The sequence below is a fragment of the Acipenser ruthenus genome, chromosome 4 (assembly GCF_902713425.1).
Source record: "Acipenser ruthenus chromosome 4, fAciRut3.2 maternal haplotype, whole genome shotgun sequence".
Lineage (NCBI taxonomy): Eukaryota > Metazoa > Chordata > Actinopteri > Acipenseriformes > Acipenseridae > Acipenser > Acipenser ruthenus.
Genome location: NC_081192.1, coordinates 2,446,337 through 2,590,515, shown reverse-complemented (window position 1 = coordinate 2,590,515; position 144,179 = coordinate 2,446,337).

The window sequence follows — 144,179 nt, the reverse complement described above, 5'->3', positions numbered from 1 at the left end:
TAGCCAAGCACTGTGTATCCAATCTGACCTGAAGGAAATATGCAAGACAGCATGGACTCTGATTTCACCAACAAGATGTAACACACTGGTTAAGAATTATCATAAACATCTGAAAGCTGTAATGAAAGCAAAAGAAGGTCACACGCAATACTAAAGCAGGGGTGCAAATACTTCTGTCATGAGCGAATACTTTAAATGAAATAAGTTTGTTTTTTTATAACAATTATTTGTTAAATTACTAGAAATTGTGTATTTTAAGTTTACTAAATGCTTGTTCTTAATCTGTTACCTTCAATTATGATATAATAAGCATAGGGTGCCAATACTTGTGTCTGCAACTGTACAAACTATCACCAGGCAGCCTTCTTCAGATGGCTCTTTACTATGTAAAAGTTACAGTACAATGCAGTTAACATGATCTAATGTGCAGTTACACTGAAAGCGAACTCATGCCTTTATCCCATCTGCCGCTGTGTGTGGCCTGAGTGGAACTGCCAGTGTTTCCATAGGATTTCACCCCGATCACCCAAATAACCGAAACGTACTGGAAATGACATTTTGCTGTAAAACGTACAAAACATGGACAGTGGCAGTCCAAATCTGACCATGCATCAAGCTGGGATTGAGTTTTTTCGACCCAGTGGTAGATGGAATAAAATCGTAATGTCAAACGAAGACATAATGCAATCTGTTGTTCTGTTTAAGATAAATAAAACCTCACACACGGTGCTCCCGTTTGTTTCTGTGTTTTTTATTCACTTCCTCCATCACAAGGACCTGTTTTCTCAGTCTGTATTCTAAACCTGTACAAATCCTGTAGGTATTGTTCTGCTGCTGCTGCTGTTGCTGCTGCTGCTGGTGGAAATTATCATGACTGATTTGGAACCGCTTTGAAACCCAGTGGCAGATGAACAAGGCACAGTACAATGTTCCTGTATCTCAGTTACAGCACAGTTATTATACAGTTCTGGTTCCAATTCAGCAGTGGCCTATCTTTCACTGTATAAATAGTGAAATAAAAGAGAAAAAAGATTGAAAGCTGCATACTGCTCATTGAAGACTGTGTATACCTGTAAAAATCAGTCAATTCATACAAAGTCAAGGGAAACCAACCAGCCACTCTCCAGGTGATAAACGATTTCCCTGTGGAATGCTCTAATAACCCTCTTTTGTATCTGGTATAATAAATCCACACTAAGATGCAGAGACTTGCCTTGCTATCGGAACAGCCACTAGAGTTGCCAGTTATACAGCAGTAAGCAGCCATGGGCTATTTGTCTGTACACTGAATTCACTGCATGCAGATGCAGGACTTTAAAACACAGTGCAGTCGTGTCAGAAATAGCAGAATAGCAATAAATCAGTGTTTATATGTGCTTGTACATTTCTGGTTAAATTGGTGAAGAAGGACTAATAATAGGTTCCTTTATGATCTGTGATACCCTGCCCTGTGTATCTAAGCCTGTTACACAATCAGAAAGAGAGCCTTATTTCAACATAGAACTTGGCTTCTTTTTATCAGCTTACATTTAGATAATGGCATGAATGGAAGAGGGTCAATGAAAATGCTTTTCGTTTAGAAAAAAACAGAAAGTACTCATTACAAATATAATAAAAGTGTAGCTATATTTGAATACTGATATGTAGTATAGAAATTGGGAGATAACATTTGAGAGAGAGAGCGAGAGAGAGAGAGAGAGAGAGAGAGATAGAGAGAGAGAGAGAGAGAGAGAGAGAGAGAGAGAGAGAGAGCTTTATATGAAAAATGGCTTTGAACACAACAAAAACCATTTATTGAAGAAAACTCTAGACCCCAATGTTACCTTAATTGTTTTTTCAAATAGTCTCTCAAGCTGAGGGAACACAAACCCACTTTTTCAGGAACAGTGGGTTGAAACCTGGTTCGAGACCGGGAGACCTAGTTTGAGGCAACGTTGCTGTATCAAACCCCAAGTTCCAGTGGCTTTGTGTTCCTTCAGCTCTATATTTTTTAGGCAAAACAAATAAAAGCAATGCTACAACCAATTACTGCATTATCCAGAAACTGGGACTTTATCACAGTGGCACTGAAGTACCTAAATACCCTATAATTCCCACATGGTTCTTTACGGAACCATGGGGGAATTTAAATGGATGTCTCTAAACTATGTATGTTTGGACCATAAATGTCTTTTTGTCTATGTAATTCCATATTGAACCATCTACTGTGTTTTATTACCAGCCGTAATATAGAAATGTAGGTCACAGTTTATATTCACCGGGTACGAATTACAGAGTAATTGATAAGGTAATTATCTGTAACTTTCTCTTTCCCAGTAATAGCTGTTTATATTGATTAGATTAAGGTCAGGTTTGAGGCTAGTGTTATTGTACTAAAATTGAATAACACACAGTTACTTGGTAATATATTACAGCATTTGTAATTTTATGGGAATTATTGCCTGTTAACATAAAGTATACACACATGTTTTAACTAACAGAGAGAACTGCCCTGTTTCCAGCATAGCATCAATTTATATTTTTCAATATTCAATTGTGAATCTGTTTTAATTATACACCCTCATTTAGCATGCCCATCTACTAACTTTAGATTCCAGGGCTAGCCATATAATTACATTGTAATAACTGTCTAATTACCAAAGCTTCCTGCTCTTACACAGTAACTACTGTGTAATTAATTGTAAATAATGTAAGTGTAATTATTACCATGTTATTATATGTTTATGTACAGTCTGTAATAGTAAGTGCTACTGTTTATTGCTAATGTTTTAATAAATACTATAGCACCTTTCATCACAAGGATCCCAAAGCGCTTCACACACACAAAAAAAGAACAACAAAACCATTCAATTTAAAACAGTCAAATGCAAAATGTAATAAAACAGAAGTTAAGAAAGAGACAAAAATCTGGTTTTAATTGTAAATTTGAAAAATTAAGATACGCTAGTTTGGAAAAATAGAACAATTAAGAGTCTAATATATATATATATATATATATATATATATATATATATATATATATATATATATATATATATATATAATTGGAATAAAATATAGAAAAATAGTTTAATTGTAAATTTTGAAAAACTAAGATAAAAAGCCAGTTTGTAAAAATAGAACAATTTAAAACATTAACAAAGTTTGAATTTAAAAAAAGGACAAAAAGAATGTTAGAAATATAAAGGATGATTTGGCAGTGAGCGTTACTAGGGTATATTTTAATGACATAAAGAGTGCCAGTTCTTTATATCATTAAAACAATTGGCACAAAACAATTACATCCCAAAGGTAGACAAATCTAAATCTAAAACAAAATGGCCAAAATGGTTTAATAGATCAATTAAAAAAAATATTCAGCAAAAAAAAGCCACTTTTCAGAGCGTTTAAAAGGGGCCAAAAACAAAGTACACAGAAAGAGTACTTGGAACTGCAATCACAAGTCAAAAAGGAAGTTAGAAAGGCCAAGAGAGAGATAGAAATCAATATTGCTAAGGGGGCTAAAACCAATTCCAAAATGTTTTTCCAATATTATAACAGCAAGAGAACATTCAAAGAGGAGGTTAAATGTCTAAGAGACACAAATGGCAAAATCATAGATGAAGAAAAAAAAATAGCAAATATATTAAATGATTACTTTTCACAGGTTTTTATAAAAGAGGACACGGACAACATGCCCCACATGTCGACCTGTTCCTATCCAGTTTTAAATAACTTTAGCAAAAAGTATTGCATGTAGGCAATAAAAATGTGCATTATAAATATCATATGGGAGATACTGAAATTGAAGAAGAGAACTACGAAAAAGACCTAAGAGTTTATGTTGACTCAGAAATGTCTTCATCTAGACAATGTGGGGAAGCTATAAAAAAGGCAAACAAGATGCTCGGATATATTGTGAGAAGTGTTGAATTTAAATTAAGGGAAGTAATGTTAAAACTTTACAATGCATTAGTAAGACCTCACCTAGAATATTGTGTTCAGTTCTGGTCACCTCGTTACAAAAAGGATATTGCTGCTCTAGAAAGAGTGCAAAGAAGAGCAACCAGAATTATCCCGGGTTTAAAAGGCATGTCGTATGCAGACAGGCCAAAAGAATTGAATCTATTCAATCTTGAACAAAGAAGACTACGTGGTGATCTGATTCAAGCATTCAAAATCCTAAAAGGTATAGACAATGTCAACCCAGGGGACTTTTTTGACCTGAAAAAAGAGACACGGACCAGGGGTCACAAATGGAGATTAGATAAAGGGGCATTCAGAACAGTAAATAGGAGGCACTTTTTTACACATAGAATTGTGAGGGTCTGGAACCAACTCCCCAGTAATGTTATTGAAGCTGACACCCTGGGATCATTCAAGAAGCTGCTTGATGAGATTCTGGGATCAATAAGCTACTAACAACCAAACGAGCAAGATGGGCTGAATGGCCTCCTCTCATTTGTAAACTTTCTTATGTTCTTATGTCCTGCTGGTGTTTTCGCCTGGAGGTGATATATCAATCCACTCTTATTTACATTATTAAATACAATAAAACTACAAGAGAAGGCTCTCCGCAAAAGATCAAGTTTATAACTGTTTAAATCTATAACACAGAGCCCACAACCTGATTTCAGTCAGAAATGATAAAGTCTTGACTTTTGATAACACATGTAGTGGTACTTCTATACCGGTCTTTTACTGTTGTACACAGTTTTACAGAATCGGTGAAGTGACTTCCCTTGGGGCTGAACTACACAATCAATAATTAATCTGAGAGTTGAAAATAAAACCTCAGGCTGGGAGCAGGGCATGAAACCTTGGTGAATGCAGTGCAGGTGCCATGCGTTGCTCACCTCTTAAACCTAGTTGGTGATGTGTGCTGTGAAAAGCTTGAAAGAGTACACAACCTGCTTGTAGCTGTGAAGAAAGCATGTACAGCCTGCCCTGCAAGTGAAGCTCGATCCTGTATGCCCCTGGAGCATAAAGGACTGAATCCTTGTAATAACACACTGGAATAGCTGCTTTCAGATGGCTTTGTTTCACTTAGACCATGTAGTAAGACCACATGTCATTTGTTGAAGGAGAAAGTACTGGAGATGTCACCGATTTGTGCCAGTCACCTGAACATCGTACAGCAGCCTGCACCTCGTATCAGACATACCTTGTGACAAATGACATGCGTGACCTCACAATGTGACCTCACAATGTGGTTGAAGAATAGTGCCAATGCATGTGACCATGTATTCAGTAGAGAAGCCTTTATTGACAGTGCTGAAAACATTGAGACATACTGTACATGCAGCGCAACTCTACATCCGGGTTTTGTCAACCTAAATCAAGCAAAGTATCTCAGCATAGCTTTGAAGACAGCAGTCTAGTACAACGTGAATACTGTGCTTACTCTGAAATTGTCAATGAAATGAAATGCGACAACGTTTACCAGTTTCGGAAAAACATGTAAACTAGATTCCCAACTCTTGCTGTAATTGCTGTCAGCTGATTGACAGTAAATGGTGTTGACACAGAAATATCCTTTTCTGCATACAAAAATGTACTTCTGGATATAAAGGCAGCAATCTTCTCAATGTACAACATGGTCTATCAGCATGATATGTAAACAAACAAAAATAACTGCAAGCTGTACCACAGCAGAAGCAACACATGCACGCAAAGAGACTTTTTTAACTTTAAACATTATTTTCTAAAGGTATGTAAAACCTGCATTTTTGTTTGCTTTTACCACATTGAAGTTGTGAAAACCATAATAAATAAATACATATTTAGATACATTTTCCTTTTTTCTGATTTTATAGATAGCTCAATATGATTTTTTATGTAGGCATATTGTATTTATAATTGTCATCCCGGTGACGTCACACACCATTTCCCCTTCCTCTGTGATTTTGAACAAACAAACTTACCCTGACTGCTCTGTGATTTTTGGTACAAATTTCCGTGAAAAAATCCCAGCCTTACATATTATTATTATAAGTCACACATCAGAAATCAACCAATCACAGTGCAGTATTTGGCAAAATTCTGGTACATCTTATCCTGTGTACAGCTGTCATCTGCCGTCATACCTGTCTAATTAATTACTCACATGCCTGTGTACACTTACAATTAGTTTAATTGCACTTAATTACACTGTGGCAATATAGTAATTACACACTACGGGCCTCATTTACGAAAGGGCACTAAACATTATGGTGCACCATAATTGCAATTACTGTGCACGCTCATGATTACCGTATTTCCTATTGCAGTTGTATTCATTATCGTGTGTGACAGTGGGCATATAATGGCGCACACTGATTTTATTGTGCCACACTATGGTAATCAGAATAAATATGAGATTTGTATGGTAATGAATGATAGTGTATTTAAATGAGGCACCTGCTCTGAATAATGAGATGAGCTTTATTCACACTATATTTACTAAAGGGTGATAAAATGTGTGCACCTTAAAGTGAGCGATAATTAGTTAGTTTGGAAACCAGGCTTTAACCACTGATAGGCACACTATTTCAATCTTTTTATTCTGGGCTGAAATCTATCTGGCATTATGGAGGCATTACTTGTATTCAAGTTTTCATATAGAGCAGTGAAAAATACCTGTAAATAACAGGTTATATTGAACGTGAATAAATGTGAATGAATGTTATAATTTCTTAGATTTTATTTTATAGTTCATTACATTTGTACAAATAATAGAGTGGTTAAATACAACACTGGACCATTTCTGCGTGCAGTTTTTAGTTTGCATTGCCTCTGCCTGTCCCCTGCGGAGGGTTGCATCTGTTGATCGCTCATTCTACCCAGAAGCAGCTGACAGTGCCGCATCGCACTGCACAGTGCCACTGCTACAGCCACTGCCAGACAGGGGAGCCCAATAGTACGGCTCCACTCCCCCCAGAAGTAGCTGACAGCGCCACCGTTCCTACAGGGCCTGTCGTTGCTGTGAGGAGGACCTCTGTGAGGGACTTGTGCCATGTCCCGGTCCGAGTGAAGGGGGTTCCATGCACGTTCTTGGTCGACACGGGATTGATCCAGGGGTGGATCCAGCTCGAGGCAACAACTGTGCAGCTCCTCACAGTCACCGGGGAGCTGACTCCCATGCAGGGAAGAGGGACCATGGCGACCTAGGTGGGCGGCCGGACGGTGAACCACCCCGTGTGGGTAGCTGCATCCTCTGCCTGTACTTTCTCAGAAGTACCAGCAGCCAGCCGGACCTCCGAATGGGGGACTGTGACCGGGTCTTACGTCACGTGCGTGGATAGCCGCTGTTTACAAAGTACAGAGAGACAACTGGGGGTTAGAGTTGAAACGCCGGCACAGGCGCGCAGGATTTATTAACACAAACAGAAAAGAAAGTAAAAGGTGGTCATGTGACGTTACCAGCCATGGTAACACACAGAGGACACATACAGCAAGCTGTACAAAAGGCAAAATAAAACACAGTACAAAATCTACAAATAAAAGGTGCCCCAGAGGGCGAGCGCTAGCCTTATAAACGAGGCATCCCACTCCAGGAACCGGCTACACTACGTAACCCTCGCTATACATCACATGGGATCACTATCCCCTAACTAACCTACTCATGAGCCGGTATTCATACAATGACTCGTGCTGCTTCATACGGCCTTGGCTGGGCATTGCCTTCACAAGCACCGCTTGCAGTCTCAGGGTTGTGTAGCTGTCGTTCCTGCAGAATGGACCCTCTCCTCCCGAGTATACGCCGCTCCCTTCTGGCATGGCGATACAGTCGCCCCGAACCATCTCCCGCGGATGCTTTTGAACTGACGGACACTCGGTCAAGACCCGCCCACCTGCTGATTGAGCACCGCCAATCACTTGCTGCCCTTCCCCTCAACCAAGCCTAGCAGGCAGCAAGTCTCAATCGAGCACCCGTCTGTAAAACAATAATTCAATTAAACAAATCAACTCCAAAACGACACACAATAAACCCATTTCCCCATACAAATTATATCCACACTAAATACACACGTGCAGGGCAATCACCCTGCTACAAGGACCCTACACTTCCAGAAGGGCCCGGCCACCGCCATAGCCCACCCGGGGTAGCCTGGCGGGGGCTTGCCCGATAACAGTGACCAAGCCCAGTTCCTGCAGGGGACCGGCTTGGGGAACCAACACACCCCTGAGGTCGGACCTGCAGGGGCCACCAGGCTGCGCCAAACAACCACCGACACAAAATCGCAGAGCTTGAGACAGCACCGCCCAGATCCCACCCCAGGCTGAAGACAGCCAAGACCGGGACCCAGCCAGCCCAACTTGGACCCCAACCAACCAAACCACAGCGCCGGAGCCCGAAACCACCAGCCCCTTCCACCAGGGTTTCAGCAGCCCAGCCCGGGCCGAGCAGACCCCCACCAGCCACCCCAGCCCAGCTGCCGCCACCCCTGGGAGAGGACGCTACTGTAGCCACAGTGCTGTTGGAGTACCGCTCAGAGAAGCAGGCTGGACTCACATGGTACAGCACCACATCAAGATGGGGGCCACACCTATCAAGCTGCTACTTCGCCACCTACCCTTGGCCAGACAGGAGGCTGCTGAGAAGGTACTGAGGGAGATGTGGGAAGCGGGCCTGATTGAGCCGAAGGACAGAGAGTGTCGCTTCTGCGTTGACTATAGGCAGCTGAACGAGGTGACCAAAAAGGAGTCCTACTGCCTACTGCTCGAACAGCTCATGGCCAGCATCCCCTCCCAAGAATGCCTTGTCTACCTGGGTGATCTGCTGGTGCATTGAGCATCCTTCCAGGCACCCCTCGACGCCCTGCAGAGAGTGCTACAGCGAGTGACCACAGGTGACTGCTGTTCGGGAGTGGCCTCCCCCCACCGACCAAAGGCGACTTTGAGGATTCCTGGGCCTGGCCTCCTACTATCGCCGCTACTATCCTACAGTGGCTGGTGGACCAGTGGTAGCCCCCCTGGGAAGAAGTGACAATGCATTCCTCAGCAACGAAGGGCCTGTGGTCGCAGTGGGTTGGAATGGACATGCTGGGGTTCTGCAGTGCCAATGGAAGGAGCCAGCTACAGGAGAGGTGAGATGGCAGGTGGTGGTCTCTCAGGCAATGCGGGAGGATGTGTTGAAGGCCCACCATGGCACCCCCGGCACCAGGCACTTCGGGGTCATAAAAACCTGCGCCAGGCGCAACAGGGGTTCTACTGGGGAGGTGCAGGTGAGATGTGGAGGACTACTGCTGCCACGGTGACAACAGCAGCGCCCACAAAGGACCCACGGATCGGTCACACACCCTCCTCCAGCAGTTCCCCGTAGACGGACCTGCACAGACAAGAGGAACCGATACATCCTGGTAGCCCTTGACTATTTTACAAAGTGGCCTGAAGCCTATGCGTTGCCCGACCAAGAGGCGGCGACGGTGGCTGAAGCACTGCTAGAGGGGCTCTTCAGCCAATTTGGGGTCCCTCTGGACCAGGGGTGCTCTACTACGTAATTCACAGTGATACATATTTATAATATGGAACCCATATTGATCTTTCTACTATGAGTTTGTGAACTGTAAACAATCAAATGTTTAATAGGTAAACAATATTTATTATAATACATAACACATATTAGGGAGTCTATGCCTAATATACCTCTCTTATACCTCTCTTTGCCTTAAGTAAGTAATAAAATATGTTACTGAAAATGTTAACGTCCAGAACTGACAAAATAAAAATGCATCTTTGTGACAGAGAGCGAATGAATCCAAGTCAACAATCTCCCTCCCGACCTGTGTAACAGGAACAGTGTGCCTCGTACTGGATGGTTGGGCAGTTCATTCCAGGGTCAGTCGGAAGCCGGCCATCCAGGAAGGGGGTGGAGTCATGGTACCAGAAGTCATCGCCCTAGTACAGTAAGAGATGTGTCAGTCATGGATTGGATGAGACATGATTGAACTAGCTATCGGAGGGGGTGTGACTAAGGGTATTTTAGGGGATGTGATTCCATAATCTGTTCCTTTTGATGTGGTTACTGCAAACAGCACGAAGGAATATCCACTAGAAAGTGTCCTGACGGCATCAGATGATTTTTAATAGTTAGGTTTAGGGTTAGGTATTGCGTTAGGGTTAGGTTTTAGGGCTGGGGTTGCTTAAGGTTAGGGTTGAGGTTGGGTTAGGGTCAGGGTGGCTTGATTTTGTAGAGTTGCCGAGCTCTGGAAGTGAAAGGTGGGAGTAAATGGTAAATGCCCTCAAATCATCTGATGCCCTCATGACACTTTCTAGCGGATATTCCTTTACCCTGCTTTCTGAAAGGACCCGTTAAGGAAACGGAAGTAATTAATTATCATGAGTGTTTTGTGTTTTGTTTGTTTGATGTGCTAACTGTTTGTCATTTGTCTTTGTTAGACGGCTAGCACTAGCCGGTTGCTGTAGCTACAAGACAGCACTAAACCCAGACTAGACTGCACCACTGTTTCACGAACTGTTTGTCTTTCACTACACCTGCACAAGAGCACTCACTATCGGGAGAAGTGACCGTGTCTGTGTTGTGTGTTAATTATTAGTGTCTTATTGTTTCGGGACTGAAACCCTTGTTTTGCACGGAGCGATACGCGTTGCTGTGTAGCGCCCGTGCAAATAAAGGAGCTGTTTTATTGAATTTTTAGTGTCTTGTGTGTGTGTGTTATTCTTGAGCACCGCACCAACTACACCTGTGCACAGCAAGCCACTTTGCCACAATCTTACATTCTCCAAATCATATATGTATATATATATATATGGAGAATACTCCATGAAAAATTTGTAATAAGATCTATTTACATTGCTACAATTGCTTCCTTGGAACAACTATTCCCTGAAACAGTACATTGTATATAAAGGCACTGGAGTAATCAACAGAGTATTTTGTATGTGCACAGCCAAGATGACATTCTGGAAATAGTTAGCCTCTGAGGTGGAGCAGATCTGTGCAGAAAAACAAGCTGTTAGTGGTAAGAAGGAATGAAACATTGTAACCTTTCAGTGGATGAAAATTCTCCCAGTCATGTTTCTGCCCTAGTCCCAGGATCATTTATGCAGCAGAGGGAGGGTCGCTTTTTATCGATGTGATTCAGACGGTCTAGCTTTACTATACAAAATCACTGTCAAACGGAGCCTTAAAAATGTAACTACAAGAGCACCACTCCTGCAGTATGCTTTTTAAATAATCACACACATTAAAATAGAAAATGTCCTGGACTTTCGCTTAACTTTTTAGGTGGAAATTAAGTGATGAGATTCTGCCCTCTTAACAATCAGTGCAGGTGTTGGTCCGATTATTAAATTATAATAACACCATACAAAGCAGTACCTTTCCTTTACCCAGTCCCTTATTTTACAAAGCATTTCAAACAATTATGATTTTCACTATATTTTGTAAATATTTATTTTTAAAATTAATTAAACCAACAAAAGGAATGATTTTGTAAGACAGTTAAACCTTGGAGATATTGCATATTTAGAAAAACATTGGTTATCTTTAAAACTGCAAGTTTTAATAGTCAAGTCTTGCCGTGAGAACGACTGCAGTGTTGCTAGGAGATAGTTGTTGTTAGTAAGTTTAATTTGTGCAACACTTTTACTGCAGTGAAATTAGGAAGAGAAGGTTTAAAATGGATACATTTGTGACAAAAATAGGTGGAAAGGGAGACGGAGATTCAAACACACCAGCTGCTTCACAAAGTTGTGAGGGCAATGGAATAAATAAGAGGAAAATTAGCAAAACACTGATTGATGTAAATGTCTCTGCTGATCTACCCAGACTTCAGAAAGCTGGTGGGTGCTATGGTCTCCCAAAAGTGTGGATGCTATGGTCTCCCATAAGCCATATTAATGGTAGGAACTGCACATTTATTACTTTTAATTATATTTGTTATTCAACTGAAATGGTAACATCACTTATATTTTAATCAGTGAATGTATTTTTTGATTAATTCTTTATCTATGTATATTAATTGGCAGTTTCTGGCATTTTGATTGGTTGTTGGGTCTGGTAGCCCTCAGGGCCCACCACTGGTTTAGAGTGACACAATCTTATTTGAAATCATTTTCCATTTTTCTTTAACAGGTTTCTCCTTCATTCAAGACTTTGCTGAACTGTTAGCCACCATGTGCCTCAAAAAAATAAAGAATCTAAAATAACAAAGCCTCTTTATGAGCCTGAGTAGCTGCCTATGCAGCTTTAATCTTAAATGTACATAATAGCAAACTCTATGAACTATGCATCAGCTGCAGAGTCACTTACAATTACATCTCACCCGAAAGACGGAGCACAAGGAGGTTAAGTGACTTGCTCAGGGTCACACAATGAGTCAGTGAGTGAGACAGAATTTGAACCGGGGACCACGTGGTTACAAGTCCTTTTCTTTAACGACTGGACCACACAGCCTCCTATAGCTTCTTAAAGGATCCCAGGGTGTCAGCTTCAACAACATTACTGAAGAGTTGGTTCCAGACCCTCACAATTCTATGTGTAAAAAAGTGCCTCCTATTTTCTGTTCTGAATGCCCCTTTACCTAATCTCCATTTGTGACCCCTGGTCTTTGTTTCTTTTTTCAGGTCAAAAAAGTCCCCTGGGTCGACATTGTCTATACCTTTTAGGATTTTGAATGTATGAAGCAGATCGCCTCGTCTTCTTTGTTCAAGACTGAATAGATTCAGTTCTTTAAGCCTGTCTGCATATGACATGCCTTTTAAACCTTTATAATTCTGGTCACTCTTCTCTGCACTCTTTCTAGAGCAGCAATATCCTTTTTGTAACGAGGTGACCAGAACTGAACTCAATATTCTAGGTGAGGTCTTACTGATGCATTGTAAAGTTTTAACATTACTTCCCTTGATTTAAATTCAACACTTCTCACAAGATATCCGAGCATCTTATTGGCCTTTTTTATAGCTTCCCCACATTGTCTAGATGAAGACATTTCTGAGTCAACATAAACCCCTAGGTCTTTTTCATAGTTCCCTTCTTCAATTTCACTATCTCCCATATGATATTTAAAATGCACATTTGTATTGCCTGCATGCAATACTTTACACTTTTCTCTATTAAATGTCATTTGCCATGTGTCTGCCCAGTTCTGAATGCTGTCCAGTTCATTTTGAATGACCTTTGCTGCTGCAACAGTGTTTGCCACTCCTCGTATTTTTGTGTTGTTTGCAAATTTAACAAGTTTGCTTACTATACCAGAATCTAAGTCATTAATGTAGATTAGGAAGACAAGAGGCCCTAATACTGATCCCTGTGGTACTCCACTGGTTACCTTACTCTATTTTAAGGCTTCTCCTCTAATCAGTACTTTATGTTTTCTACATCTTAACCACTCCCTAATCCATGTGCATGCATTTCCTTGAATCACTACTGTGTTCAGTTTGTGAATTAATCTTTTTTGCAGGACTTTGTTAAAAGCTTTCTGGAAATCTAAATAAACCATGTCATATGCTTTGCAATTATCCATTGTCGATGTTGCATCCTCAAAAAAATCAGGCAGGTTAGTTAGACACAATCTCCCTTTCCTAAAACCATGCTGACTGTCTCCCAGGATACTGTTACCATATAGGCAATTTTCCATTTTGGATCTTAGAATAGTTTTCATATGTTTACATATAATGGAAGTCAAGCTTTTTGGTCTGTAGTTACCTGGTTTGGTTTTATCTCCCCTTTTTTGTGGATCGGTATTACTTTTGCAATTCTCGAGTCTGTCGGTACAACCTGTGTCTGTTGCATGATCTTGGTTAGCGGTTTTCTTTGAGTACTATTGGGAGGATCTCATCCGGCCCAGGGGATTTGTTTATTTTAAGAGCTCCTAGTCCCTTTAACACTGCTATTTTTTTCTCTTTATCTATGATTTTGTCATTTGAATCTCTTAGACATTTTACTTCCTCCTTGAATGTTCTTGACTGAGTGGGCAGAAGTAAACAATGCTAACTGCACATAAGTTGGATGTCAATATATATATATATATGGAACGATGGAACAACACGTCTTTTAAACTGGGGATCCAATAGTATCCCTCTTTGTGTGTGTTCCCTTATCTAAGTTCATGGTGCAGTTTACTGTATTTGGGTACAATAGAGGTGCAGTGTACACTGTGATTCCCATCTGTGCTCCCATCATTGTTCCATCCTTTCTGCCGCTAACTTGTGCATTGTGATCCTAATTGAATACATCTCTGGGGGAGGTGCTCTGTTTCTGTGTCTCTGGTAATACAATTCCAAAGCTACAGCAGGAGTCAGGGGTTCAGGAATAAAATATTATTCTTTTTTTCTAAAATATTGTGTACTTTGAAAATAATTTGTATAGCCAGATACCCTCTACCCTCTACTGTAGACTTACTCTAGAAAATACATGCACCTGGTCTAACAGTATGCACTGGTATTATTAAGAAAAATGCTCTCCTTGTCAATGATACATACAGCCCAAAAACCAAGGATTCCAAGATTCCAACATCCATATATATGTTGTATAAAATGATCCTACAATATTTGTATGATTTAATGTTAGCTGATCAATAGTGTTAAGGTAAATAGTTTCATCACTTGGTCCTGTACACAAAGATGTATAATATGTGATACCGGATTGGGATTTACAACAAAGTCGTAAATAACAAGCATACTGTACTTGAAATTTAAGCTCATGCAGATAGTGGATTTTCATAACCATAGGGACATATTTGAATGATACAATCTGTTGCGTAAGATTGTGTTTATGTCTTAAACATCTGGTTTTACAGTGAATGCAGAATATCATGCTGCTTCTTGACTTTAACGCCTGATGTATAACACAATTCATTACCAGTGAAACAATGTGCAATTATGTTCTACTACTGCTTTAAGGCAGGCAACATACTGCACCTCATTTGTTTCTCTTGAGCTGCTCTGTACCTGCATTGCTCCTGCATGGATTAGTGGCTGCTATTGCTGGTACAGACTGCATTTATGGATTTCTATCATCACACGCTGTGGTATTATCACACACAAGGACACTGTGAAACCAAAGTGTCACAATAAAATGAGCTGGAATGCATCCAAGCAATCAGTCTCATTCACATTACGGTCTCACATTTTTTTTTTTTTTTTTTGGCTGGGTCAATATGCCTCCTCCTGCAAGGGCTGACTGGGAGCGCAGCACAGAAGTATCTGCAAGGATCGATCGATACGTGTTCTTTAAAACAGCTTCCAAACCTTACAAAATCAAATTCACCTTTGCCAGAATGTGTATGCTTTTCATATAGGAAATATGAGACAAACTAAATTAAAGCAATCTATATTAATTGGAATTTATTGTTAGCACCATGTACAATCATTTTGATAATATAGGCTCTGTCTATCAAATAATAATAATAATAATAATAATAATAATAATAATAATAATAATAATAATAATAATAATAATAATAATATGCATTACCAGCCATTTTTGTCTGTTAATATATTCTGCCCCATGCATTATTTCATTATTCAATTTAGATTCCACTCAGAACCCAAAAATGTATGAAGTGGCATAAACAAGTGAAAGCATTCAATTGGCACATAAACCATTCTCTTAAGTCTTCCAGTGTTCTGGTTTATTTAACACCTTTAACACTGTCTGTTGTTTGTCCTTTACATAAGGTATATACAACTAGGTTTCGTTCTTAGATCATTAGCTGTACACAAGTAATGTATTCTTGACGCTTCATTTATCATGTTGTAAAAGAAAGCCGGATCACTAGCTTTGCAACTTGAATGCTCCACATTATACATCATGTCAAGTCTTTAAAATTCCATTAACAGCAGCATAAACGTTTTCTCACATCATGACAGGGATCACACTAGCATATTTTCATTTTAAAAGCTTGATATCCGCTACTACCCCAGGCTAAAGCAATCTCTGTTCACAAGCCATGCTTTTAGACTGTCTTTGTACTTCCTGGGTTATTTCACCTGGAGAGTGAAATTGCCCCCCCCCCCCCCCCCCCCCCCCACTTCATTGGCTTTTTTACGTCAACAGCTGCTTCCCCTATTGACTGATGTGCTTTCAGCCAGTAACATGCTTTGACCCAATGTTGAAATGAATGAGTGATTACAAATGCATGTCTGGATACTCATAATGCATCCAAGTAGCACCACAAATCATGTTTTAAAATGTATACAGTACATGTGGTACAGCATGTGTTTATTTTAAACACATTTCAGACCTGCGTAGCTGATGGAAATGCGGAATGGCTTAGATTTATGGAATTATTTTCTTAGCTACAATTAGCTTAATTTCTATTCTCTAATGCTGAGATGCACTAATTCTACAGTACCAGCATTGCAAAATATTGTGGCTGTGCCACTCGTGCATTACAGCTCAAAACCACTTTGAGACATATTGTGTGATAATATATTCTGACCCATATAGTATTCTATTTATATTGTGCAATAAAATTTACAATGAAGTACATTGCAGCTATGCATAATAACATTGTAATTATGTGTAAGTACACATGTATTTACTGAGTAACTAGAATGTAAATACACAGTAATTAAAGACACTGAGTGATTTGCGCAAGTGATTTGCGGGTGCAAAACCCCCATAATGCTCTCGTAAATCGTGTTCAGCTGCCGTGAAGTCTGATTTTAGCGGCAGCTAAAAATGTGGCATATGTAAAGAATGGTGTTCACCTGATATTCTGCACCTGCTATTAAATTTGTACTTTGCCTTCCAGTAAAATTATATTGAAATGCATTCAAATGAAGAAAGCATGGAATTGGGCGGGATCTGTATACTAAGTGGGTGCAAGCATTATAATGTGATGTAAGGATTTTGCCTTACACTTAGGCAATTGCTGACCCTCCAGAAATTTTACACCTCTTCTTACAAGGTGCAAACCTGTGGATCAGTATTACGTTTGCAATTTTCCAGTCTGTCGGTACAACCCCTGTGTCAAGAGACTGTTGCACGATCTTGGTTAGCGGTTTGTAAATAACTTCTCTCATTTCTTTGAGTACTATTGGGAGGATCTCATCCGGCCCAGGGGATTTGTTTACTTTAACAGCTCCTAGTCCCTTTAACACTTCTGCCTTTTATGCTAAAGTTATTTAAAATTGGATAGGAACAAAATCTACTTACATCTACCCCTTCTTATAGTGTTACCAAGAAACCCTTCATACATAACAAGTCTAAGAACCTATAAAGGTTGTATGGCACTCTTTCTAAGTGTATACAGTACATAGTGGCTGGAAGCAGCTAGGGAGTTTAAACTACCATAATCCTTTCAGACTGAGGTTTCATTTTCCAGTTTAAACTATATATTACAATGATGTTTCACTTATCCTGTAACTGACACATTCAGCTATTTAAATCATCTTAAAAAACAAGCTTCATATCCTGTTTAAACATGTGCATACTAATACTGGCTCTTTCAGACTTGCATCAATTTGCAATTCTTACTGTCAGTACTAATTATTTGTTGTTTTTTTCTCTCTTTTTTAACAATAAAGAAAATAAAGAAATCCAACAAGGCAAGAGAATTGACAATTTAGGAAACACGAAGTGAACATGAAGCAATTACAGAAAGGCAGAAATACTGTACAGTCAGCATTCACATATCCAACCCTATAAAATGTTGACCTCGGTGACGGTTAAACACGTGACTGTGACAGAGATCGAATGATTCTTGGTGTTAGATCTCCCTCTCGACCTGTGAGGGCACTGTGTAAGAGGAACAGAGTACCCTTAACTAAATGACACGACAATTTATTCCGTAGGGTAGGTGGAAGTCGGTCATTTAGGAAAGGGGCGGAGCTACGGTATCCAAACTCAATGACCCAGATGGTAAACGGCGTGGCATCCGAGGATTGGAGGAGTGGATGCGCTCATTAACCTAGGGGTCATGAGCGAGGATATAAATAGGGGTCATAGCTGACGTGATCTATTCCTTTTGTGAATGGTTAGGAAAGACCCTAAAAGGAGTCCCTGCATGTAAAAACCATTAGTGTTCTGTTAGTCTGTCTTGTAAGCGTTGTTTGTTTGTTTTGTTTGTCTAAAAGATTACTAACACGATCCGGAGCTGCAGCCGAGGGCCAGCATTAAACCCGGACACCAGCACTTCACTTTCCACTAGAACTGTCTTTTCACCTCAAGCACTTAAATCACGCACTGTAGGAACTGTGTCTGTGTCTTTGTGTTTTGTGTGGGTGATAAAACTGGACTTTTTGGTTGCAGGTCAAACCCATGGGATTTTACAAAACCGAAGTTATACACGCCGCTGTAATCAAAAATATCACTTGCCAAAACTAAAGAGATGACACGTTATCTGTAATACAGTACATACTTTTAAATCCGGTACGTATTGTAGCGGTATGTAAAATTTCCCATTAACTACCTAACAGCAAAATTAAATCTAAATGTTATGCATGCAGTGAACTGCGTAAAACAGAAAAGGCAATGCAACTTAGCAAAACCAAAAGATTTAAAAAAACACACACACACACACAAATTAAAATGCACAAAAGTAACAATGTATAATGTTTAGTTGTTACATTGCCCTACCTTGTCTCGTTCACTTTGTTTTGGCTGCATTTTCAGCAGGTGAAACTGGACAAAGCGCTGTGTAACTGCACAATATAAGACAGACTGATTTGGTAATGGAGAGAATTAAAAAAAAAGCAGGCTGTGATGGATAATCAGGTAAATTATAACATTGAAGAGATGGGCTTTGTATCAGAAAACTAGTGATGAGGGAGCTCCCAAGTGACACATCCAGTAAAGGCGCTCTGTGTGGAGTGCAGGATGCGCCCTATAGTCTGGACGTCGTGGGTTTGAGTCCAGGCTATTCCTTTGCTGACCGAGGACTTGAGCTCCCAAGGGGCGGCGCTCAGCCAATTGAGGGGGGGGGGGGGGGGGGGGGGGCTTAGGTCGACCAGGGTGTCCTCAGCTCACCGCGCACCAGCGACCCCTGTGGTCTGGCCGGGCGCCTGCGGGCTTGCCTGTAAGTTGCCCAGAGCTGCGTTGTCCTCCGACGCTGTAGCTCTGGGTGGCTGCATGGTCAGTCTGCAGCATGTAAAGAAGCGGTCGGCTGACGGCACACGCTTCGGAGGACAGCGTGTGTTCGTCTTCGCCAGTCCCGAGTCAGCGCAGGGGTGGTAGCGGATGGCTGAGCCTAAAAATAATTGGACATTACTAAATTGGGTAGAAAACAATAAAAGTAATTAGTGACCACTAAATTAAAAAATAAAAAACTGGTGACGGAGTCGGAAATCGCGTGTGGCGGGTAAGTGCATTAATTTGTTATATATATATATAATGGGTATTGGTTTTATTCTTAATACAAGGACGGTAAAACGTGACTGACGTGTATCTGGGTAACAGATATCCAAGTGCTGACTGTATTGTGTTTTAAAATTCTATGCCTCCCTTCAATTCCAATGATTACTTAATCTACAAATATTTACCTCTTGGATATTGCAATGCTTTATCTACAGCTTGCGATCCCATCCATTGCGATCAGCGACGGGGCAGGCAGCGATTGGAGAAACCATGGTGCCTGGCTGATTGCAGGGAGGAGTGGGTAGTACAAAGGACACGCAGCTACGTGAGTACAGCCCCTTACACTGAGATATTGTGATCAGTCAGAGCGTGTTTTGTTTGTTTTTGTATATTGCAAAGGAGTAAGGAGGAGATCGGGAGCTGCATCCACGGAGCCAGCTCACAGCACGACTCACAGCCTCGGATCGGAGTGTTGTTTTTGTTTGGGACGGCAATCTGCCGTATTTTTTGGATTCCCCTGTACCATTGGTGGTATAGGGGTGACTTGTTTCTCTTTTGTAAATATAGTTAATAAATACGGACAGTTTTGCGAGTAATTGAGTGTATTGTGTGTTATTCGCTATCCACCACTCACCACACTGTCACACTATATGAACGACATATAGAAATGGGCATTATATCATACCAAAGTTTAATACAATCCTTGAATTACAGTATTAGACTTTACAGTTCCTCTGTAAACCAGCACACTGGTCTGAAGCAAGGTTTTATTATACAATATTAGATGCTCCTTTTTCACATTTCCACAAACTTCGCTGGCGATTCAGACACATATCTCTCTCATATTGAGACATAAGATTCTCATCCATCTGAGGCATAAGGGCTTCAGTGAATGTTGTGAACAGACTTAAATTCTGTACTGGCCTCCTTTCCTTCGGTGAGTATTCTGTGGAGAGTTAGAGCACGCATTCTAACACAATACTGTGTGTTCATCCCTCAGGGAGCACTGCCTTCACAGCCACCGCTCACAATTCATATCCAGTTTAGTTTGGAACAAGGTGTCCTCTCTTCCACTAACCCTTCAGGGATTTAGAATATAGAATTATGTTCATTATTTACCTTTATGAGGTCATGGGATACTGCTACAGTATGTTTGTTACTAGAATATTGGGAATTGCTTAAATTAATTTATGAGGTCAAATTATTGGCTGCAATTGGAAGTGTATATGAGCTATTGCTACTGGCCACATTGAGTTTATATAGATGAGACTGAGTTGTAGCTTTCATACTAGAGAGAGAGAGAGAGAGAGAGAGAGAGAGAGAGAGAGAGAGAGAGAGAGAGAGAGAGAGAGATGGTTATCTCGAAGAACACTCAGTGGTCGATGTAGTAAAGTGTTGCACCTGTCGTAATAGTTGCAAACCAGTTGAAACGAGGCGAAAGTGTGAAATGTACAAAAGCGCAATGCTGTTAGTGACTTTTTAGGGAATGCTTTGCAGCAGCAGTTTTTCTTTGCAGTTCAACCTTAGATGAATATGTAATTATGGGCATTCCTGCATAAATTTGCAAAAAGCGGGTGGAGATCATGGTTGTCAAACATTATAATGAGATGTACTGAAGCTGCCGGCAATTGTGACACTACCAATTGCATCAATTTGTTAAAAACTTTTGAAAGCATGTTTTAAACAGTTGCAATTAGCAAACCTTTAAAAGGCACTATGAAAAACACTATGCCCTAATGATGGCCGCTGTGATTGCAACAAGAAGGAGACATCAGCAAGAACAAGTGATTTGTAGGATGAGAAGACCAAATAAAGCACAAGTACAGGCTCGGCAGCCACATAATTCTTGAGCTGCTGTCAGATTTAAAACATGACCTGGAGCCTGTCACCCAGAGAAGCCATGCTATCCCTGCAGTGGTCACACTATTGTCCGCCCTGCATTATCATGCCTCTGGGTCCTTATTTCAGGGGACTGTGGCAGCTGTTGCTGGCATTTTCCAGTCCGCTTTTTGTTGTGCGTTGCCACTAACCCCTCCAGCTCATTCTGAGCATCTGTATAGGAATAGGAAACACACCTATTCTATTAATGTACAGGTGGTTTATAATTGTGCATAATTTAGCACTGCACTCCTGACTAACTTAAATAAAAACTGACAGTACACATTTGGCTTATTGGGTATTCATGATAAAACTAATTAGTGGTATAATGCAAAATTGTGCTGGTCCCTTGAAATTCATATTAACGAGAATTGACTGTCCTCCTGTATCATAACTTGTCAATGCGACACCATGATCTATTTTGTGTTAATTGTCTAGGCTAATAATAATTTAAAAAACCCTGCTAAAATAATTGTTATTTGCATTGTACACCAATGTATGCAATGTAGCAGCATGATGTATTTTGTGTTACCGGTAGCCTACAGAAGGCTAAAGTAAAAAGAAAGTGAGCTAGGTATTCATTTGATTTTACTACTGTACTGTATACTGTATAGGACTACTGTACAGATTTATATTTTTTACATAAGGTAATGTGTAGCCTACTGTGGCAATGTGCCCCGCCCCTGTGTGTATTTTTGTGTTTTATGTTGTATGTGGCATGTGTTAATGTTGGCGTATTGTAGTTGGTACACGGGATATAATGTGGGTAATGAGCACGAGTGTTTAAAATGTATAATTGTATTTAGGCACGGGGATTGATACTTGTTTGGTTCGTCCACTTTGTTTGTTTGTTTGTTGTTGTTTGTTCAGTCAGTGTTTTCTGTTTTGTTCAACCTTTTTATTTGCAATTAACCGGTACAAGCAAGCGCATTTACCATTTCACTTCAGCCAGAATGTCACACCTACCCAAAGCACATTAGAGTTATTTCAGCGCAAATGATTTATACATTTAAAATACACTGAGCACTATAGATGTTTGTGTGTGCAATATTATTGTATTTTTTTAAACCCGACACCTCCTTATGTTGGACAAACATGTCCGGTTTAGCGAGGGGCTACTGTGTGATTATGAAAAGCTTTTTGATAGAAACACTTTTTTTATGCTAGACATCTCGCTAAGACGACGCAAGAAATATTTAATGAGTATGTTGCACATCTCTTCATTAACATATTTTCTCTTAGTACATACGACAACATTCTTAAGTTGATATCTTTTTGATGTTGAATCTGTTTCAGTTCTACATATTTGGTCCCTTTGCAGCTTAACTAATTATTTAAACAACTGGATCCAACACAGAACTGAGGGTCAGTTAATTCAAACTCAACTGATTTTCAAAAAGAGGCCATTGGTACTACCCAAGCCCAATGAAATGAAAGTTAACTTCATCATACAACCAATAGTAAGACATTGACATACCAATCAATCACAACAGACTATGGAAGGACACTACATAGTCCCAATTTTAACTGAAGAAATAAGAAAAAAATAAGAAAATACAAAAATTAATAAAATATTGTAATGACCCTGGCATCGTCTGGACACTGTGTTTGTCTTGTTTGTTTGTTTGTCATGTCTTGTTTAGTGTTATGTGTATTGTAAGGGAACAGGGCACACCGTTAGAGTGTGTTACTGTGTGTGTGTGTGCTTCTGTTAGAGAGTGTGTGTGTGTGTGCAAGCGTTAGAGTAGGATGTGTGTGTACAGTGGGGAGGGGGGGGGGGCCTCGAGGAGGAGAGCGTGTGCAGACTTCGATTGGAGTGGTTGCTGTGAGACTGTGAGGGACATAGAGAGGCTGAAAGTGAGGGCCTTAGCTGTGAAACAGTGAGAAGAACCCCAAAGTGTGTCTGTGGAGTGAAGGAGAGAAAGAACGTCAGTGACTGAGAGAGAAGAAGAGCAGAGAGTGAGGGAGAGAGAAAGGACGTTTGGGGGAGGAAGGGGATAGAAGATGTATTATTTTGGTGTGAACCCGGCTCCAGACAGTGATTCATTGTGTCACCAGTCGTTCAATAGAAATTAAACTGGTTAAGTTTGGAATCCCACCTGGTCTCCCCGAGTCTTGCTTCACTTAACCCTTTGCGGTCCATTGTCGGACTGGGTCCGACATTGCAATTATTCCTCACAGGTCCTTTGTCGGACTGGGTCCGACATCATTATAGCAACGCAATAAACGGGTGTTTAGTCGTTTTTTCTCCGGAAAAAGCCGAGAAAACCATTCAATTGCCGAGTGGTAGCGACAGGAGCCGAGACAAGTCGGAAAAAAAAAAAAAAAAAAAAAAAAGGCGTATTTCATGAATAGTCATACATGGTATCAGGTATCAGATAATGGGCGTCCATAATAAACAAGCTGGCTAAGTGCGTCAGCGCACTGAGACTATCATGGACATTTGCAGAGCTTTTTTCAGATGTTATAGTAATAAAATAATGACTTTGATCGCATTATTGAGGAGTTTGGTGATAAAACGAGTGATCTGGAGATGATCGATCGGTATGTACGACTATTATTATTATTATTATTTATTTCTTACACAGCTGAACGCTATAGCAAACAAAAGGCTGGGGAGGGGCTGGAGATGCCTAGTGTGTGCTTTGTTGATATGCAGGGCCATTTAAACCCGTTTGACTGTGAAAAAAAATACTTTTAAACAGCGCGTATAAAATTAACTGCGCGTGTGAAAATTAATTATTCCTGGCGTGCCTGACGCGCGATTAATAAATGGACCGCAAAGGGTTAAAGATCTGAAGAACGTTACAATATAATATGCCATTGCCAACTGAAAATATTGAATTTATTTATACTCATTAGCCTGACCTCTTTGAAGGAGAAGAGTCAAAGTTTTTCCAGCAAGAGAACATTCAAAGAAGAAGTAAAATGTCTAAGAGATATAAATGGCAAAATCATACACCAAGAAAAAAATTGCAAATATACTAAATGATTACTTTTCACAAGTTTGTACAAAGGAGGATACGGACAACATGCCCCACATGTCGACCTGTTCCTATCCAGTTTTAACTAACTTTAGCATAATAGAGGCAGAAGTGTTAAAGGCACTAGTAGTCCTTAAAATAAACAAATCCCCTGGGCCAGATGAGATCCTACCAATAGTACTCAAAGAAATGAAAGAAGTTATTTACAAGCCACTAACCAAGATCAATCAACAGTCTCTTAACATAGGAGTTGTACCGACAGACTGGAAAACTGCAAACATAATACTGATCCACAAAAAGGGAAACAAAACCGAACCAGGTAACTACAGACCAATAAGCCTGGCTTCTATTATACATAAACTTATGGAAACTATAATAACATAAGGTTTTAGGAAAGGGAGATCCGCGGCTAGGCTCCGCACCACCTTTCGCTCTACGTCTCTACGCCTCTTCTAAAAAAGATTTAACATTCAGCTAAATCTCTAAAAAAATATCGAACATTTAGCTAAATATTTAAAAGGTGTTAAAACCAATTCTCGCCCAGGACAACTGGAAGCTGCTAGAGACTGGAAAATGCTGGCAGATGTTGGTCAACGGCTTATTTTTCCACCTGAGATTGCCACCACTAACCTTCGACCAGATATTGTCTTGTGGTCTGGATCAGCACGCCTTGTTCACCTGGTAGAGTTAACAGTGCCATGGGAGGATGCTGTAGATGAGGCGTATGAGAGGAAGAAACTGCGGTATGCTCAACTAGCCACTGAAGCGGAACAGCGAGGATGGAGAGTTCGGGTTTACCCAGTGGAAGTGGGTTGTCGAGGATTTGTGGCACACTCTACAACCCGGTTTCTCAGAGACGTCGGATTCAGTGGCCAAGAGTTGCGTCGCACAGTGAAGAACTTATCTGAAGCAGCAGAGAGGAGTAGCAACTGGCTGTGGTTGAGACGGAAAGATTCTGGCTGGGGACAGGTAAGTAAGCTGGGCTGAGTTGAGTGGGGGACGGAGGGGGGTGATGCTGGGACGCCAGAATCACCGTCGAGCCCTCTTGAAGTGTCGTGGGCTAGTCGACGAAACACTGAGGATGGAAGGTGCCCACTTGAAAACCCCAGAGATGTACCCTACTTAGCTCAATCCAGACGGTTGTCATGCTGATGCGCTGGGGAGGCCGCACTTTGGTTGATCCCCGGAGCCAGCATCGCAGCCGTTGTGTGTGCTGATGCGCCAGGGAGGCAAAATAAGCTGATCCCTGGAGCCAGCATTACACTTCAGCCATTAACACCAGACAGAAGGATATCTACATCATCATATGGAAGGAAACGTAAATGGATGGAGACACATATGGATCACATTAGTTTACTGTAAAGCTACGTCTTAGTTGGTGCTTATCTTGGCGAGAGCCGAGTTCAAATCAGCATGAAGTTTTAACATCTACTCTCGTGTAATGGAAATCATGAAGATCTGGATACGTCCAGTGACTGCTGTGAATAGTGCAGCTGGCAACAAGGGAAAGACCTTGTGACAGCCTGGAGAGACAGCTGACAGGAGGAAAGAGACCCCATTGGGGCTGGTAAGGGTTAGCTACCCTTGTCGGCAGTATCCAGCTCTGTGTTTACAGGATGCTGGAGACACCCGCCCAAGGCTTCTAAGAAATTAAAGAGAAAAATACCCCTAGAGTCTGCGAGAGCGGGGGCGGAAGATGACTCAACGTTGGACAACACGGTTAACGACTTAGGAACGGAAACGGATATGAGTATGGAGAGTACTTCACAAAAGACTAGTTCAAGATCTGCAGTAAACAAAGACATGGAACTCCAGGTTTGTGTCTGCGGCTGGAGCAAGGCGACAACGGTCAGGGGTTTGAAGATTCATCAAGGGAGAATGAAATGCTTGAGGGAGAAGGGACAAGGGCCTCGCATTGATCAGTACTTCTTACGAAGTCAGTCAAGTCAGTCGAATGAAATCCAGCGACAGGAAGCAAACCACAGTTCGCAGGATATCAGCACCCCTGTCATAGATGTGAGGAGGACTTGCATGGACACAGTTAGTGATGAACCTAATGATCCTTGTGAACCCGGTCAGACAAACAAGCATAAGAGAGAAAAGAACCTCAACGGGCACAAGCCTGGGGTTAAATGGCCAAGAGCTTGTGAGAAAACTGCATGGGACACAGTAAACACAGATCTCTGCGTTGCATTGGAAAGATTAAGTGGAACAGTTGAAAAGAAGCTGGATAAATTTGGGGACATCATCTACGCATATGGAAGTGAGAGGTTTGGAGTTGAAAAAAGGAAGGAAAAAGTACAAACTATTCCTGGAAAGTCTAGACGGCAGCAAGAGATTGAACGCTTAGTTAGAGAAAGGAGACAGCTGAGGAACCAATGGAGAAGAGCAGAACAAAGTCAGAAGGAGGGACTCAATCTCTTACAAAGGGTCATAAAAGATAAGCTTGCAACATTGCGCAGAGCTGAGCGCCTACGGAAACGCTACAAAAAGAAGGAGCGTGCGAGAGCTAACTTTTTAAAGACCCATTCAAATTTGTAAAGAAGTTATTCACCAGTGAGAAGAATGGCACACTAAAAGCATCTAAGGTTGAGCTGGAGAGATATTTGGAGGAAACACATACAGATTCAAAAAGGCAGGAGCCTATGTCAATTCCGTCAGACATCCCACCTATCAATCCACCAGAATACCAAATGGAGGACTGTGCACCTAAGTGGAAAGAAATAGAGCAAGCTGTGAAAAAAGCAAGGGCTTCATCATCTCCAGGGCCTAATGGAGTTCAGTACAGAGTGTACAAGAGTGCTTCAGGAGTTCTACGAATTCTGTGGAAATTGATGAAAGTGGCATGGGAAAAACAGGTTGTACCAAGAGCATGGCGCCGAGCAGGTGGAGTCTTTATACCTAAAGAAAAAGATTCTACAAGCATCAGTCAGTTTCGTCCCATTCCCCTATTAAACGTAGAAGGCAAGATTTTCTTCAGCATTATTGCTCAGAGATTGTCAGCTTACCTATTAAAGAACTGCTTCATTGACACTTCAATACAAAAAGCAGGCATTCCAGGTTTCCCAGGTTGCTTAGAACACATCAATGTGATCTGGCAACAAATTCAATCAGCTAAAAAGGAGAGGAAGGAGCTCCATGTGACATTCCTGGATTTGGCTAATGCATATGGTTCAGTGCCACATGAACTACTTTGGGCAGCATTTGATTTTTTCAGTGTACCGATGACAATAACAAATTTAGTGAAAGCCTATTTTGGAGATTTGCAATTCAGTTTTTCAACTTCAGAATTCAGCACTACATGGCAATGCCTAGAGGTTGGAATAATGGCAGGATGCACCATTTCTCCACTGGCTTTTACCATGGCAATGGAAGTAATCATTAGGGCATCAAAATGGGTAGTAGGAGGAGAGCGCTTGGCTTCTGGAATGCGACTACCACCAATTCGAGCATACATGGATGACATGACAACCATGACTACAACAGTAGCCTGCACTAATCGATTATTGGGCAAATTAACCAATAACATTGAATGGGCACGAATGCAATTCAAGCCCACTAAATCAAGGAGCATCTCTATAATTAAAGGCAAAGTAGTAGATAAAACATTCTTCATTAATGGTGAGGCAATACCAACAGTGTCTGAGAAGCCAGTGAAGAGTCTTGGGAGATGGTACGACGGGGATCTAAAGGACACAGTTCGTGTGGGAGAAGTTAGACAACAAGCAGTGGAAGGGTTGAAGAGCATAGACAGCTGCGCTCTACCAGGTAAACTAAAACTCTGGTGCTTTCAGTTTGGTCTACTGCCGAGGTTGCTGTGGCCACTGACTGTGTACGAGGTTTCTTTGACAACAGTAGAGAAGCTGGAAGCTTTAATCAGTTCATACATCAGGAAATGGTTGGGAGTTCCACGCTGCCTCAGCAGAGTGGGACTTTATGGTAAAGGAATACTGCAGCTACCAGTCTCAGCTCTAACCGAGGAGTTTAAGTGTGCCAAGGTCAGACTGGAAATGACTTTAGTAGAGTCACGCGATAAATGCGTAAGGGAGGCAGCACCTGTGTTGAAAACTGGAAGAAAGTGGGCGGCAAAGAAAGCTGTGGAAGATGCAAAGGCTGCCCTTCGAATTGGTGATATCATGGGGCAAGTTCAGCATGGAAGAGGGGGTCTTGGTTTCAGTTCAACTCCTCCTACATGGCACAAGGCGGCCCCAGCTCAAAGGAGGAAGCTGGTAGTCAACGAGGTGCAAAAGCAGGAGGAGAGGATGAGGTGTATAAAGGCCATTTCCCAGGCCAAGCAGGGAGAATGGATGAGATGGGAGAGTGTGGAACAACGCAAGATTGGCTGGAAAGACCTATGGTCAATGGAACAGAGCAGGATCAGTTTCCTCATCAGGTCAACATATGATGTTCTCCCATCACCACAGAACCTAAACCTCTGGGTAGGAGAGGATCCCTCATGTCCTTTGTGTTCATCACCTGCAACATTAAGGCACATTTTGACAGGATGTAAGGTGGCTCTTAGCCAAGGACGGTTTACTTGGCGCCATGACCAGGTGCTGCGATGTTTGGCCTTAGCATTGGAAGACAAGCGTAACATGACCAATAAGTTGTCACCTGTTCCATCAAAACATTACACACAAAAGACAACATTCCTCCGCCCAGGAGAGCAACCACGAAGAAAAGGTGTTAAAACCAATTCTCGCCCAGGACAACTGGAAGCTGCTAGAGACTGGAAAATGCTGGCAGATGTTGGTCAACGGCTTATTTTTCCACCTGAGATTGCCACCACTAACCTTCGACCAGATATTGTCTTGTGGTCTGGATCAGCACGCCTTGTTCACCTGGTAGAGTTAACAGTGCCATGGGAGGATGCTGTAGATGAGGCGTATGAGAGGAAGAAACTGCGGTATGCTCAACTAGCCACTGAAGCGGAACAGCGAGGATGGAGAGTTCGGGTTTACCCAGTGGAAGTGGGTTGTCGAGGATTTGTGGCACACTCTACAACCCGGTTTCTCAGAGACGTCGGATTCAGTGGCCAAGAGTTGCGTCGCACAGTGAAGAACTTATCTGAAGCAGCAGAGAGGAGTAGCAACTGGCTGTGGTTGAGACGGAAAGATTCTGGCTGGGGACAGGTAAGTAAGCTGGGCTGAGTTGAGTGGGGGACGGAGGGGGGTGATGCTGGGACGCCAGAATCACCGTCGAGCCCTCTTGAAGTGTCGTGGGCTAGTCGACGAAACACTGAGGATGGAAGGTGCCCACTTGAAAACCCCAGAGATGTACCCTACTTAGCTCAATCCAGACGGTTGTCATGCTGATGCGCTGGGGAGGCCGCACTTTGGTTGATCCCCGGAGCCAGCATCGCAGCCGTTGTGTGTGCTGATGCGCCAGGGAGGCAAAATAAGCTGATCCCTGGAGCCAGCATTACACTTCAGCCATTAACACCAGACAGAAGGATATCTACATCATCATATGGAAGGAAACGTAAATGGATGGAGACACATATGGATCACATTAGTTTACTGTAAAGCTACGTCTTAGTTGGTGCTTATCTTGGCGAGAGCCGAGTTCAAATCAGCATGAAGTTTTAACATCTACTCTCGTGTAATGGAAATCTTAACTAAATCTTAAATCTCTTAACAAGATTTAACATTTAGCTAAATAAGAACATAAGAACATAAGAAAGTTTACAAACGAGAGGAGGCCATTCAGCCCATCTTGCTCGTTTGGTTGTTAGTAGTTTATTGATCCCAGAATCTCATCAAACAACTTCTTGAAGGATCCCAGGGTGTCAGCTTCAACAACATTACTGGGGAGTGGGTTCCAGACCCTCACAATTCTCTGTGTAAAAAAGTGCCTCCTATTTTCTGTTCTGAATGCCCCTTTATTTAATCTCCATTTGTGACCCCTGGTCCTTGTTTCTGTCTATACCTTTTAGGATTTTGAATGTTTGAATCAGATCGCCGCGTAGTCTTCTTTGTTCAAGACTGAATAGATTCAATTCTTTTAGCCTGTCTGCATACGACATGCCTTTTAAACCCAGGATAATTCTGGTTGCTCTTCTTTGCACTCTTTCTAGGGCAGCAATATCCTTTTTGTAACGAGGTGACCAGAACTGAACGCAATATTGTAGGGTAGGTCTTAATAAATATTTAACTGGCCAGCTAAATCAGGAGTTTGTATGCAAATGAGCTCCGCCCACTTTGTGCTTTACATCAGCATTCTTAGGAGTGGCGGGCGAAATACTGTAAAACCACGGTCTTCGGTCAGGTTCACATTCAGACAGACATCATGGCCGATTCCAATAATTTACATGAAATTATCAAGCGTGCAGTTGCTGCTGGTGTAAAGGCCACCATACACAGGGCGATTTTTGTCGTCCAGTGAGAGAATGGCAGAAGGAGGACTGCCGGTTTTATGCGCTTCTGCAACTCTTGCTTTGAAAAACAGTTAATATGCTGCGTGTGAATACACACACTCACAGCATATGGACTATAGTAGCATATACCAATCGAAAATTATAGCAGATTGGCGTAAGTGTGTGCCATATATGTAAGGTACTGTATAGTATTGTAATGACCCGGCGAGCTGGCAAGAGGATTGTTTATGAGAAGTGTAGTGGAAACAACTGAGACACAGAATAACCGAAACAAATGAAGAGAAATACTAATTAAAGTACTAATACAAATTATTTTGGCGTGGACCGTGGCTGACAGCGGTTCTGTTTATTGTAAAAAATTAATATACCGTGAATTTCGGAAAATGAAGACCCTGCTTGTGTGAGTCTGCTTTATTTTCACACAACGCTGCAGTATCATAGTTTGTCAATGCACCATTATCTGTTATATTAATTGTGTACGAAGTAGGACTATCTTTTTTTTTTTGCAGTGTACTGTAATGTGAACAATTTTCTAATATTAGAGACTGACCGGTAGGTCTGTCCGGCCTGGGCTTTTCACATCTAAATATGAAAACCTCACCTGACATGTTAATCTCAGCGGCAATTTCTTCAATTGCCTTGCTCCTTTCATTTTTATCATGATACTCTTTCTTTTTTGAATTATATAAACATATTTCTCATAGAAATCTATCAATTTCTCATTGCACCCCTGTTGTCAAGTAACTACAGACACCATTTCTCCAAGTTGTTTGACTAACTTTTACCACGTGACATCAACAGTCGCGCTTATTGGTCGATTCACTGCAACTTGTCGCCCAGTATAGAGGGGAGCTCTATTCTCTGACGACCTGTTGTTTCTCACAGACAAGAGACGACTTATCATCATAGACGGGGCGATTTTGTTGGACCGATATATCACTGGCAACAAAAATCGCCCTGTGTATGGTGGCCTTTACACCAGCAGCAACTGCATGCTCGATAATTTCATGTAAATTATTAGAATCGGCCATGATGTCTGTCTGAACGTGAACCTGACCGAAGACCGTGGATATACAGTATTTCGCCCGCCCCTCTTAAGAATGCTGATTTAAAGCACAAAGTGGGCGGAGCTCATTTGCATACAAACTCCTGATTTAGCTGGCCAGTTAAATATTTAGCTAAATGTTAAATCTTGTTAAGAGATTTAACACTAGAACCGCCGGGTTTATGCTACTACCTAGAACTGCCAGCAGTAGTCATTTTGACGGGTACATTTGAAACAGCTTTGGTATGAAAATGAGCACAAACTATCAGATACAACTCAAAAGTTTTATTTATGAACGTATCTAACATTTGCATAGCAGAAACTTCGTATTTCAATAAAAAAATAAACATAAAAGGTTTTATTTTCAAAATTAGCGCATATAATGCATGACGTAAAAAAAATGAAAAGCTATAATAAAATAAACATTTCAAAAGAAGATATTGTGTAAACAGGTGTAAACTGCTATATATATATATATATATATATATATACATACAAAATTGTGAAAAACGAAGTCATTATTTACAAAAAAAACATAAAAGGCTTTTTTTTTACATTACCATACTGCATAGCACGACTTCAAAAAATGAAAAACTATAATAAAATAAACATTTCAAAACAAAATATTGTGTAACCAGCTGTAACTGGTTATATGTAGGCCTACATACACAATTGTAAAATCAAAATAATTACTTATAAAAAATAACATAAAAAAGAAAATAACTTCTCATTGTGTAACAGGAATCCGCATTCAGGGAAACATACTTCAAAGTATGAAAAATATTCGCACATTCCACACAGATGTAACGCTTATCAACTTGTTGTGTGCATTTACCACATGCTGCTCTTTCACACTGGGCACAGATATCAGAAGTTTTATTTTTACTGCGCTTAGTTACCTGGCATTGTTTTCTGTTGTGTGTGTCTCTTGATGGCTGCGCACTGTATCCAGGTTGAGCTACGTTTCCCTGCCGCTTTGGAGTTTTCTGATCGAAATGTTTCTGCCAAAGCTCCGTGGCTAGCATCATAAGAGATCTCTCCTACTGATATTTTCCCTGGTGCATTCATTGTACAAAACTAAGGAATTGATGGCTGCCATGTCCAGTATATTGTAAAAACAGCACCTGGACACCCGTGATTGCTTTCACTGAGTACTACATTTTGCGCAGATAGTGGAAACACTCTTCTTCTTTGTTTACTGTTGCAACCAGGCTGTTTTTTTTCTTCAACTGTTTTGCTAATTAAAGTGAAATAATACAGTGAAATAAAATTATATATATATATATATATATATATATAAAATATATATATATATATATATATATATATATATATATATATATATATATATAATATTTCATATGATGTTTATATCACTGAAGAGTGAAGATGGCAACTCACTTAATGAAAAACTTACATCCGAAAGTGTCTCCCAATTATTCATATTTTATTCAGAACTAAATAAAGCTTACGCATTTCAACATATTGTCTTCATCAGAGTATGTTGAAAAATGGAGTTCATACAATCTGTTAAATGCAGCTGCTATTCATTGTACAATTACATAGAATCACAGTCTAATCAATTACTTCAATGTCCACCTTTAGAATAAAATGCAGATATATTAGACACGTTATTAGACATTTCATCATAAAACACACAATATATTAACAATTTATACATATCCAAAAACAAATTGTTAATTCAATTGAAATAAAAGTAAAATATTCCCAATATATTACATATCCTTGAAAATGGGAATTAACATTAGAAACAATATAATGAATTGATTCAATTTGCATAATTATGAAAAACAATCCATTAATTGTCCTAAGCATATCCAGCAACCTATTGCATAGTCTTGATTTTGAATCCTTATAGCTGCTTTATGTTCAGAGATCCCTACTTTCAGGGCTCTTTTTGTTTGACATATGTAGACCAGTTAGGGTTGCTAACTTTTCATTTTCCCAAAACCGGACAAAACCAGCAATGTGAGCGAAGTGATGGGGGGGGGCAGGCGGAGGCGGAGGTGGGGGGGGGGCCGGGTTGTGGTCGTGGTCGTGGTCTGGCTCGTGCTAATCACAAAACACTATAAAAAAGACATTGTAGTATTTTTTCCCTTTCTCAGAAATGTGGTAAGGAGATTTGGTTAATTAAGTTAAATCAAATATCCCAGGAACTCTAGCTGACACAGTGCTTTGTCTTTAAACTCAAGTGGTAGGCCTATACTACTTAGTGGTAAATAAATATAATTGATTTTCAACTGAATCTGTGCATAGATCTGAAATATTTTCAAGTCTGTCAAGTAGAGATGAGTTTTTCATAAGTATTGTGATACAAATCTTATCTGCGGGCGCACTCCAGTGCCTGGCCTTGGAGGACTTGCCTCACCTCTCTGAGGGCGGCTCCTGGAGACAGGGATTCTCTTTTCTTCCTTCTTTCCAGGTTATGAACCTTTCCGTCCTCTGAGGGCATGGCCTGGTCCACGAGGCCAGGCCTCCAAGGATTCTCCACAGTCAGAGAATTTCTATGTTTTCAGGGGGTCCGGGGGCCCATTGGGCCGACCTCCGCAGTATGAGGTTCTTGCAGTATAAAGTCTGGACCCCATCCTTTACCCTGGCCTGCAGGTCACTAACAATTCAAAACAAGCAATCCTGGCCCGCAGGCCATCATCACTCCCTCGAGGCTAAGCCTTTAAATACTAACCTATATTCTTCAATCAGCTCCCGTCCGTGAAATGACTTCTGTCCTGACACAGGACTTCTTTTCTGGCACACCTGATAACAATGTTCATTATGTGTTCTAATGTTGCAACTTTTCCACATAATGCCTGTTGATGCAGAATCCAGTGTAAGAAAATTGGTACTTCTGTATTTCTTTCTTAAATTTATTCCAACACTCTGCTAGCCAGTCCACTCTTTTGTCCAGTCATATATAGTACTCCCTCTGTTGTAATCCCGGTTAGTTTCTTCCAAGCTAACTCTGCACTTTCTATGGCTTCTTGAAGTTAAAAAAAGTCCTTTCCTGTGGTTGTGTTGTTCATGGCATCCACAGCACTTTCTTTTTCTTCTCATATTCAGAAAAAAACTTTAGTTGAAACACCATAGCTTCTTTCATTTCCAGTAAACTCAAAATAGGTTGTTTTGTGAAGCGTGTCATAGTGACATTGTATGTTATAATCTTTCATAACTGCAACTGTTGCACTGCAAAGCATACATTTTGCCTTGCCAACAAAATTATTAATTGAACAAATAATCATCTGGCTAACGATTTTGGCATCTTCTGCGTTCCGCTTCCATCTTTCGCTTCCGTGACATCTCCAACTACTTTTTGGTTACTGAATTTAAATTTTACACAAAGTAAAATAAATAGTTTAACTCTTTGCGGTCCTATGTCGGACCTGGTCCGACATTACAATTATTCCTATCCGGTCCAATGTCGGACCCTGTCCGACATCATCCAAAAGACGCAAAAAACGGGTTTGTAGTCGTTTTTTCTCCAGAAAAAGCCAAGAAAACCATTCAATGGCCGAGTGGGAGCGACAGGAGCCGAGACAAGCCGAAAAAAAAGGCTGTATCTCATGAATAGTCAGATAGGGGCGGCCATAAGGAAACACGCTGTCTGTGACTGCATCAGCACTCAGAGAATATCACAGACATTTGCAGAGCTTTTTTCAGAAGTTATAGTAATAAAATAATGACTTGGATTGCATTATTGAGGAGTCTGGTGATAAAACGAGTGATCCGGAGATGATTGATCAGTATGTATGACTATTATTATTATTATTATTATTTATTTCTTAGCATAGGTGAAAACTATAGTGAACAAAAAGGGTGGGGCGGGGCTGGAGATGCCTAGTGAGTGCTTTGTTGATATGCAGGGCCTTTTAAACTTGTTTGACTGTGGAAAAAAATACTTTTAAACAGCGCGTATAAAATTAACTGCGCGTGTGAAAATAAATTGGACCTGACGCGCCTGACACGCACTTAATAAATGGACTGCAGAGGGTTAAACACGCCTTCACTTCGCTAATCTAAATTATGTGTTCTGTGCTGTTACAAGTGAGTATGAGGAAACGTATCCTGTGTGCTATTAGATTGGCTATTTTACTACCTCTGTGCGCTGTGATTGGCTTAATGGGAATGTCACTCATACAATGCAGACTGCACATGTTGAATACGCATGTTATAATAAAGAGGCAGGTTGCTTTAAATAAGAATTCCAAAACGATACAATACATCAATAACATTTTAGAAACTAATGAGCTGGCTGCCAAAAATTGCCCTGCGGACCTTATGTTTGACACCCCTGGTTTAGAGGATTAACTATTTATTTTAAACTATGTCATTCAGCTTTAACTGCAACTAATAAAATGCAATTTATACAAAAAGCTATGCTAAAGCTCACAGGGAATTATATTTAATTTCCCACACAGATGACAGGTTTACGAGACGTGTGCTATTGATTGTATTCACATAGCATTGTCACCCCGATCCATGGAGCCTGCTCTGCAGGGTGGCAATGCTGACAAAGAAGAGAATTGAGGCTACATCTCATCAATCAATATTTCTTGAGTAAGCAGAGCAAAAAGAAACATATGCCATTGCACAGCATGACTTTTATTGTATATGCATTAAAGGAGAAAGGAAAATGTTTTTTTTTGTTTTTTATTTGTTAGCCATCTACTAATAACAATAATCAACAATTAGAGATGAGACAAAACAAACAAACACTCACGTATTATATTTCAACACAGGTCCTGGTTTCCTTCATACTGTAGCTCTGATTTCAACCTTAAATTTCCTTTCACCCACATTATATCTCTTTGTTCCCAAACAACAATGTCTATTACAATAGGTATTTATCCTTCTCTTGCTCAAGTTCCATCATTCTATGCATTTCTTCTCTCACTTGCATTCTTTTTTTTGGCATAATCTATTTTTCTCTTCCCTTCAATTTCTATCCTTCTTACACTTTCTCTACCTTACAATAGTATGTTAGCTCTAACAAGAAAAATGCTGTATGAAAGTGGTCTTGACTGTCCTAAGAAATCCTATTTATTTTTGAAGGGTGCACTGAATTATGATGTATGTGATGACCAGCTCTAACCTAATACAGTGCATCTATTCTTTTTAACTTGGACTTGACAGACACTGTGGAGTGTGGGGGAACTGGTGTGTCATCCAGGGCTTTCATTGTATACACTGGTTCTTTTTCATTCTTTCAATTTAGAATGGTCAATAATAACCAGAGGTGGCAATAGAACCTGATGTCTGTGAGGAGTCAAACATTGTCTATGGTTAATCACTGCAGGCAGGAAGAGCACTAAAGCATTATGTCTGGCTTTTAAATATTAGAACGTTTACTAAAAGTATAAATGGCTAAGATTTGTTTAACGGCTTTACTTGAATCAATAGATGCCTTTTTAATAGCAAAACAGATAAAGAGCAACCCACTTTGCAAGGTGCATGCTAATTTTTCAGCCTCAAGTTTCTAGTTGAATAGTCAGCACCTTTTTTTCTTTCTTGACATAGCTCTTGCAATATATTTGATTAAACCTGTTAATTAGAACTCTGCACAAGCACTCATGAAATGTTTCTTTGGCGCTTCTCCTAGCAGTTAGCTGCCATGCTTTCTACAGAGAGGGTGGAGTGTAACAAATAGTGATTTGTTGTTTAAGTCCCCAAAGTGCATGAGTATTTTAAGAGTCAAAAACAGCAAACAAAAGAGGGGTGAAAGATAATGGGGACATTCCAGACTCAAGGGGCCATAACAGTTTTAAAGTCTCTGTTTTAACCTAGACACATGGCAAGCATCACTTCTGGCATACACAAAGTATGTCACATTTTATTGGTGCAAAAGTGGTAAAAAGAGATTGATAATAAAAAACAAGCTATTATGGAGTTGTGTGTGTGGGTAATCAGAAGTGGAAATGGGGCGGAAATTCTTCTCTTCATGCCACATTGATTCATCCTTCAGTGAAAGAAACATCACATCATCCACACCTCAGCTACATGGGTGCGTATCATCCTTGCAGGTTGGCAAGTGAGATTTTCAACCCAATGTTGAAAAGCTCATACCGTCCTTTAAAGAGGACAGCAATACTTCTGAAAATATGGATGACAGGCATGTTTGCACTGGGCAAAAGGACTAATGCAAAACTAAAACTGCAAAATGAACAATCCAAATTAAAGAAACGAGTTAATAATGCAACACATTTACTGTTTTATGGCATCATATAGTAGTTCTTATTGACCTTGAGGTGTCATGATTTACCCAGATTAGCTGATGATGATTACAATCCCGTAAAACATTAATGGTATTATCTGTGTTGCCAATCTATAGCAACATGTTTCTAGTTACAACAGATCATACATGTGCTCAAACAGATCATATATGTGCTCTAACAGATCTTACACATGCTCTAACAGATCATACATGTGTTCTAACAGATCATCCAAGTGTTCTAATTAAACATTATCCCTGATTCACAGAGCTGGGTTAACATTTGTGTTTTTTTTCATTTTTGCCTTCTTTATTCAAGACACATTTTCAGATTGGCATTTCTTCTAATACACAAATGTGGACTCCCACCTTAAATTCCACAAAAAAGGACTTTGACATATGGCTTTGCAGTTAGGGATCCATGAATGTCTTATTGCACAGTGTTAGTAGTTTATCCCTCCACAAACCATTAAGATTCCACCAGCCCTAGGGTAGTCACTCTAGGATGTCGTACAGTGGGTCTATCATTGACACAGCCAATGTTATAACTGTGAAGTGAGTACAGGCACAGCCACATGATAACCTATCAATAATTCGAATACATCTCTCTGGCTTTGACAGGCAGGTCATATCTGTATTACATCTAACAAACATTCTAGCTTCGACACTGAACTTTGTATGCCCCAGACTGACTTCACTCATATCAAAGGCAGTTCATTCTGAGAAACCAAAATATTGTTGCTTATTGTCAAGATTCCACATACTTCTTTTATGCTTGGAGAACACTCTTAAACCCAGGGGAGACATTTTAGACTCCAGTAAGTGGATTGTTCGTGTACTGAGTTACAATATATCCAGATGACTTTTAAAATCACACAGACCCTTTCAAATTTGAAGTTTTAATGAATCAGGGCAGTATTAGTACTATTTCGGTTTATTAAATGCTTAAAAAAGGATCGAGTAGTTACAGATCACGTCAGATCCCAGCTAATAGGCAATCTGGGAGGTCCAGTACCTTGTTAAAAACTTAACAGCATTAACACTTCAATACAATTATGGTTATCACATGTTTCGCCCTTAGGCCAGACATGCAAAATGCTAAAAACGCCCTCTGCTAAATAATAAGCATCCAATATGTCGCTCTCTACAGATAAAATATAATTCCTATCGCTATAGCAATGCTTCAATATAAGTGAGATCTACATTCAAGATTATGCTTACCTCCCAATATATGGAAGTGTTGTGTAGAATATAAGTAAAGACAAGCGCTGTCTTTGGAGGCAGAGGCTTCTGAATACGACCAAACAGCTTGTGTTACCAAGTTGAATGACACTTGACTGGGTCTCGACTTTTATAGAACTTTTCCTCTGCTTCATGTGTCAGAAGACTTAATTAAATCTAAACATTTGGTCTATTTTGGCAGCTCTAATCTTTAAAAAAGTTAATATATTAAAAAAATCCCGGCAACTCCTTTCAAATTAATTGGATATGATTTCATGTCCTCTACCTCTCTAATCTCTAAAATATATGAGGTAATCTTCAAACTGATAACATATTTTCTGGTACCACAGAGTTCTTATTGCTTATTAAGATACAAGTATATATATAGAGAGAGTTTTTTTAAAATATATAACACCAGCTCTGTTTAATTATTCCAGCCTTGGTCTACAATATATTTCCTTCTTAACAGTAAAAACCCAACTTCTTTTTTTCTCATTTTATTCTAAAAACCACCTGTTCAACAGACCATGGACAATTTATAGATAAAAACTCGAAGAGACTGCTTGGACCGGTAGCTCTACAGATAAGAAAAAGATTACCATTTTAAGATCCTAATTTTATAACTAAGCTCTCATTATTTTATGGATAATATAATGAGGTAATGAGAATAAGACCATTAACTTTGTTTTCTTGTGCCATAAAGTACCTTCCATTGGTTAACATACAAGATTATTCATACACAGCGAAGGAACCTTGAATTGGAAACAGCGTCTAACCAGCCAAGATTAATTTCCCTTATCTGCTAATGTCCAATATTCCCTCATTCATGCAGTACTTGTTAGTAAAATATAACAGTTTATACATAGCCAAGGGCCTTGAATGGGAGACACGGCTGACCAGCAAGCCAGCTCTGAATGTCTAATACTGCTTCACTCAGTCAGGCAGCGCTGACAGGAACCCAGCAGTAAATTTACTGATAAGGGCTCACAGCCTCATGCAGGTACCTAAGTTATTAAATTGGATCACAGCTTATACTGATTCTCTCACTTTTAAATATAACAATTTTTCCTGTAATAAATACTTATGTTTTCTATTACAGTAAAAATTAAATAGGTGCAAATACTTATTTTAGTTCAAATGTCCTATTTCAATTTTTACCCCCAAGTTTTTCTTTTGCTAAATTGCAATACCTATGAGGCTTCTATGTTCTATGAGATCCTAATTTCTTCCTTTACAATTTTTCTGTTACAATACTTGTTTTCTATTACAGCAAAACCTTAAAACAAATAAAACACTTATGTTAGTTCAATTATTCTGTTTCAATTTACTTAAAACATATTATTTCTCTCAAGAGAATTTTATTGTACAAGGGAAGAAAGGCTTTTAGAGTCAAGTGTGACATTATACTGTAGAAGTGTAAATAAAAAGAGAATTCAGCACTAGAATTATTTTTTCCAACATGGTGAAGAAGTTTATTTTAATTTTTATAAAGTGGCTTTTTTAAAATCAATTTAAATAATGTATATGATTCGATTTAATGAGTATAACAAATGTATATTGCCAAAAAACATAATAATATTAATAAAAGCTGTTTTATTCTCATGATATGTGGATATTAAATTATCAGATTCCCCCGAGGCAACAGCCCGGTTTGAACGCTAGCCCCCCTGACTTTTATTGAAAGTCAAATTTTCACCATTAATTTCCGTTTTTTAATCACCATGCACAAATAATGTATGAGGGTAAATATCGCGGCTCAAGTGAATTGTAAATAAACTGCCTCGAAGTAGTTGCTCTGTGCATGAATGATTCAGACAATTAAGTGAAGAAGGTTCAGATGACAAAGACGTGCAATTCAGCGGTTTCGGATCACATGATATAGACTCTCCAGTCTGATTGATTATGCTTTCCTGTTGCTACGCTACAAACCATATTTTGAATTTTTTTTTAGAAGACAGTACAACATTTGTAACTCAGGCATTTTTTGTATTGAACATTTTAATGCTATAGTGCTACTTTGGATGCTATGTTATTTTATTATTTAGTGTTGTGTTTTCACACTGGACGCTCCCATTTCTTACTTACAGAGATTATGTAAACCTATTTATTTTAGTGAACAGAAAATTCCACATGTTATATATATATATATATATATGTTCACAAGTTTTATTCTAGTGTTTTTCACCTAAAAATGTGTTTTTTTTGATGATGATGTTTGTACTGCACACTGTAGCTTTAAAGTTGAATGTTTGTTTTGTGAAAATATTTGAAATGATAAAACTATGGACATACTGTTGCAATTTTGAATTGTATTCTACCAGTCAAAATCTATCTACCTAATGTTAATAATGCCTGTAATTTCGCACGTGCCTGAGTCAATGTCCCCCTCCAGTCCCCCTCCAGTCCCCCTCCTCCGTCTCCCTCACACACACACTTTTGCCTTAATGACAACTTTACAAGTTGACTAGTAGGAATCTGTATTCCAGTGCTTTATTTTGGCCTTAATATACTCATATATGTACAGTATGCCCTATTATGTTGCTCTACAGCTATGGCCAAAACGTTTTGCATCACATGGAAGTTTAACACTAGAGCTGCCATGGTTTTGACGGTTTTCACTAATTACTCTGCGTGTGTTAAAGATCTGCAGTTGTGTGTTCTTGACTTTTCCTAAATACATGTATTAAATACCCTGACGGCGTTTGAAAGTCAGAATCGCAAAAATAAAAAAGTTATGAGCACTTCTACCTAGAACCGCCAAAAGTAGTCATTTTGATGGATTGTTACAATACATGCTTTTATTGTTAGTAAAACCTACAATACGCTGTTTTTATATGTATACAAGCCAGTTTGTTATCTCTACCTCCGCTGAGTTTACAGCAGTATGTATTTGAATAAAATATTGCTCTTGAAGTCTAGATATGTGTTATTCAAATATCTATTGTAATCCTATCAATTCCTTGGAGAACTGCTATTACAATTACAAGAATGTTTCGAGAAATCTTGAGATTTTTGCGTTTTGATTTGAGAGCAACTACAGATATGTTTGCCTTGGCATCAGAAATTTGATACGATTTCATTGAAAACAGCATTGCCTGCTTCAAGCTAAACATAAAACATTAAATGGACACGCAGCTGTTTCTGTAAAAAAAGCACGGTGTCTCTGTACACAATACATGTCAAACAAACCTATCAAATTTTGGATCAAGTTTTGGCTGGCATGTGCAAAGATGAAACTCGCCCTGCTGGTCAGAGACTGGGTGACAATGTGTTAGGCTGATGTAACCATGCTTAGGAAAAGGAATGAATGTTACCAATAACATTTTTGTATTATTATTTCACTGTAATTAGCAAACCAGTTGAAGAAAAAAAATTGGAACAGTAAACAAAGAGAAACTTAGTACTCAGTGAAAGCAATCACGGGTGTCCAGTTGCTGTATTTTACAATGTACTGGACATGGCAGCCATCAATTCCTTTGCTTTGTACAAGGAATGCATCGGGGAAAATATCAGTAGGAGAGATCTCTTATGATGCTAGCCACGGAGCTTTGGCAGAAACATTTCGATCAGAAAACTCCAAAGCGGCAGGGAAACGCAGCTCAACCTGGATACAGTGCGCAGCCATCAAGTGACACACGCAACAGAAAACAATGCCAGGTAACTAAGCGCAGTAAAAATAAAACTTCTGATATCTGTGCCCAGTGTGAAAGAGCAGCATGTGGTAAATGCACACGACAAGTTGATAAACGTTACATCTGTGTGGAATGTGCGAATATTTTTCATACTTTGAAGTATGTTTCCCTGAATGCGGATTCCTGTTACACAATGGAAATTGAGTTATTTTCTTTTTTTATGTTAAATTTTATAAATAATTATTTAGATTTTACAATTGTGTATGTAGGCCTACATATAACCAGTTTACTTCTGGTTACACACTATTTTCTTTTTAAATGTTTATTTTATTAAATTTTTTGTTTTTTTACGTCATGCATTATACGCGCTAATTTTATGTTTTATTTGAATTTAAATATGGTGTTTCTGCTATGCAAATGTTAGATATGATGTTCATAAATAAGTTGTATCTGATAGTTTGTTTCATTTTCATATCGAAGCTGTTTAAAATGTACCCATCAAAATGACTGCTGCCGGCGGTTCTAGTGTTAATGAACATAATTTAGATATTTCATTTAACATCACTCAATCAAAAAAACTACAACTACAATATGTATGTATATGGAAAACTACAAAGTGGTATGTAATATGTCAATGCAACATTATTCAGCAGGTTTCATTCAACTTTATGAAGCAAAATGAGTTAATTAAATAGGGTGATGCAAAACTTTTGGCCATAGCTGTACAGGAAGAAGAGAACCACAGAAATTTATTAACTCAGATGCTTGCCATTTGACTTTGTGAAAGACAAGATAACTATGCTTCTAATTATTCAATCAAAGACATATCAAAGGTTGGATTCTTAAGCAAAAAACTAAAGTCATGTTTGCCACATTTTATGTCCATGGTGTGAGGGATGCAATGATTTAGGCAAATCTGCAGGCCAGTCTCAAATAACAAGCTACTGGAACTATTTTCTTTAAAGTCTGCAAGGTTTGCATCCTCTGGAATACAGGACTATATGAAATCCTCTTGGCTTGGTAGTGACCTGGTGACTGTAAATTCAAGGTTGTTGCTGAATTCTGATTATGTATTGTGCATTTTATTCTAATCCCCAGCTGTCAAGCACTGCAATCTTAAAATTACAGAATGTGAGCAATGCACATACATTTATCTTATCATTTTACAACACATTATAGAACTATTTTTTACATATTTACATAGTTTTTTTACATTTTTTTTGTCCTAATAACAAGTAATAGCAGAATTACTCATGTATAACCAGAAAAATTGCCATACGCATTACGAATATCCGTCTGTACTCGCTGCTTGGCATGGGCTCTAGTGGAAACAAGAACACAAGAAAGATAAGAACACATTAAGCCTATCTTGCTCGTTTGGTTGATAGTAGCTTATTGATCCCAGAATCTCATCAACAGCTTCTTGAAGAATCCCAGTGTGTCAGCTTCAACAACATTACTGGGGAGTTGGTTCCAGACCCTCACAATTCTCTGTGTAAAAAAGTGCCTCCTATTTTCTGTTCTGAATGCCCCTTTATCTAATCTCCATTTGTGACCCCTGGTCCGTGTTTCTTTTTTCAGGTCAAAAAAGTCCCCTGGGTTGACATTGTCTATACCTTTTAGGATTTTGAATGCTTGAATCAGATCACCACGTAGTCTTCTTTGTTCAAGATTGAATAGATTCAATTCTTTTAGCCTGTCTGCATACAACATGCCTTTTAAACCCGGGATAATTCTGGTTGCTCTTCTTTGCACTCTTTCTAAAGCAGCAATATCCTTTTTGTAACAGAACTGAACACAATATTCTAGATGAGGTCTTACTAATGCATTGTAAAGTTTTAACATTACTTCCCTTGATTTAAATTCAACACTTTTCACAATATATCTGAGTATCTTATTGGCCTTTTTTATAGCTTCCCCACATTGTCTAGATGATGACATTTCTGAGCCAACATAAACTACTAGATCTTTTTCATATGTTCCTTCTTCAATTTCATTATCTCCCATATGGTATTTATAATGTGCATTTTTATTGCTTGCATGCAATACCTTACACTTTTCTATATTAAATGTCATTTGCCATGTGTCTGCCCAGTTCTGAATGCTATCTAGATCATTTTGAATGACCTTTGTTGCTGCAAAAGTGTTTGCCACTCCTCCTATTTGTGTGTCGTCTGCAAATTTAACAAGGTTGCTTACTATACCAGAATCTAAGTCATTAATTTAGATTAGGAATAGCAGAGGACCTAATGCTGATCTCTGTGGTACTCCACTGGTTACCTCGCTCCATTTTGAGGTTTCTCCCCTAATCAGTACTTTCTGTTTTCTACATGTTAACCACTCCCTAATCCATGTGCATGCATGTCCTTGAATCCCTACTGCGTTTAGTTTGAGAATTAATCTTTTATGCTGGATTTTGTCAAAAGCTTTCTGGAAATCTAAATAAACCATGTCGTATCCATTGTCGATGTTGCATCCTCTTAAAAATTAAGCTGGTTAGTTAGACCATATAGGTCATTTTCCATTTTTGATTTTATTATAGTTTCCATAAGTTTCGCTTTAAACTTTAAATCATTGAATGTCACACTCAAGAGCCAGAAAGCAAAAACTCCACCTAAAGCAGGAACTTCACTTAAAAGAAGACCTTTTTGTCATCGATAGTGATTCCTGGCTAACCGATTGAAAACTGATACAGTACAATTTTGTAACCTGATATTATAAGGCATCATCATCAATTTAAAGATCAAATAGCGTCTTGTCATCGCGAGAGTAACCTAGAGCTTATGTAGTGTATGTACAGTATGTAGGGGTGCTTTGTTAATTTAGTTTGTCAGTTTATTATTAAAGTTTATTAACATACGCTTACCTATTGCTTTTCTCTTACTTATTCTGTTAATTTCATGTGTTGATGCACGTGCATCATGACATAAGTGAAAAATACATTTTGAGCAAGCTGTCCCAGGAATTCAATATGCCTTCCCACAACAGTAAAAAGTCAAGGTTTTTAGTCTTGTCCCGTTTTCTAATCTTATGCTGCCACATCCAGGTACCTTACAACAGCAACACCTGAATGCCAGTACCACAAACTGAGCACAAATAAAGAAGTCGGGGTCACTGGGGAAGATTATTCTGCTGTAAAAGCAAAACTGAAAATGTTCCAGCTGTTTAATGAGCATAATTAGCCTTCTGTAGAAAAATAATATTATAATTTGCATTCAACTGTCATCGATGTCTGCGTGAAGAAACAGGATTTTGAGAATAATGTGTCAGTTTTTATTTCTGGCAATTAAATCATCAGTCCTCCGAGACATTTTAAAGACAAAAAGGCAATTTAAAGATTTGGTAGGTTATATCACAGTGCATAATTATTATACACATTTCACATTCTCATACAGAGAGAGAGAGTCCCGGTGAGCATGTTATTCCACTCTTATGTACTAACAAAAATGTATCCCACACTTGTGGTATCTATCTATCTATCTATCTATCTATCTATCTATCTATCTATCTATCTATCTATCTATCTATCTATCTATATATATATAGTAAACAACAAATTCAGAGGAAGGCTATAGTAGAAAATTGTTGACCTGAGGGAAAACTATTGTTACCGACAGGGGGCTTGCACCGTGGCATTTCCATTGAGGCCTTATTGTGATAAGTTCATTGTACCTAATTTATTAACATTAACTAAATATTTGGTAAGTTCATTTTACCTAATTTATTAATATTGACTAAATATTTTGAGTAGCATGTTCCACATTACTAGTTCTTAATCTGGTAGGGTGTGACTGCATTCCTTTTTGAATTGCCCTGTGAATTGCCCAGATTGGCACAGGTACTGTGTTAATTGCCATTGGAGCTATAAATTGTATAAATTGGTGTCTGAAAAACAGCTGTGCTGTTTTTTTCATCACCAATTTCTAAGACCTCCACCAGTCCTAGCCTGTGAGAGGCTGCTGCTGGTTATCTGTATTTGTCCTGGCTAGCATGTGAGAGGCTGCTGCTGGTTATCTGTATTTGTCCTAGCTAGCCTGTGAGAGGCTGCTGCTGGTTATCTGTATTTGTCCTAGCTAGCCTGTGAGAGGCTGCTGCTGGTTATCTGTATTTGTCCTAGCTAGCCTGTGAGAGGCTGCTGCTGGTTATCTGTATTTGTCATAGCTAGCCTGTGACAGGCTGCTGCTGGTTATCTGTATTTGAGTTTGTTAGCCTGTGAGAGGCTGCTGCTGGTTATCTGTATTTGTCCTAGCTAGCCTGTGAGAGGCTGCTGCTGGTTATCTGTATTTGAGTTTGTTAGCCTGTGAAAGGCTGCTGCTGGTTATCTGTATTTGTCATAGCTAGCCTGTGACAGGCTGCTGCTGGTTATCTGTATTTGTCATAGCTAGCCTGTGAGAGGCTGCTGCTGGTTATCTGTGTTTGAGTTTGTTAGCCTGTGAGAGGCTGCTGCTGGTTATCTGTATTTGAGTTTGTTAGCCTGTGAGAGGCTGCTGCTGGTTATCTGTATTTGTCATAGCTAGCCTGTGAGAGGCTGCTGCTGGTTATCTGTGTTTGAGTTTGTTAGCCTGTGAGAGGCTGCTGCTGGTTATCTGTATTTGAGTTTGTTAGCCTGTGAGAGGCTGCTGCTGGTTATCTGTATTTGTCATAGCTACCCTGTGAGAGGCTGCTGCTGGTTATCTGTATTTGTCATAGCTAGCCTGTGAGAGGCTGCTGCTGGTTATCTGTGTTTGAGTTTGTTAGCCTGTGAGAGGCTGCTGCTGGTTATCTGTATTTGAGTTTGTTAGCCTGTGAGAGGCTGCTGCTGGTTATCTGTATTTGTCATAGCTACCCTGTGAGAGGCTGCTGCTGGTTATCTGTATTTGTCATAGCTAGCCTGTGAGAGGCTGCTGCTGGTTATCTGTGTTTGAGTTTGTTAGCCTGTGAGAGGCTGCTGCTGGTTATCTGTATTTGAGTTTGTTAGCCTGTGACAGGCTGCTGCTGGTTATCTGTATTTGTCCTAGCTAGCCTGTGAGAGGCTGCTGCTGGTTATCTGTATTTGTCCTAGCTAGCCTGTGAGAGGCTGCTGCTGGTTATCTGTGTTTGTCCTACTAGCCTGTGAGAGGCTGCTGCTGGTTATCTGTATTTGTCATAGCTAGCCTGTGAGAGGCTGCTGCTGGTTATCTGTATTTGTCCTGGCTAGCCTGTGAGAGGCTGCTGCTGGTTATCTGTATTTGTCCTACTAACCTGTGAGAGGCTGATGCTGGTTATCTGTATTTGTCCTAGCTAGCCTGTGAGAGGCTGCTGCTGGTTATCTGTATTTGTCATAGCTAGCCTGTGCAAGGCTGCTGCTGGTTATCTGTATTTGTCCTGGCTAGCCTGTGAGAGGCTGCTGCTGGTTATCTGTATTTGTCCTAGCTAGCCTGTGAGAGGCTGCTGCTGGTTATCTGTATTTGTCCTACTAACCTGTGAGAGGCTGATGCTGGTTATCTGTATTTGTCCTACTAACCTGTGAGAGGCTGATGCTGGTTATCTGTATTTGTCCTAGCTAGCCTGTGAGAGGCTGCTGCTGGTTATCTGTATTTGTCATAGCTAGCCTGTGCAAGGCTGCTGCTGGTTATCTGTATTTGTCCTGGCTAGCCTGTGAGAGGCTGCTGCTGGTTATCTGTATTTGTCCTACTAACCTGTGAGAGGCTGATGCTGGTTATCTGTATTTGTCCTAGCTAGCCTGTGAGAGGCTGCTGCTGGTTATCTGTATTTGTCATAGCTAGCCTGTGCAAGGCTGCTGCTGGTTATCTGTATTTGTCCTGGCTAGCCTGTGAGAGGCTGCTGCTGGTTATCTGTATTTGTCATAGCTAGCCTGTGAAAGGCTGCTGCTGGTTATCTGTATTTGTCCTAGCTAGCCTATGAAAGGCTGCTGCTGGTTATCTGTGTTTGTCCTGGCTAGCCTGTGAGAGGCTGCTGCCGGTTATCTGTGTTTGTCCTACTAGCCTGTGAGAGGCTGCTGCTGGTTATCTGTATTTGTCATAGCTAGCCTGTGAAAGGCTGCTGCTGGTTATCTGTATTTGTCCTAGCTAGCCTGTGAAAGGCTGCTGCTGGTTATCTGTGTTTGTCCTAGCTAGCCTGTGAGAGGCTGCTGCTGGTTATCTGTATTTGAGTTTGTTAGCCTGTGAGAGGCTGCTGCTGGTTATCTGTATTTGTCATAGCTAGCCTGTGAGAGGCTGCTGCTGGTTATCTGTATTTGTCCTAGCTAGCCTGTGAGAGGCTGCTGCTGGTTATCTGTATTTGAGTTTGTTAGCCTGTGAGAGGCTGCTGCTGGTTATCTGTATTTGTCCTAGCTATCCTGTGACAGGCTGCTGCTGGTTATCTGTGTTTGTCCTAGCTAGCCTGTGAGAGGCTGTTGCTGGTTATCTGTATTTGTCCTAACTAGCCTGTGAGAGGCTGCTGCTGGTTATCTGTATTTGTCCTGGCTAGCCTGTGAGAGGCTGCTGCTGGTTATCTGTATTTGTCCTGGCTAGCCTGTGAGAGGCTGCTGCTGGTTATCTGTATTTGTCCTAGCTAGCCTGTGAGAGGCTGCTGCTGGTTATCTGTATTTGTCCTAGCTATCCTGTGACAGGCTGCTGCTGGTTATCTGTATTTGTCCTAGCTAGCCTGTGAGAGGCTGTTGCTGGTTATCTGTGTTTGTCCTAGCTAGCCTGTGAGAGGCTGCTGCTGGTTATCTGTATTTGTCCTAGCTAGCCTGTGAGAGGCTGCTGCTGGTTATCTGTATTTGTCCTGGCTAGCCTGTGAGAGGCTGCTGCTGGTTATCTGTATTTGTCCTAGCTAGCCTGTGACAGGCTGCTGCTGGTTATCTGTATTTGTCCTAGCTATCCTGTGACAGGCTGCTGCTGGTTATCTGTATTTGTCCTAGCTATCCTGTGACAGGCTGCTGCTGGTTATCTGTGTTTGTCCTAGCTAGCCTGTGAGAGGCTGCTGCTGGTTATCTGTATTTGTCCTAGCTAGCCTGTGAGAGGCTGCTGCTGGTTATCTGTATTTGTCCTAGCTAGCCTGTGAGAGGCTGCTGCTGGTTATCTGTATTTGTCCTAGCTAGCCTGTGAGAGGCTGCTGCTGGTTATCTGTATTTGAGTTTGTTAGCCTGTGAAAGGCTGCTGCTGGTTATCTGTATTTGAGTTTGTTAGCCTGTGAGAGGCTGCTGCTGGTTATCTGTATTTGTCCTAGCTAGCCTGTGAGAGGCTGCTGCTGGTTATCTGTATTTGAGTTTGTTAGCCTGTGAAAGGCTGCTGCTGGTTATCTGTATTTGTCCTAGCTAGCCTGTGAGAGGTTGCTGCTGGTTATCTGTGTTTGTCCTAGCTAGCCTGTGAGAGACTGCTGCTGGTTATCTGTATTTGTCCTGGCTAGCCTGTGAGAGGCTGCTGCTGGTTATCTGTATTTGTCCTAGCTAGCCTGTGACAGGCTGCTGCTGGTTATCTGTATTTGTCCTAGCTATCCTGTGACAGGCTGCTGCTGGTTATCTGTATTTGTCCTAGCTATCCTGTGACAGGCTGCTGCTGGTTATCTGTGTTTGTCCTAGCTAGCCTGTGAGAGGCTGCTGCTGGTTATCTGTATTTGTCCTAGCTAGCCTGTGAGAGGCTGCTGCTGGTTATCTGTATTTGTCCTAGCTAGCCTGTGAGAGGCTGCTGCTGGTTATCTGTATTTGTCCTAGCTAGCCTGTGAGAGGCTGCTGCTGGTTATCTGTATTTGAGTTTGTTAGCCTGTGAAAGGCTGCTGCTGGTTATCTGTATTTGAGTTTGTTAGCCTGTGAGAGGCTGCTGCTGGTTATCTGTATTTGTCCTAGCTAGCCTGTGAGAGGCTGCTGCTGGTTATCTGTATTTGAGTTTGTTAGCCTGTGAAAGGCTGCTGCTGGTTATCTGTATTTGTCCTAGCTAGCCTGTGAGAGGTTGCTGCTGGTTATCTGTGTTTGTCCTAGCTAGCCTGTGAGAGACTGCTGCTGGTTATCTGTGTTTGTCCTACTAGCCTGTGAGAGGCTGGTTCTGGTTATCTGTATTTGTCCCAGCAAGCCTGTGAGAGGCTGGTGCTGGGTGAGCTGAACAGTGTTGGGTCCAGAACAGGGGTAAGTCACTCGCAATCTTGGCTATAATTTTACCTTTTGTTTTTATTCAGTTCTCAACATTTCTTTTATCTGCTCTGTTCCTTGTTAAATTATTATAAGTCCTATTTTATTTATTTCTTGTCTTCCAAGTCTAATAATAATAGTCGTACATACCGATCAATCATCTCCTGATCACTCGTTTTATCACCAAACTCCTCAATAATGCAATCCAAGTTATTATTTTATTACTATAACATCTCAAAAAAGCTCTGCAAATGTCTGTGATAGTGCGCTGATACAGTAGCATCCAGCTTGTTTCCTTATGACCGCCCATATGGGATGCCAGGGGCAGGTATGACTATTCATGAGATACGCCTTTTTTATTTATTTTTTTTTTTTTTTATCGGCTTGTCTCGGCTCCTGTCGCTCCCACTTGGCCATTGAATGGTTTTCTCGGCTTTTTCCGGAGAAAAAACGAATAGAAACCCGTTTTTTTGGTGATGTCGGACAGGGTCCGACAATGGACCGGATAGGAATAATTGCAATGTCGGACCAGGTCCGACATAGGACCGCAAAGGGTTAACTGAAACATGGCTTGGACCGAATGACAATATTTCCCTGATTGAGGCTTCCCCACCTAACTATTTTTTTCCAGAAAGCTCGCTCTAGTGGGCAGGGAGGTGGACTTGCTACTTTTTTCTGTAGTGAACTTAGAATCAAACAGGAAATTGTTGAAGGTTATTCAACTTTTGAAGCTTTAACTTTGACATTAATATTGTAATTATTTATCGACCACATAAGTCAAACCCGCTATTTCTGATTGAATTTGGGGATCTGCTATCTATATTGACAGTCAAATATGATAGGATTCTTTTATTGAGTGATTTTAACCTTCATGTTGACATTGATTCTGATTCTGACTCCTTGGAATTTTTGAGGCTACTAAATTCCTTAGATTATATCCTGCATGTCAAAGGTCCTACACATAATCGTGGCCATACTTTAGATCTGGTAATTTCTCGTGGTTTAGCGTTAAGAACGTCATAACCCTAGATCTTACTATTTCTGATCATCTTGCCCTTCTTTCTGGGGTGAATCTGCCAGTATCTACAAAGACTGTGGACCGTACATTTAAATCCCGGGTAATTAATTCAGCTGCTGCTAAGCTTTCTGATGTATTACACTCATTAGCACTCTCTGAGTCCTTATCAGTAGATGAGTTGGTTAATACCTACAACACCACCTTGACTGGTATTTTAGATACTGTAGCGCCAATCAAAACTCGGAGAGTCTCTTTTAAAAAAAGCTCACTGTGGTTCAAACCCATAAAATGAAATTATGAGGGCCATAAAATAGAACAGAGATGGGGGAATCGAAATTGCATGTTCATTACATCGCATGGAAGGGCCACCTGGTTAAATATGGGAAGGCTCTGGTGTTGGTTAGATCATCATATTATTCTAATGTAATTGAAATAAATAAAAATAATCCTAGATTTCTTTTTGCTACCCTAAATAAATTAATTAATCCTTCCCCTCATAGTCCTAACCTTGACATTGGCTCCTTTCTCAGCTGCAGTGATATCTTACATTTCTTTAAAAATAAAATACTAGAGATCAGAAATGAGATTGCACAGACACCGTCTATTAAGGAGGACTCCGGCAGAATTTTACCAACTACATCTATTTAGGCTACTATGGGGGCTTTTTCTTTGATTACCTTGCAGAGCTACTGCATGCTCTCTTAATCCTATTCCTATACAGCTATTAAAAGATGATCTTGGTATTATTATTACACACATTCTAAAAATTATAAATGGTTCACTTCAGCATTTAAGGTAGCTGTGGTAAAGCCTATGCTTAAGAAACACAACTTGGACCCTAAAGTCCTCAATAACTATAGGCCAATAAGGTTCTAGAGAGAGTTGGTGGAATTTAATTTAAAAAATTTCTATCTCTTAATGGTATATTCGCGAAGTTTCAGTCGGGTTTTCGCACTGCACATAGCACCAAGACGGCCCTTGTCAGAGTTGTGAATAATCTGCTGATAAGCTCTGACTCGGGCTTTCCATCAGTTTTAATTCTTCTAGATCTAAGTGCTGCCTTTGATACTGTAGACCATTCCATCCTTCTGAATTGTCTTCAAAGCACAGAAGGACTGTCTGGCCTGGTCCGATCCTGGTTCAAATCTTATCTTTCTGATAGGTTTCAGGTCCCGTCTATTGGGGGGGTAAAATCGGCATTACCAGACGTTGTCTGTGGTGTTCCACAGGGCTCCATTCTAGGTCCCTTGCTGTTTTCATTATATATGTTACCGTTAGGTGACATTATCCACAGACACGGAGTGAACTTCCATTGCTATGCTGTTGATACCCAGCTATATCTGTCCCTAAAGCCAGGAATTTCTTCTACCTGGATGTTATTAGCTACTTGCCTTACAGACATCAAGCATTGGATGTCTCACAATGTTCTAATGTTGAATTCATATAAAACAGAGGTTATGCTAGTGGGCTCACAGTACCAACTAAAATGAAATGAGGGGTTACATGAGCTCGACCCTTGCAGTCTCTCATCAAAACTTAAACTAGAAATTAAGAGTTTGGGGGTCATCTTTGATCCTGACCTCTCATTTGAGGCTCTGTGCTGAATAAATACCACGGATTAGTTCCACAAATACCACTCGTTCGAGCATCTCTTTTTTGTTGTTGTAAAAAACAATGGGTGACTCCAAATGTATAGCAAAAAAACACGTAAGAAATGCAATTGACTATTTCTAATTAGATTGATATTGATGGCATAACAATGCTAATGGTTCAAGCTGTTATGTTATCTCCAGTATTCTAAATATATATTATTATTTTTTTGTCAAACTATATTTAATTTAATGTTTATAAACCCAGTCAACCAAATATAGATTCCCCCTAGCTTTTGTGATGTGCAGTTCGTGAACGACTTGTTCTTTCCGGTTCAAATAAACCTACGTAAACAATCTTAATGCGGTCTACATTGATTGGTTTTGTGTCATTGAATCAGTGAATCAAATGAACGAAATGAATCGATTCACCAAACTGAACTGAATCAAATGAATCGAGTCACTACAAATAATCGAACTGCCCATCACTAGTCCTCCCCGACCCCATCCCCCTCTCCCGCCAAGTCTGACTCACTAGTGGCCTACTAGCTAGTGGAGGACGTGCCGGTGGTGATGCTGAACTGGCGGGATTAAGCACAGACAGCGCTGCTAGCTAAGGCATCGCCATCAGGAGCAGTTTCCCCCTCATTTTTGATTGGGCTTTCCTTTCCCACGACACGTTTCAAATTCAGTAGCGACGACTAGACTAGGCTACGTGACGTGATTAAGTAGGGACCTCTCACTAGCTGACCACCACTGTTTCAAGATCAGTTACTTACCTCGCCGGCCCGCCCCATAACCTCTATGTACAAATAAGAGAGCAGGTCTGGAATCGGTGTGGCAGGATAGGATGCGCTTTTACTGGGGGACGGGAGAAATAACCAGGAGGCAGAGGCAACTTTAACCCTTTGCGGTCCATTTATTAATCGCGCGTCAGGCACGCCAGGAATAATTAATTTTCACACGCGCAGTTAATTTTATACGCGCTGTTTAAAAGTATTTTTTTTCACAGTCAAACGGGTTTAAATGGCCCTGCATATCAACAAAGCACACACTAGGCATCTCCAGCCCCTCCCCAGCCTTTTGTTTGCTATAGCGTTCAGCTGTGTAAGAAATAAATAATAATAATAATAATAGTCGTACATACCGATCGATCATCTCCAGATCACTCGTTTTATCACCAAACTCCTCAATAATGCGATCAAAGTCATTATTTTATTACTATAACATCTGAAAAAAGCTCTGCAAATGTCCATGATAGTCTCAGTGCGCTGACGCACTTAGCCAGCTTGTTTATTATGGACGCCCATTATCTGATACCTGATACCATGTATGACTATTCATGAAATACGCCTTTTTTTTTTTTTTGTTTTTTTTCCGACTTGTCTCGGCTCCTGTCGCTACCACTCGGCAATTGAATGGTTTTCTCGGCTTTTTCCGGAGAAAAAACGACTAAACACCCGTTTATTGCGTTGCTATAATGATGTCGGACCCAGTCCGACAAAGGACCTGTGAGGAATAATTGCAATGTCGGACCCAGTCCGACAATGGACCGCAAAGGGTTAACTCTGATCGCTTTTATTAGAATGTTTACAGTGCAAACAGTGGAAAAAATAATAAATCATGCCGCGAGAGGTACTGGATCCGGGCATATTAGGTGCTGGAACGATATTTGATTTGCATTAGTGTAATAAGGGAACTCTAACAGCAGGATTTGTTTCACAAGGATCCCCAGCATCTAAAACAGGCAATGAAGTGAAATGAAGCATTTAATGAGGGATGTTGCTAGAGTTCGGTTTGTTTAACCTCCCTGAAGGTGAGGCTGCTCAAGCAGAACATGAAACAAATTCAGACCTTACCTGCTGTGGTCATTAAAATGGGAGAACTATTGTATGTCACAAACAGTGCAAGGACATTCCTATAGTTGAAATGGCACGTAAATGTCTTGAAACTGGAATAGTGGGATTGAGTAGCCTTCATTACGTTGGTATCTATTAACGTAAATGCAATGCAGCATAATGTAGCATTAATGACTATATAAATACTACAACTACTACTACGACTACTCCGACTGTTAATACTTCTAATAATATTAAGAATAATAAGAATAAGCAAAAGACAGACCTTCAAGCTTTACTGTGTATGCAGAGCAGGGGTGTCCAATCACGGTCCTGGAAGACCATTCCACTCAAAGTTTAACAAGTAAAATGGATTACTTCAGGGTCTGGATGCATACATGCCAACAGCCCCTATAACGCTGGTAACAGTCCCAATTTCCTATTACGATGCAAAGGAAAAAAATCCCAGTATTTTTTTAGTCTAGGGCGTTCGCTGTCGCGCCATACTTTTTAAATGTATTTTTCTTTCTGACCCTCAAGCACTGCACTGCCTGGCAGGGATTGTGCTCACATGATCAGATCTCAGTTTACTGGAGTTGGCTACACTTTACACAGCATTCGTCGATCACGGGAAGCATAGTGTTGAAGGTTCTGAGATATATATTAAATAAAGTCAGATCCAGCAAATGAAAATAGCATGTATCAAAGCAATAAAAAAGAAAGTGCTTGTTTAACAGTGCCTGGAATAAAACATTTATTCTGGGGGAGGGGAGTAGTATGGAATATAATAATGTGTTTTTGCTATTATGTTTAAAATACAGATTGGCAGACAGACAGTAGTGTAGTAGTGTGACAGAGAAAGAGTTAAAAAATCTTCCTCCTGACCTGTGAGGTTACTGTGTAAAGAGAACAGAGTGCCCTGGACTGGATGGCCTGACAATTAATTCCCAGGGTTAGGAGGATGTCGACCATCTAGAAAGGGGGCGGAGCCACGGTACACCAAATCATCGACCTGGAAGGGAAGCGACGTGGCAGGCGAGGATTGGAGGAGCGGTTGCAATCGTTTACCAAGGGGGCGTGATTGACAGTACATAAGGGGACGTAGCGAGGTGATCTGTTCCTTTGTTCTGGTTAACACGGAAACCAGAAAGGAGTGAACTTATCGGGAGTGTTTGTTTGTTTTGTCAAGTATAAATTCTACTTGTTTGTGATTATTAGATGGCTAACACCATCTGGAGCTATCGCTACAGGCCAGCACTAAACCCGGACAACACTGCACCTTTGTTCACGATAAATTGTATTTCACCATGAGCACTATAGCACTCACTTTGGACTTCGTGTGTGTCTTACTGTCTCCGTCACTTGCAACCTGTGTATTGTTATTTCGGGACTGCTACCCGTTGTTTTGCCAGTGCAATACACATAGGGGTGTATTGTCTGGGTTATTCTTTGTGGTCAGCAGACCAGGATTATAAAAATAAAACCTGTTTGGATCGTGAACTTTGCTGTTTGTCTTCTGTTCCACAATCACATCACCACTGCACCTGCGCACTACAAACCACTTTGCCACAAGTAGGTATGACTTAGCCTTGGGGTTCCACTCTGCCCTGACAGAGCCTCCCCCGTGAGAGCCAAGGCTGGAGCTCAAGCCTCCAAGGTGGGGTGATAGATACCCCCCATCCCCAAAGGGGAACACTGTTGTAGAGGTGGAGGAGGAGGTGGTAGAAGAACAAGGCATACTTTGGTGTTTTAATAGGGACTGGTGCAGTAAATAGTGATTCACATTTGAGGTGAACCACGCATTAGACTCAGAATTACTTGGTATTTTTTTTTCATTATTATACTACTCATTGTAACTCATGAATAAAAATGTATAGTCATCCCACCATTGCACAGGAGATTGGTGTAATCAGCCTTTAGGGGGAGTCTCACCTGAGCAAGATAAAGGAGATTATTATATCTCATCCAAGTTATTAGGTTTTTTTTTATCCCCTGATATAGGAAAATGAGTCATTATGTTTGACATTTGAGTAAAAACCCTTCATAAAAACAGTCAGGGTAGTTATGATAAAGATTCTAGGGTTAAGTTTCATTGTACATTTTAAGTGCTTTGTGCCAGCTAAATGATGTCATATTTCTCAGATTAGTACCATTGGAAATCCCATTAAGGGAAAATCATCTATTATAAGTGTATGAGTCCTGCCGACAAGGTCAACAGCAGCTACACACTAGCAGTAGCAATAGAGAAATGTTGAAAATCTACACTGATTTTTCTGTGATACAACTTACAGTACTAAGGTTAAAGGAAACAAATATGTACCATATTCCTTCAAATTTAAGACGCTCTCGAATTTAAGATACAGCCCAAATTCCCAACCCTCAATCTGAGTAAAAACTAAAACATAAAATGAATATGCATTTAAAAAGACACAACCCAGTTACGCGTATGGAGGCAGTTTGTGGAGTCTGCTGTCACAGAACATTGCAGTTGTGTGCTGCCTCTCATTACTCACACCTGCTTTTCTTTCAATTTGTGAACTGTGGTATTGCTTGGCATGTCGAAAAATACGGGGGGGGGGGGGGGGGGGGGGGGTCTGATCAGCTTTTCCGATCTTTCCAAGCTGGTACTATTTGTTAGAAATGCTGAGATTGTAAAAGCTTCTCTTTGAATTCCTCAGGAAGCTAATGTTGCTTCTTTGAAAATGGCTCCCTGTATGTCATGGGTGATTTAAGATCGGGCAGTAACGTTTTGGTTTATCTTTTGTCGGCAGTAAGCCACATTGCTGCTTGTATATTTGGGCAGTGACATCTTTTCTCAGCAGTCAGTCATGTTGCTGTTTGTGTAGTCATGTCTTTTGTTGGTGATTTTAATACACGCATCACTATACTGTACTCGAATTTAAGACGCAGAATATTTTTGAAAAGCAAAAACTGGTTCAAAAAGTGTATCTTAAATTTGAAGGAATACGGTATATATGTCCAAACACTGTGTTGTTATGCATGGACAACAAATCTGTGTTGCCTGGTGCATCTCTACAGACATTCTCTGCTGTTGGGGCAGTAAAAGACTCATCATTAGAGTGTGCAGATAGTTGCATTGTCCATGTAATTCCCTTTAAGAGACATATTTTTTGTCAGCACATATTCAATTAAAGAAAACAAGTCAATAATAATGTGTTAATTCAAAAGAAAAGGTGCATTTCTCTCGCCAATCAATGGCAGTTAACTTACGCATTGAGTGATTTAAAAGCCAATTTTAAGCTAATTTTCCTTTCATCCGGGATGCTGAGAATTTTACTGCTGTCCTGCCATACCAAGGCTGTAAACTGATAATGAAAATATGTTGCAAAGCTAGCGAATGCAACTGGTTCCTCACATATATACATTTCATTAGACCTACCTTAAGAGCCACCACTGTGCATCCTGAGATATATATTTCTTTGTTGAGTTTACTCAAGAGGTTAAATCTTGCCCAGGACTACAATCCCACAATTCAGATGAAGAATGTGTTTCGTGTTGAGTGATTAACACGCTTTATTTCATTTAATTAACACCTAATAACTTAAAACATCCTACAAAGAATTACTCTGGAAATATCTACAGTATCTTGTGAAGATAATCCCATTTGCCAGGGATTTTTTTTCATCTTCTGTTTGGAAGTTACATTAGAGAGGTATTTTTTGCCCCTATAGCAGATACAAACAGAAAACTTCAGTGCTGGAAGTATGCTCCAGACTGCATGACTTAACCAAGATGAAAATTGACTATTTATAAGCAATTTGCAAATTGTCCCAAAAGTGGCCACTTAAACACTGATTTATACGAATAACCCAGTTCATGTTTCGAAAGCAATCAGTGTTTCATCACTGATGGAGTCAAAATGTTTGTCTCGTTGACTTTCAGCAGGTTTCACAGATTGACGGGCCCAGCCCTGTTTATACATTGAACTCCACCCCTTATTCAGATCAGAGTACCGGAGCTCACGCACATCCCATTGGTCCTCAGCTGCACATTAGGACCAATGGGCACAGACAAACAACAGCCAATGGTAACAGACCAGGAAGAAACAAACAGGCAGGTGGGTTACATTATACACAGGAATACACACACAACAGGTAAACAAAGCAGTGGCGGAATACAGCGGGGAGGGAATAAACACACAGCACAGAAACACATATAGACAGAGCAGGGAGGGAATAAACACACAGCACAGAAACACATATAGAGAGAGCAGGGAGGGAATAAACACACAGCACAGAAACACATATAGAGAGAGCAGGGAGGGAATAAACACACAGCACAGAAACACATATAGAGAGAGCAGGGAGGGAATAAACACACAGCACAGAAACACATATAGACAGAGCAGGGAGGGAATAAACACACAGCACAGAAACACATATAGAGAGAGGGGGAGGGAATAAACACACAGCACAGAAACACATATAGAGAGAGCAGGGAGGGAATAAACACACAGCACAGAAACACATATAGACAGAGCAGGGAGGGAATAAACACACAGCACAGAAACACATATAGACAGAGCAGGGAGGGAATAAACACACAGCACAGAAACACATATAGACAGAGCAGGGAGGGAATAAACACACAGCACAGAAACACATATAGACAGAGCAGGGAGGGAATAAACACACAGCACAGAAACACATATAGACAGAGCAGGGAGGGAATAAACACACAGCACAGAAACACATAGACAGAGCAGGGAGGGAATAAACACACAGCACAGAAACACATATAGACAGAGCAGGGAGGGAATAAACACACAGCACAGAAACACATATAGAGAGGGGGAGGGAATAAACACACAGCACAGAAACACATATAGAGAGAGGGGGAGGGAATAAACACACAGCACAGAAACACATATAGAGAGAGCAGGGAGGGAATAAACACACAGCACAGAAACACATATAGAGAGAGGGGGAGGGAATAAACACACAGCACAGAAACACATATAGAGAGAGGGGGAGGGAATAAACACACAGCACAGAAACACATATAGAGAGAGCAGGGAGGGAATAAACACACAGCACAGAAACACATATAGACAGAGCAGGGAGGGAATAAACACACAGCACAGAAACACATATAGAGAGAGGGGGAGGGAATAAACACACAGCACAGAAACACATATAGAGAGAGCAGGGAGGGAATAAACACACAGCACAGAAACACATATAGAGAGAGGGGGAGGGAATAAACACACAGCACAGAAACACATATAGAGAGAGGGGGAGGGAATAAACACACAGCACAGAAACACATATAGACAGAGCAGGGAGGGAATAAACACACAGCACAGAAACACATATAGAGAGAGCAGGGAGGGAATAAACACACAGCACAGAAACACATATAGAGAGAGCAGGGAGGGAATAAACACACAGCACAGAAACACATATAGAGAGAGCAGGGAGGGAATAAACACACAGCACAGAAACACATATAGAGAGAGCAGGGAGGGAATAAACACACAGCACAGAAACACATATAGAGAGAGCAGGGAGGGAATAAACACACAGCACAGAAACACATATAGAGAGAGGGGGAGGGAATAAACACACAGCACAGAAACACATATAGAGAGGGGAGGGAGGGAATAAACACACAGCACAGAAACACATATAGACAGAGCAGGGAGGGAATAAACACACAGCACAGAAACACATATAGAGAGAGGGGGAGGGAATAAACACACAGCACAGAAACACATATAGAGAGAGCAGGGAGGGAATAAACACACAGCACAGAAACACATATAGAGAGAGGGGGAGGGAATAAACACACAGCACAGAAACACATATAGAGAGGGGAGGGAATAAACACACAGCACAGAAACACATATAGAGAGAGCAGGGAGGGAATAAACACACAGCACAGAAACACATATAGAGAGGGGGAGGGAATAAACACACAGCACAGAAACACATATAGACAGAGCAGGGAGGGAATAAACACACAGCACAGAAACACATATAGAGAGAGCAGGGAGGGAATAAACACACAGCACAGAAACACATATAGAGAGAGCAGGGAGGGAATAAACACACAGCACAGAAACATATATAGACAGAGCAGGGAGGGAATAAACACACAGCACAGAAACACATATAGAGAGAGCAGGGAGGGAATAAACACACAGCACAGAAACACATATAGAGAGAGGGGGAGGGAATAAACACACAGCACAGAAACACATATAGAGAGAGCAGGGAGGGAATAAACACACAGCACAGAAACACATATAGAGAGAGCAGGGAGGGAATAAACACACAGCACAGAAACACATATAGAGAGAGGGGGAGGGAATAAACACACAGCACAGAAACACATATAGAGAGAGCAGGGAGGGAATAAACACACAGCACAGAAACACATATAGACAGAGCAGGGAGGGAATAAACACACAGCACAGAAACACATATAGAGAGGGGGAGGGAATAAACACACAGCACAGAAACACATATAGACAGAGCAGGGAGGGAATAAACACACAGCACAGAAACACATATAGACAGAGCAGGGAGGGAATAAACACACAGCACAGAAACACATATAGAGAGAGCAGGGAGGGAATAAACACACAGCACAGAAACACATATAGAGAGAGCAGGGAGGGAATAAACACACAGCACAGAAACACATATAGAGAGAGCAGGGAGGGAATAAACACACAGCACAGAAACACATATAGAGAGAGCAGGGAGGGAATAAACACACAGCACAGAAACATATATAGACAGAGCAGGGAGGGAATAAACACACAGCACAGAAACACATATAGACAGAGCAGGGAGGGAATAAACACACAGCACAGAAACACATATAGAGAGAGCAGGGAGGGAATAAACACACAGCACAGAAACACATATAGACAGAGCAGGGAGGGAATAAACACACAGCACAGAAACACATATAGAGAGAGCAGGGAGGGAATAAACACACAGCACAGAAACACATATAGAGAGAGGGGGAGGGAATAAACACACAGCACAGAAACACATATAGAGAGAGGGGGAGGGAATAAACACACAGCACAGAAACACATATAGAGAGAGCAGGGAGGGAATAAACACACAGCACAGAAACACATATAGAGAGAGCAGGGAGGGAATAAACACACAGCACAGAAACACATATAGAGAGAGCAGGGAGGGAATAAACACACAGCACAGAAACACATATAGACAGAGCAGGGAGGGAATAAACACACAGCACAGAAACACATATAGAGAGAGGGGGAGGGAATAAACACACAGCACAGAAACACATATAGAGAGAGGGGGAGGGAATAAACACACAGCACAGAAACACATATAGAGAGAGCAGGGAGGGAATAAACACACAGCACAGAAACACATATAGACAGAGCAGGGAGGGAATAAACACACAGCACAGAAACACATATAGACAGAGCAGGGAGGGAATAAACACACAGCACAGAAACACATATAGAGAGGGGGAGGGAATAAACACACAGCACAGAAACACATATAGACAGAGCAGGGAGGGAATAAACACACAGCACAGAAACACATATAGACAGAGCAGGGAGGGAATAAACACACAGCACAGAAACACATATAGAGAGAGCAGGGAGGGAATAAACACACAGCACAGAAACATATATAGAGAGAGGGGGAGGGAATAAACACACAGCACAGAAACACATATAGAGAGAGGGGGAGGGAATAAACACACAGCACAGAAAAACATATAGAGAGAGCAGGGAGGGAATAAACACACAGCACAGAAACACATATAGAGAGAGCAGGGAGGGAATAAACACACAGCACAGAAACACATATAGACAGAGCAGGGAGGGAATAAACACACAGCACAGAAACACATATAGAGAGAGCAGGGAGGGAATAAACACACAGCACAGAAACACATATAGACAGAGCAGGGAGGGAATAAACACACAGCACAGAAACACATATAGAGAGGGGGGGAGGGAATAAACACACAGCACAGAAACACATATAGAGAGAGCAGGGAGGGAATAAACACACAGCACAGAAACATATATAGAGAGATCAGGGAGGGAATAAACACACAGCACAGAAACACATATAGACAGAGCAGGGAGGGAATAAACACACAGCACAGAAACACATATAGACAGAGCAGGGAGGGAATAAACACACAGCACAGAAACACATATAGACAGAGCAGGGAGGGAATAAACACACAGCACAGAAACACATATAGAGAGAGGGGGAGGGAATAAACACACAGCACAGAAACACATATAGAGAGAGCAGGGAGGGAATAAACACACAGCACAGAAACACATATAGAGAGAGGGGGAGGGAATAAACACACAGCACAGAAACATATATAGAGAGAGCAGGGAGGGAATAAACACACAGCACAGAAACACATATAGAGAGAGCAGGGAGGGAATAAACACACAGCACAGAAACACATATAGACAGAGCAGGGAGGGAATAAACACACAGCACAGAAACACATATAGACAGAGCAGGGAGGGAATAAACACACAGCACAGAAACACATATAGAGAGGGGGAGGGAATAAACACACAGCACAGAAACACATATAGAGAGAGCAGGGAGGGAATAAACACACAGCACAGAAACACATATAGAGAGAGCAGGGAGGGAATAAACACACAGCACAGAAACACATATAGAGAGAGGGGGAGGGAATAAACACACAGCACAGAAACACATATAGAGAGGGGGAGGGAATAAACACACAGCACAGAAACACATATAGAGAGAGGGGGAGGGAATAAACACACAGCACAGAAACACATATAGAGAGGGGGAGGGAATAAACACACAGCACAGAAACACATATAGACAGAGCAGGGAGGGAATAAACACACAGCACAGAAACATATATAGACAGAGCAGGGAGGGAATAAACACACAGCACAGAAACACATATAGAGAGAGGGGGAGGGAATAAACACACAGCACAGAAACACATATAGAGAGAGCAGGGAGGGAATAAACACACAGCACAGAAACACATATAGAGAGAGCAGGGAGGGAATAAACACACAGCACAGAAACACATATAGAGAGAGCAGGGAGGGAATAAACACACAGCACAGAAACACATATAGACAGAGCAGGGAGGGAATAAACACACAGCACAGAAACACATATAGACAGAGCAGGGAGGGAATAAACACACAGCACAGAAACACATATAGACAGAGCAGGGAGGGAATAAACACACAGCACAGAAACACATATAGAGAGAGCAGGGAGGGAATAAACACACAGCACAGAAACACATATAGACAGAGCAGGGAGGGAATAAACACACAGCACAGAAACACATATAGAGAGAGCAGGGAGGGAATAAACACACAGCACAGAAACACATATAGAGAGAGGGGGAGGGAATAAACACACAGCACAGAAACACATATAGAGAGAGGGGGAGGGAATAAACACACAGCACAGAAACACATATAGAGAGAGCAGGGAGGGAATAAACACACAGCACAGAAACACATATAGAGAGAGCAGGGAGGGAATAAACACACAGCACAGAAACACATATAGAGAGAGCAGGGAAGGAATAAACACACAGCACAGAAACACATATAGACAGAGCAGGGAGGGAATAAACACACAGCACAGAAACACATATAGAGAGAGCAGGGAGGGAATAAACACACAGCACAGAAACACATATAGACAGAGCAGGGAGGGAATAAACACACAGCACAGAAACACATATAGAGAGAGCAGGGAGGGAATAAACACACAGCACAGAAACACATATAGACAGAGCAGGGAGGGAATAAACACACAGCACAGAAACACATATAGAGAGAGCAGGGAGGGAATAAACACACAGCACAGAAACACATATAGAGAGAGGGGGAGGGAATAAACACACAGCACAGAAACACATATAGAGAGAGCAGGGAGGGAATAAACACACAGCACAGAAACACATATAGACAGAGCAGGGAGGGAATAAACACACAGCACAGAAACACATATAGACAGAGCAGGGAGGGAATAAACACACAGCACAGAAACACATATAGAGAGGGGGAGGGAATAAACACACAGCACAGAAACACATATAGAGAGAGCAGGGAGGGAATAAACACACAGCACAGAAACACATATAGAGAGAGCAGGGAGGGAATAAACACACAGCACAGAAACACATATAGAGAGAGCAGGGAGGGAATAAACACACAGCACAGAAACACATATAGAGAGAGCAGGGAGGGAATAAACACACAGCACAGAAACACATATAGACAGAGCAGGGAGGGAATAAACACACAGCACAGAAACACATATAGAGAGAGCAGGGAGGGAATAAACACACAGCACAGAAACACATATAGACAGAGCAGGGAGGGAATAAACACACAGCACAGAAACACATATAGAGAGAGCAGGGAGGGAATAAACACACAGCACAGAAACACATATAGAGAGAGCAGGGAGGGAATAAACACACAGCACAGAAACACATATAGACAGAGCAGGGAGGGAATAAACACACAGCACAGAAACACATATAGAGAGAGCAGGGAGGGAATAAACACACAGTACAGAAACACATATAGAGAGAGCAGGGAGGGAATAAACACACAGCACAGAAACACATATAGACAGAGCAGGGAGGGAATAAACACACAGCACAGAAACACATATAGAGAGAGCAGGGAGGGAATAAACACACAGCACAGAAACACATATAGAGAGAGGGGGAGGGAATAAACACACAGCACAGAAACACATATAGAGAGAGCAGGGAGGGAATAAACACACAGCACAGAAACACATATAGAGAGAGCAGGGAGGGAATAAACACACAGCACAGAAACACATATAGACAGAGCAGGGAGGGAATAAACACACAGCACAGAAACACATATAGAGAGAGGGGGAGGGAATAAACACACAGCACAGAAACACATATAGAGAGGGGAGGGAATAAACACACAGCACAGAAACACATATAGAGAGGGGGAGGGAATAAACACACAGCACAGAAACACATATAGACAGAGCAGGGAGGGAATAAACACACAGCACAGAAACACATATAGAGAGAGCAGGGAGGGAATAAACACACAGCACAGAAACACATATAGAGAGAGCAGGGAGGGAATAAACACACAGCACAGAAACACATATAGACAGAGCAGGGAGGGAATAAACACACAGCACAGAAACACATATAGACAGAGCAGGGAGGGAATAAACACACAGCACAGAAACACATATAGACAGAGCAGGGAGGGAATAAACACACAGCACAGAAACACATATAGAGAGAGCAGGGAGGGAATAAACACACAGCACAGAAACACATATAGAGAGAGGGGGAGGGAATAAACACACAGCACAGAAACACATATAGAGAGAGCAGGGAGGGAATAAACACACAGCACAGAAACACATATAGAGAGAGCAGGGAGGGAATAAACACACAGCACAGAAACACATATAGAGAGAGCAGGGAGGGAATAAACACACAGCACAGAAACACATATAGAGAGAGCAGGGAGGGAATAAACACACAGCACAGAAACACATATAGACAGAGCAGGGAGGGAATAAACACACAGCACAGAAACACATATAGAGAGAGCAGGGAGGGAATAAACACACAGCACAGAAACACATATAGACAGAGCAGGGAGGGAATAAACACACAGCACAGAAACACATATAGAGAGGGGGAGGGAATAAACACACAGCACAGAAACACATATAGAGAGAGCAGGGAGGGAATAAACACACAGCACAGAAACACATATAGAGAGGGGGAGGGAATAAACACACAGCACAGAAACACATATAGAGAGAGCAGGGAGGGAATAAACACACAGCACAGAAACACATATAGAGAGAGGGGGAGGGAATAAACACACAGCACAGAAACACATATAGAGAGAGCAGGGAGGGAATAAACACACAGCACAGAAACACATATAGACAGAGCAGGGAGGGAATAAACACACAGCACAGAAACACATATAGACAGAGCAGGGAGGGAATAAACACACAGCACAGAAACACATATAGAGAGGGGGAGGGAATAAACACACAGCACAGAAACACATATAGAGAGAGCAGGGAGGGAATAAACACACAGCACAGAAACACATATAGACAGAGCAGGGAGGGAATAAACACACAGCACAGAAACACATATAGAGAGAGGGGGAGGGAATAAACACACAGCACAGAAACACATATAGAGAGAGCAGGGAGGGAATAAACACACAGCACAGAAACACATATAGAGAGAGCAGGGAGGGAATAAACACACAGCACAGAAACACATATAGACAGAGCAGGGAGGGAATAAACACACAGCACAGAAACACATATAGAGAGAGCAGGGAGGGAATAAACACACAGCACAGAAACACATATAGAGAGAGGGGGAGGGAATAAACACACAGCACAGAAACACATATAGACAGAGCAGGGAGGGAATAAACACACAGCACAGAAACACATATAGACAGAGCAGGGAGGGAATAAACACACAGCACAGAAACACATATAGAGAGAGGGGGAGGGAATAAACACACAGCACAGAAACACATATAGACAGAGCAGGGAGGGAATAAACACACAGCACAGAAACACATATAGAGAGAGCAGGGAGGGAATAAACACACAGCACAGAAACACATATAGACAGAGCAGGGAGGGAATAAACACACAGCACAGAAACACATATAGACAGAGCAGGGAGGGAATAAACACACAGCACAGAAACACATATAGACAGAGCAGGGAGGGAATAAACACACAGCACAGAAACACATATAGAGAGAGCAGGGAGGGAATAAACACACAGCACAGAAACACATATAGACAGAGCAGGGAGGGAATAAACACACAGCACAGAAACACATATAGACAGAGCAGGGAGGGAATAAACACACAGCACAGAAACACATATAGACAGAGCAGGGAGGGAATAAACACACAGCACAGAAACACATATAGAGAGGGGGAGGGAATAAACACACAGCACAGAAACACATACATCTCTCCCTACACCCCCACTCGACCTCTCCGCTCCGCCTGCACTAGAAGACTAGCTCTACCACCGCTACGCTCCCCTGCCTCCAAAGCCCGCTCCTTCTCCACCCTTGCTCCGCAGTGGTGGAATGACCTTCCTACAGATGTCAGGACTGCCCAGTCCCTGACCACATTCCGGCGCCTCCTTAAGACTCACCTCTCCAAAGAGCACCTGTAGAACTCCTCTGTTTGTATCCTGGGACACTATCACCCTTCATGTAAATGTGCTTTATTTTGCTCTTATCAGCCCCTATTTTACTGCATTTAATCCTGTACTTCAGAATACTGTAATCTGCCAAGTTTTTAACCTGTAATACTTTGTATTTAATCACATCCTGATGTAACTATCACTATTTAATCATATCCTGATGTAACTATCACTATTACCTGCTGTATTATTGAATTGTGGTTTGTCAAACTTGTACTTTACTTGAACAAAAGTTATTGTATTTCTTGCTCTTATTGTATTACTTGTATTGTAACGCTTGAAATGTTTTTGCTTACGATTGTAAGTCGCCCTGGATAAGGGCGTCTGCTAAGAAATAAATAATAATAATAATAATACAAACAGCAGGAGTTACAGTACAAACAGCGGGAATTACAGTGCCCAGATTGCTACAATACAATGCATTTATCATTTTAATTTAAATTCACTCTACCGTACCTCTCTGTTCTTTACTGCTCTATACCTTGCTTTTACAAAGCTTTCTTGCACTTTGCTCAGCTTTTACAATGGTAAACTTGTATAGGGGTATGTTAGGTAAGAAAAGATTATAATTAATCAGTGCTAAATCAGATATTAAAGTTTCATAAATGTTTTACCTTACAATTTATAATTAAGTTCATGGTGTTATGCATGAGAAAAAAACTGTTAATCCACATAAAAAGACATTTCAAGCACATGGTGTTATTAAAGTTACATTCACTGGATTCTAGCACTCTAGTACAATTTTAGATTCAAGCTATGTTCTGCAAAGGAGACAATTAACAAATCAACATCTCTTGAAGGGTTCTGAAAAAATCATGCACATTGGAGCCCAGATCACAGTAACATGAGCCTAATATTATTATATCATTTTGGAAATATTTTACCCTTCTTGTAGAGCACAAATGAAAAAATGGTCTGAATTACGTGATTTGACTCAAATTACATGCTAGATTAAATATGCACACCCTTGTAAGGAACCAATGCCATTAAGTAGCTCTTAATTAGCTAGTCCTCCTTCTCACTGTGCAAGCAATACAATTTCTACGGTCAAATGTTGAGTGCTAAAATATCATTGGATGCCCTCTGGTAACAGACCATAAAACCGTAGCTCATTTACATTAATGGAAAAAAAAAAGATTAGCTCTATATGAATGCTCTTTCACAATTATTGAAAGTTTAAGAGCTATTATTGTGCACTTGACCATGTAACCTACTATGGTGAAGTATTATTATTATTATTATTTATTTCTTAGCAGACGCCCTTATCCAGGGCGACTTACAATTGTTACAAGATATCACATTATTTTTACATACAATTACCCATTTATACAGTTGGGTTTTTACTGGAGCAAACTAGGTAAAGTACCTTGCTCAAGGGTACAGCAGCAGTGTCCCCACCGGGATTTGAACCCACGGTCCTCCGGTCAAGAGTCCAGAGCCCTAACCACTACTCCACACTGCTGCCCTGAAGGGATATTAATAGTGGTTCCTGTAATAAACTAAAAAAGTATACAGTTTCTTTAGGGAAAAGGACAGAGACATTTGCATTACCTGTATGGGGATTTTAGAATGAGCTGGATTGCAATACAGTCGCACAAACCAAAAGAGAACCAGGATGAACACTTGTAAGGGGAGTAACTTTTAGTTCAGTTCATGTAGTAGATTTCATCAGGAATCAGACCTGGGACCCCTTTCTTTTCTTATCTACATAAATGACCTCGGCAAGAGGATAATTAGGACATTTTTGCAGAGGATACAATTCTGGAAAGAGTGGCCAGAAATCCAAGGGATGTGGACAGCATTCAGAAATCCAGGGGATATGCAATTGGGCAGAAAAGTGGCAATTGGATATGTTCATGGAGCTGAACCGGTTTTGCCTAACAAAAAGGGTTAGGGGAGAATTAATCAAAGTCTTTGAAATCCTAAAATGAGTCAACCAAAATTACTTCTAGTCACTTTTTCAAGTGCAACATGTCCAGGACCAAAGGGCATATTTGGAAATTGAGTGGAGACAGACTCAGGTTCAGTAGTTGTCCAACTATTGCTGTGAAAAATGATCTTGGTAAACTTTTATAAGTTTGACCAGTTGTGTCCACTGTAGTGCGATGAGGAAGAACAATATTATATACAGACAGAAGAAATGTACAGAACAAAGTTTTCATCTGTAGCACATAAAAAGTATATATTGAGACAAATTGGGACTTGAAAGAGCAAGCAAACTAACAGTATGTAAAGTTTACAGGGTGACCTTGACTGCCACACTATTTGTAAAACTGATTGCTGAAAATAGCTGCCATCCTGTTGCTGTCACTTGGAAGTCTCTAAACAGATGTATTCTTCTCATAACATACTTAACAAACAATAGATCTCACTTGTTGTGGCAATCCCTCGTCTGGTTTATAACAGAATTTGTCTAATTAGCAAGTGTAATTCATATTTAACATTCCTGATTTAAAGAGACATTAATCACAAAACTCAACAGAAACCAAAAGCATAAAGCTCAGCGTAAAATAAATGGTGCATGAAAAAGAACTGTATAATTACAAGTGGATGTTATGATGCTTTATCTGCTTAGCACAGCATTAATATTAAAATCATGTTGAGTGTAATTTACTAACATTACACTGCCCTATGCAAAATCATCTCTGTGTTCCTTCAGCAACTCCCCACAACAGCTCAGGAGAACTGAAGGTCAGTGTGGGCCTCTGATCCCTGCACAAAGCCAATCACCTCTTTGCACCCAGGAGCTTGACTGTTGCCTGGGCCAATGTGATGATCCCTGCAACTTGGCACACCCAGGACGTGGTGTATACTTTTAAGGAGTATATACAACTGTAAAATCTAAATCTTACTGTATGATTACATTTGGTTTTGCTGTCAACTCAATTCTTCAATTTATTTCTTCAAAAACTTGTTTTATTAACGTATTTTCTACAGTATGTTTTGTATTTGTTTCTATGTCTGACTGTGATTGTGAGAGTTTACAGATTGCATTTTTTTATCATGTTGCTTTATTTTACACACTCCAGAAAACCAATTCCCATAAAAAAATAAAAAAAAATAGTTTTGTGTTTTTTTTTCTGACTAAACCTACTGAGAGATTGTATTAATGTCAACTTCAATGGATTTATCAATAAAACTTTTTACTTGTGACATATATCCAATATGATGACACCTAGAAACAGTGAGTCTCAACCTAACAGCTGGCCACTTAGAGAACATTTTAACATACAATGTCAAGGGATATAATGAATATTGTAGTGTTCCACATTCATGAAGCTTGTTTAACCTTGGAGCAGGCCAGTCCTTCATCGACTGTAACAGAAATCATAGCGTTTAGGAGATGCATGAGTTTGCGGAGATGCTTCTACACCAAGTAGTTTAATTTTCTGAAAGCTACTGATGGGGGCTGGAATTAACCTGTATGGTTTCAAATATCAAAGTAATACATTTAGTTTTATTAAGTTTTAATTCTGTTTAATTAATTTGCCTGGAAGCTGAAGTACTTGCTCATGTGTTGAGGAACAGAACGAGAATCGATAGCTTTACCGGGTGAAAGAAATGAGTAATTATTTACAGTTTTCTTTAATTGTTTATGAGCATTTAGGCTGTGCAGAAATCAATGAAGAGCTGGAACACAGCTAACAATTCAGAGGTGAAACACAAGGTTAGCAGACATATTAGTCTGTGTAATGAGGCTGAAGATGTCATACAAGCACATTTTAAATTCCTGCAGGGTATCAGCCCACCCATTTGAATGAGTATGGTAATCAGGTGGTTCCTGCTGTAGTATAATGTTGGATTGAAGCTCAGCTGATGAGGCAGGGGAAGTAAAGGTTGAAGTTGCAGTGATGATTTCATATTTCATCAGCTGCAGTATATAAAAAAGAAAAAAAAAACTCCATGGCGCTCAAGCAAATGTAACGAAGTACAGTAGGCAGGGAGAGAATGAAGGGTGCTAGTGGATGAATCTTCGCCCAAACAAAAGTTTCAAATCTGTTTAAAATGTTCTAAAAGTTAAATCCTGGTACATAGATATAGATTACAAGAATGAATGTATGTAAAATAAAATATGTTAGTTTCTATGCAAGAGCCGAGTTCTTAAAGTAATTGTTAACAGTAATTGCTAACAGTGTAGCAATTTTGAATGCAGTACATGTTATAGCACACATTTCAATCTATGTGACAATAAGGGTACTGTATATACCCGCTGTGGCAGGCACCAGGGGCAGGGTGCACCAAGCAGGCGGAATACTTATTCAGGTCATAAAGGGGTCGTAACCGTACGCCTGCTAGGGGGTAGGTGTAGGTGTAGACAGGCAAATAACGTGGGGCATAGAGGCAGAAAGTTACATTTAAAAGCAAATCAGCTTTGAATATCGTAAAATAACATTTAGTTTAGCAAAAGCCAAAGATGGGTGGAATACTACATTGGTTTAATGATTTAGATCAGGGGTTTTCAACCTGGGGTACTTCTAAGGGTCATGGGGGTATGCAGGGCGACTCAGAAATGAAGATAAAAATGAAAGTAAAAGAAAATAATGATCTTGAATTTTTTTAGTAGTATTATATATTCTCTAAGCCACGGTGTATACTTATTGAATCTTTGTTTAGCAGCTCAAAGTGAACCGCTAATGAAAAAAACAAAAAAACACAGAGGCCCAGATTTATAAAATGATTGCGCATGTTTTATGACCGTAAAACAGGCGCTGAGGGTTCTGAATTCTTGGATGGTATTTATAAAACACACGAAATGGCATAAACATGCAATTAAGATGTGATTTGCGGGGGCAATGTCTCTGTGCGCTTTAGCCCTTGGTGCATATATAATTCTGTATATGTATATATAATTGGAAGGGGATTTTGCAAATTAGGTCTATTAAATATTCCGTCTAATTTATTAAAGCTGCCAGTAATTGAAGGGCCTTGTATTTGCTTGATTATTTTAAGAACTCTGAAAAGCAGGTGTTAATTTGCCACAGTCAGACAGTAGGCTATATAAAAGGCAAGGTGATGTGGGAGACTTGTCTGCAGCAAGAAGGAGACATCGTTTTCAAGGACAAAGAAACATTTAATAACATTTTGCTCATTTTTTAACCCTTCTGATCAAGTCAGTTTGTAAATTGAGATTTATTATACCATATTGTGCAAACTACAATTTTCAATACATGTTTCACAGCTTACATGACAAAAAAGAAAGTCTGCAAATAGAGAATATAGAATTATATAAAAAGGTTCTTAGAAGCAACTAAAAAGATCTCCCACAGTGGCAAAGCAAGGTTCTAGAGTGTAGGCATTATTATAAGAACGGTGGAAGAGATTAAGAAAAGATGGTACGATATTCCGAGGCGCACCAAAGAAAAAGTCCCATTTACATGTAATACAATGAGGGCTCATCCTCCACTGTGATTTTAGTAGTGCCTACATAATGTATTTTTTTGTAATACTGGTTCAGACAGTATTGTTAAATTCGAGTTTGAAAGAAATCGGTAAAAAAAAAGGACAGAGGGACAGATGACGCAGTTAGTTTGTAGCTAGAGCAAATACAGTACAGCTGGTTGTAGGCACATTTGAATAATGTAGCGATATTATAGACCATACAGATATGCTTTAAAATCATAAATAGAGTAAAAAATACAGACATACATAAGAAATAGGAGAGATGTAACTGCATAAGAATTTAAGAAGATATAAGTCGTAGTTAAACTGAAGACTGTTCGTATGAAGCGGTATGGAGTTATTGTTGTTGAACATATTGCTGTACAATGGAAGGATTTTCCACCCGTTTGACTGCCATGGATGTAAGTAAATAAAACTTATTGTTTCTGAAGTTTTTAAAGTCTATACGCCTGGAATTATTCTACATGAAATAAGAAGCTGAACTAATATGCGAAGCACAGTAACTGGATGATGCGTCGTAATGTATAAGGAACCTAGACTACAAACTCTGAAGTGGGACATGTGTTTATTAAGAAGCCACCACACATTCCATATTTTATTCCTTTGTTTTGGTGATGTATTTCGAGCTTATATGTGTTACAAGTACTGCGTGTATCAAAATCTCCAATTCCATATTGGTAAATTTCAGTTTTTGCTTCCGAGCATCCTCGTCACCATGGGTAGTACCAGGCTGAGGTCTTTGTGTGCCATTCATTTTCTTTTGGCATGTGTAGCCTACACACGCAGGGTTGACCCAAACCTGCTATTTATTGTGAGAGGTGTGTAATTCTCCACCGCTAATTGCGGTGAGGGGTATTTAAATTGTTTGATTGTGGAATCGCCTGCCTCACCTAATTAGTCTTTTAAAATAGATTGTTATTTTGACGCTGAGTGCGGCCATACTGAACGCGCACATTACGTGGCTTTTTGCGGTCGGTTTTTCCCCATTATAAATTTGGGCCAGAATCTATCACTGCCACATTTTTCACCTGTACGCATGCGCGTTTTCAATCGCGTGGGTTTCCACTCTGATATGTAGGTGAAGCAGGCGTCTGGCGATTGTGCCTGGAGAGCGCCCTGTGCTGCTTGTGATCTTTGCTGTTTTCAGCTTGAAGGAAAACACAAAAGTCAGAAAGTGCAAAGTGACAAAGTTATACAGAGTACCTCTGGATCATATTTAGTTAGTAATTATTGTTTTATCTTGAGGTTAATGTTTTTGATACTGTAAACATTTTAAACGGCACACGTAATTATGCAGAGGTGGGAAGTAAATAGTAACGTGATAAACATTTACATTGCAGACTATTTTGTATTATTTGTGATGACTTTTCTCAATAGAAAGCGAATACGAGTCTTTCCAAAGATTCATGAATACTACCTTTCAATTCTTTGCATCCAAAGACATGTAATTAAGTTTTAAGAATGAAGCCTACTGTTTGGTTTTCTGTCTCAGCAATTTGTCAGTCCCAGACTGTTGTGTAAAATTATACATTAAATAAATAGGAGAAAAAAGAAATGTATTAACCAGATTATTCTGCCTTTAATTGCAACTGTGGTACCATTCAGTGAGCGAAAATCGTAAATGGTACTTTAGCTGAAACCTCCCGATAGAAAGTGTACAGTTCAAAAAAAGTTTAAACCCCCTGATTTACAGTACTGCTGTGCATGTGTTACAGGTCCTCGGTATCGTCGTCGAGTCCCGTGGCAGATTTGTATTTTTTTCTGAATATATCAGTTAAGAGAGACAGCGTCAGTGTTGCTGCTTCAGTGGTCAGTGACATTCTGAAGAGCAAGTAACAATCAATGCAGATCTATATCAGTCTCTCTCCAATGGCGCCACCAACAGGCTGCCTCCCAAACTACAGAACTTTAGTTTACACAAAAAAATAGGCATTTTCCAGATATCACACAGGTTTAAACACCTAAGTACTTTACTTAAATCTTGTGGGTGCTACACACTACCCTACAAAAATAAAATGTCTCCCGACATTTGACCTTGATAAAGTCAGCATTTCTTTTTTTTTTTCTTGAAGCAAAGCGAAAATCATTACAATAAATAACCATGTGGTTAGGAACAGCAACTCCAAAAACCTATTTACATAAGCCAAACCCTCATTTTAGAAAGCTACTAACATAGGAACCAGTTGACTATAACATAATACTGAATAGGGTATTAATTGTGTCATAGGCATGTATGTTTAAGGATGTACTATTCACTGCTGATGTATGGTAGGATGGTTGCCCTAACCTATCATAGGTAAAGATTAGTTGTTCTTCTCATCTCATTCTCTGGCTGTGGACTAGTTCTGTCTTCATGAGTTTCTTGCATCGGGTTTTCCCTCTGACCTGGATTCTCATCTTCTTTCTCTTCTGGTTCAGCTTGATTGTTTTGCTCTTCACTGTTGGCATTGCTTCCCTCTGCTTCTGGCAGGGTTAGTCCATTTCCAGTATTCTCAGCTATTGGATCAAATCTTCGGGAAAGAAAAGAGTTTTGAATGTCGTCAATGGCTTGTTCTACTTCATGTTGGTTCTGCCTCGGAAACTCTCTATGGAACTGCTTATAAAGGTAAGTTGCTGGGATCATGCCTCCCTCACAGTCAGAATCAGAGTCAGATGATGACGATGCATTTTTCTCTCTCACAGAAGCCTGGTGCTTTGTTGTTCTGTTTTTACAGGTTCTAGGTGTTTGTTTAACAGGGACCTCTGCAGGCAAGTCATTCACCAGCATCAGAAGATTGTGATGCAATACTTGTGTTCGTGGTTCCCCGGACTCCGGCTGTACTTTATATACAGGGCTATCCTTGATACATTCCTTGACCTTGTATATAGTCTTTTCCCAGATCTTAGCTTTCCTGGTCCCCCTCTTTCTCCTAGGTTTCTTACAAGGACCCTATCTCCAGGCTGCAGTACTATTCCCCTCAAGTGCTGCTCATAATACTTCTTCCCTTTCAAGGATGACTGCCTACTGTTTTCAGTGGCGATTCTGTATGCTTCAGCCATATGTTGTGCCCATTTCTTTGCATATCCTTCTGTTGTCTGGGATTCTTCTCCCTTTTCCAGACCAAAGATTAAATCAATTGGTAAACATGGGTGTCTTCCATACAATAAGTAGTATGGTGAATATCCAGTCGCTTCATGCCTTGTGCAATTATATGCATGAACCATTTGTGCGAGGTGATCTTTCCAGTTGCTCTTCTCCATTTCTCCCAATGTTCTCAACATCTGCAACAGTGTCCTATTAAATCTCTCCGCTGGGTTACACTGTGGGTGGTAGGGTGAGGTGCGTGAACGTCCAACCCCCGATAACTGTTCAAGCCTTCTGAATAATTTGTTCTCAAATTCACTGCAGTTCAATTCACTCAGCTGCAGTTTTACCCGATTTATCCTTTGTTGCATATGCTTGTGCATATCTTGTAAAATGGTCTCCCAGAACAAGCACATATTCAAAACCCCCTTTGCTATGCTCTAAATGAAGATAATCAATAGACACTATTTCCAGAGGCGAACTGCTGGAGATACTCCCCATAGGAGCTCTTACATGTGTTGTCGGCTTCTTTTGTTTAATGCATTGGCATTTTTTTGTTACGTATTTCTCTATGTCCGACTTCATAAAAGGCCAGAAGAACCTCTCTCTTACGAGATTCATCACTCTTTCCATTCCTACATGTCCCATGTCATCGTGAAGGTTCTTGAGGACCATCAACTTAAATTCTTCAGGGAGAATTAACTGTTTTCTCATATTGCTCTTCCGCTATAAGATTCCCTTCTCAATTTCAAGTTTTGACCATTCTTGCATCAGTCGTCTTGTAGTTATGTCCAGGCGCTCTCTCTCTCTACTGGTTGGTATCTGATTTCTCTCTTTGAATTGAATTATCTTCCCAATGGTTACGTCTTTCAGCTGTGCTTTCCTCAGCTGTCTTAGTGGTATTGGTGGTAATGATTCACCAATGTTTAGATTGTCACCGTCATATTCAGCCGTAATGCTGAGAGCTGCTACCCACAGCACATCTCCTTTCTCAGCCATCTTGCTTCCTTGCCACACTGTTGAAATTAAGTCTGGTGTGAGTTCTTCTGTGTTATGTACCTGTCAATATTCAATGGAAGTCTTGAAAGAGTATCTGCATCTGTGTTAGCTTTACCTGGTCTGTATTTTATGTCAAATCTGAAATCCGCAAGTTCTCCAACCCAGCGGTGTCCAACTGCATTCAGTTTTGCAGAACTCATGATGTAGGTCAATGGGTTGTTGTCTGTGTAAATGGTAAAGCTAGAAGCATAGAACAAGTAATCCCTGAACTTTTCGCATACAGCCCATTTTAGAGCCAGGAATTCCAGTTTTCCAGAGTGGAGATGATAATTCTGTTCAGCTGCTGTCAATGTCCTAGAGCCATGTCCAATTACCCTAAGTTTCCCATTCTGTTTCTGGTAAAGAACTGCACCAAGTCCTTTCTCTGACGCATCAGTGTGTAAGACAAATGGCAAACTAAAGTCTGGGTACGCAAGAACTGGAGGGCAAATCAGTACATCTATTTGTTGGTTTAGAACAGCTTGATGGTCTTCTGTCCATGTCACAGGTGTTCTTGAAGATAACTGACCTGTCTGACTCAACTTCTTGCGCTGATGTTTCTTCTTTGATGGTGAGATGAGGTCACACAGCACCCCTTCCCCTCTGAATTGAAGGAGCTCATACAATGGTTTCGTGATTTTTGAAAAATCTTGTATGTAGGAGCAGTAGTAACTCAAAAATCCAAGTAGTTTTCTAACTTCTCCGACTGGTCTCTTTTCCCCCAAACTGGTAACTGCTTCAACGTCTTTCGAATACCAGCTTCTGACACGCTTCCTACATACCGGACTTCCCGCTTGAAAAGCTCACACTTTGCTTCTCTCAGTTTCATACCATTTCTTCGCAGGCACTGTAACACTCTTTGTACTGTTAGCACATGGTCTTCAAATGTCTTTGCATAGCATAAGATGTCATCTAGATAAGGTGAACAACATTCATCTCGTAGTGTTTCCAGAATCTCTTCCAGTGCATTCATAAGGCCAAACGGGATACGAACCCATTCATACAATCCCCACGGTGTAATGAATGCTGTTAGATGTCGTGAATCTTCTACCATGAAGCCTTGATGGTATGCTTTTCCTTGGTCCAGAATGGAGAACCACGAGTTACCACCTAGCTTGTCTGTCAGATCTTGTATCCTTGGCAGCGGGTGTCTGTCAGCTATGGTTTTCAAGTTAAGCTCCCGGTAGTCAATGCACAGCCGGAGACTGCCATCTCTTTTCCGCACACAAACTACTGGAGATGAGTAGCAAAACCTGGATCGAACTACCCAACCCTTGGCCATTAAATCTTGTATATACTGCTTAACTTCTCTGTATAATGGTTTAGGTATAGAGGTGTAAGTCTTCTGCACTGGGGTGTCATCTTTCAAGTTAATCTTCAGCTGTAGACTGGGAATGTTACCAATATCTCCTTCATCTCTAGCAAATGTGCCAGACTCTTCATAAAGCATCTGTCTGGTAACATGTTCCTGTTCAGAGTCTAAGTGGCTTAAGTCTACAGGTGGGTGCCAGAGGTCTTCAGTGGTTTGACTTGCCTCTTGCTGAGAATCTGTCGGTGGGCATGTCCTGTCTTTCATCAACGCGCTGGTCACTTCCTTTAACGAGTTGTCTGATGTTACAATGGCATTCCCTATTACAGCTGTGTCCTCTGTTGCGGAATAAACTGCAGAAACAAACTGAAGATGTCCTAAAACAGTTTTACTTGGTATGAATATGTCATGAGCAGTGCAATTGTAAACAGGAACTGTAATTGTAGAGGATAAGCTTTCAGGATTGCTTATGACTCCTTCACCAACATCAAGGTCTTCCAAGGCTGGATTGTCTTCCAGTGGCTCAAATACTGCTACATCCCCAATACTGCGGTGTTTAAAATTAACTTTCCCCTTTACATTGACTATCTGTCCCTTGGGTATTTTAATGCACTTTCTCCCAGTTTTCACAGTGAAACTGTTCTCTTCTTCTTGTTTATCTATGGAGATCAAACTTACAAGTGTGTTGGCCTTGTTATTTTCAATTCCTATTACTTTGCTCAACAGATGTGTCAAACCTTTAACACTGTCCTCAATTCCACTACTGTTTGCTCTAACTATCTCCTCAGTTACATTAAATCCCAAGATTGGTCTCTCCATAGTTATTTGGCTCACTAATCGATTACCAAGACAGAACCTCCTTCCACTTATTGATGAAATACAGGATGACCTTCAATATATGAACCAAAGGAATGCTGCCTTCTTCTGACTAAATATTACTGTCGTGTTAAGCTTAGAAATAAGAATGTCCTTGTTCTCTTTATATAGAAGCAGCAGTGTGCGTATTTCGTGATCTCTAGAGTTTTTTTTTCTTGACATTTTTGCTTATAGTATGCGAAGGCCAACACGTGAAACTATGGCTATTTCCCTTCTCTGCTGCGCCTCGGTCGCAATGCGGTCGTTATTACGCCAGGGATGATTTTGCTTTGGTGCACTTACCATGGAATTTACTTTTAAGTCGGGCTTAAGTTGGAAGTAGTAACGACGACATAAGCAGTTGCGACAGAGTAATTTACACCTGCTTGGTGCACTCCACCCCAGGCGCATATTGTTAGGTACAATCACCTTTATCTCAAGACTTCTGGTTCCTCTATCATGATCTTAGTTTAATAGTTCCCTATCTGCTGAAGCTATCCTTTTTTGAAACACTGAATGTGTTCTATTGGAACACTGAATGTGTTCTATTGGAACACTGAATTTGTTCTATTGGAACACTGAATGTGTTCTATTGGAACACGTTCGGTAGCACTTATCACAATGTGTTTTAGCTATTGGAATGGTCAAGTAGGTATACAAGATGGTGTGACACACAAACTGAAGTCAATTTAGTGAAAAAAAGCTACAAATGTTAAGAACCTCATAGTATTTGGATACCTTGCTCTTGTTTATTTTTAAGTCCAGAGTTGCTGTTTAGGTAATATCAATTAATTAAATACCTTCAATAAAGGTTATAAAGGTTTCCCCAACAATCAGCAGTCACCATGGCAAGAACACCTTTTTAAATATGTCCCGCTGGATCTTGACATGGTTTCCTTTTCTTGAACACGCTTCTGTAAAGCTTTTGCCTTGAAATTTGACGGCCATTTTAATAGTTTGTACTTTGAATTCCATCCCTTGGTGGTCCCATTTTTGAAGGGCCTTTCATTATATGTGACCTACTTTATAATAACCTCTGATCAAGTTGAAACTGAATCATTTTTCTTCTTAGATTGGTTATTGATCCTTTTTTATTTAAAAACACCTCTGCTCATGTTTGGTAAGCAACTACAGCTCATTCTACTATAGCTTATTCCACCAGTTTAAAAAATAACTATATCAAGGATTGAATTGTCTCTAATAATTAGTGTTATTATCCATGTTACAATGTACTTAATATGTTAAGTGCATTGTAACTATGCATAAGAACATTGTAATTATCTGTTAGTACACATGTATTTACTAAGTAACTACTAGTAAATACACAGTAATTAGAGACACATTTGTTATTTATTTTATATTTACCAGGATTTAAATATGTTGTTTTTGCGTGTCTGCAATTAAGTTTACTAAATTACTCCTCCTTGAATGCCACCAGTGGGGGTGCTCAGTCAAGCTAGCTAGACCACAGTAATGGATTTAGGTCAGTTGGATAGTGTGATGATGTATGCTATGAAATCTTAACAAAAAGTGTAAATAAGTGTGTGTGGGGGACCATAAAAAATGCACCTAGTAATGGAAAAATAATCGCCAAAGACAGAACCAAAGAGGGATTCACACAGAACTGTTATGTTTTCTGTGTGTCTTACACTCATACAAAGAAACAATTTATTTAAACTGAACTAATGCACTATACAGTTTTAATGCCCATTGGAAAAGGTGGTTCACATGGTTCAGTACTTTTGTTCCCTGGACCCTCCTCAATTGCATGCTCTTATCAATAGCTATGTAGACTATAACTAGAGGATTACAATATCAGTTCCAGATGTTTGGCTTTGCCTGTAAATCCCAGATGATAATCTGGAGTAAGAAGATTCTTGATGTATTTTGACTCAACAAATCCATGTGTTTATCCTTGGATCTAATACAATTACTAAATGGAGAACCCAATTTACAATGTTACTTTTCTATGTGGAAATATCTTTAGCATGGCAGTTAGAGTTTCAAGCTAATGCTGTTTTTTCATGGTGATATCCTTACTTATTTTGGTGATTTTTGTTATCATAGATGTACTTATTGTCTTCAAAAATTTTAGTTATAACACTGATGAAAACATTAACTAAAATTACTATTGAATTTTATATACAGTATATATATATATATATATATATATATATATATATATATATATATATATATATATATTAGAGAGAGAGAGAGAGAGAGAGAGAGAGAGAGAGAGAGAGAGACACACACACAGTTGTAGTCAAAAGTTTACATACCCCAATGGAAATTTATAATTTCTAGAAACTTCTCAAAAACAAATAATTATAGGAAAAATCTTTTGGAGCAAAAGTATTGCTTTTGTGGATGAGGAAAAGAATTACAAGAAATAGATTTGTTTTACAAAACTAAAATTCCTTGGCATACCCTGCCAAGGAAAATGCAATTAATATATAGTTGAGGCACATTTAGCAATAATAACATCTTTTAAACTATGGGGATATTTGTCAATGAGCTTTTGGCATGATTCTTTAATGATTTTTGACCATTCTTCAATGTAAAATTGTTCCAGTTAATTCAAATTCAACTTCTCTTATGCACAGCCTGTTTCAACTCATACCAAAGAGTCTCAATCGGATTTAGATCAGGACTTTGACTAGGACATTCCAGAACCTTGATTTTATTCTTCTTTAACCATTCTGAAGTAGATTTTGATATGTGCTTTGGATCATTGTCGTGTTGGAACGTCCAGCTGTGCTTTAAACCAAGTTTTGTAGTGGAGGATTTCAGGTGATTTGGCCAATATCTTTTGGTATGCTATGGAGTCCATTTGACCATGTATTGGAACTAAATTTCCTGTGCCATTCGAGGAAAAACAGCCCCATAGAAGGATATTACCATCTCCATGCTTGACAGTAGGTATGGTGTTCTTTTCTTACACCGAACCAGACTTTCTCCAAACGTGTTACGATTTTTTTTGTTTCATTACTCCACAAACCCTTTGACCAAAACTGATATCCATCATTCAAATGCTGTTTTGCAAACTTTAAGTGACTGTCCTTGTGACGTTTTCCTAAGAGTGACTTTTTCCTTGGCCTGCGACCATTGAGACCTTCACCATGCAATACTCGACCTGTGGCTGAAATGGAAACCCCAGTCCCACTTGCAGCCAATTCACTTTGAATATCTTTGGCAGTCAATCTCGGATTGTTATTAACCTTCCTCACAGTTCTTCTGCTTGTTCTTGGTGGAACAACCTTCTTTCTTCCAGACCGAGGAAGCGTTGTGACAGTACCATGAGTGGCAGTCCATCAATGCTGGTCAATGGCGGGAATAGCAAAACACACAGACCTGGGAAGCTGCAGTTTAGCATTTCTTTGCACACTTTTATTATTCACAAAACAAAACAAAACAAAATAAGAACAAACAAAAGGTTTCAACAAAAAAAAATTCTAAAACACTAAATCCAAATAAACACAGAACCTAAGCACAGCTATCCTGGCACATAAACTAACCTTTCTCTTTCTCTTAATTCTGTTCAAGCTTGGCAATGACATGCTCTCCTGATCAAGCTTGGTAATGCCTTCACTGAACTCCCTCTCCTTCTACAGCACACTCCTCCACACTCTCGCTCCGACACGCTCTCAGTTCAAGCTTGGCAATGCCTTCACTGAACTCCATCTCCTTCTACAGCACACTCCTCCACACTCTCACTCCGACATGCTCTCCTGATCAAGCTTGGTAATGCCTTCACTGAACTCCGTCTCCTTCTACAGCACACTCCTCCACACTCTCGCTCCGACACGCTCTCAGTTCAAGCTTGGCAATGCCTTCACTGAACTCCATCTCCTTCTACAGCACACTCCTCCACACTCTCACTCCGAAATGCTCTCCTGTTCAAGCTTGGCAATGCCTTCACTGAACTCCCTCTCCTTCTACAGCACACTCCTCCACACTCTCGCTCCGACACGCTCTCAGTTCAAGCTTGGCAATGCCTTCACTGAACTCCGTCTCCTTCTACAGCACACTCCTCCACACTCTCACTCCGACATGCTCTCCTGATCAAGCTTGGTAATGCCTTCACTGAACTCCGTCTCCTTCTACAGCACACTCCTCCACACTCTCGCTCCGACACGCTCTCCTCTTCAAGCTTGGCAATGCCTTCACTGAACTCCGTCTCCTTCTACAGCACACTCCTCCACACTCTCGCTCCGACATGTTCTCCTGTTCAAGCTTGGCAATGCCTTCACTGAACTCCGTCTCCTTCTACAGCACACTCCTCCACGCTCTCCTGTTCAAGCTTGGCAATGCCTTCAAAGAACTCCGTCTCCTTCTACAGCACACTCCTCCACACTCTCACTCCGACATGCTCTCCTGTTCAAGCTTGGCAATGCCTTCACTGAACTCCGTCTCCTTCTACAGCACACTCCTCCACACTCTCGCTCCGACATGCTCTCCTGTTCAAGCTTGGCAATGCCTTCACTGAACTCCGTCTTCTTCTACAGCACACTCCTCCACACTCTCACTCCGACACGCTCTCCTGTTCAAGCTTGGCAATGCCTTCACTGAACTCCGTCTCCTTCAACAGCACACTCCTCCACACTCTCACTCCGAAATGCTCTCCTGTTCAAGCTTGGCAATGCCTTCACTGAACTCCGTCTCCTTCAACAGCACACTCCTCCACACTCTCACTCCGAAATGCTCTCCTGTTCAAGCTTAGCAATGCCTTCACTGAACTCCGTCTCCTTCTACAGCACACTCCTCCACACTCTCGCTCCAACACGCTCTCCTGTTCAAGCTTGGCAATGCCTTCACTGAACTCCGTCTCCTTCTACAGCACACTCCTCCACACTCTCGCTCCAACACGCTCTCCTGTTCAAGCTTGGCAATGCCTTCACTGAACTCCGTCTCCTTCTACAGCACACTCCTCCACACTCTCGCTCCGACATGCTCTCCTGTTCAAGTTTGGCAATGCCTTCACTGAACTCCGTCTCCTTCAACAGCACACTCCTCCACACTCTCACTCCGACACGCTCTCCTGTTCAAGCTTGGCAACACCAACCGTGTCACATACACACAGTATGTCTTTATCATTATATGCATGCATACACATTATACTAAACATAAATCCATTTTAATTTGGTGATTCATCGTATTCTGGCTTCACCCAATTAAATGAAGTCCTGAAGATCCTGAAGATCAAAATGTTTTGCACAGTATCCTTGGTTCCTACATCTCTCACTGACTGCTCTTGAAGAAACCTAACATCCTCATTGGTGAATACACAGAACACGCCATAAAATAATTGTTAAGACAGAAAATAATACAAGGTCAAATTACATCACGACAGAGAAGGAGTTAATTGCAAAACATTGTACAGAATGTATTATGTATTGTAATCCAGAGCTATATGTTCTACAACATATTGGGGTAGATGTTCTAAAGTGTTGCGTCTGTTGCAACAATTGCCAACCAGTCAAAAGTGTAGTGTGAAATGTACTAAACAAACGCAACGCTGTTGGCATCATTTTAACGAATGCTTTGCAGCCGCAGTTCTTATTTGCGCTTTAGCCTAAAATGAATATGTAATTCTGGGTGTTCCTGCAGAAATTCGCAAAAGCAAGATGGAGATGCAAATGAGTGATCAAATATACTCTAAGGAGATGTACTAAAGCTCTGGGCAATTGTGACACTTACAATTGCATCAATTTGTTAAGAACTTTTGAAAGCATGTTTTAAACAGTCGCAATTGTTGCTGGCATTTCCCAGTCTGCTTTTTCTCGTGTGTTGCCAGTTGTGCTCAATGCATTTTTGAGACGAACACCCAAGTACCTAATTTTTAAGTCAGGGTGTACTTACAAGCCTTGAAAACAGATTTCTATGACATTTCTGGTTTTCCCAGCGTGTTGGGAGCAATAGACTGCACACATGTGCCACTAACCCCTCCAGCTCATTCTGAGCATCTGTATAGGACCATGATCTATTGTGTGTTAATTGTCTAGGCTACTAAGTAGACCAAGTTAAACATAATAATAATTAAAATAATTAGAATCATTTAATTTCAATTTAAAATAATCTTTTATTCGCATTGTACACCAATGTGTACAATGCAGCAGCATGATTCATTTTGTGTTACCAGTAGACTAAAGTACAAAGAAAGTGCGCTAGGTATTCATTTGATTTTACTACTGTACTGTATAAGTGTACTGTATAGATTTATATTATTACATAATGTAATGTGCAGTGTACCCAAAACACATTAGTGTTATTTCAGCGCCAATGATTTATATTTAAAATACATGAGAACTGTAAATGTATGTGTGTGCGTTTTTATTTTCTTATGTCGGACAAACATGTCCAGTTTAGCGAGGGGATACTGTATAGCGAGGGGATACTGTATGATTATGAAAAGCTTTTTGGGGTTGAAGGTTGGGGCCCCACTATAGAATCTGATGGGATTAAATTGCCTTTCATTTTATATGTATAGTAAAATAGGTAAGTATTAAAATAGGTCAAATGAAGACGGAACAGAATGCATTGTACAGATGACGTTTACATTTAACACAAACAGTGTTATTTTGATTCTTGCACCCTTGCATGTATAGACGTTATCCTTCGGGCACCCTCTGCTGCAGCAAACCACAACTCAACTGCCGCTATTTTATTTGAAAAAATATCACACAACTTTCTCTAGAGATGTCGCTAAGATGATACAAATAATATTTAAATTAGTATATTGCGGCTCTCTTCATTAACATATTTTTTCTTAGTATCTACAACAAAATGTGCACTTTGCCAACTGTCATAGCGAAAATGCAAACTGGGTATGTTTGCACTGCGACTGGCCCATTTTAGTACATCTACCCCATATGTTATTATTTCTGCACCTCTAAGAAATGATTAAGGACTATATGTGATTAAATACTGTGGCATGATGTTTTACAGGATTAGCCAACAGTAATAGGAATAATATTTGGGATCATTCCTGGGTATCATTCAACATATCATTCAACATTTTTGGTAGCCATAGCTCATAACACTATATAACAGCATATGGTATTGTATCACTGGATAAACCGAATACAGTATTCTTTAAAATCTTGTTAATACAATCTGAATTTCCACATACATTTTAAAAACCCAGACATGTGTTCGGTAGATGTGGTCAGGATTGAACCACATTTCAAATGATCCTTAATTGTTATATACCATGTAGGGCACCCATGTCTTGTGCTTATTTACCTTGCTCTTCATTACTTCCATTGAAAGTGGTGCGCCCCAAGGGCACACTGAGATCAGAAGCAGCAGACTTCAAGAGTTTGACCTTCCTTGCTACTTCACTCAGCATATCCTTCTGTGCACCCTGCCAGAACATTAGCATTAAGCGTGTATGCTAAATACTAAATAATTTGGAACAAACCTTATCTTGTGTTATTTTCTTTTCTTACAACAAAATAAATGGCTCAGACAAAAAGGGTCAGTGACTCAAAACACTGGAACAGTTTAATCAATGTGTTGTATGAACGGATGACAATAAACTGTACGTGCATCACTTAGGCACACAATTACGCCTGACACTTCCAGTCACTGAAACTGCCTGGAGAATTATCAGCAGGATAATACTGAATCTTTCGTACATTGCTTGAGCACTTCAAATGCTCAGCCATTTCCTGGTGTGCTTCGAAGCACTCCAAGCTGAAAGTCTGACACACACCTCCTATGTGAAAGGGATTACAGTGATTTGTCAGTACTCGTGTTGGCTAGTTCCCCCTATGGATTAATGTACTAGCTGGAGGGAATAGTAGCATCCTTCTGAATTCTGAGCAGAATTGCATTGACTGTTTTTTCCTCTGAATCTTGCTAGCCTTTGAACAGAGGCCGAGCAGCAGATTTTTAAACTCTTTTATGTACAAAGTATAGTGCTGTACTCTTTTATTATGTTAGCACGGCTTTCCCAGCTCACCAAATTGCCTGTCATTTGACACCAAAGGACAAATCACTTTCCAACCTTGTCCTTGTCTCTCCTTCCAGTCCTGGTGTAATACTGAATAACATTTGGAGCCCACTATAAGTCACTTTTAGTAAATTAATAAAAAGTAAATGTATTTTTTTAAATTTATTTTTAGCCACACTTTTGTACATTTTGTCCTTGAACCCATAACAAGTATATATTATTCTTAATTAAAGTAAAACTACGCAGCTATTTTTACAGTAGGCACTTTTTCAGCATGGATCTCAAGCAGCCTCAATAGTCAGTCATGATATAAAAATAACAATCATTTTAAAAATATATACCAGTAAGGTTTTTACTTGTTATAAATCTTATGTAATAAGTATATATGTTTATCTACATGAATAACATTTAAAACAATCATGAAAAGCAGGTATCAATGACATTCATTTTAGTATCGTCAGGATCTTTCTCAGAAAACCCTTGAATGCGTACATTCCAGCGATAACGCTATCGTTCAGCAGCTATAATGCTCTCTGCGTGAGCTGCGTGCTGGAGCTTATTAGAATCGTTACCTTTTTTTCCCCAATACAGCAATCTCCGATTTCGATGCAGCAATCTTATCCTTTGTTTTTCATGTTCTCCTTTACCAGCTCTCCAAAGCACAGTAGTGATTTTTTAATATCGTTTTGGATTTGACTTGAACAGTATCAGCTCCCTTTCTGCTATTTGCATCAGCATTCTCTGAGAATTGTTTTAATTTCTTTTATTTCTATTGACAGCCTTTCTAGCCTTTCCAAGACGCTGTCTTCCATTGTCCAATGCTTACTTCTTTTGTTTGGTGGCTGAAGTTGTACAACACTATTCAGGCTTTCAGAAAATTTTGATAAATTGGTAAGAACTTCACACCTGTTTGATGTTTGAAGAGGGTAATTTCCAACTTCTATTTCTGCTCCAATAACAATGTGAAGAGCACAAACTGCATGCACCATGTCTTTTTGGTCTCAGCAGCCAGGCCGTGTAGTGGAGTTTGGTCTTTTTCAGGACTACGTTTTTTCTTTTCCACTCAAGTCAATGTCTGCGTGCGTTCTCCCCCACACATTGGCTTGCTCTCCCTCTTTGATCCTGGTGGTGGGCGGATCCATTCCCCACTATCCATTCCCCGCGACCCTCTGGCTCCCGCCATTTCTGGAGAGTTGCGACGAATGATACCAACTGGTGCATCCCTCGGCAGCAGGCAATCCCCCCCCCCCCCCCCACCACCGCACACACACACACACACACACACACACACACACACACACACACACACACACACACTCCCTAACTAACAGTATGCCCTGTACCCTCACAATACACGTAACACTAAACAAGACATGACAAAACAAACAATCAAGACAAACAAGGGTCCAGCAGGATGCCATCGCCAGGGTCGTTACAATATATTAAATATGTACTGCACACTCAGCTCATAGTGGAAAATGAAATGCCCCTCGGGAAGACTATTGTTACCTCCAGGGTGCAATGCCCTCAGCCTGCGGTTTCGGGCATTATAGCCACCTGTTGGTAACAATAGTCTTTCCTCGGGTCACATGCGACAGCTCATACTCCCTGTCTGGTATTAGTATTGTGTACAGCATTGATATTGTGTACAGTATTAATATTGTGTACATTATTGGTATTGTGTACAGTATTGATAATTTGTATTATTTTATTTTTATTTATTTCTTAGCAGACACCCTTATCCAGGGCGACTTACAATTGTTAAAAGATATCACATTATTTTTACATACAATTACATAATTTTGTACACATTATTTTGACATACAATTACCCATTTATACAGTTGGGTTTTTACTGGGGCAATCTAGGTAAAGTACCTTGCTCAAGGGTACAGCAGCAGTGTCCCCCACCTGGGATTGAACCCACGACCCTCCAGTCAATAGTCCAGAGCCCTAACCACTACTCCACACTGCTGCACATAATGTGTACAGTATTGGTATTGTGTACATTATTGGTATTATGTACACTACTGTTATATTGTACAGTATTAGTAGTATGTACAGCATTGGTATTATGTACATTATTAGTATTGTGTACATTATTAGTAGTGTGTACAGAATTGGTATTGTGTACAGTATTAGTATTGTGTGCAGTAGTAATATTGTGTACAGTAGGAGTATTGTGTACAATATTGGTATTGTGAGCAGTATTAGTATGTGTTTCGCCAAATTACCTTGTGACAGAGAGAGGAAGATTTCGAACTGTAAATCTCCCTCCCGAACAGAAAGGGTGCTGTGTAAGGTTGGTAGTATGCTTCCTCCTAGATGGACACCATTGATGGTAGGCGGAAACCAGAAGGTGACCATATTAGGGGGAGTGCATAGTTGCACATAACCAGAAGGACTCCATTGCAATCAGCTGCGGGGCGGCTCTCTATTGGAGAAACCATGGCGACGGGTTGATTGCAGGGAGGAGTTTCTGGGTACAAAGGGGAAGCAGCTACATCAAAACTCCACCTTGCGCTGAAACATAATCTGCGGCCGGAGCCTGTGTGTTGTGATTGCGTGTTTTGTTTATTTTGTTGAGGAGACAGGATGCTGCAGCCACGGAGCCAGCACTTTATCCCTGATCACACCCCTCACTGCACCTCACGGACACGAACCACAATACCCCAGAGTTTGGAGAGCACATTTTCGTGCACCAGGGTTATACTTGTACTGTGTTTTTGTGTTTGGGACTGTAAACCTGCTGTATACCCCCCCCCCCCCCCCCCCCGATACCATCGCTGGTAGAAGGGGCAGATTATTGTTAATTTATTATTAATAAATACGGACGTTTTTGGGAGAGAAACATTGTTTGGACATCTCTTTGTACACTGCAGCACTCACCTCTTGTTCACAGACCTGAAGAGCTGCTGCTTCTTCCTCCTGTTTCTGGAATGGAGCTGTACAGCTAGTTAATGTGTTCTTCATTATTAAACAGAAGAGCACAAGCGCTCCATGAGCCGTCAATCAGCTGAGCAATAAAAAAAGTTCATAACGTTTGATTTCTTTTTCCAACTTTCTGCTTTTCCAAAGAGCAGTGAGTTCAATCTGGAACAAAGCAAATGGCAAAGCTGAGAAAATCTACACTCTTTCTGTGGAGCATGCTGTTCAAATTAACTCAAATTAACTCGTGGCTCTAGTCCTGGATTAAAAAGGTAAAAACTTGATTTTACAGTTTTAAAGTTACTTATACAGTCCAAATAGCATACATCAGGCCCGAAGCGCCCCCAGAATTCTTTCACATGGTACGCCCAACTGAACCACACCAACATCCATTCTCATGCCACTGCCATCGAGACAGAACCGCAACTGCAGTGACAGCCAAATAGTCCACAACAACAATAAAAACAGACTTAAACTAGCTCACAAATCTGTAATGCTGGTTCCATTTCTAACCATTTTACTCTCCCCATCACTACAACTAATCATGACACAACAGGCAGTTAAAAAAAATAAAACAAGGATAATAATAATATAAGGAATAAACTCTCGTGGCAAGATAAACGACGAGACCGAAGGTGGAGTATCCATGTCACCAGAAGCCCGAGGTGCAATTACAGGCTTTCTATTGCACACTTTGGTGTACTTTATCTGTTATAATTAGTTGTAGCCGTTTACAATGGCTTGAAAAAGTAGCACATATGACCATTTCCCTTCACTTGTTTTTTTTTTAATGCTTTTTTTTGGCACTGAACTTTCTTTTGTTTTTGTGAAGGCCATTAGATTACCGTAGTAAATTAAACTTTCATATTTGTGGTGCTTTAAATGTCTTTGCTTCCAAGTATACCATAATGTTGTCGAGTTGCTGTACTGGTATTTGATGAATGTTCTTGTTTTCTCCATTTTCTTCCAGTTATGCTTTTAATACATTTATATCAATCAAAGTCTTTTTTTCTTCTGGCATAATTTTCCTGATTTTGAACAAACACATCTCTTTTCATCAGTAATATTTTGAAATCTGGTCGGCATTTTCATTTTCAAGTCAGTTAAGATGCCCACGTGACCTATATATAATAAACCTTATAACCTTACAGCTGTACATAATAAACTCTGGGAGTTTAATCTAATCTATAGGGCTGTAAACGGCTACTACTGAAAATAATAATAATAATAATAATAATAATAATAATAATAATAATAATAATAATAATAATAACATAACTTGGCAATTATGTGTTAATGATTAGGAAAATGTATTATTAATTTTAATATAAGACCCTGATAAAATTCAAATACAAATTAAACTTGTATAAATGTGCACTTCCCGTGCAGAATCCTGGAAGAGCAGCAGAATTCAGATCATGCAGTAGTAGCTACTGTACTAGCATTCCATGCCGCCATCGGATTTGCCAGAAACAGACAGTTCGGTGCTCTTTTTGAACCTTCAACCAAACCTATCTGCTTCCGTTTACTCATTCCTACCACTAAATAAACAGTACAATCCTATAAGCTTAAAACGTCTGTCTCACTTCAGCCAATCTCACAAGATACCTGCGAGTCCACGCTTATGAAGGAAAAATCTTGCAAACCAAAAGGACTGAAATGCTATTAGTGTTTTGTTTTGTTTTCCCCAGAACTGCAACTGACAGAGAAAATGACTTTTTCTTCAAATCATTATCAGGTCAGTTTTTAAATATACCATATGCTACAGTGGATATGTCTGGAAGTCTAATTTAGAATCTACTTCTTAATACAAAAGTTTAATATAAAAAGTGTAGTTAAAAGTAAAACTCGAATTCTGATAAATCTTTAATTGATATTAACAATTTCAATGGAGATCAGGCTTTTTCCTATTATTTCTACTTGTATTGTTGATAGCAATATTAATAATTGCTGTGCAATCAACACATTATGACTACACTATCACATACCCTCCAGCTGTACTGATTTAGCCGGTACAAAACCTAATTTCTAACATTTCAAACCGATTCCCCACAAATTGATTGTGTGCACCGTATTTTAAGCTTCATCTGAAGCCTTTTTTTCCTGCACGGCACTGCCAGGCCGCCAGAGGCTTGCGGGTGCTAGTGACAGGCATTGAAACTTTTAGATTCCTTAATCTTAACACGTCTTATTTATCCCTTATCCCTAAGGGAACACATGATTGTAATAATACTCATTTTGTTCACAGGAAATTGCATATTTTAAAGTTAACATTTAAAGAATTCTCTTAGGGGCACGGAAGCAGGTCGCTCACTACCGCACTATGAGACGCTTGCTCTCTTAATGCCACACAAGTGGACCTATTTTCATCTCTCAAATGAGAGGGTATGCTTCCAGCAGATTAAGAAACTGAAACAAATGAACTGTATTATTGCTGTGTGTTTAACATGTAAAATGACATGCACTGTATATCTTGTTTAGAATTAGGTTTATAATGCAGCATTTGTTTAAAGATATGTTGGTTCATTATCTTCGTTTTTGTTGTTGCTGTTTTTTCATCTAGTAGTGGTGGTATTATACTATCTCCCATTTACAAATCTTAGCATCTGATTTAACATCTGATTTAAATCTGAGTCTGATTACTGAAGGTAACTCCATAACTTAATCTGAATCAGGAACTACTGTTCAGTTTATAATACAGGAGATACAAAAACGTAATCATGATGTCTGCATACCTGTCAACTCTCCCTTATTTGCTGGGACTCTCTCGTTTTTTTGACAGTTCTCCCGGACAACCGGTGCAATGTTATGAATAACGTTGCCGAACCATGTTGTTGTGTATTTTGCCTTTTTTAATAATTTATTTTTTTATGATTGTGTGAACAGATTAGCATGGTGGGGGACGTCAGACCAGGGAGGAGACAGACACAGACTGCACTGAGGTATGAATGAATGCGCTGATGTGCCTGTTTATTGCAAAATAAATAAAAGGTTTGAACAAAACAGAAGCATTGAACAAACAAAATGGCACGTTGGCCAAAATAAATAGACAGACAAACAGTGGATGAACCACAACAAGTATCGTGCGGGTCCTCCCACATGAGTAGCAATTGTTATATTTTAAATCCTTTCTCCCGACTCTCTCTCTCTCGTTCTCTCCACATTGAACACCAACATCATGCGCATGAAAACTCTTTTAGGCAGCTGTGCTGGGACTCACTAGTTAATCAGTCATTCACTTGAATCCCAAGCCTGCACGTGAACTAATTATTATTATTATTATTATTTTGTTTATTTAGCAGATGCCTTTATCCAAGGCAGCTTACAGAGACTAGGGTGTGTGAACTATGCATCAGCTGCAGAGTCACTTACAATTACGTCTCACCCGAAAGACAGAGCACAAGGAGGTTAAGTGACTTGCTCAGGGTCACACAATAAGGCAGTGGCTGAGGTGGGATTTGAACCGCGGACCTACTGGTTACAAGCCAATTTCTTTAACCACTAGACCACACAGCCTCATTGTGCACTCCCCGTGCCCCCATACAAATACTCACTTTAATCTGCATGTGAAGTGATTGTGCAATCAAACCTGTGCTACATAACCCACACTTCGTGCACCAATGCACACATACATATAAACATCCCACATATAACATAAAACACAAAATACGCAATGGGGCAGGGCACCCAGCCACAGATGGACTTATTAAATGTATTGTTTTTTTCTTGTTATAAATTAGGTACCATAGCTTTCCTTTGATGATGATGTCAATGTGTAGCACCAAACTCAGCCTTTAGGTGTGTTGTGTGCTGAAAGTAACAACAGCAACTGTGCATGCATTGCTGTCATGCAAAATCAACTACAGTGGAGCTGTTCACAAAGTATTGACTGCTGCCAAATCAGCCACCTACAACTACAGTACAATAAGAACCACAGGGGCCAAGAGAGAATTTGATTGTGAAGCATCTCATGGTTGTTTTTCTGTTTGTTATTTTCCTTTTTTAAAATTAATTAGAAGGAGCATCACATCACAGTCTGCCAAATAATAAAGTGGATTTTTTTGTATGTCTTTGTCTTATGTAGGTATTCACTTCAATACAGGCCACTAAGATTTCAGCTTACAAAAGCTCCCTTATTTTGAAAAAACAATGTTGACAGGTATGTGTCAGTCAAATTCTGTAGTATTATTCAAAGTATTTTTCTGAAACCTGTCTTTTTTAGAATCAAAGTTGCAGCCACCAATGCTGTCAACAAAGTCTGAAATGAGCAGCAACTGTAAGTGAGCTTCCCATCATCAACAGAAAAGTGACACATGGCTGGGAACAAAATCCTGCATTCACGTTAAGTAACCCTCTGAGATAGAAATACAGCTGTGGTTCTGGTGCACAAAATCCAACAAGATTTTTGTGAACAAGAATTTAAACATTCACTTTGCTGATGATAATATTGGCCATGTTACTGTTTCCAATTAGATGATAAACAAATGTGCTCTGTGAAGTCTTCCAACTAACACCCCATTATTTCTAAGATTATTGCTTTATGATCACCATATAGTTCATTCTACTATAGACTTTTATGTTGTTGTTATTGCTGATTTGTTATTTGTGGTTATATAGACTTCTATAACTTTTGTATATAAATATGATTACCTTTTCATAATGCAAAATTAGTGAGGAAATATACAGTACATTATGCTTATATGTTAATGATACAAGGGAGTGTGTATTTAGAAGAATGAACTATTTGCAAAAGTAGAATGAACTATTTGCAAAAGTCACAGCAGGGTGTGGTTGACTTGATTAGACTCATTTGCAAAGCCATTCCCTGATGCACACAGCTCTCAACCTGTACAGAACTATATATGCACTGACTCTACCTAGTGCGCTAGCACTCAGCGCCAGCTCACCGAAGGGCCATATCACCAAAGGGCTGGTAGTCTAAACTGTGGTAGTCCAAACGAGGACAGACCAACGTGGACCGGCGACAAAATCTTCTATCCAAGCATCGAACTGAAGGCTCCAACTCCAGACCAGGTTTGCATACATTTCTTTCTTTTCTCTTTATTATTTAATGCTCTCGCTCCTCCTGTACCTGTCTGTTTGTGCCTCCCTCTCGGCACCACCCTCTCCCGTAGCCATTTCTACTTCCTTTCCTCTACTGCTTCCTACCATGACTACCTTTAATACCCCTATAATCCTCTCCTCTTATTCCTGTCCTCCGTCTCCTCCCTGTCGCTGCAAATCTAACTCCTCTAACCTGATCTCCCTGCCTCTCACCCTTTCCTCTGCTAACCCCCCCCCACACACATACGCTCTCTGATGCCCTCTGGAATTGTCACTCGGCTTCCAACAAAGCTGACTTTATCTCTGCCTTTGCCTCTCACCTCTCTCTTGACTTCCTAGCACTCACTGAAACCTGGAACTCCCCTGATAACACTACCACTCCGGCCACCCTTTCCTCTCTCTATGTCCTGTCCCACTCTCCTCGTCCCTTTGGACGGGGTGGAGGAACAGGACTTCTGCTCTCTCCCGCCCTGCTCTTTTCTGTCCCGTCTGATCTCTCCTCTCTCTCTGTTAGCACGTTGTTGAAATCATCTCCCCTTGTTGCCTCCCCCTCATTGTTCTCTACCGCCCTCCTGGACCCCTTACTCACTTTCTTGATGAGCTTGACTTCCACTGCTCCAACTCTAGCCACTCTGCTGGATTTCATCCCCTTATTCACTCCTTTGCATACCTGTCCTCACCCCCCCATCCCCACTCACACAGCGGGCCGTACACTGGACCTCGTCCACCAGGGACTGCTTGCCCCCTGCCCTCTCTGTCACTCCTCTCGACATCTTTGACCACTACTTTATCTCCTTCTCTCTGTCATTCCCATCTCTTCCTGCTCCGCTGACCCCATCTGTCACCTTCCGCTGAAAGCTCTGCTCCCTCTGCCCCTCTATCTTCTCCTCTGCTGCTCTCTCACACCTCCCCTCTATCGACTCCTTCTCCCAACTCTCTGTAGACTCTGTTACCTCCACCCTCCTCCTCCCTCACCTCCTGCCTCGATTCCCTTTGCCTCCTCACCCCTTGACCTGCCCGCTCCTCACCCCCTAGCCTTGGTTATCTTCCATGCTCCACTCGGCTCGTACCAAACTGTGCTCTGCTGAAAAGAAATGGAAGAAAACCAATCTCCCTGCTGCCTTGGGTCGCTATCGCTGGCTCCTCTCTTCCTTCTCCTCTACACTAACCTCTGCCAAATGCTCCTACTTACATTCTATAATTCAGTCTCAACAATCCCCGTAAGCTTTTCTCTACCTTCTCCTTCCACCTTCCTCTATCTCGGCTGATGACTTTGCCTCATTCTACTCCTCCAAAATCACAGACATCCACAAACTCTTCAATACCTCGCCTCCTTCCCCACCCACCCCCTGTCCTCTGCTCATTCAATCCCCATCACCCTCTTCAACTCCTACTATTCTACCCTCCTTCTCCTCCTTCTCGCCCCTCTTGGACCAATCTTTTCTCCCTGCTCCAGAGCCATAAACCCACCATGTGTGCTCTGGACCCTCTCCCCACTTACCTCTTACATATATATATACACACACACAGTACACCCTCTCTATAATGCCCTTCATTATAATGAACCTTCGGCTATAACAAACCTGGCCCCTGGACCCCCCCCCCCAATATATATATAATATAAACACACACTGTCAACATCCCGGTCTGTATGCTCGGGATGCCCCTCCACAGTGAAGTCAGCTCTTTTGTCTAATAAAAAGCATGTGCTGTGTAACTGTACATCTGAAACGAAAATAATTTCATGTTGCAACAAAGCTGGAAACTATATTGATCATTTAAAAAAAGGAGTAACACAGGCATAGTTCTGACATGAATATAGGTTGTCAAAAAGCACTCTGTTTTCTGACTTGTTCTGCAACCATGTGGCAAAAAAAATTGATTAAAGAAAAAACAACAACAAAACTAGAAAATCTGATGAACTGGGGTGATTTGGAATAAAAGATCAGTTTGGGATTCTTGCATGTTGGATTAAGTTTTGGTGCACTTTGAAACGATTCATGTCAGATTGATTTTAAATAAAAGTTCAGCTTCATTTCGGGATTTTTGCTTTTGTTCTGCTTTTTAATTCTTTAACGAATAGGATAAAGCAAAGGCAGAATACTGCATACATGAGATGAACAGGTACATGTAATTCTACTTTTAGTCACAATCTCATCTCATTAATTCATTTTGATTTTCCTTTGATTGTCCTTTGATTGTCCTTTCACCAGGGGTCAGAAATGGAGATTAGATAAAGGGGCATTCAGAACAGAAATTAGGAGGCACTTTTTTACACAGAGAATTGTGAGGGTCTGGAACCAACTCCCCAGTAATGTTGTTGAAGCTGACACCCTGGGATCCTTCAAGAAGCTGCTTGATGAGATTCTGGGATCAATAAGCTACTAACAACCAAACGAGCAAGATGGGCTGAATGGCCTCCTATTGTTTGTAAACTTTCTTATGTTCTTATGTTCTAACTGTGGCATGCTGGCCAATAATGTTCTGACCATGGTTCAGATGTTTGGCCAGATTGAAGCCCACTTCATCAGCATAGATTAACTCATGGTGGTTGACTCCCGCATCCAACTCATCCTTCTCTGAAAAACAAGATTCATTCATGTGATTTACTGTCATTTCACAATTCACAGAACAATGCTGACAGCCCTCCTACTGCACTGTAGAACACAGGCCACATATCAAAAGAATATGCACACAATTTTCAGCCACAAAGCATCTCACTGTTCATATCATCACTGTAGTACTAGCAAAATTATTGTACACTTACCTGAACGTATTCACGTCACAATGCTTTCACTCTCTCCTCATTTCTTTGAAAAGGCACCAAATAAATCTGTTTCATAGTTATTTGGTGCCTTTTCAATATGCGTCCAGTAGTGGTTGTACTTATGGCATCAACCCCTTCAAACATTTCAACGTCTGCAATGATGTTTTGCTGGATGTCCTTTAGGCGAATGTCATTTTTTGCCAGCACCATGTCCACTATGGCCATCTCTTGCTCTGCAGTAAGAAGCCACATCCGCCACTGGAGTCTTTCCTTTCAGTTCTGAAATACAGCAATTTTAATCCAACACTGCAGTAATGTAAACATTGTTTGTGTAATACTGTGCATACAATTCCAATATTGTACACTTACTCTGATAATTGAACCGACAGTAGACCTCTTCAAATTTGGTTGGACAACACGACCAGCTTCTTGCATTGTCAAACTCTGTTTATGACGTGGTCAATCACTGTTGCTCTAATTTCATTTGAGACTACCACACGTTGTTGTTGACCACGGCCACGTCCACATACACGTCCACATACACGTCCATGTCCAATTGCTCCATTTTGTCACAAACTGCTGCTGTTTTCTCAGAGTTTCTATGTAGTGATGTAATGATTATCAATTAAGCTTCCTTGCATTCTCACATGGATGAGGTAATTTGCAACAATGAGCACTAATTGTTGCCAGATGCTCAAATAATTAAGTATTTTGCCAGATTATCAATTAGCATTTGAAATAGGTTGTTAGGAAAGACAATAGTACTTAAAGAGTTGAGTAGATGATTAAGAGTTTTGTATTTTGTATGTAAACATGATAAAATGTGTCTTAAGGTCAGAATTTTACAACTCTGATATTTCATTTTTATTGTTGGTGCAGTGCGTTCAAGAGACAGCTGAGACGTTCTCTTGTGGCTAGGTCGAACTGGAGTGGATGGGGTCTCAGGAGCCGAAACGCTACTTTCAGATTGAGGAGTCGAATCCATAGTGCCAGGTAAGCATACCAAACAAAGAAACGACAGGGGTTTGTGGGCAGAGAGACCTATTTAACTGGTTAAAATGGTAACATATGAGATTGATGGGTGGAGTCTCCTTTCGGAAAGACAAAAAGTTTCCAATTCATAGAGGGTACCTGTGGTGAACTGAAAGTGAATATAAACTTATTTCAATAGAAAATATCTTTCCAAATACTTTTGTCACATTTTACAGCCCCTCCTATTGTTGTGATGGGCTATTTTAATAAGAACATAAAAACATAAGAACATTTACAAACTAGAGGAGGCCATTCAGCCCCTCTTGCTCGTTTGGTTGTTAGTAGCTTATTGATCCCAGAATCTCATCAGTCAGCTTCTTGAAGGATCCCAGGGTGTCAGCTTCAACAACATTACTGGGGAGTTGGTTCCAGACTCTCCACAATTCTCTGTGTAAAAAAATGCCTCCTATTTTCTGTTCTGAATGCCCCTTTAGCTAATCTCCATTTGTGACCCCTGGTCCTTGTTTCTTTTTTTAGGTCTTTATGAAAAAACCTGTAAAGGACGTACTATGAGTTAAACTGTGAGTGTTTTTTGTGTTGTTTTTGTCTGTCTATTAATAATTGGATTTGTCATTGTTAGTCGGCTAAACTATCCGGGAGCTGTCGCTAATCAGCTAGCATCAACCCTGGACTGCACTGCACTACTGTTTCACTGTTGCTGTATAATTCACCACTTCCACAAGGAGCCCTCACTTTTGGGATTTGTGACCGTATCTGTGTATAGTGTGTGTTATTATTATTTCGGGACTGAACCCCGTGGTTTTAGTGACCTTACACATAGCTGTGTATAGTCAGTATTATTATTTAAAAGCAAATAATAAAGCTTCGTTTTTCACCATTGAACTGTTGTTGGATTGTTATTAGTGAGCACTGCATCACCTCTACACCTGCGCACTGCATCACCTCTACACCTGCGCACTGCATCACCTCTACACCTGCGCACTGCATCACCTCTACACCTGCGCACTGCATCACCTCTACACCCGCGCACTGCATCACCTCTACACCCACGCACTGCATCACCTCTACACCCGCGCACTGCATCACCTCTACACCCACGCACTGCATCACCTCTACACCCGCGCACTGCATCACCTCTACACCTGCGCACTGCATCACCTCTATACCTGCACACTGCATCACCTCTACACCCGCGCACTGCATCACCTCTACACCTGCGCACTGCAAACCACTTTGCCACAATACACCATTGGTATTGCTTAACATTTCCACAATGATGGCCGCACGAAAGATGAACTTTATAGTACTGTACATATAACAGCATATAGTATTTACCAAAAGTTTGATGACATAAAAACAGCAACTGAGAAGTGCACGTATATGATGTTCGCTAGTTGAAATTGCACTAACCTCAATGTCATCATGTAAAACAGTTATGATGCTTTTTGAAAACAACTAGAAACGGAGACGGACTCATACTGAAACCCTCAATTAAAGGAATCTATGTGCTATATATTACCCTCACCAAATTGTTTTTATTAAAAAATGTTGGGGTTAATCCCAAATGGTATAGGCTGCTACAAAAGTACTGGGAAATAATTTTTATAGTGTTACACAAGTAAAAAATAAAATAAAATAAAACAGAATAGTTTAAAAAAGAACCCAAAACCAAATTTCTTATTCAGATTTGTTGTGAATTTGAGCTTTTGATGGATCAAGGTGCTCTTTTTAAACTCCAACAGCAAAAATAATAAATAGTTTTTATTTCAAATAATAAAACATTATTTTGAAAAGGTATGCTATTAAATATATAAAAATGCAGGAGACCTTCTTTTTTATTTGTAACCTTGTGTGTGGTTCAGGTGGCAGGTTCCGGTCTGTCCTGCCAAAATATCTGCCAATCTCCCTATTTAAACCCCAGTTTCCTCCATCCTTCACTATGCTGCTCCCCTTTTGCTACAGTCCCAAATTCATCAAATACGTATTTGAATTGCAGTGAGCATTTATTAGAATGTTCATCCCAATCTTCAAATAACATGCTGTTAAAAGTGCCAAATTCCAGACTATACATACAGTATATCTAGGAGGGAAATGCCATCTTTATTGTAGCTGGCAATTGAAATGCACTTAAGGATGACATCCCTCTCAACTATGGGGTCAATTTGGGTTGAAAGTATAATGTGTCTCAATTGTTTTGAAATACTCAATTGTGTTGTAAACATGCAGTACACATACTTGGGCATATACAATTGAATTTAATTTGTGCTTTATCTGTATATATTCTTGTTTGTAGAAACACGTTAGTTTATGCTTTTAAGTGTTATAATACTGATGTCTAATTTTGAAGCTGATGACTGAGAGAAAGGCATCCTGGCACTAAATGTAATTTAAAATGCTTAGCATGTGGGTGCGCACAGATGAAGCAGACAGTAGTTTCCAACACAAATTAAAGTTTTATTTGGGTTCTGAAACTCTTTAACAGAAAAGACAATCCTGTTTGCAAGATGATGGCAAACGAAAATAAACGGTTAAAAGAGGATTCATAAAACAAAAAAAGATAATGTAAACCAACTGGACTGTCAACCACATCCCGCTGGTGAGTAAGTAGTTTCCCCTGGGTTTCCACCAGGTCAATAATCACCTCAGAATGTCCTTTAGGCAATGGTAGTTTTAGTCCCCTAGTCTTGGAGAAAACTGGCGAAGTCCGTCTCCAACCTTTGGGCGGAAATCCAAGCCTATGGCGCATGGTGATACCCCGAAGTGCATCTGACCTCCGCTCCTAGGCTCCAGCCCTGCAGGTAGATCTCCGCTCCCAGGATCCAGCCCTGCAGGTAGACCTCCGCTCCCAGACTCTAGCCCTGCAGGTAGATCTCCGCTCCCAGACTCCAGTCCTGCAGGTAGATCTCCGCTCCCAGACTCTAGCCCTGCAGGTAGATCTCCGCTCCCAGACTCCAGTCCTGCAGGTAGATCTCTGCTCCTAGGCTCCAGCCCTGCAGGTAGATCTTTGCTCCCAGACTCTAGCCCTGCAGGTAGATCTCCGCTCCCAGACTCCAGTCCTGCAGGTAGATGTCTGCTCCTAGGCTCCAGCCCTGCAGGTAGATCTTTGCTCCCAGGCTCCAGCCCTGCAGGTAGATCTCCGATCCCAGACTCCAGCCCTGCAGGTAGAGCTCCGCTCCCAGGCTCCAGTCCTGCAGGTAGATCTCCGCTCCCAGGCTCCAGCCCTGCAGGTAGATCTCCGATCCCAGACTCCAGCCCTGCAGGTAGAGCTCCGCTCCCAGGCTCCAGTCCTGCAGGTAGATCTCCGCTCCCAGGCTCCAGCTCTGCAGGTAGATCTCCGATCCCAGACTCTAGCCCTGCAGGTAGATCTCCGCTCCCAGGCTCCAGCCCTGTAGGTAGACCTCCACTCCCAGGCTCCAGCCCTGCAGGTAGATCTCCTGCTGGTTAGTCCAGGACAATAGTACCTATTTCCCATGGCACTGGCAAAGGAAAGGGGATCTCAGGCACATAAGCAGCATCAGCTTTGGTAATATAAATATATTGTTTTTGTTTACTTACTTGTAGTACTATAACAAAAAAAAAAATCCCCAAACAATGAATTTAGCATGCTGGTAGGCAGAATTGTATGATACGTTGGGTGAAGCAAATAATGTCAATAAAGGCAAAGATTTCACCAAAATATGCAAGTGTTTTGCTTTACAATGTACATTTAAAGTTCCTTCAAATGCCAGTTCAATTGCTTTTCTGCATTCCCCTTAATATTGTATGGGATTTATCATTCTGTTGCTCTCATATTCATTTATTGTCGTGTTTCTCTGAAACTGCCTTTACATGGCTTAGAGCTGCTTAGAGCGTGTTTGAAGAATCTGCATTCCATTCAAATCATGTGACAATGTGACCTTTGAACTCTGTTAACCACGCCTACTCCTTAGCAAGTTTTTATCATACTTGGATAATAAGGTCTCTATAAAACTATGACATATGTAAATGTAATTTTTTATGGTAAAATGTGCACCGTCTAAATTCATGGTTTAACATTAAAAATGTATTTAGTTTATTTATTTATTATTAGTAGTATTGGTAGTAGTAGTGGTAGTTGTAGGATTCCTTATCATGAATGTGCCTAATTACACTGGAAATGAAGATAGCTTAGATAGTGTTATTATTATTATTATTATTTATTTCTTAGCAGACGACCTTATCCAGGGCGACTTACAATTGTTACAAGATATCACATTATTTTTACATACAATTACCCATTTATACAGTTGGGTTTTTACTGGAGCAATTTAGGTAAAGTACCTTGCTCAAGGGTACAGCAGCAGTGTCCCATACTGTGATTTGTTCCAGCAGCTGATTTTCCTCATTTTAAGTGCACAATCTGTGAAAGTCATTATACATTAACTTTTTGAAATCAAGTGTTTCTAACCACACTGATATATACCCTAATACAATTGGTATTACACATATGATTGTGTAATTACATTGTAACTACTATGCCTCCAATCATGCAGTTACAGTGTAATTACATGTAGATTATGATGCGTAATGTAAAGTGTTGCCCAGCTTTGTGGAGCGTCCGGGTTATAGTTGTCCCATGGACGGTTTCTCCCATCTCAGCAGTGGATCTCTCCAGCTCCTTCAGAGTTACCATTGGCCTCTTGGTTGCTTCTCTGACTAATGCCCTCCTTACCTGGTCACTGAGTTTTGGTGGATGGCCTTCTCCAGGCAGAGTCGCGGTTGTGCCATATTCTTTCCATTTTTTAATAATGGATTTAATGGTGCTCCTGGGGATGTTCAAAGTTTGGGATATTTTTTTATAACCCAACCCTGATTGGTGCTTCTCCAGAACTTTATTCCGGACTTGTTTTGAGAGCTCCTTGGTCTTCATGATGCTGTTTGTTTAGATATGCTCTCTAACAAACTCTGAGGCCTTCCAGAAACAGGTGTATTTAATCTGAGATCATGTGACACTTTAATTGCACACAGGTGGACTCCATTCAACTAATTATGTGACTTCTGAAGGCAATTAGTTGCACCAGAGCTTATTTAGGGGTGTCACAGCAAAGGGGCTGAATACTTATGCAATCAAGACTTTTCAGTTTTTTATTTGTACATAATTTTGAAAAATATGTAGATTTTGTTCCCCACTTCGACATTATGGACTATTTTGTGTATATCAGTGACAAAAAATCCTAATTAAATCAATTTTAATTCCAGGTTGTAACACTACAAAATGTGGAAAAGTCCAAGGGGGGTGAATACTTATGCAAGGCACTGTATACTGTGTACTTGTTTGGTCAGAATGTACCCTTTCCCGTTTATGATATAATTATCAAACACATGCTTTAGACTCTATTTGTCTTTCCTTGTTCCTTTGTTTGTGTTTTTTCACTTATCTTACCTGTTTAAAATATTCTTGTTTCCATTGCTATATCTCTAGGCTATGTTTTCTTCAATACATCCAGGGGTTAGATACAGTAAAAGTGGCTCAAAGCCAGGGTTTATTAACAAGAGTGGGTGGAGTTCTTACTGCTGTGCTTCGGCTTTTGCAAACTGTAATGCAAATCATTTCTAACAGATGTCAGAAATGCTGCAAACAGTACACAAGCACCATAGCACTTCCCAGTAATTAGCCTTAATTCAGCAATTCTTGAGCTACTGGTTTTACATTAAAAAAAGACTGCTGCAAATTTGGCTCAACATTTAACAAGAGCATCTGTCAGCATTTTTATTTAATTAAGGCATGTAGTATCATGCAAAACAATCAGTGGACACATCTGAATTTATATATGCATTCCTAAGTTTCCAATTTGAGGAATTCAAACTCAACTGGCTTTCTCCTTACTAGTTTTTCTCCACCTTTGCAGCAGAGTCTTTCCTCCAGGGTATTTAAACGTCTTTCTCTTATATGCTAAATCTATCAACAGGGGTAGAAACCAGTTCTTAGTTACCCATATAATATTTCATATCTGAAATATACTACATGCATTTTTTAAAGAAAAGAAAAGTTACAAAACAAAAGGTGGCCTTTGTGCTGCTTCCCATAAAAAGCGACACCCCGCACTAGAAACACTAGCCTATCCAAACTGCAACAAACTAAATCTATAATTCTAGGTCTTTACAGTGCCATACTTGTGGATAAAGGGATCTGTAGCCCCTCTGTTTAGCAAAACCTCCTCATCCTAGCCGAAGAGCAAAGGGTCTGTCTCTTAGCTCCTCGTTATACATGTGGCCAGAGCCTAATTAATCTATTAGAGCTTGACCATAATTCCACACACGCTTTTTTCAGGGATCGTTTTTTTAACACCGTCTCCACCACTTTTATCAAAAGCTTTTAATGTTAACAAACCTTTATTTACACAAACAATCCGACCATAACAAACTCACATAATGTATCAGGATGCTCTACAGAGTCAGCCCAGTATAAACCCTAACTATCCTGGTTTTATCATCTCTCAATCCTCTGGGCCACAGGCAAAAAAATGCGATTAGACCCTAGAAACAGATAATTAAATTAAAAGTGAGGAAGCAACAACCATGAAAGGGTTTTAACCCATAATCACATCATTTGCAGAGGACCATATGCTTCATCAGCTTGCACAAGGACATCCTTTCTGGGTTCTTTTTAGCCATTTCATCTCACAGAAAGAGAAAAACAAAACAAAAGCCAGGGCTGCAGGCAGCAGTCATGTCTAGCTGTGAATAAATCTGCCTAATCTAATGCATGTCACAGAGAGGTCAGAAAATGGAAAACAGTTTAGGCATGTTGGTATTAACTGAATGCCATGTATGCTAAGCAAAAGTGGCAATGATAGTATGTGGAGTATGAATTTCTCACTGCTTTTTTTTCTTCATTCTGTTTTTTATTGTGCTAATTTAGCATGATAAAACTGGTTTACATGCTACTCAGGATTTAATATGACTTTAGCATGATATTTCTCATTATAATGCATACGTAAATAAGGGAGAGGCTATGTGGATGGTCCTAGAGTAGCTAAGAATTAGGCTATGCATGACTGTGGAATATCAATTGTGAAACCAATCCAGGTGACATTTATTCTTGTGTCTCCCACATATACAGTAACTTGATTGTGCCTTTTCAACAGGAATATGACATGATGTTCTTGCAGGTTTGAAGCTACCAAATTAACACACTAATAACACACTTCACAACAACCAGAACTCCTCCATCCCAGCAAGCACTGCAGCACAGAACAGCACGCTCTTAAAGCTACAGCGCTCACTTACACTATGTAACACAATTTTTGTTCCTGGGTAGTAAGTGTTATTTCCTAATTGCTTATGCCTCAAAAGTATAGAAAATGGCTATTATTCCCCACAAACTTTGCTTTTGTGACCAGGACAGTGAATTTTTTAAATTTACCTATTTCCAATGAGAAAACGGGCGAATTTGTGTCTTTTCGTTCACATAAAGTCAGAAAAAAACAACATATGAATCCAAATTAACATGTATTTATACTAAAGTAATACAAAAATGACTACAAAAGATTTAGAAGTGAGTAGTTTTTCGAGATTTACGATTATACTGTAAATCACTTTCACGAATCAGCCCCCAAATGTAGTCTCCCATCATGTTCTCGTTATACTGTCCTTCATTGACAGCTCATCCAGGTGCTGCTCCATAATGGTAACAAGTACCCGTCTCTTCCCCTGGCTCACTCGGTGCACCCCAAAGAGGATTACAACAGCATCAAGACCTTGCTGGACGCCTTGAAGTATGATGAGTACGGCTGGGAACCCCGGAAGGTGCTGATGCTACCATTGCACATCAAATTGGGCCTTATGAAACAATTTGTCAGAGCTCTAGATAAGGAGTCGGCAGCCTTCAAGTACCTTCAAGACTTCTTCCCTAAGCTGTCTGAGGCAAAGGTCAAAGCCGGTGTCTTCGTTGGACCACAGATAAAGAAGCCCAAGAAGCTCACTAGTATGGAGAAAGCGGCTTGGAACAACTTTGTCGCAGTGGTTCGGGGCTTCCTGGGCAATCACAAGGCCGAAAACTATGTAGAGCTGGTTGAGACTCTGGTGAAGAACTACGGCACAATGGGCTGTAGGATGTCCCTCAAAGTCCATATCCTTGATGCTCATCTTGATAAATTCAAGGAGAACATGGGAGCGTACTCGGAGGAGCAAGGCGAGCGCTTCCACCAGGATATACTGGACTTTGAACGCCGCTACCAAGGACAGTATAACGAGAACATGATGGGAGACTACATTTGGGGGCTGATTCGTGAAAAAAAGAATTGTTACACGGTGTTATACATCACTAATACAGCTATAACACAAAGTGTGTTTTAATGATTACGTTTTGAATTTAGCTTCTAGATTAATTTGTAATTTGTGCGTATGTAAAGCCTGATTTTAAAATTTTAATCGACTCGAAAACAGCAATCAGAACACCAATGTCTATATAATTTGTATAAAACACTTTGTGAGCTAGACTGAGATAGCTTGAAAAAAATACTGGAAGTGTTCAGGTATTTGCAGCTTACTTTCCATAAGACTTAGCACTTTGATACTTAATTACTCCAAGGCACATATTTAATCTAATCCAGGCATTAGGAGAATTACTGTCTGATACACTTAAAATTCAACTGTGAGAATGTGGAATTAGTTCATGGCTTCCAATGGCAGACATTTGAGAACACTTTAGACTCTGAGAGGCTAGGTAATGATCATTTTACCTTACTAGTCATTTAAAGCAAATATAAACCAGAATTGCATTCAGGAAATTTGTGATATACAGAGTTTTCAAAGGCATCGTTACTGATCAAGACAAGTCAAACTGCTTGACCAACGGATTGAAACCTCTCCACAGCGCAGTATGCTATTTAGCACCTTTTACTTCTATATTGTTGTCATTGAAAAACATTGAGAATAAAAAGGAGGTGCAGTAATCATATTGCTAGTTGTAATAGGGTGTAATAGTGTGAATTATAAAAACCTTAGTTAGCAATCCTTTTGAACTGATTCTTTCACTTGAATTAGGCTAATTTGCTCTTTCCATTAAATATGTTCATGGCACCACAATTAGCTTGCTACTTCAAACATTCTTTTAATGTCACAATTAGGACTTGATAAGTAAACAGCATTTTTCTTCTTTTTTTGTGAATCTAAGAACAAATTTAGGAAGTCCATGTACTCTTTCTCACCCTCGGGTATCAGCTCATCCATGGCTCCCTCTTGCTCCTTGGCACCAGTCTCTGCCGCTTCCTCTGGAGGCTGGGATTTAGCAAACAAGGAGTCCTGCACCACGCCTGGCTCCCCCCCCCCCCCCCCCCCCCCCCCCCCCCCCCCCCCCCCCCGGTCTCCTCTTCGTCTATGCTGGGAGGGACCGGCGCCTGGCAGGATCTTGCAGCCTCCCCGCCAGCACGGGCTCGGAGCTCTGCACTGGCTGTGCTCTGCCAACCAGCAGCTCTGCAGCCTTCTGTTTAAGTCTTTTATTTTTAATTACTTCATTGAATGGTTATTCACCATTCTCAGCAGTTGCTGTGCTTTCCTTAGAGCCCGTCAGTGACAGCCTGCGGCTGTAGTTGTTATTTATATTTATAAAGAATGTACAGGAAAAAAGATTAATCTCTTTTGGGATTATTCAGAGAACTATGTTGTGAAATTCCTAATAATGTACTTTTGACAGTGGTGGGGTAGCTCTTTGCCCTTTCCCTGTGCGATGGTCACTTTGTACTATTTTTGGGCACTGTACCTTTAAGCAATAGCAATGTAATAGATAACTCTCGTGAGGCACAAATAGTTCTTGTGGAGATGATATATAGTCTCCTGATCCTTTGGGTGAAGGGTGGTTCGGCCGATCCCTTTTAGGGGAATAGCGGAGTTAACACGGCTGAAGTTGGGTGTCCTTATAACTCGGAATCTGACACCAAGTCATGTGTTACTTACTGAGTAATAATAAAGTATGGTACTGGATTCCCAACAACTGGTGTGTCTGTGTTCTGTGACCCAACTCGGACCTGCTGCCGAACCTCCAACTGATGAGTCCTGCTCGGGTAAGAATTCATCACACCTGGTTGGCTTTTTTTATTGTTACCCAGTTTCATGGGTAAATGCGTTACTTGTTCTAAAGTTGTGTGATAAGTATTACTTAACATGAGCCTTGCAACAGGATTACGGGAGTGTGACAGAGTAGCATCATGGCTCAAGATACCGGAGGAATGAGACCCAGAGACAGAAAGCTGCACTTTATTAAACCATCAAACAGGAACACAAAGGGACAAAATAAAAGGGTTAAACAAAATACACAAACGGAGGCTAGGCATTCGCCTTCACTACTAAGTTACAAAACAGTACACCACACAGTCACAGCACAAACATTCACCTCCAAACTCCTCCAACAAACAAAGGATTTCTAGCTATTTTGTACATGATTAAAATAAATAGTAATTTAAAATAGAAGCTTGAACCATCTTTTCCCCATTCTTTAATTTTGTGCAAAATAACTAAATAAAAGTAATGGTCTCAAAATGTTTATGAAACAAAGTTATCACGTTATGCATCATAGGCTCCTCATGTCATGATAGAGTTTCTCAGCCTGCTCAGAATCAATAAGAATGTAAAGAACAGGAGCATATCAAGATATATGGGTAATTGTATGTAAAATAATGTAGTATCTGTATAATGTGAAATAATGTGTAATGTGATATCTTGTAACAATTGTAAGTCGCTCTGGATAAGGGCGTCTGCTAAGAAATAAATAATAATAATAATAATATACCAGCACCCTATTCACACTACCTAAATGATGTGTGAGGAGCACGTGTTGAAAACATAACTGAGAAAGAAATACATGCCAATCACATGTAAAACATTTGTCGACCTGTATTTGATTGAGGTAGTGTGAGGAAGCTATAGTAAGGGTGTTATCACTATGGCGTTTCAGAAATTTCACGATTGTCAATTTAAATCGACCCAATTAAATAACAGGTTGAAAAGTCCAGGCACGGAACCCTCCAGGTGCTGAATGATTGATGAATTGTTCCAGACATCTGTCAAAATGGTAATAGAAAATGTTGTAAATCTTTAATACTGTATTGTCATATTTACACTTTTACAACGGGCTAAGAGATAATAGAGCTGCAAACTATAAATATGCCTGAAGGCCAAAGAATATCACATTTGCTTCTACATTAAGAACGGATGCATTCATGATAGATAAAAGTTTTAAAAAGACTTAAAGGTACAATTTATATCAAGTTGACAGGGGTCAGTACATTTTAGATGCATGTTAATTAATTGGATGTTTTATTTACAGAGCCCCAAAAAAATGAATACATTAGGGAAAGTACATGGACTTCCTAAATTTGTTCTTAGATTCACAAAAAAAGAAGAAAAATGCTGTTTACTTATCAAGTCCTAATTGTGACATTAAAAGAATGTTTGAAGTAGCAAGCTAATTGTGGTGCCATGAACATATTCAATGGAAAGAGCAAATTAGCCCAATTCAAGTGAAAGAATCAGTTCAAAAGGATTGCTAACTAAGGTTTTTATAATTCACACTATTACACCCTATTACAACTAGCAATATGATTACTGCACCTCCTTTTTATTCTCAATGTTTTTCAATGACAACAATATAGAAGTAAAAGGTGTTAAATAGCATACTGCGCTGTGGAGAGGTTTCAATCCGTTGGTCAAGCAGTTTGACTCTATATATCACAAATTACAAGTCAAAATAATGATAAACTGTTTGGGGATCATTTTCCTGAATGCAATTCTGGTTTATATTTGCTTTAAATGAATAATAAGGTAAAACGATCATTACCTAGTCTCTCAGAGACTAATGTGTTCTCAAATGTCTGCCATTGGAAGCCATGAACTAATTAGACATTCTCGCAGTTAAATTTAAAGTGTATCAGACAGTAATTCTCCTAAAAAGGGAGAAGGGGGGTATAAATAGAGAACTTCTCTGATTTAAAGTTATTTCTCCACTCCACTCACATTATTACATTTTAGTCTGTTGGTTTTACTCTTTTTAGCCATGATGGAAAAGTGTGTTTTTGTTTCTTGTAAATGGTAGACAGTTTTTTTTTTTTAGAGTAGAAGCAGGCAGGGGTGGTGTTTCTGCAGGAAACGCACTCTGATTAGGAGAATGAGGAGGGTTGGCGAGTGGAGTGGAGGGTGCTGTGTGTGATGAGTCACTAGCACAGGGGTGGCAGTACTTTTTACACCCAGACTAGGGACGGTTTTATTAGATATGGAAGAAATAGAGAAGGGAAGGATTTTAAAAGTAAGAGTCAGGCTGAGCAGTACAGTGTATGTTATTATTAATATGTATGCCCCAAATAGAGGGGTTGGGAATGCATTTAAGAAATTGAAACAAGCTCTTTTTAATACTAATAGTGATGATGTGTTGGTGTTGGGAGGAGAGTTTAATATTGAGAGGAATAATGATGAACCACATCCTCAGTCCTCCAGAGAGCTGGCTGCAGTCCAGTGACCTGGTTGACATTTGGAGATGTCTGCACCCCAACTCAAGACAATACACCTGGTCTCAGTCCCATGCAAACTGTATACACAGAGCAAGACTAGACCAGTTTTACACTTCTAAAAATAATTGAAATACATTTATTGAAGCAAGAATCACCCCCAGCAGTCTCTCCGATCACCACTGCCTATCAATTACAGCAATAACTCAATCAGGACCCCATAGAATATCCTACTGGCACTTCACTACAAAGTTATTACAAGACATAAAGTTCAGAAAACAATTCAAACATTTTGGATCATTTGGAAAAAAAGAAAAAAACACAATATAAAGACTTAAGGCAGTGGTGGGACATTGGCAAAATACAAATAGAATGTTTGTTTTTTTTGTCAACAGTATACTGTAAATGCAACCAGATCATTGAACGCAGCCGTGAGAGAGCTGGAGTCAAAAATCCTCCTCCTTGAGGAAAGTTTAAATTCAGACTATAAAGAACAGACCCTGGAGAACCTGATAGAGCAGAAACTCACGCTGGGAAGCTTGGTGGAAGAGAGGGTGAAGGGGGCGATCGTGTATTCCAGATTCATGGAGCTGAATGATATGGATGCCCCCACCAGCTGCTTCTTCAACCTGGAAAGGAAGAGAGCGGGCAACCGACAGCTGTGCTGTGTCAGTACTCCTGGTTGGAAAGAACTGCACACCTGAGAGGATATCAGCAGGCAAGTGGTGCGTTTTTACAAGGAACTTTACAATAAAGAATTGTGCAACCTAAGGGACACTGAGCAGCTGCTCCAGGGGTATCCCAGCCTCAGTGAGGAAGAGCAGATTCAGCTGGAAGTACTGCTGACCTACCAGGAGCTGACCGCTGCTGTCAAGCAGCTCTCCAGCAGAAAGGCTCCAGGGATCGATGGACTGGCAGCAGAATTTTATAAAACTTTCTGGGACATAATGTGGTTGAATTTGTTCCAGGTTCTGAGAGAGAGTCTCAGCTACAAGGAACTGCCTCTCAGCTGCCATAGGGCAGTGGTTACACTGCTGCCCAAGAAGGGAGACCTTTGCCAGCAAAAAATTGGAGACCTGTGTCACTTTTAGGTTCCAATTTAAGGATTGTAGCTAAAACTATGGCTAACAGATTTTAAAAAGCTACTGGACCTGTGGTGCATATGGTGCATATGTGTACCGGGTCGCTCCATTTTTGATAACGTGTTTTTAATTAGGGACTATTTATCACTAAAAGATATTTGTGATTTTAATGTAGGACTGGTCTCCCTGAACCAAGAGAAGGCATTCGATAGATTCGACCACACCTACCTTTTTAAAACCCTGGAGGCCTTCTGGTTCGCCCCTGGTTTTATCTCCTTTATTCAGCTTTTATATCCCAACATTTTTTGTATTTTAAAGATCAACAATGGGCCAAGTCAACTCTTCCCAGTGTACAGGGGTATAAGACAGGGCTATGCCCTGTCTGGTATGCTGTACTCACTGGTCATAGAGCCCTTGCTGCACCTGCTGTGGGTCAGGTTGGCAGACTGGGCAGTGCCCTCCTCGCCCTTCTCACCCTCCCCTGCCGCAGTGAAGGTGTCTGCCTATGCAGATGATGTGACTGTGTTTGTGAATGCGGATGCAGATGTCTGAGCACTGCAGCAGTCTAAATGAGTTCCAGAGAGCATCGTCTGCCTGAGTAAACTGGGCAAAATGCAGCACCTTCCTGTCGGGCAGCTGGGATGAGGGCACCCCTCCTGTCCTGCCTGAAGGGCTAGAATGGAACAGAATAGGCATCAAAGTCTTGGGGGTGCACCTCGGAACAGAGAACATGAGGAAGAAGTGGGAAAGCCTGCTGGACAGGGTGATGGGGCAGCTGCAGAGGTGGAAGGGGCTGCTGGCCCACCTGTTCTTCAAGGGCCAGGTGCTGGTCATTAACAATCTGGTAGCCTCTAGCATGTGGCACAGGCTGGTGTGCCTGGACCCACCCCGGGGCCTGGTGGAGGAGATCCAGATAGCACTGCCGTTCTTTTGCCGTGGGAGACACAGTTTGAGTCCGGTAGTCCTGTACCTCCCCACTGATGAATGGGGGGCATTGGCTAGTCAGCATAGCCAGCAGGGTTGCAGCCTTCAGACTACAGGCGGTTCAGAGACACATGTACACTTGGGAGGAGGCTGATTGGAAGAGGCTGGCCTGTTACCTCCTCAATGGAGTCGGGGGGCTGGGGTTAAGAAAACACCTGTTTTTAATTAAGAACACCAGTTTGGGTAAAGCAGGACTTCCCACATTTGATCAAAGTATTTTAAATGCCTGGCAGCTGGTGAGGATGGAGAGGGATGAGGGGCCCCTGACAGAGCAGGCCCTGTTTGAGGAGCCCCTATTTGTTAATCCAGTTAAGTTCCTCCAGTCAATGACGCTCTGTGCCAGTTTTTTAAAAGCAGGTGTGACCAGGATGGACCACCTGTTAAACTTTGAGCTTGCCTGCTGGCTAACCACCTCCCAGCTAGCTGCACAGCTGGGCTGGCACTCAGAGAGGCTCACAGAGAAACTGATAGGTGAGCTGAGGGGCTGCTTCTCCCCGCGGCACAAGGAGGTCCTGAGGGAGGAGCTGTCCAGGGGCACAGAGCAGCGAGAGCTTTCCACATTCCCTGGACTGATGGTGTCACCAGCAGCAGGTGAGGAAGGAGAGGGGGGGTGGAGGGAATGGAGGAACCTTACTTAATTTGCACAGCGTGAAGGAAATTATCTTTCACACAATGAATAGCAAAAATGTATACAAATTGTGTGTTAAAGCTATGGAGTATAGTAGGCTAAGGGGTCTGGTAGATGGAGAGCTCACCTGTCAGTGGAGGAGGGGCAGAGGCCGGTGTAGAGGGTACTCTGCAAGCTGCCCTTCACCACCTGCAGTGGAGGATTCAGTGGAGGATTCTCCACTGCATTGTGTCCATGGGCAGGTTTCTCCACAGAGGGGATCCCAGCATTAGTACCCAGTGTGCTTTCTGCTCAGTGCGAGAGGTTGCAGCCACTTTTTACTTTATGCAGGGAATCCTGATTTAGGGGTTGTTTATGTAAGGAGCTTTTTATTCTGAGGGTTCCATGTAGAGGTGTGCTGTGAGTGAGAAGGGTGAGCTCCAGTTTATCTTCTAGTTTTAACTTTCTTATGTTAACCTGTTAGTGTGTTTGGGGACGGGAGCTGGGCTCCACCCTATCCTTTCATCTCCTATCACCAATCAAATCTACTTCCTATTTAAACCATTAGTCACACCCTATGCAGTGTCTTGTGTTTTTTTGATTTGGTTGTGAACCTAAGCGGATTGCAAACCCCCCAGCAATTGATTTCTGTGTAAAGAATTTTAAAAAGAACAAATTAAGTATGGAGTACTTACTGCACAACTCTTCCTCAGATTTGGAGGTCTCTGAAGATCACTTCTTGTCTGTATCGGAACATTCTCCGACAGCGTCAACCCAGGATCTGTTCAGCCCACCACTCTTCTCTCTATCAGGCATCTCAGTAACATCCAAAGAGGTGCATCCCGAGCAGGAAAGCATATCACTACCCACCGTCCAAGGAGTCAATCCCCGTCAATCTAAGCGGCTCAGGGCACCTCCAGAGCGACTGTACTTTAAGGACTGGACTCTCAACAAACTCATAAAGATCATCCTCAAAAACGGCAGTGAGATTCCAGCAGGGAGTAATCGGGAATATCTTTTCATTTTCTATTGTAATTCCATCTCGGCAGAACCAAACTCAGCAGTCAGCGAAACTTAGCAGGAGCATTCTCTGATTTTTAACAAAATAAAGCATTCATGCAACCATTTGCAGATACCGTATCCTCAGTCAATACCAAACTCAGCAACTTGGATAAACGGGTGTCCAACATGTGGCAGGATGGCTTGCAGTGGTGAGGTGTGGTGACGTCACGGACCAGGAAGTAAATGAATCAAAACAATGGATGGGCAGGTGAAGCTGAACGCAATGGCGTTCAGCTGATTTTATCAATAAACAAAACAAAAATAAAAGATTTAAACAATAACAAAACACAAAACAAAAAGGCGCGATGGCCAAACAAACAGAAACAAGTATATTTTTAAATATAGCAATTGTTCTTTTTATATTTTCCTTGCGCTCTCTCTCTCTGCTCTCCCGTACTCTCCTCTCTACACTCCACCCTGCAGCACGGACAGCTGCAGGTTCTTATACTCTTGCCGAGGGGTTAACTAGCTGTTAATTATCTTATTACCCCTTGGCCACAGTCTGCACGCGTTTGGTAAGGATGCGTGACTGTCAGCTAGTTAAATAATCAGTAGCTGATCAGTCACGCATCCTCACGGGTTTTAAATTATAAATAATAAGAAATACGCGGCGCTGTTATCCGCACCGCAAACAATAATACAAATAATAATAAATAGGGGTGGGACACTCTACCACAAACAAGATAAGCAAGGTTCCACATTACAGTGTTTTCCTCCATTCCGGCAATAAACACATCCGATTCTACTGTAGCTACAGTCACTTCTGGTTTGATACCAACCTCGGCCCCTACGGTCGAGCCTCTGATCTACAACCTTGCAACTGCCACAACATATGGTTCCGCCTTCACAACCACTGCTCGTCGTCACTCAATATCGCCATAGATTCGGCAAAGTAAAGACATTAATCTGGTTTCTCTATTGCAAGAGCAAAGATTAACCAGCATCTAATAAAAAAATATGGGGCTGTGTACCTCATTAGCATTTGAATCATACATATGTTCTTCCCCATCTGAGATATCTTCTGCACAGTAGTCTATTGCTAGCATGTCCGGAGTGGTGGGACCAAAGTTTTCCCCCTAAAAGAAGTCAGTAGGGAGCCAGTTACTAACCTTCTTTGTTGTGTTAAAATGTTATCTTTCTTTCATCGTATATGCATTGGCGGTTCTTTTGTTTGTCTACACATATATGACTCTTTAGCAGGGAGCCAGGGGTCCATTCTTTGGGGGGGTTAGTGATCTCACTTCCTCCAGCCCTTGGTTAAGCTCCACTTCCTTTACCTCAGCAGGAGGGTTCTCCACGAGTCAGAGGGGACCCCCGGCTAAACCCAACCTTTTAGCAAATCATGATCTATCACTATCCTCACAATCTGAGGGGCTAAGCTTATTCTTGCTAAACCTTGCTGTAGGAGCTCTGTAACGGCTCTCTTCTCATTTCAAGTTCTCTGGGGGTGTGTCTCTGTCTCAACTTTTCCATGAAGCACTTCTCCTCATGGAAAAGCTGCTGTTTGAACTGCCTTGCCTTTGTGTCTGTGCCTGTTTGTGCTTTCTGAGTTCCGCCCCTTGTCTCAGAATGGCGCAGAGTTTGAATCTGAAAGTAAACAGCTGGCCTGAGTTTCATATTGTTATAAGGAAAAGGCATGCAGCTGTTTTAATTTATCTGCAGTAATTTCCCAATTTACTGTGTGTTTCTGATTAAAGCAGTTAAAAATTTAATTTCTCTTTACTGCCTTTAAACTGCTCTGCACTTTTCTACAAAGCACTTCTTATAAAAGCTGTTGTTTGAACTGCTGTTTGTATTAATTGTTATCAGGTTATAAAACAGTATTGTATCTGTTGTGAACGAGTCACTAGTTGTGCCAAGAAGGTGTTCTTTTAAGCAAAGTTCCTGTTCCTTTAGCCAGAGCATTTACAATGGGGGGAAAAACTGTTTCACCACAAGGGTGTTCTCTTAGGAGGTGTTCCTAGACATAGAGACTACTGTAATAGCATGAACATTGAACAAATAATTACATTTAACCATCCTAGGAGATGGCCACAATTAGGTAAGTAAAATTTGAATATTTCTGTAATATAATTCCAACAAGCTGTTGTACACACTCTTTTTAATGCAATTCATTTTTCATTTATAGCATGGTTCTTTAGATGATTGACACCCAGAATATTAGCATAGCCCCATCCTCAATTACCATAACATGACACCCACTGGCACAGTGCTTAGAAGTTTCTTGTAAACCTGTGTCATAATAAAATATGACAGAGTGAAGTAGATTTTATTCAGGAATAGTAGCGAAACAATCATAGTGTGCTACTTCTGTTTTCATTGTAACTGTAAGACCACCTTACGTAGTCCTACTATTACTACAGACACACTAACTCTGCCTGTAGCAAAGCAAAACAAAACCAACATTTACTACAGTACGATACCAGTACAAGCAAAACTCTTTTAAAATAATATTCAGACCCTACAGTAGTTATTATAGGCTAGTGACTTTGCGTTGTGTTATTTTCTTATTTCTTAATTTAGTTTTAAAATAAAAGTAATTCAACCTTTTGATATTTTGCGGGTGATCAAACACAGATGTATTGTTTTTCCTTCTTTTGTTGGTGCAGTCACATCCAGACAGTCATCCAGTCTTCACAACAGAAAACAAAAACATTGCTTATGCAACAGATGTAAAACACTAAAATGTATTTAAAAGAGATCTTCCAAAATAAAATACAAATGCTCACCACTCCTGTATAACCATAAATCAAAACTACTTCATATCACTGCATCATAAATCACAAATCATAAAATAACATGTTTTGACAACAAATATAAATCAAAGGGTGTTTAACAGGTACTTATTAATTAATATCAAATGATAATAACAACGGATGGCAATTTTAAAGTAAGATTTGAACATAGATAAAAAGGGAGAATCATTCCATGTGGCTTACCTTCACAACAGAAAACAAAAACATTGACCTCTGACATGTGGGAAGTCACAATAGAATAGAGTGTACAATAAGACATTTCCACAGGGGGTCTCAATTAAACCAGCTCCCCCTGGTGGTAACAAACAGAAACTGTACTCTAGGCTACATAACCATTGATAGCCTTGTGGTGGACTGTGCCCCAACATCAAGAGGCATTGTTGAAACAGGGAGTATAATATAATGTTGGGAAAGTATCAGCTCCTTATGAAAAAAAAACTATTGTAAGTCAATGCTCAGGGTCAACAAAGAAAAGCCCACCAAACTAACAAAAGCTTTAATAATATGCCACTGAACGTATAACCAAACCTACAACTAAGCAGTGCTATTGGTTAAGGACAGTCATCTCAAATCAGTTAGTTTAACAAGACAGAAGCTCTCTGAAACAGCGGCATGTGTTCTAATGACTGTGGTTCAGGCACTTCAGTCTGGAGGTGGTAAACACACAGAATGACATTTCAAGGAAAACAGCTTTTGCAATTCTGGGACCCATTTCATAAAAGCGATTTGCAGTGATTCGCATTCGCAAGCACCTTGCAAATAAAAAAATGGGTTTCATAAAACTTTCGCAAGGCTGTGACATCGGCAATTTTCACCAGAAACCTGCGACTGCCAGACAGCAGCCGCATAGTAGCAAATTTAGGACATACATTGCCCCCCACCCCCTTACACATATATAGGGCTGAAATGGAGGTATAACTGCAATATACAAAAATGTTTTTTTTTTTTTTATATATACAAAAAGTTTCAATAATTACAAAACAAAATTATTTATTTAATGACGTGTAATCCAAAGTTATGTGGGTGAAAAATAACAGTAACTGAGGCAAGGTCAAGTAGTAAAAATAAAAACGGTTTATTTATTAAATACAATCATATACCAAAGTACCGATTCATTTAGTATGTTAACAGCATTATTGGGCAGATTGCCTTGCTTTAAATTGGTGACAATGTCATGCAACGATATATTACGTGAATAATAATAATATTAATACTAATACTAAGACTAATATTAATACTACTACTAATAATAATAAAAACAAAATTAAATGTGTACAGTAAATAAGTTAAATAACACACAAACCTGATACAAGTAAATAAAATGGACCAAACTCAAGTGACAAAAATAGTGACGGCCTCCTTCTCCCGTTTAGATAAAACGTCACTTCTGCACAGCTCCAAATCTCTGTCGACACTGAGGAATTTTGGTTTTCCTCAATCAACTTTAAAGCTTATTCATCTCCCTTCTTTTTTCCTTCTTTTAACTTCATTAGATATATCAATTTATTTCTTATTTCGGCTACTGTTTTTTGCTCCTCCCCAACAGTGTTTATTGCATCAGTGATCATCTGTAACTTTTGTTTTCATGACTAAAACTTGCCAAATAGAATAGATTTGTGTCAACCAACCTTTTCAATAATTGTATAATGGTCTTTCTTCAAAAAAAAGCTTTCCTTTGCAATCCTGCCATTGTGTATTTCCCTAATCAGTCACTGTGCCTTAAAATGGATTACCGAGGTCGAGTCGCAAAAAAACACCTCTGAGAGTGCACATGAAATCGCGGGAAGTGGGCACATTATGTGAGTTTTTCCGGGTGTATGGTGTAAAACCCGAGGTCCCGCAGTTGTTGTTTACCTAGGAGTACGGCGCCAATGGGGCGATTCGGTAGCCAAAAATGAAAGGCCATGGCAGTAACGTTTCCTATGTTATGTGTTTCTGTGAGCTCATTAAATTACCCCTTGCATGTTTAAATTAGTTAGAAATAAAATAGCAATTTCTTTGTGTACTTTTATTAAACAATATGCATTCACTTTTTTTAAAATGAGAACAACGAAAATATGCATGTCCCACACGATCGAGAACTACAATGTGATGATACTTGTCGTTATCCATTTGCATGTGAAATAAAAGACAGACACACATGGTAAATGTTACATTTAGACCCCAGTTACACAAAAAAAATAAGCAAAATAAGCACAGATAGTTGTGCATTTTATAAACCATATTGTTTTCTGTTCTGTCCTCAAGTTTTACTCGCTGGAAGATGCAGAGCGATTACATTATAGCCACGTGTGGCCAAGTTGGTTGTGGACAGCCACTTCTGCATTGTTGCCTACAGCTGGTCTAGGTTTGTTGCAATTTCCTTGGCCTCTGTCATTTAGTCTCATCATTGTTAGATACCCATCTGTGCATTTTTCCCTTCAAATACTGCCTAGTAAATAATATGTCTGTTAATAAATATGCCACACATTTTCTACTGTAGAATAGCCTTTAAACATAACAAACTGTATTTTATTCTTAACTTTAAAAAAAAAACAGTTTTCTCATAAGGAACAGATATAGTGGAATCCCATCAAAGTAACTGTATTGAGCTGTACTATGCAAGGCTTTGAAATGATAATTAGCCTCCTATCTATATTTCAAACTGATAGACTACATGTCAAGATGAGGCTACATGGTTTGCATTAATGTCATAACATCCATTTCTCTCTGATAGGTATCAGTGCTGAAATGTGGAGAGCAGTCTGGAGGTACAGTATGCATTTTTATCAAGGTCTTTACTGCAAAATGCATTTTGCATCAGCTTTTTTTGTAAAAGGAGGATACATCTGCTATGTTGCTGTACCTGTAACAAGCAAATCAAAAGGATAATGTAAGCATTTGAAAGTGTCCCTAAAGTTATTTAGAAGTCATGTAACATTAACATACAAAAAATGTTTCAATAATTAACGAATGAAAACAAATAATAATTCAAACTACATTTTGGTGTCTAGACAAAAAGATGTTATTATATATTCATATTAATTCAACAGAAGAGTACAATGTCACAGATGATTAAATGATTAGTTGTAAAAAAATGATTTATTTGTATATTGTAAAAGCTCAAGAAAAATACAAAATATATCTACCCTCCAATAATATATTTACCTCCCTTTGGTGTGCACTCAAGCAGCAATGATTACATGGCACGGTCTGTCTCTGAGCTGAAATTACCCTGTTCACTGAGGCACAGGTGGCGATTTTCCTAACTTGATTTGGTCATTAAAATTGGTGTTTCAATCATTCTCCCTGAGGCTCCGATCAACACACACACACAGTCAGTGATTAAAATGCAACCATTTGAACTTCTGAACCTATTACAGCCCTCTTTCTAATGATCCTCTAATGACTGCCAGCCTTAACCAAGCCAGCCAACAGATAATGATGTAAATTATGCAAATGCTAGTGATGGCTTCAAATGTACAAATGATATGCATACAAAATGTTTATTTTTAGCTCTGCTTATTAAATCTGTTTTGTTTAAAAATGTTGACAGAGATTAGTAATAAAAAAGCTGTATCTGAAAGCACAACCATTAATTCAAAACCCCTCTAAGTGTTTTCCCTTGCAAATTATTAAAACGGTTATTTTAACACAGGAGTTTTTATGCTTTGTAATAAAAATGGGCTAACAAAATACATGTAGTGTGTTTGTTTATAATAATGGATTTTATTCACATAACTCCCTGTCTTAATATAAGAAAAATTGCCAGCTTGCCCAATTCATTTTAAAGTATTTTCATTTTATTTTTGGGTTTTTTAAGGACACTGGTTTAAAATATGAGCATACATGTAACAGATATGAGCTTACATGTAACAGCATTAAAACAATCTGTCATATTATTTGAAACAGTACAATAAAGCAATTTTCCTTTTTTGGGTGTTTAAGTAGTAGAACCTTCATAATTAAAACACATGTGTTATTTCTTAAAATGCTAATGCAGATACATATAGGAACACCTAAATACTGTAGTGATGGATTATTGTACTGTAAATGTATATTTAATGTACTGAAATGGTTTTATGATGTTCCCACTGAAAATATAATTGCTTTTCAGGTATTTTATTATTGTGCTCTTATTGCAGATAACTAAATGGAAAGCTGAAGCTCTCATGTGGGAGACCATCAGTATGTGCATACCTCAAAGCAAATGGAAATGTGCCATTTCCGGAGCCACAAATGTTGAGGTTCTCATTGAGCTAAATATAATAATAATAATAATAATAATAATAATAATAATAATAATAATAATAATAATGAGATGGAAAAAACGTGTCATAAAACGACATGATCGACTAGTAATAGGGTTTGGATTATATTTGTTAAATTAAGGTTACAAATAAAAGGTTTTGCATTTTTGTACTGCACATTAAACAATATTTAAATAAACAGCTTCAGTGCTAATGTGGGTATGATTTTTTTCATTTCCACCAGTGTTGGTAAGGCACAGTTTTTCACTCAAATATTTTATGAACTATATCGTTTCACAGGGGATGTGAAAGAGTGTGCATATGACTGAAAATGATAATAAACAAACAAGTTACCTTTTTCTGAGGGTGATTCTTTTTAAAGTTTCAAACTCATCTCTGTCTATCTTGCACATCTCTAAACGTAGTCTGCCTGTGCCTGTGCCTAAATAAATGCAATTGCCATTCACTGAAGGGTTGCTAGGAAATCATGGAATGTATTCAGGTTATTATGGGATGTCACGACAGCAAATTGTTAGGTCAGGTTACCATAACCACAAGATTTATTCCAAGTTGCCTTACGGGGCTGGGTCTCCCTGAGATGACAGCAATCCCCCAATCAAGCCCTGCTGATCCCATTGCTTGGCTGCATGCCTGCTGATCGCTGTCCAGGGTGCTGATCTCTTTGCTTGGCTGCATGCCTGCTGATCGCTGTCCAGGGTGCTGATCCCATTGCTTGGCTGCATGCCTGCTGATCGCTGTCCAGGGTGCAGATCTCTTTGCTTGGCTGCATGCTTGCTGATTGCTGTCAGGGTGCTGATCTCTTTGCTTGGCTGCATGCCTGCTGATCGCTGTCAGGGTGCTGATCCCTTTGCTTGACTGCATGCTTGCTGATCGCTGTCAGGGTGCTGATCCCATTGCTTGGCTGCATGCTTGCTGATCGCTGTCAGGGTGCTGATCCCTTTGCTTGGCAGCCCTCCTGCTGATCGCTGTCAGGGTGCTGATCCCTTTGCTTGGCTGCATGCTTGCTGATCACTGTCAGGGTGCTGATCCCTTTGCTTGGCAGCCCTCCTGCTGATCGCTGTCAGGGTGCTGATCCCTTTGCTTGACTGCATGCTTGCTGATCGCTGTCAGGGTGCTGATCCCTTTGCTTGGCAGCCCTCCTGCTGATCGCTGTCAGGGTGCTGATCCCATTGCTTGGCTGCATGCCTGCTGATCCCTGTCAGGGTGCTGATCCCTTTGCTTGGCAGCCCTCCTGCTGATCGCTGTCAGGGTGCTGATCCCATTGCTTGGCTGCATGCCTGCTGATCCCTGTCAGGGTGCTGATCCCTTTGCTTGACTGCATGCTTGCTGATCACTGTCCAGGGTGCTGATCTCTTTGCTTGACTGCATGCTTGCTGATCGCTGTCAGGGTGCTGATCTCTTTGCTTGGCAGCCCTCCTGCTGATCGCTGTCCCGGGTGCTGATCTCTTTACTTGGCTGCATGCTTGCTGATCGCTGTCAGGGTGCTGATCCCTTTGCTTGGCAGCCCTCCTGCTGATCGCTGTCAGGGTGCTGATCTCTTTGCTTGACTGCATGCTTGCTGATTGCTGTCAGGGTGCTGATCCCTTTGCTTGACTGCATGCTTGCTGATTGCTGTCAGGGTGCTGATCCCTTTGCTTGGCTGCCCTCCTGCTGATCGCTGTCAGGGTGCTGATCCCTTTGCTTGGCTGCATGCTTGCTGATCGCTGTCCAGGGTGCTGATCTCTTTGCTTGGCTGCATGCTTGCTGATCGCTGTCAGGGTGCTGATCCCATTGCTTGGCAGCCCTCCTGCTGGTTGCTGTCAGGGTGCTGATCCCTTTGTTTGGCAGCCCTCCTGCTGATCGCTGTCAGGGTGCTGATCCCTTTGCTTGGCTGCATGCTTGCTGATCGCTGTCAGGGTGCTGATCCCATTGCTTGGCTGCATGCCTGCTGATCCCTGTCAGGGTGCTGATCCCTTTGCTTGACTGCATGCTTGCTGATCGCTGTCCAGGGTGCTGATCTCTTTGCTTGACTGCATGCTTGCTGATCGCTGTCAGGGTGCTGATCTCTTTGCTTGGCAGCCCTCCTGCTGATCGCTGTCCCGGGTGCTGATCTCTTTACTTGGCTGCATGCTTGCTGATCGCTGTCAGGGTGCTGATCCCTTTGCTTGGCAGCCCTCCTGCTGATCGCTGTCAGGGTGCTGATCTCTTTGCTTGACTGCATGCTTGCTGATTGCTGTCAGGGTGCTGATCCCTTTGCTTGACTGCATGCTTGCTGATTGCTGTCAGGGTGCTGATCCCTTTGCTTGGCTGCCCTCCTGCTGATCGCTGTCAGGGTGCTGATCCCTTTGCTTGGCTGCATGCTTGCTGATCGCTGTCCAGGGTGCTGATCTCTTTGCTTGGCTGCATGCTTGCTGATCGCTGTCAGGGTGCTGATCCCATTGCTTGGCAGCCCTCCTGCTGGTTGCTGTCAGGGTGCTGATCCCTTTGTTTGGCAGCCCTCCTGCTGATCGCTGTCAGGGTGCTGATCCCTTTGCTTGGCTGCATGCTTGCTGATCGCTGTCCAGGGTGCTGATCCCTTTGCTTGGCTGCATGCTTGCTGATCGCTGTCCAGGGTGCTGATCCCTTTGCTTGGCTGCATGCTTGCTGATCGCTGTCCAGGGTGCTGATCTCTTTGCTTGACTGCATGCTTGCTGATCGCTGTCAGGGTGCTGATCTCTTTGCTTGACTGCATGCTTGCTGATCGCTGTCAGGGTGCTGATCCCTTTGCTTGGCTGCATGCTTGCTGATCGCTGTCAGGGTGCTGATCTCGTGACCAGGTCTGCTGCATTGGCCACAGATGCTTCCTGACTCACCTCGGCCATTGGCCACTCATTAGGTAACTTTCAGAACAAAGTATAAGAGATAAAGGTACCCCAGTCTGCAACCCTAACTTGGAAGGTTGTTCTAGTTCAAAATTGTTTAATTAGTCTTAGTCTTCTGCCAATGGAAATAAACGGGACAGATTTCAAAGTTTTACCAAGTAGGAGACGTGAATGTAAAGATGATACAATGGACCATTCTGGTAAAACAAACACCAGTCATTAACTGCTGCCAACTGAATATATTTTGATATCTAAAGGAAATCTATATTGGATACATAGGCCACATAACTATAGCTGGAAGGTTATTTGGTTTATTATACATAGGGCTTCTGATTTTCGGTTTTAACCGATAAAACCCGATAAAACACCCGATACAAAAAAACAAATAAATCGGTGGATAGCCAATAAACACAGGATAGCACTGTAAAAACTGTAGAAATGGTTCATCTATTCACTTTGACTTTACCCTTTTCACATTTAAAAAAATAAAACCTACTACAAAAATAATAATAAATACATGTCCCTGTGTTGCTGGGCAATGTCCCGCCTTCCTGACATTGATTCGTTCTGAATACTTTAAACCCGCCACAACTACTGAAGGACAGCACATTCTTACATTTCTATTGGAGACTCTGCTTGCAAGATTTAAAACGAGATTACAATCAGGAAGGAGGCTTGTTAGCAGGATTTAAAGCTGTATTACAGTTAAGACACAGAAGATTTAAAACAGAATTGTGGCAAAATGTACAAAAATGCGTACACACAAAAACCCCAGAAGAATGTGCCCGTGACCGTAGGGATTCCGTTGTGGAAGACAGCAATGGAAAGAAGGTACAACTTAAGTGTGCAAGTACTGTCGAGTTACTATACATATTTTGACACAGACACACACACAAAAAAACAAAAACAACGCTCAGACATTTTGGAAAGTAACCGAAAACACTACATAAAACTTGAAAATGGCTAAAAATAAGCATCGAAAAATACAATTAATAAAACCCGAAAAACAGAAGCCCTAATTATACAGCATAGTTCACACATGACCTCCCAATGCATAGCAAATGGTATGCAGTTGTTAATTTTTGTGATTTCATAAAACTTACTGATGACATGCTGAAGGAATTAAATCTAACCAGGGTGGAGATGCTTGAAATCACAATGCATGGATTTGAGAAGGTGTTGTCAAACCTCATATTAAAGAACTAAAAACCATAACAATAATGCCTGACCAAATAACACTGCCATAGGCAATTTGCACTGAATCTAAATCATGCTTGATTAAGTGTCCTTTCATAGAATTTTGGGTAGACAAGAGATACAAACCACACAAAATGTGTTTAATAATGAAATGAAAGGCCCTAATGTTGTTGTCCTCTTTTGTCTTCTGCATTACACGGATGGAAATTAGACTCCTATTGCATAGGAGTTTCGCCTATTCCAGGTTTTACTAAGAGCTCGCTCAACCCCAGTGTGTCTAGGTAACAAGCTCAAGTATGTCTTTTTAAACTCAAAGTGAAACCAGGAATGGATCAAACTGTTACGCAATGGGGGTCTTATTTCAATCCCTGCATTATCTGGGCACCCTAGTTCTGGTGTGCTCTGTTTTCTACATAATCCATTCTGGTGGCTGTATTGTATGTACTCTTCTTGGGTAGGGTGTTGTTACTGTCTTATATCATGTACATCTAATGCATGTAATCATGTTATAAGTGCTACAGAACATATCTTGTGCATAGTCAATACCACGAGATAATGCTAGTGGCTTTAATGCAGTATTTGTAATAATGGATAGCTGCTTGTCCGCATCTTGGTATTAATCTACATATCTCTATTTATTATAGATTGGCACTTTACTATTATTATTATTATTTTTTTATTTCTTAGCAGACACCCTTATCCAGGGCAACTTACAATTGTTACAAGATATCACATTATTTTTACATACAATTAACCATTTATACAGTTGGGTTTTTACTGGAGCAATCTAGGTAAAGTACCTTGCTCAAGGGTACAGCAGCAGTTTCCCCCACCTGGGATTGAACCCACGACCTTCCAGTCAAGAGTCCAGAGCCCTGTAATAGTGAATCAATTTAAGCTAAACCTTTGGAATGTTGAAAAAGTTTTACAAAATGTTTACTCAGATCATTATTTCATTATAGACATACATACCGTTTAATGCATCACCTGCGCTCAATGTTCCAAAATTGCTAACATGTACATGAAGATACTTTCTCAAAGTTCTGCCAACACCTGATGTAGAGTAGAAGCATGGTGTCAAAATGACATTACACCGACTTTGCACCTGTGCTAGTACATTGCATTGGCTTCAAAAGCAGGCCATACTGTACATGTGTGAAAATGTGTGCTTATATGTAATACTATAGAATACAGGGAGATTTATCTTTGTTGTAAATTACAATGTATAACTTCACCAAATTGGTTCATGATGTGCAGTGTATAAAGCACATCTTACACTGGTTAAAAAAAAAATGATTCCACTTTTAGAGAGACATTTCTGCCTACAGATTGCCTGTAATTATCGTTTGTCATATCAGGGAGTCAGCTGTCATTTGCCATCATTATTCACACTCTATTTCACACATTTTTCATGAACCTCCAGCCTCAAAATCCTCCTCCACCTACTAAAAACGGATGGGCCGTGGACGGTTCTGTAAATTATTTTGCCTTTTAGGGAATAAAGAAAAAGCCTGCACTCGCTCCGGGCTTTTTCTTTTTTATGCTTGTGGCTCAAACCTTCAGGTAATGTAAATAAGAAATCTGCCCTGGTGCTGAGAAACATTCAGATCATCTTATCTAACCATGTCAGCTGTTTAATGTTTGTCTTTTAAGGAATGACCTCTCACTTGCCTCTGCCAGAAGTAGTTGTATTAGATGCTTTTGCAAAACCATGCCTGAGGCAAACATTATCAATACAATATCAGCCTCCTTGGTTTTGCACTTGACAAGTATTACTTTCTTCTTTATTGATTAACAATATTGTATGGAGCTCATTGATTATTGTTATAACAGTTGTCACTCAAACATAGCACAGGTTCAGTCATTTATAGGAGTCATTCAAGCAAACATGGTTCTGTCTGTTGTTTATGTATAAAAAATCTGCCATATACATTAGGTGGTCTTCGTGCTGTTTGACCAGTTCACAGATATGTGCTCTACATAGCGGCAGCAGTGGGAAAGAGGATGATATGGGTTACACCTTGCACAGAAAAAAAGAATATGTAAGCTTTTGCCAACAGTCTGCTTTGTGCAGCCACTTTAAAGATTTCCTTAACTCCGTGACATACCGACAACAAATGTGCAGGCCTTACTTTTATATATATATACCGTATTCCTACGAATTTAAGACATGCTTTTTTATCAATTTTTTGCTTCTCAAAAATATACTACGTCTTAAATTCGAGTACAGTATAGTGATGCGTGTATCACCAACAAAAGACACGACTACCCGAGTACTCAAGCAGCAACGTGACTGACTGCTGAGAAAAGACAACAAAGACGTCTTTTCCAAGAGAAATGTTAACAATTTCAGCATTTCTAACAAACAGTACCAGCTTGGACAGATTGGAAATTCTGATCAGACCCCCGTATTTTTTGACATGCCAATCAATGTTCAGTGCTGTTGTGGTTGCTGGGTTACATGTTGCCTGATGCAGTGGAGTGTTGTGTCGTGCTTTCTGTTGCGGGGATGTGTGATGCTGTAAGTGAGTGGTGGTATGTGGACGACAGAGACGCCATCTTAAGTATTATACAGTGTGCAGCACAATATACAAGCTCCGTGGTTAATCTACAACAACTCTGTTTCATGTCAGTTTTGAACGATACAACAACGTAACTCAGGGTAACTCATGCATTTTTATTTGATGTTTTATTTTTTCCTCAAATTGATGGTTGTAAATTTGGACTGCATCTTAAATTCAAAGGAATATGATATATATATATATATATATATATATATATATATATATATATATATATATATATATATATATACAGTGCCTTGCGAAAGTATTCGGCCCCCTTGAACTTTGCGACCTTTTGCCACATTTCAGGCTTCAAACATAAAGATATGAAACTGTAATTTTTTGTGAAGAATCAACAACAAGTGGGACACAATCATGAAGTGGAACGAAATTTATTGGATATTTCAAACTTTTTTAACAAATAAAAAACTGAAAAATTGGGCGTGCAAAATTATTCAGCCCCCTTAAGTTAATACTTTGTAGCGCCACCTTTTGCTGCGATTACAGCTGTAAGTCGCTTGGGGTATGTCTCTATCAGTTTTGCACATTGAGAGACTGAAATTTTTGCCCATTCCTCCTTGCAAAACAGCTCGAGCTCAGTGAGGTTGGATGGAGAGCATTTGTGAACAGCAGTTTTCAGTTCTTTCCACAGATTCTCGATTGGATTCAGGTCTGGACTTTGACTTGGCCATTCTAACACCTGGATATGTTTATTTGTGAACCATTCCATTGTAGATTTTGCTTTATGTTTTGGATCATTGTCTTGTTGGAAGACAAATCTCCGTCCCAGTCTCAGGTCTTTTGCAGACTCCATCAGGTTTTCTTCCAGAATGGTCCTGTATTTGGCTCCATCCATCTTCCCATCAATTTTAACCATCTTCCCTGTCCCTGCTGAAGAAAAGCAGGCCCAAACCATGATGCTGCCACCACCATGTTTGACAGTGGGGATGGTGTGTTCAGGGTGATGAGCTGTGTTGCTTTTACGCCAAACATAACGTTTTGCATTGTTGCCAAAAAGTTCGATTTTGGTTTCATCTGACCAGAGCACCTTCTTCCACATGTTTGGTGTGTCTCCCAGGTGGCTTGTGGCAAACTGTAAATGACACTTTTTATGGATATCTTTAAGAAATGGCTTTCTTCTTGCCACTCTTCCATAAAGGCCAGATTTGTGCAGTATACGACTGATTGTTGTCCTATGGACAGAGTCTCCCACCTCAGCTGTAGGTCTCTGCAGTTCATCCAGAGTGATCATGGGCCTCTTGGCTGCATCTCTGATCAGTCTTCTCCTTGTATGAGCTGAAAGTTTAGAGGGACGGCCAGGTCTTGGTAGATTTGCAGTGGTCTGATACTCCTTCCATTTCAATATTATCGCTTGCACAGTGCTCCTTGGGATGTTTAAAGCTTGGGAAATCTTTTTGTATCCAAATCCAGCTTTAAACTTCTCCACAACAGTATCTCGGACCTGCCTGGTGTGTTCCTTGTTCTTCATGATGCTCTCTGCGCTTTAAACGGACCTCTGAGACTATCACAGTGCAGGTGCATTTATACAGAGACTTGATTACACACAGGTGGATTCTATTTATCATCATTAGTCATTTAGGTCAACATTGGATCATTCAGAGATCCTCACTGAACTTCTGGAGAGAGTTTGCTGCACTGAAAGTAAAGGGGCTGAATAATTTTGCACGCCCAATTTTTCAGTTTTTTATTTGTTAAAAAAGTTTGAAATATCCAATAAATTTCGTTCCACTTCATGATTGTGTCCCACTTGTTGTTGATTCTTCACAAAAAATTACAGTTTCATATCTTTATGTTTGAAGCCTGAAATGTGGCAAAAGGTCGCAAAGTTCAAGGGGGCCGAATACTTTCGCAAGGCACTGTATATATATATATATATATATATATATATATATATATATATATATATATATATATATATATATATATACACATACATACATACATACATACACACACATATATATATAACAGGAGGAATGCTAAAATCCTTATGCATCTGTTGGCACAAAGGTCTTTGGTGTTCAAACAAGCACCCTGACAAAGTCAGCTTCCTGGCCTGCCTTGACAGGAAGAGCTTGCACTGCAATTAGAAAGTCACTGGTATCAATCATTTTGCAGAGAGGTGCTCCTTTTATCATCAATTGCCTTGAGCATGTTGGACAGTGATCAGACAAACCCTGTCTTGACTTGACTGCAGTGCTGTCATCGCCGCTAATGGAATTTTAAATCTTCTCCCGCAGTGGCTTTCTGCAGGGCACTACTAAAGTGCAACTCCCAATTAAGGAAAGGGTAATTCTGCTAATCTCCAAGGAGCTAGCGATAGGCAGCATCAATATCAAACAAAGTGCTTGACAGAGAAAAAAATCTTCTCGTGACCACATTGTGCAGATTCATGTGCAACCTGCAAAGTGAACAGATGGCTCATACAGTTCACAATTACATTTAGAGCTGTCTATTTAAGCATGAGCAACAAATCAACCATTATCCGTTGCATCAATGCACTCTGTGAAGTTTGTATTTGTGACATGCTTTATGCATCAGGGTGTAGAACCTACTGTAGGTTGCTAAACTAAACATAAGATATAAAATAAATAAAATATATAACTTCCAAACAAAACAATGTTTAAGTCTACAATACCCTTTCTTCCCATCATTAATCAAATCACATAGTAAGGGTCAGGTAACTCAATGTACAGAAAATAATGATACGAAAACAACGCTCTGCCTGAAAATATGTTACTTGCTTGTTCTACAGTGTTTATTGTTTTCCTTTGTGAAATAATAGGTGCAAACTTATAAAACTGGACCAAAACACAAACGCTCCAAGTTAAAATGCTCCAGATGTGGTATCTATTAATTCATTTATTTTTCAATCAATATTTCAACTATCTTCTAATTGTGTCTGACTTGCAGGTTTGAATTATTTATTGCCATGGTTGTTGATTTGACAGCCTTTCAATCATAAGTGCGGAATTACAACACAACACAAATTACAACACAACTTTTATAAAATATGTCTGCACATTACAGTCTTGTTATAAGACTCTAGATGTTGTATAACTGGCGTCAGCACTTTACTCCTATGTCTTCAATAGATTAAACTCTATGAAACTGCCTCAGTGTAACACGTTCTTCACGATGCACGTCATGCTTGACTGCCAAGGACAGTTGGATAAAGAGGTTGGAGTATTGTGTTTAAGATACATAACCACCTTTATTATATGTGCCTGATGGTGGAGATCTTTTAGCTATTACACAAAAAGATACAGATAATGGGCTTTCTGTATCATTAATTTTTCTTTCATATCTTGACTTTTGAAACCCAACAAAATAAAAATAAAAATAAAAACATATTTTAGGAATTTATAAATAATTTGTAAATATTGTTTCCACGTTTCCACACATTCCTCTACAATGCTTTAACTTAATGAGCCAGCTAGCCAAGTTACTAGATATAATGTACTACTGTAGCTCTGGGATCCCAGTGCTGTCTCTAGACATTGTATACAATTTAACAAAAAGATGAAAGCAACATGAAAAAGCAAGTAAACTCAACACATGATTAATGCTGCTAGCGCTTTCGGTTTGTGGGTGTCCATTTTAAGTTAGTGGCAGATAATGGATGCTTTATCTTCTAACAGCTGTCTATTATTATTATTATTATTATTATTATTATTATTATTATTATTATTATTATTAGTTTATTTAGCAGACGCCTTTATCCAAGGCAATTTACAGAGGTGTGTGAACTATGCATAAGCTGCAGAGTCACTTACAACTACTTCCTACCCGAAAGATGGAGCACAAGGAGGTTGTGACTTGCTCCGGGTCACACAGTGAGTCAGTGAGTGAGCCGGGATTTGAACTGGGGACCTCCTGGTTACAAGCCCTTTTCTTTAATCAACCAGACCACACGGCCTCCTATTAGAAAATGTTTGTTTCACTGACAGACTATTGAAATAAATACACTCTCATACATGCCATTAAATACACTCTCCTACATACCATTAAATACGCTCTCCTACATGTCATTAAATACACTCTCCTACATGTCATTAAATACACTCTCCTACATGTCATTAAATACATTCTCCTACATGCCATTAAATACACTCTCCTACATGTCATTAAATACACTCTCCTACATGTCATTAAATACACTCTCCTACATGTCATTAAATACATTCTCCTACATGCCATTAAATACACTCTCCTACATGTCATTAAAATACACTCTCCTACATGCCATTAAATACACTCTCCTACATGCCATTAAATACACTCTCCTACATGTCATTAAAATACACTCTCCTGCATGCCATTAAATACACTCTCCTACATGCCATTAAATACACTCTCCTGCATGCCATTGAAGTCATGATGTGGCAGTCACCAAGCCCTACCTAATCAATCACCAAGCCCTACCTAATCAATCACCAAGCCCTACCTAATCAATCACCAAGCCCTACCTAATCAATCACCAAGCCCAACCACCAGAAATTCAGACATCCAACAAATTTGAGCCACTACAACATTTAGATGACCAAAACCAATATCAAGAGAATGAAAGAAACAACATCCAGGACCCTATGAACAGTGTTGAACAGGCAGCAAAAAAAGGGAGGTCATGATTGTTGGGGACTCCATATTGAGAAACACAGCAAGTTCAGTTCACAGTTTGGACCCCCTTACTACAACAGTGTGCTGCCTTCCAGGAGCCTCTGTCAAGCACATCACTGAGAACGTGGACAGGCTCCTAGAACGAACAGGAGACGACCCGGTAGTAGTCGTCCACATCGGTACAAAGAACATTGGAAGAGACAGACCAAGATCCCTGCAAAACAAATTCAGAGAGCTAGGAAGGAAAGACAGGCAGGACAGAAGAGGCGGAGGGGTAGCGTTATACATAAGAAATAGTCTTAAAGCCCAGGTGTTAAATCTGGACAAAGAAAACAATGCAGAATCAATATGGGTCAGAATAATGGACAAAAATTCAAAGGGCATAATAATAGGAGCATGCTATAGACCGCAAAATTCAGACACTGAGCAAAATAATCTGTTATTTTGGGAGCGCGTAACCACCAAGCACCCTTCAAAAAACAGGTCGCTAGTATATAAGCACCCAGGACACTGAGTCAATGGGAACATGGCTTGCAGATATGGCTGCACTTTCAACGTAGAGGTGGATTGACCCGCCTCTAACAGATCTTGCAGAAACTGAAAAATAGTTGCTATAGGGCACTAACTGGGGGCATGACCTCTGGCCATGCACCAATTTTGAAAATACTTCCACATATGGCATGTAACGCACCTGTGGAGGAGGCCTGCAGTGTACTGACAACTGCGTCTGAGAGCCCTAAGGCGGACAGACGGTCCCGTTTAGGGGCCAGACCCACAGTTGAAGTCTGCCCAGTCCTGGGTGACAGAGGGTGCCTTGCACCTGACTGAGGAGTTCCATGTGCAGCAGGATCCCCCAGGGATACTGACATCCGGTTCTGTAACATCCAGGGGTGACCACCAGTGCAGGCGAGGTCAGCTCCGGGGCCGGCGTTATCGGCTGAGCTGAGCCTGCTGTCTGGCCAGGGGCTCCCAACGCCACGTACGACTCAGCCATGCTAGCAGGGGACATTATGCAGAACGTGCAAGGAAAATATATAGAGGCTTACAAAAACAGAAATTCAGCTATGGGAGAAACACATGGTGACCAAGCGCGCTGAGTAGACGGGCTGAAACAAGCTGGCTGATTCAACTCAACAGCGGGGCACAGCAGAGCTGGGTCCTGGTGGATATCACACTGCTACAACTTTTTCTTTTTAAACTGCAGGCAGTAAAGAAAACACACACACACACACACACACACACACACACACACACACAGTAAAGTTGCGAGGGTAAAATAGCAGTCACCACGGCAACGCGTGTAACAGCTTTTTTTTTTTTTGTTTGTTTTGTTTTTACCAGCACACTGAGTAGGCGGGCTGAAACAAGCCGGCGTATGCAACTCAGCGAAGTGCAGCAGAGCTGGATCCCGGTGGAGGAATCACGCTTGTATTTTTTTTCAACTGCATGGCATTGAAAAAAAACCACACATACACGCACACAACAGCAAAGCTGTGAGGGTAAATACAACAGACACCACGGCAATGCGGGTGAACCGAAATTTTTAAGCACACAAGAGGACAGGCAGAGACAATCCAGTGGACTCAACTCCACAGTGGGGAGCGGCAGAGCCGGGGTCCAGTGGAGGGTCATGTGACAGAGCCCGGTGGAGGAATACACGGCTGGATACACAGCCGCTCTTCAGCAATCCACAGCGCGAACTTGAACAGGGCCATGTGGTCTGACAAGAGACAAGGGACAAGGGACGCGCAGCTGCAGCCAACAACAGGCGTACTCCAGCTGCCAGACGGTGGCTGAGGGAATCACTCGACAGTGGGGATGCGGCAAGGCCTAGCCCCGTGGAGGAACTGTATTCTCCCAAGAAAGAAATAGACACTCAATCACGGGGTGACTGCACAGGCAGTTGCTCACACATGAATTGAAAGGGAACTTTTGGCCATCGTTGTAAATAGTAAACACACGTATGTGTTGGGGGGCGTAATAAAATATAAGCAAAAATTATTATTGGTAGATGGAACGCTATGACAAATATGTAAAGCTAAGTAGCCTGCTTTCTGCACACAGCAGCGATGAATATATAGGAACGAAAAATAGTGACTGCTTTTTTGTTGGTTTGTCTTTTACCTGCAACACACGCCAACATCAGAGTTCTAATTAAAAAATTGAGTTAATACACATTAATACGGGAAAGCCTTGTTTCTAGCAGTTCGACTCTTCAGTACATGTTAGTTCTACTAAAACGAACTGTGCTCCTCTTAAATCGATACGTCGAATCACATCAGCAGAGTAATACAGAGCAAGTCACAGCTCAAACCTGCATGGTCTCACTCTTCCGGGAGAATCAGGTTTCAAGATAGCTCCCTCCTCTTGATGTAGAGTCCAGCACACTGAGCCTGGCATTTTCTTAAAGCAACAAATAGGCTACAAACGTGATTTATGTTTTCCAACCAGTAAGTAGGCTGTGCTGATCAGACAAGTTAACAATGCAATTTAATGTATGTGTTACAAATAACGAAAAACTTAAATTAAATACTTATTAAATAATTAAACATAGACTTTTTATTATTACTATTGGCTTAAATACATGTTCCTAAACGCAGAAGTTGCACTAGGAAATTATACCGTTAATACACATCTCATTCTCCGTCTGGTCTGAGGCATGTGTTAATTATGATGCTGATAAGGGTCAATTAACAGCACAATAAAGATTTATGAATCAGACGAATAATATGCTAATGAGAAAACTGGTCTCTAAGGGCACGTTATTCTAACTCCGCGATGAGTGATGGACAGTAAATGCCATTTATGCATCATCTGATGAAATACTGTCATGTTAAACACTGTTACTGGCACAATAAAGGATATGTGTTATGAATATGGGCCTTTGTAGCCTAATTTAAAATGGACCCCATACCAGATATATGGTATTTGCATGTGTGCCGTTCACAGCTGGTTACTGCTGGGTGTCCTTTTTCACCACTTGCTCGATCACCTCTCTTCTCTGGGTCCCCAATCAGCCTTTATTAACTTTACTGGAGTATCCTTTTTGAAAAGGAGTACATTGTTTGGAGAATTTAGCCAATGGTATTTTCAACATTCTTAAAATAAATAAACCCTATTTTTAAAATCAATAGGGAAATTACTCATAAGGCATGGGTGTGGTGATGTTAAGCACCAATACACTATTAGAGATGCATTAGGGCAGCAGTGTGGAGTAGTGGTTAGGGCTCTGGACTCTTGACCGGAGGGTCGTGGGTTCAATCCCAGGTGGGGGACACTGCTGCTGTACCCTTGAGCAAGGTACTTTACCTAGAATGCTCCAGTAAAAGCCCAGCTGTATAAATGGGTAATAGTATGTAAAAATAATGTGATATCTTGTAACAATTGTAAGTCGCCCATCTGCTAAGAAATAAATAATAATAATTCAAAGTGTTGCAAAACCTGTTACCAGAACATTGGTACCTGGCTTACTGTCTTGCAGGTTACCTTTACGGCTTGAGACGTTGGAAGGCCATCTGGCCGAAACGTTGCTCTGTTTTTAACTTTGTTCTTTCAAAATAATAAGGAATGGAAATTTGATCTACAATCTATTATTATGGTGTTGCATCTCTACCTGCATTAATCGTGAACACTGTTGGGATATTTGGGAGACTGGTCCTGGAGGTAGCACCCAGGAATGGAAATACTGCTAATTAGTTTGCAATACAGGCTACATGTTAATGACGGCTTCAGTTAAAAACTCAATGTTGGTGTCCTCACTGTCCTGAAGATCACTGTCCATTATAGTGTTCCCTTAGAGGTAGATCTTCCCCACTGTGATAACCATAAACAGCATACTTGAGGCAGTCAAGCTTATCAGGATCTCGTAGCTCAGACGATTAACAGATTGCAAGAAAGAAAGTAATCAATGCAGGAGTATGTATTATGGATGGCCAAGAACCTTACCCTCACAGTGTCCAAGAGATTAATATTGCTGTTTAGCACTCAGGGTTTATAACACTGAGGAAAATAGATTTATCTAAGAAGAGGTAAAGTGCTTGATTAATGCCCCCATAGGAACAGCAGGTTGCTTCCCCAATGCTATTTATATTTGCCTGAAATTGTGGAAGGGTTAGTATTGTTTTTTATATTTCAAAGACCCAAAATGATTGTTGTTTCCACTGAAGATTATTATCAGCAATAATACATCTTGCTTTTGTGCGTAGTTTTATGAGATTATCTTATTAGGTCACGACCACACAACGCCATGAGAATGTATTCAGGGTTACAACCAGGGGGTCAGGAACATTGTGATATGAAAATACAACACATTTAAACAGCTGTAAATAGTAAACACATGCTGTTTTGTTTCCTGTTTTTTTTTTTGTAACCCTGTGCCTATATAGTATACAGTACAGTAGTAAAATCAAATGAACACATAGCACACTTTTTTCACTTTAGCATGTAGGTGTAGCTAGGCAACCAGAGGGAAACAAGCATGTTGTAGTTCTGTCGAGCTAGTAAATAAAAGAAAAATCCAACCGGCATAACTACAAAAGCGCATCACTACCTGGTTGTCCCTTTAGAACTGCAGTGTTCTCTGACATTCGCGTCAGAAAGTGTAACGACATGAAGCTGACAGCATTCATGGGGTTTTCATGCGGGTCAATTACTTGGGTAAATCAGGTTTGTGGCCGAAAAAATGGCCAAAGAGAGGGGTAGGTAATCTCATTTACTCGTGTAAATGACAAAACACACGGGAAAAACACACCCAGTTTTGCATGGAAACCCGCATTTCACATGTAAATATTAATGAGCGTGTTTATCCTTAACTATAAATACTGCAAGGGAGCAGGTCAGTTGTTACTGTGAATTCCAAGACGGCAGAAAGTAGTGGCTGATGGGTGATTTTATGGTTAGCAGTGGAGTAGTTCACCTTAATGCTAATGCGGGAGGCCTTTTTTTATTATTGTTTTTTGCTGTGTCTGGTCTGTCATGTTGTATATATCTTGTGGGTTTACAGTTCTGTATAAAACCACTTACCATGAACTGCGTTATGCATTTGTTATAGTATTAAAGCAGCTATTTGAGAATACCCTTGCTGTAAAAACTACACTAAAGTTAAACACGAAGAACAAGTGAGCTGCTTAACTGAATTAATTCCCGTCCTTTTTTTGATCCCAGCTATTTCCAAAGACAACGCGTGTGTCTGCCCTCGACATTAATAAATATAGTTTGTGAACTGGATGTCATAAGCCAGCTCGATTGCCCAAAACAGCGCAACAACATCCAAGTTGCTGATGACCTCTCAGAACTGACCAAATAAAATTGCAAATGAACGTATTGATTGTGTTTTATTTGTTTGCATCATTAATATTTAACACAGCAGTAAATCCAACACAACTTAAAAGAAAGGAGAGCATCTCTGACATCACAAGCCTCCTCAAATCGCTGCTGTCCAATTGAAACTGGCGGCTGAGGTAACCTTCACATTTGTCAAATCCACTTATAATAAATTTTTAGAGTCGCGGGTTGTAATTTGCATAAACACCCACTCTAACATGGGTTGCACTTGTTTTGGGCTTGTGAAAGGCAGTGCTGTTTTTTTTTTTTTCGTGAGACGTAACCTTCCCCGTCTGTCTCACAGGTAGCCACTGATTCCTGAACACCTAATTTTGTTGTTAACAAGAGTTTGTGCAGGCAGCAGGCACTGGCAATTTTGGGAATGAATTAAAGCACTTCAGTCTGTTTCATCAGAATCTGCCACCTCCCTTTCAAGTGCCCAGTGCCCAAGTGTGATGTTGAATGCTTCCTCAGCAGCTGTCAGCCATCCGTACGGGTAGGGTTTCTAAGCCAGGGTAGTATACGCAGCAATGAATATACTATATACTGTATATAAAACGTCTTTGCCGGTTTTCAGCCATTATATCTGCAATACCTGTGTTGGTCAGATTCATTTTATACCTCCGAATTAATTTTTAATTAATGAGTCCTCAGATAAATTAGTTGAAACCGGATTCAATACTAACGACAAGCCAACCCACCTGACATTTGAAAAATAATTTGGTCAAGAGCAGTAAAACACATTATTAACCAATCAGGCACAGGGTATTATGTTGGCGTTTTTTTTTTTTTTTTTAATTATTATTATTATTAACTTGGCTGCCCAGACAATTAACAAAATAAATCATGGTGCCGCATTGACAAGTTATGATACTTACAGGAGGACAGTCAATTCTCGTTAATATGAATTTCAAGGGACCAGCAAAATTTTTTACATTATATCACTAATTCGTATTGTAGTGTTCACAGGGGAAGGCAGCAGTAGGGCTGGTAGGTGACATAATCGCACACACAGACATAAGCCCGATATACGCTCCTTGCAAAAGAGCCGGCGCTTTTGTACAGCGGTATCGGCGCTTTAGTGCGAGAGGTCCTGGGTTCACGCCCGCTCTCCTCCTGTGTATGGATTGCCTCGCCCTGTGTGATGCGCCTGCCTGCGTTAACTGAGATCGCTACAGTATTATCATGAGTAGCCTATAAGCCAAATGTATACTGTCCGTTTTTATTTAAGTTAGTCAGTGGTGCAATGCTAAATTGTGCACAATTATAAACCACCTGCACACTAATAGAATAGGTGTGTTTCCTATCCCTATACAGATGCTCAGAATGAGCTGGAGGGGTTAGCGGCACATGTGTGCAGTCTATTGCTCCCAACATGTTGCGGAAACCAGAAATGTCATAGAAATTTGTTTTCAAGGCTTGTAAGTACACCCTGCTTTTAGGGAAAATTAGGTATTTGGGTGTTCGCCTCAAAAATGCATTGAGCACAACTGGCAACACATGTGAAAAAGCGGACTGGGAAATGCCAGCAACAATTGCGACTGTTTAAAACATGCTTTCAAAAGTTATTAACAAATTGATGCAATTGTAAGTGTTGCAATTGCCTGCAGCTTTCATACATCTCATTATAATATCAGAGATCCCTCATTTTGCGAATGTATGCAGGAATGTCCATAATTACATATTCATCTACGCTTGAACCACAAACAGGAACTGCTGCCGCAAAGAATTCCCTAAAAAGTCACAAATAGCATTGCGCTTGTTTAGTACATTTCACCCAAGACCTCTGACTCGTTTGCAACTGGTTTACGACTATTGGAACAGTTGCAACAATTTAATAAACCTACCCCATACTGTTTCTGAAAACAAAACAAAAAATGCTTTCATAAAAGGGACTGTGAACAGGCTAGCTGTAGGGGTGACGTCAGGCCAGGAAATGAAACCAAAACACACAGCAACTGCGGCGAAACTGGTACGCTGTGGCGCTCAGTGTTTTATTAACACAAATAAAAATAAATAAAAGGTTTAAACAAAACAAAAACACTGACACAAAACAAACGGCATGTTGGTCCAAACAAACCGACAAACAAACAGTGGACGAACAGACAAACAAGTATCATGCTGGTTGAAAGCCAGCACGTATAGCAATTGTTATTTTTACTCCATAAATTCTCTCCTCTGTCTCTACTGTTCTCCACTCACGAACACCCAACCCTGCATGAGTGAAACATGCACCCTTTTATACAGCTCTACCGAGACTGGATTGCTAATCAATCATTCAATTCGAATCTCGGTACATCTGCACGTGAACTACTTTGTGCACTTCCCGTGCTTCCATACAAATACCTCTTTTAATCTGCATGTGAAGTGATTGTGCCATCCTTGTGTCTAAATACAAATATACATTTTTATAACACTCGTGCTACATAACCCCACATTATATCCCATACACCAATACAGATACACCAACATTAATCACCACACGCAACATATAAACATAAAATACACACAGGGGTGGGGCACACTGCCACAGGATGCAGTAGAAACCAATTGCCTGTCACAAAAGACAGTATATTACAAATCTAAAAACAAACAAACTATAACAAAAACTTAATAAAACACACAATTGTGCCAGCATTGCACTGTCAAATGTCAAAATGCAACTGAAGCCACTGGGTTATTTTTTTTCTTAGGGATGAAATCAATTTGTGACGAATTGCAAATATAATTATTCTGTTTGTTAGTTCCTTAGTTCAGACTGATTGTTTGGGTCTTAAATCAGACGACAAATAAAAGCAAAACCATTTAATGTTCCCAAGAGCTTCCGACGTCAGAATAAGAGTTCTGTCCTACTACAACTACAACACCGGCAGTCCTTGTGACTCTTTCCGTCTATTCAGGTCCTTAATTACTTTAACTCCCTTCTTCAGCCGTGCAGAAAGAAGAGTAAGGCAACCTGTTATTTTTGAAGAATTCTCTATATATGAAGGGTTTCTTTAACTTTATATTGAATGTTAGATTATTTGATCAGTTTCTGTCTTGAGATCATTTACCAAACTGATTTGTTTTCAAAGAGTTCCGAGTTCAGTCGTCTTCTTCTCCACTCTCTGTCTGGATGATTGAGGTTACCAGTTCTCAGATTTGATCAGACAACACTAAGTCATATTGACCCTTGAGCAATGAGCAGTGAATTTAGAATAAAACATAATTTACTAACAACGGTGACTAAAAGGTGCAGTGATTTAGGAACAGTGATGGTTCCTATTTAACTGTTTTATACTGTGTGAAATCTGGCAACAAGCTGCAAAGAAATCTCCCCTCAGTCCAGTAGCAGGAGAGGGTCGATCACTCTGGGGAGCGGCTGTAGAAAGGACGGTTAGTGGATGAACAACAGCAGCCGAAGGCACAACTGCAACAGCTTTCTTACTTTTATTTGAGCGTACAGGGAAAAGCAGGTTCCTGTTTGAATAATAAATTATATTATATCAGTACTTAATTCCTTCACACATCGGAAAAAGTTCCCACTTTCAAAGCTCATTTCTGCCATCAAACCACTGAGAGTTTAAATGCTCTCTGCTTCTGCACATCCTCACCGCCAGACTATATGCAGCCATTCAAAAGGGTGGAGCTGAAATCCATAAACACTTAAAGGGGCATTTCCTGCTACCGCAGAATCACTACAGTGATGATTTGTCACTTTTTTTTGTTGAAAGAATATTAATATTAGTTTTTCATATTTAGCAATCCTTTATTACTGTAAATTATTTACTAATAGTGTATTTTCTTTTAATGTGTGAATAGCCAATGAAATGTTACAGCAAACATGTTTTTCATAAAAAATAAAATGATATCTGGTAAGTTAGGAAAGTTTGTTGGCTTTCCTTACAGGAAGTCTGTTACTCGTTAATTTCTTGGGTCATTTCACCTCAGCAGTCTTTTGGGTCAAAGCATGTTACTGGCTGTAAAGCATGTCAGTCATTCGGAGAAGCAGCTGGATGGTTAATGACTGAAAGGCGGCTGAACGGGTGGGGATCATTTTGCTCGCCATGTGAAATGACCAAGCAAGTGCTAGACTTAAAAAAATAAAATTTAAAAGATACATGCGTTTCTTTCAAAACTGCACATTTGAGACTTAATATGGATGTGAACATTTTTATAAAAGGTAAAAATGATCAAATGAATGTGTTAGCTGCAGCCGTTGTAATGCAGAGAATGCTTCGGAGGATTTCACTGTGAGCCCTTGAATGCATTATTTAGTTAACTTGAATCAGGGATTTAAAGATCTCCAGATGCTGCTTCTTCTTGCCCCTTTGTCACAGTAAATACAAAGTAGACTGATACTCCCAAGTATATATAATTGACACAGCCTGGCTTGAAGCCTTTGTTGGCTCACATATTATCCCCTGAAGAGCAGAAGTCTTCTGGTTTAACAAAATCACAACTACACAAGCTGAAAAAGCAAAAACAAAGTCGTGGCACTTTTTTTCCTGAATTACATTCTGTTATTCTAGTTTTACCTTTATTATTTCCACAGTGATCTCTAAAATAATGCATGGCAGGGTCTTGAAACATCACCTTGCTGTAATACAGGAGTACTAGTATTAAACCAGCCCCTTTGTAAATGAAAGTACGTG